This window comes from Hibiscus syriacus, unplaced genomic scaffold (genome assembly GCF_006381635.1).
Source record: "Hibiscus syriacus cultivar Baekdansim isolate YM2019G1 unplaced genomic scaffold, ASM638163v2 tig00110783_pilon, whole genome shotgun sequence".
Taxonomy (NCBI): domain Eukaryota; kingdom Viridiplantae; phylum Streptophyta; class Magnoliopsida; order Malvales; family Malvaceae; genus Hibiscus; species Hibiscus syriacus.
In genome coordinates, this window is record NW_024062861.1 from 632,494 (window position 1) to 776,672 (window position 144,179).

A 144,179-nucleotide genomic window follows, 5' to 3' on the forward strand; every position below is an offset into this window, starting at 1 on the left:
TATTACTTTAATTTTTGTGATCTAATTTATTAAAGGAAAATATAAAATATTAAGAAATATAACTAAATAATTACTAATAATAAAATAATAATAGTATCATACATTGAAATAAATTAATTGTAATAAATAAATTACACAGATTGCGATTCTACACGGTCCCAACGGTAAATCAATGACAAAGATGACGACACCTAAATAGGGAGATGATAAGGACAAAATCGACGACAGTGGTCGCGGCGGGCAAGGATGATGTTGGTGGGTTAAAGTCAACGATTTAAGATTTTAGGGATTTGGGGTTTTTTGTAATTTATGAGAAATTATGATTTTTTAAAATTTAATAATATTTTTATTTTTAAAAAAATAAATAAAATTTTCAAAATTACCAAAATGTAACACATACTACTTAATGAGGTTTTTTAATGGCCGTCACAGTCGGAGCCCCTAAAGTGATAACGTTTGTAACATTAGATAATTGGATTGACAAAAAAAAATATGGGCACTACTTTGGAAAAAGGGGTATAGTTTAGGCAATTACTTTTATATTAAGCCTAAAAACAATAATTTTTCAATATAGCATTAACTCTTTTATTTATATAAAAGACGTTATAATATTTATAAATACAAATTAAACCTTTTTTACATAAATATATAACATGCTAGGATTTTCTTTTATACCAATTCCAATAGTTAATATGCATTACTTTGAAGTGTAGATGAAAAAAGAAAATATGAAATGATAAAACACTTGATCAATGAGCAACAGATGAGTATCTATTTAAGATCTAACTAAACCGATGAAGCAAGGACTTGGATCGCATATTAGTCTTTAAAGTTGTCACCTGTCCTTGATACGAATCGAAATGAATCACTCTCTAAAAACACCACCAATAATAATGATGGGAAAAACAAAACACTTTCACCATTTCTATCCAGATTTCGAATCCTAATCATGTACAGATTCACTCAACCATGCTTCAGCATTTCAAGCTCATTTGAATTAGAAACCATAACGGCTCTACGGTTTTCACCTAAACCCTTTAATACCATTTTACAGATTAACAAAGTGATCGAAGAGAGTACCTAGTACAGCAAATCGATCTTGATAGGAGGGAGTTCTTTTTGGCAACGTAACTTCATCCATGATGCTCGCCCTTCATTGCCTCTTTGCTAATGTTTTCCTTAATCCCCTGATAATCTTTCCAAACCACATTAAGTTCATAATAGATAGGACAAAAGGGACAACCAATATCAACAGTAGCCCATAGCTGTGCAGCTGCTTAACCTGCTTTGAGAAGAAGAAAAAAACAATTGTACGATAATAATTTGACATTTAAAGGGCAACCATGTTGGCATTTTAACATCAAAGCTTACTAAGTTCAGGGTATTCTATCAACATTTAGTAATGTTCTGAAGTGAACTTGGGTTTTCTCTGTATTTAGGACATGGGATAATATTAATAACAAAACAAACCTTTGACCTCAAATTGCAGATATAATGTGTTAACTTAAAGTTGGAGTGTGTAAGCATTTCTTATGTTTCTAAGAGACTTCATTTTTCTTGAAGCAACTATATCCGCTACGCATTAGGACTTGGGTATGGATGGGATTACAACCCTTCAAAACCTTCCAAATACATGGAAAAATTTAGAAAAAAAATTTGAACATACCCGCATCGAAGACATACTCATATCCGAAACTCACATCCGAGTCCGAGTAACATTGAGTATTTCAATAGTCGGAATCCAAGATAGTTTTAAGATATTTAGATTAAAAAAAAATCAAGTTCTGATCAAAGAGTAAAAGAATAAACATCTAAGAGCTGACAAGGTAAAGTTTTGCAAGAACCTTTACCTGATCATAGTGCAAGTAAACGTGATAAAATAGGTACATAAACAGGAGTACTCTAGCAACCTGCCAAAGAAAAAAGTAATAAATTTTTTTATAAGAAAAAGAAATACATTAACTGTGAAAATATGAATGTAAGATAATACTCTTAATACCTAATTTTACTAAGAGAAAAATTTGTCAAATGACATTATCATTTTACGAATGAGACTAAAAGCAATAAAATGATTTCACTTACCAGCCATGTTACAAATATTACAACTCCGTTGATTAAGTAAGCTCTGGATCTCTTCATTCCAGCCGTGTCAAGATACCTATATGAACCCAGAATATTGTTATTGTTGAGTAAAAGTAATATGTTTTTTTATGACTGACAGATAAGAGGGATGTACTAGTATGGAGTTAAATTTTTACCATCTCAAGTTGATCCCAGGAGTCGTAGTCTCAGAAATGAGTACCATGAATGTATATAGCTGACCCTCCCCTGTCAACACAGAATATGCCACAGCAGCTATGGAGAGAAAATGATGAATGACCTGAAATAATAAGATTTTAGCCTGGTTTACATCATCAGCTTACATCAGTCATAACCAACAGGGAAGAGATAAACTTAGGGCAAGATTATAATAAAATAAATAAATACTTACATACTCCATTCTACCTAAAGATGGGTAAAACCAAATGATCATCCCAATGTCCGCAAGAAAGTAACCAACAGATACCTGTGAAAAGGTGGCATCTAAGATTAATTTTATTAGAAGCCAGCTACAGGTGATAAAACATAAACCTAAACCTAAAGAAATGTCAGCACAAATTGAGAAATTTCAGCAAGATTTCTCCCTTTTGTACGTGTAACAGTTCCTCAATTAGTTTCCAACCCTATTGAAAACTGCCTTACAGACAGACTGCATATATTCATCTGTGGTAGGAAATAATCTCAACATATTGCAAATTTATCTAGTAATTCATTTGATAGTTTTTCATTCTTAGTTATAAAAAAGCTACAACAAAATAAGAATACATGTATATTACAAATTTCTCATATAAGCCCTTATCCTTATTTCAATCTCTCAAATAAGGGCTCAATTGAGTACAATACCCATTAAGGGATAATTAGAGAATGTACATGTGTTAGATTTAGTATTTTATTGCTTACTCCAATCAAATACTAAAAAAAAAGCCGTTCTAGGTATTGCACCCTATTACAGATACATGGATGGCAGTACCTAGCATCAAGTACCAGCAAATGTGGTGTGGTTTAAGAAGAAAAAATCGCAGCAATCAAAAGAAATAAGACTGAAAAACGAGTTGGGAAGATGGAATTCGAGAAAACTTAAGGTCATAGAAATCCTCTAGTTTTACTTTGTTACATCAAAGAAAATAATAATAAGTTATGGCTGCAAATATTGTTACAGCTTATTTCTAGGGTTTAAAGAAGGTTTTAATCCTAGCCCTAGATTTAAAAGCTAATGAAAACTTATAATTCTAGCCATTCATAATATCTCTAATACTTAATAAAAATGAAACAATAAAATAAATAAAGCTCCTGCATCAAAATGTCAAAAGAATAAGAAGTATCAGCTAAGTTTACCACTCATTTTAGTTGCTAGCCAAGAGAATCAAGATGCTAGGCCAAAGGCTTAATTAGAAGATATGCTTGCCTAGGTCTGGCTGTTCCAACTAGACATTCTCCCAGCATAATGACCTCGACTAAGTTGCTCCTTAACAGTAATTTCCAGGGGTGGTTCAAGAAACATCATACTGATCAGCATCAATGGAGACAGGTCTGCGTTGAACTAGCAGCAGCAGATGTCCATTGTCTGATGGTGATAATGAATATAAGGTTATGATGATGTGATTTACTTATTCAGTGAGCAAACCATGTACCACATGGTTATAAAGATAAGAGACAGATACAGGTTGTGATTCTACATTGGGGAGATGGAGTTTTCAATTGCAAATTGGCACCCATGGAAAAATATGTTAGTTGCAAACTAGATTGTAACCAAGTAATATTTTCCTACTAAGTATTCTTTGCACCAGAGGCGAACGGCTCAAGCCTAAGAAATGCCTACAAAGATTGAATTTGGATTACTATAAAGTTTCAAGGCCAAAGTTTGACCTTGAGTTTGAGAAGTGCACATCAGTTCAACATCCAAGTTTCAAGGCCAAATTTTGGGAAAAGGACATATTTAGATTTTATGGGGTTTAGGAAATCAAATGGCAGAGAGCCTTAACCATATTAAAACAAAAGAATTGTACTAGGGCATGCACAAACATATTATAAGCCCTTCATTGATATCAGCAGTAAACGGGAGGTCTATTTCACTAGAATAAATCAACAGCAATCTACAGTTACGTGTCCTATCAAAGGCAATACCGCTCAAATCATTCGTATTCATGAAATAAATTCATATAAAAGTATTTTATTCATTGAAGAAAACTACTAAATTGCTTCTTCAAAATGAAATACTTTTCGCATGCTGAAAAAGCCTTTTGTTGGAGGGATTTGTGTACAGAAGTGAATGACTAAAATAATTTTCATTAAGATGTTATAAAAGGCAAGGCTAGATATAAATTATTAAATATCATCTACATTCCTAAGTTTTCATTGAAGACAAAGAAAAAGGTACACTCACCCCCAATGAAAATGTAGACAGTCCAGAACTGCGAAACATAATCAAGCCAGCGTATCGGTGATCAGAAAAGAGATTTGACCAAAACACGAAGTATAAGGACATGATTGTTATGAAAATGGCATGTACAGTTGATATGGATCTGCACAAAACTTCCAGAAATTAATCTGTATTGATAATAAAAATAATAATCATATATTCAAGCAAAGTAGAAATATCAGTCACCGGTTGTTCCACTCATTGTGTTGGACTTTTGATAACATAAGATAGCTCTTAAAGTAAACACTGCTAAACAACTGCGTAAGATCATAGACCTGAAAAAGGGTAATGATCAGAAATAGTTAGAAAAAAAAGAAGGGAAAGCTAGTAGAAGAGATATTTAAGAAGAAAACAAAAAGGCATAAACATAGAGATGATAGAAACAATAGTATAAAACAAGAAGAAACAAACGCTCGACGTAAGGGAATCATCATTAAGAAATTTTTAATAAAAGAATGCTACATGAGGCTGCAAATTGTGATACTAGATGAACTGAGTATTTTCAGAACTGAATAATGAATCAGAAAATTGAGCAGGAAACATACCATCTTGCAAGCACAAATGCCACAAATAACTGATGTGTATGGGATGAAAGAATCTGCCAGTAAATATTCCTTTAGCAGCAGCTCAGCCTGATTCTGGTATGATTGTATCTCCATAGTTGCTTCTTCAGAAACCAGTATCGTATCACATTCCTCCACCAATCAATCTAAGAAGATGAATTTTCCATTGATTCCTCGATTTTGTATTCTTCTCGTACTTCACGATGAATAGACATGAGAAAAAAAAAGATACAAGAAAAATGAAAAGTTCTATGCCCCGACTATAGTTGCTGCAATTTTGAAATATAATGCACCACTTTGGGGAACGAACCACTTTCCTCGTCATACATGAGAAGCAATTAGGAAATCATATTATTAAGGACTTCTCTTGTTTTTTGTACCAATCATCTAAAAGGCGAAGAGATAGGGGTAAGTGTCAATTGCTATGAGACAAAAATGTAGTTAAACCAGAAGTGGCAGTTCTGGGCCTAATTCATGATGGCCGTATCCTCAAAGTTGTACTACTCATAAAACCGGATTAGCATATAAGATTAGGGCTCCATTGCAGTAAAAGCATATATAATGCATTTCAATCTCGAACATATGCCAAAAAGTTAGCAACAATTGAGTCCTCCGAACTCATAAAGCTAGCCTGAAGAGGTGGTATCTGACAGATTTGGGGTTCTAAACCCCGAACCCTCAACTCCTTTCCCTACTCCTAAGTTGTGATTTCCTTTGTACCAAAAGTAAAAAAAATATATGCCAACACGCCAACACATCAAATTAAGAATGGTCCCTCCACATCAAAAGCGTTTTGGTTTGTATTAACCGATAACTGAATTGCCAATAAACAGCTTATCTTATGGTAAATAAGTTTAAGCTAAATAACAAACAAGGCAACATAAAAAATTCAGGATTTCTTACCCTTTGAGAAGAAAAGGCGCGAAGAAACACCTCTGATTCTATTTCATTTCTGGGAAAAATGTGCAATAATATAATACAATGCAGATGAACAAGAAAATGTTAATTACTCCACTAGGCATCTTTAAACCAGTTTTTAATTTATTCTCCTTAACCTAATGCATTCATTTAAGCTATTAAAAGAAACAACGAAATTAACAAATAAAATACCACTGACTTATCTGCAAAAAGAGAAAAGGAAAATGCAGTCTACATAAACATAAATTCAGAAAAATCAAGAACAAAATACTACATCAAACTAACAACTAAACATAATATGGAAACAACAAAAAACAAATTTGAATAATATAATAAACAATTACAAAATAATTACAAAATAAAAGAAAAAGACAGTATAAAAATTATCCGAAAAGAGAAGAAAATGAAAAGGAGAATAGGGTTACCGGAACCGGAGAAAATGAAATTATCGGAAAGAACCAATTAGAGCCTCAAAAGTTAAAAAAAAACGAATTTTTAATAAGAAAAATAATGAGCTTTAAGATTTTGTCAAAGCTAATGTTAATGTAATTAATTGAAAAGAAGACAGTTAATGTAATTAATAAATCTAAAATTAATAATGTTATATTCGAAATATTACTATGTGACATTGATTAAAAAATTCTTATTTATTTAGAATGGATAATTAAATTTGAGTACATAATAATTATATAAATTAACATATTTAATCATTTAATTATGTATAATTAAAACATTTCAATTACCGAAAATCATAAATATTGAAAAATATTTAAGACATAAACATCAATTTTAGATAATTTACTGCAAGCATTAAAAAAGTAGTATTTAAATAATGATCAATAAATATTTTTAATAGTTTTCATTTTCAACACAAAGTTATATAATTACGATGAGAGATGGAAGGTCTCACTGCGCCTGAACCATTAAAACCCGTAAAGAAAGTCAATCATTTTTTAAAGAAATAAAAAGAAAAATGGATTCTGATGAGAGATGGAAGCCTCCGATTTTGATGTTTCCGACGGTATTTTACAGATTCCACTGGTGGAGATGTTACTCATGACTATGTAAGCATCATATTATGCAGGTGACTTGAACCAACATTTGACGACAGCGAGAGAGGAGTTTTTAATTCATGACGGTCGAAAGAATTTTTGTAGATCTATGTCGATCTACGATGAATATAGAAAATAGATAACATATTCAACTTTAACAAATCAAAAAGGTTGAGTCTTGGTAGTTTGGCCCTTGGACGATGATCAAGGGTGATAGTTGATACGTGATCACTCTTTAAAAGAGATATTATTTAGACATTTTTACTTAAGTTTTTGTTTGCATTTAAACACTTTAGGATTATATTTCAAACATTTTTAGTCTAAATTGTATCATATGTATCATGATTGTAACAACCCATAAATTGAAAAAAAAATATTTAATTGAAATTTGAATATTTAATTAAGTAATTTGATGAAATTAAGGACTAAATTGAAAGTTTTTAAAACTTGTAACTTGTTTTAGAGATGAAAGAAATTCAGAGACTAAGCCCTGAATTTACACCTGAAGTGTCGGCATTCAAGCATTATAAGCGTGAATTCATTCTGAATTTCACCAAATTTCTTCCCTCAAAGCCCGAACTTCCAACCACGATCCCGACGTCGTCCGACCTCCGATCGTTGTTTTGAAAACACCATCGTGTTCATCATCGAGCGAGGAACAAATCTCTTAAATTAATTGAAGTGAAACGCTGCCAAACGTCGTGAATTTCAAGTCAAAGTCTCGACCTTTTTTAGCTCAATCGCCGAGAAAATCTTAAATTTATCGTCGATCGTTGCTCCGTTTACGACACCTCCCGCACCATCGTGTTTCTTGTGCCGTTCCGAGTCTGCCGGTGTCATTCTTGGTATACTTCAACTGCGGCGCGTGAGGAGGTGAGACGGTCAAAGTTTCCGATTTGTTGAAATCGAGCTCTCCGTCGTTCAAAAATTTGAACCGAGCTTTGTAAGTATCTCGAAATCGCTCAAAATAATTTTTAGGAATTTTTCCGTGAATTATACGCTGCCGGAAATAGTCCCATGCGCCCCCACGTGTCGCCACTGCGCGTGGGGAAGGTTCGGCTGCTGCTTACAACTAGTTTGACCGGACTGAACCGAGTTGACCGATTCAAACCGGTTCGACCCGACCCGTTGACCCGACCCGACCGTTGACCGTTAACCGGTTGGTATTTTGATAATTATTTTGAAAATGATTACATTCTAGTAATTATTTTGAAAATAGTGCTATTTTTGTAAAAAAAAAATTAAAAAAGGTAATTTTGTAATTTTTAAAAAAATGATATTTTAGTAATTATTTTAAAAATGGTGCTATTTTGGTAATTCTTTTTAAAAATGGTGCTATTTTTGTAATTTTTTTTAAAAAAAGGTGTTAATTTCGTAAAATGATTGATATATGTTGACCAGCCATTAAACGACCTTTAATTTTTTCTGTATATTTAGATCCTGACATTTTTTTACGTCCCGAATCCGTTTTTGGGGTCCGTTTCACCAAATTCGAACCCAAAATCTTCAAATCGTCAGTCAAACCTGTTGACTTTGATTTTGACAGAATTCAATTTCGGAAGGTCATACTTTATGTTTTTCGACGTCCTGAATCTGATTCCGAAGTCCGTTTTGCCAAATTCTGACCCGAAATCCCCGAATCGAGCATGTGAAACCAAAAGGCTTAGTGTTTTTAATATTTTGATTATTTATTTGAGTTTTGGTTAAAGAATTGATTCAATAAAATATTTTATGAAGGTACTTGTGTTTCACCTGAGCGTGGATCAGTTAATTCTGGAGTTGTTCGTTCGTCAGATCAGCCCGAACCCCGTAATACGAGAATTACCCGTAGGTTTCCGTATATTATTTAAATAATATTTATATTATTTATATTAGGATTCCAATATGGATTTTTCCTATTCATAGGATCTAGCGCTGCAGCAAAGAGTGATCGACAGACCCAGTAGTAGGCTTCCCTATCTGATTTCTCATACTGTTACAGGTGTGTTTCCTGACAGTATTACATTACTGTTTTAAAAATGATTCATCTAAATACCAAGTATTTAATATCTGATTTACTGTATATTCCGATTTAATTTCTGGATTAAGGTATTTCATACCGATTTCTGAGATCTAATTATCTGACATCTGAATTACCATATATTACTGATTTGAATTCTGATTTTCGTGTTTCTGCATATGGTTTCCAAGTATGAAACATTTTTATGTTTTAAGTGATTAATCATTGTTTTCACTTGAATACATTCATGTTTAATTTTGTCATTGGGGGTATTGTTGAAGGAAGATTATCTGCAGACTCCTCGACTTTGTGCTCAGGGTCTAAATGGCATGTGTGGTTGGGTGTATGGTTCTGGTAAACCTACACATTTATGATGTGAACGGATGGGGGTAGTGTTCATGTTTAAAAAATAAAAACATGTTGCATAAACCGATTTTATTGAAAGATTTTATCTGTATATTTTTTTTTATATTGTATGGAGCACATTGGGCTTTTTAGCTCATTCTATAGTTTTATCCTTTTTCAGATAACAGTAGACAGTAAGCAGCAGATTTGGCATCAGGGGAGATCAACTACTTTATTTTGTATGAACGTATATCTCTATATATTTTCAGTTATGTTTGGTGACATGTATTTTTCTATCGTTTTGGATATATTTGTATTATCGATATTTTGTTTAGTATTACCTGTAATGTTTTATCAGTTGTTTTAAAAATAATCTCTGAATGTGATATGTGACCACTTAGGTTTGAGTCTAACTTACAGACCGGGTCTGGGGGGTTACATTTGGTGGTATCAGAGCCTTATTCGCCAACATGAGTTTATTTGATGATAACAATCTGTTAGCAGAGTTGCAGGTTAAACCCACTTTGGCTGAGGAGATTAAGGCCAAACAACTTCTGGATAGTTCATTTCTTCCCATTATTGAACAAGTTAAGTAGGGATCGAGTTCAGAATATACTGTGGATCAAGATGGTATTTTGTGTTTTCATGGTCGTTACTGCGTCCCTAAAGATGATGAGTTGAGACGGATTATTCTTCAGGAGGCTAATAGTAATCCTTATGCTATGCATCCTGGCGGGGATAAAATGTACAATAATCTTAAGGAGCGCTACTTTTGGACTGGTATGAAAAAGAATATTTCAGATTTTGTGGCTAGGTGTTTGACTTGTCAGCAGGTTAAAGCGGAACACCAACATCCATCTGGATTGTTACAATCAATTAAGATTCCTGAATGGAAATGAGAGCGCATCACGATGGACTTTGTTACTGGTCTTCCTCTTACTCCTTACAAAAAGGATTCTATTTGGGTGATTGTTGATCGACTCACCAAGACAGCACACTTTATTCCTATCTGGATTAATTATTCTCTGGACAAACTGGTTAAGTTGTACATTTCTGAGATTGTTAGACTTCATGGTGTACCGTTGTCTATCATATCTGACCGAGATCCGAGGTTTACTTCCAGGTTCTGGAAAGCTTTGCACGAGGCTCTGGGTACTCGTTTGAATTTCAGTACAACTTTTCATCCTCAGACTAATTGACAGTCTGAACGAGTTATTCAAGTGTTGGAGGATATGTTACGGGGTTGTGTGATTGATTTCAGTGGTAGTTGGGAAGATTTCTTGTCGTTAGTTGAGTTTGCTTACAATAATAGTTATCAGGCGAGTATTCGCATGGCACCGTACGAGGCTCTGTATGGACGTAGATGTCGTACTCCTATATGTTGGACTGAGTTGCATGACAGGAAAACTTTGGGTCCAGACTTGGTTCGAGAGACTGAAGATATTGTTAGATTGATCCGTGATCGCTTAAAAGAGGCATTTGATAGATAGAAATCATACGCAAATAAGCGACGTAAGGATATCGAGTTTGAGGTTGGAAATCAAGTTTTTCTCAAGGTATCCCAATGGAAGAAGGTATTGAGATTTAAACGTAAGGGTAAACTGAGTCTGCGATTTATTGGTCGTATCGTATTTTGAAGAAAGTTGGACATGTTGCTTATCAGCTTGAGTTGCCTCCCCAGCTCAGTCGTATTCATGATGTTTTTCATGTGTCTATGTTGAGGCGATACTATCCAGATCCAGATCACATCATTCAGGTTGATGAGGTAGAGTTGAGACCTGATTTGTCATATGAGGAAGAGCCTGTTCAGGTTTTAGAGAGGGATGAGCGAGTTCTTCGGAATAGGCGTATTCCAATGGTCAAAGTTCAGTGGAGTAATCGTAGCCTCTCAGAAGCTACTTGGGAGACACTGGAGTCAATGGATGCTCAATTTCCTCATCTATTTTTATAAGGTAAATTTCGAGGACGAAATTTCTTGTAGAGGGGGAGAATTGTAACAACCCATAAATTGGAAAAAAATATATTTAATTGAAATTTGAGGATTTAATTAAGTAATTTGATGAAATTAGGGACTAAATTAAAAGTTTTTAAAACTTGTAGTTTGTTTTAGAGATGAAGGAAATTCAGGGACTAAGTCCTGAAGTTGAAATGATAGTGAGTTGGTAAATATTGACCTACTATAACCACTTTTTGTTGTGTACTCATTCATATACTCCGATGTTATATGTAGTGGGAGTCAGAAATTGTCCTATGTTCGGATCATTGCTACCAACAGTGATGAGTCAGTAGAAAGTTACTGCCATCTTTCTGAAATACTATTACAGAAAACATTGAAAATTAGAAAAACGTCTCATTGGATATGAAATTGACTCTCTTTTAAAGGTTTGAAAGATTATATAAAGGAAGCAATAACAAAAGGGTATGACGTCTAGGGTTTTATTTTACGGTAAACTACTTCAAATACCATTAAACTTTAGGTGTTGACTTATTTATACCATCAACGTTTTAATTTTATCAATTTTAGCATTAACATTTATTTTTAGGTGCAGTTATACCACTCCGCCGTTAATGATTTAAAGGCATGATGACATGGTAACTTCGTGCCGTGATGTTGTTGATGCGAATACTTCACCAAAACCACGTCGTTTTACTTAAAAAATATTTAGTTAAAATTTAAGTTTAGCAAGATTTAAACTTTAAACCTTCGAAAACAAAGGCTAAAGCTTAACCACTCAATTAACTTAAGATTTTGGTTATATACTTACAAATATAGCATACATATCATACAGTTCAGATTCTAAAATTTTGGTTAATATTTTTATACATAATTTATAATAAAAATAATATTTTTTTAGAAAACAACTATAATTTTCAAAATTCTCAAATTCCCTCAAACCCAAAACCCTAAAATTTAAACCCCCTAATTTCACCCATTACCACCGTCGAATCAACGCCCACCGCACACCACTTTCGTCGCCAAACCCTTACCACCAATTACCCCACTCTCCCATCCCTGGAAATCAAACCATGAACGACGAATATAAAATGTTCTGATCAAACCATGAACGACGATCGATCGATAGGAAAATGGTGAATGATGTACATGGCGAGAGGATGAGACTTCAGTGTGGTGGCAATTATGTGCTATCGTCGACTATGGTTGATGAATTTAGGAATTATAATTTAGGGTTTCTAGTTTTTTTTGGATTTTTGGGAATTTAGGATTTTTAGGGAATTTTGGGTTTTTCAAAAATTCATATTACTTATATCAACACAACGACATCTTTTTAGGCTTTTTTAGGCATCCACATAAGCAATGTCACGACATGTGGCTACCATGTCATCGTGCTGTTAAATCTTTATCGGCGGAGTGATATAATTGCACTTAAAAGTAAATGTTAGTACTAAAATTAGCAAAATTAAAATGTTGGTTGTATAAACGAGTTAGCACTTAAAGTTTGATGGCATTTGACGTAGTTTACCCTTTACTTTATTATAGTTCTTCTTCAATTTTTTTTCTTTATTAAGAGGTCATGATAGCCTAAATAAATCTGGGAAGAACAATTGGATGTAGAAGCAACGCTGCGCCTGAGAGGGTGATGGATGATGATCAATAAGATCTTCAAAAAGGTAATGATGAGACGAATCCGAGAGAGGATTTTATTTTGGCATAATGTAAACCCTATTTGCCAATGATCATTTTCCCTATTATATTTTATTGAGCATTTTGACCACAACATTTAATGCAAAAAGGTCTCTAACATTTGACATAATAATCACTTTATCTCTTATTCTTTTTTACTAGGGTATTTTAGCCCTCAACATTTCATTTTAGTTTAAAAAATATTCATATTTTGTAGTGTTAATCGTGTGTTAACTAATGATTTTATCTAAAGATGAAGTTTTTTGTAGTGGCATTGTAGGAGCATCAAAGACTGTGAGAGCAACGTTTTAGTTTAGAGAGATCTAGTTGACTAATTATCTTAGAATACTTAGTTAATTTATATAATCGCATATAGAGATATAACATATACGTGGGTTTCTTGGTGAGAACGAACAAGAGAGGTAGAATCCACTAAATTAATATTATGAGCATCAATCTTATTGTTGTGACATCATTGATTGCATGATTAAGTTTAACATTACCACACCTAAGTCAATTCAATACTTCCATTGTCATTGTTGTGATTCACTTTATTCTTATATCTACTTTAGTTTTATGTTTTTGTTGATCTGTTCATAACCGTCTTCAAACAATTTATGTTATTTAGTTTAGTTAATACTATGATAATTCTACGTGGGATACGATAACTTGATGCATTAATTTGCATCTACTTTATTACTTAATACGATATTGTATACCTACCCTCGTTTTCGTTATATATTGCACGCATCAGTGCGACTAGCGATGGTTGATGACTGGTCGTCGAGACAGTCTGCTCTGGCCTTCAGAGAGTGCGTGCGTCGAAGGCTTTTGCGAGGAAGATGGGAAAATGAATTTCAAAACAAGGAAATGGTTTATGTTCAAGACGCAAAACGCATCGTTTGGGAGGGAGAGATTTGACTCTAAACGATGGCGTTTTGGCTGACCAAACACCTGACCCACGCACAACCTGAATCAACCACCAAAAGATCAGCGTGTTCCTAGTTTTAAAACTTATTTCAATTTAGTCCTAAATGCATTAAGTAGATGTTATTTAAATACAATTTTAGTCCCGATAGTTTCTATTCGATCGGTTTGGTTACAATAATTTATTAACTGAATATTAAAAAATTATTGTATTATTGATAGAAATTCTTTGGGGTCTTGATCCTATTGTGGATCCCCACGTTCATGAGAGAAAGGCTAGAAACTTAGAATTGAAGTCATTAAGTTCGAATTCAAAAAATTAGAGTAAGTACCCCTCGAACTCCAAAGTGTTCCATGATTTTTATAAAATTTGATGCTTTACAAGTTTTGCATGTATGCATGATCTGTTATTTGAGTAGGGAGCACATAAAATACCTATGAAAGCGATGGCGATAACGATAGGTGGGTAATTTTTCAACAATAACAACGACGATGGTAATCGGCGATGATTGATAATTAGGGTTTAGAATTGAAGATTTTAGAGTTTTGAAGGTTTTTTTTGGATGATTTTAGGTAAATTTGAGATTTATTTCATGTATATATATATATATAGTTTTTTAAATAAATTTTTTAAAAATATATATAAACACGATATGTGTTACATAACACTAATTAACTACCGTTATGGCATAGATACTTAAAAGAAAAACGTCGAAAACATTATACACTTAATTTAAGTAAAAAATACTTTAAACACCTAAAATTAACTAAAGATATAATTTATGTGGTTATTTTAAGCCATAAATTAAAACATATATACTACACAGCGCCGTTAAAAACTAGTGAAAAACAAGGGTGTCACTTTCTTCTAGGTTTGTAAGGAGCAGAAGAACCCAGTGTTGCAGCAGATAAAGAAGAAGAAGATGAAGAAGACGAAGGTGAGGAAATAGGCCTGTGATCATGTTTGTTTCGATCGGCTTTGTCTTTGTAAAATGCCTCTAACAGCTCTTGTTTAAGTTCAGTGAATCGCTTCCTTTTCATTCTTTGCTCTTCCAAGGTACCTTGTTCAAACAAACAAGGTATATCATCCACCAAGAACTTGTCCAGCACTTGCGCACAATGTGGGAAGTATTTCCTCCCTGTTTCCACTGCCATTTACACCTTTTAATTAATGCTAAAAACAGCTGAATTACGAAATAGGTGATGATTGATACCTGTTTTAAACAGGGTGAGCAACCTCAAATGAAGCCTTGTGGTGTGCGCTGTTGCTGATTCGTTCAAAACAACTTTGCATGTGTTTGTATCTGCGTCTGCAATTTCCATGGCTACCTTGGCTTCCGCAGGATATAACAACCGTGCAAACGAGACTGACAACAAAAACAAAACTTATTAACATCACCATGGACGGTGCAGGATATAGTTCTACACAATACTTACCTCGATTCTCATAGTAGTCCAATTTCATGTGTAAATCATAAGTGATCTCTTGTGATGGAACTCCGACATTCTCCGATTCAGAACTCCGCATCTTTGTCTCAAGGACATCGATGAATAATCGATCTTTGTTAGATGGCTCCCCTTGCTTTTTGTTCTCGTTATAATCCTTGGCCCGAGTTAGTCTCCTGCAGATATCAATGGCAGTTCGGCCATCAGGCGTAGTTTCCGCCACACAGGCTCCCTTATTCAACAACGCCACCAGCACCAACGGTTCCTTGCGTCTTGCAGCGACATGGAGAGGCGTGAATCCTCGACGGTTCTTGAGATCGACATCAGCCAACCCGAGACTAAGAACCTCGTTAACGATCTTGGGATCACAGTAGGCAGCGGCATAGTGGAGTGCATAAGCTTCATCTAATGTGACATTTGATTCACTCAGAAGGAGTTTCAACAGCTCAACATCATCAGAATCCAGTGCCTTGTGGATTCTCTGGATTTGTTTTTCAAGGACCAAGTCGGACTCCGTTGTGACTAGCTCGAGTTCAAGACGGAGTGACCGAATCTTGCCGTAAACTTCCGGAGGTAGTTCTTTCTCTAGACATACGTTATTGAGATCGGATTTCGCCACTCTTTCGATGCAGGTGGATAAAAGCTGATTCAAATGATAGTGAAACGCAGCTACGAGAATTGGGATCACATCTTCCATAAGTGACTCCTCAACAATGTTCAAAAGATGGCGCTTCATTAATACAAAGGAAGCTGAGTCAAAAACTTGTCCATAAACCGAGTTTTAGATACACAAATGGTATGATTATAGCCAAATCAGACAGAGCAATATATCAAAATGATCATGTGTTTTCCTTTGTTTGGGCTACGAGTTTTTTTTGACCGCTAATCCTTTGTCCTCCCTCAGTTCTTCTTGTGATGATACGATGAGATTATGGTTAAGAAGGATTGATTTTTCATTCATCCACTTTAAATACTCTAGAGGTTTTTCAGATTTGTTTTTGCTCATCATGTCATCACTAATCATTCAAATTTTGTGTATGATTATCCTTGATGTACTAATTGATCTAAATAATAACTTGGCTAATGTACCTGTATATATATATATATAAAGCATAAGCTTGATTGGGTTTGGGAAATTGACCTGAACAAGCAAAACCAGCTCTTTGATTTGGAAAGTTGCAGAAGCAAACAACAATTCCAAAGCATAATTAATAAGAGGGCCACAAGCAACATGACAACAATTCGAGTCCACACATGTCGAAACGTCCCTCGGTGATGCCTTAATCCTCCCCGTATACAAATACTGCAACATCACTTTCACTGCTTCATGTCCCACCAGACCATACCGCACCATCTCAGACATCTCATACCTCGGTTTCCGACCACCTTCGAGCTGTTGCTGGAAAAGTTTATGGAAATAGGGACTTCGAGCGGCTAATATGCACCTATTAACACCCACGACAACATTGCCCTCCACAACAATCTCAGCATCGTTGTAGCTTTCGTATTCCTGGTTAACCAGTAGGTTTTCAAGGCAGGCACTGAGCTTGCTTAGGCTCAAATTTTCAGGGTCTGGACCAATTTCCATTACGTGGTTTTCTGACCCGAAACCATTTGATAGGTGAGAAGATGAAGTAAACGTTGGAGAAGATGAAATCTCGTTTCCATATTCCATGTTTTTGTCAATCTCCAAGATCATGAGAAATAAAGAAGGTAGATTATGTGAAACTATATGACGGGGGAAAAGCTAGAAAGAAAACAGGGTGTGGCTTAAAATAATAAAGAAGGTAGACGATGTGCATTAATGTGTCATATTAATAGTGTCCTTCAATGTGAAACGTTCACTTTAGACGGATCCATTCTTATGGCTGCTTTTGAATTTACGAATCTAACAGTAAAATGTTGTATTATCACATCTTGTTCCTCATTAAGACAGAGAATAAAGAAAGGAGGAGATAAAAAAGGAATTAAAATAATAATAATAATATAAAAATAGGAATAAAATCGGCAGAAGATAAAGTTTTGGAGAAAGAAGAAAAGAATATATGGTGGAATTTATCTAGAAGCACATCAGTTTGTGCATCATATTATTTTTAAAATAAATTACAAGGATAGTTGGATTTATATGATATTATTTTATTAATAATCAAGTACACATAGATCATTACACGTATTATTAAGAACTAGGACCAAATGGATAAAATATTAAAAATTAAATTTAACATCGTATATTTAAAATATAAATTTTAGATTATGTTTAGGTTTTGTAGACATTTGTATAAATTTATTTGAGTCCATTCATATTACTTTTCTTTAAAGGAAAGTAGACCTAGTTAAAAAATTTCTTTACATTTGAATACAAGACAAACGCTCAAATCCAAACATTAGAAGGAAAATGGTGCCCGTAAAATTGTTGATCGTGTTAAATTTCTTCTTTCAGTTTCATTAATTTTTTTTTATTTTTTTTCCTTTTTGATTTATAATAAAGTAATTTCTTATGATTTACAATCAATTATTTGTCCTCATCTTCCGTAATTCGTAATATGATTGCTAACAAATAAAAAATAAATTATATATATATATATATAAAGAGAATAAAATGTAAAATGAAAATTTTCAAATAAATTTGGAAGTGCCCATAAGTGCTCTTCCATATGCCACTGGAAGAGATGCAAATTTCTTTAGTTTCCCTACATAAGCTCTTTTGCTGAAATTGTTATAATCATTTTCTTCAATGGCGTCCAATATCTGTCGATACAGCAACAGCGATGCCCACACTGGCCATCTGCTTGCCGAATTTAGCTCGGAAACACCTTTTTCCGCCTCACTGAAGAACATCCTAGCTCGTTTTATCTGATCTTTCATGAAGTTCCTCCACCTGTCCGTTACTTGTCCACGGAATATGTCGTCGTCTGATAGTCCAAACCGTGCCAGTTCGTCTTGTGGTAGATATACTCTTCCTCTCCTAGCACTAGGGAGATGCACAAACTATGAGAAAACACTGCAAGGGGTTCATCAGAAAATGAAAACTACAAAATTTCAGTACCATTGGACTTACTCTTCACCAACATCTCTGAGTATATTAGTAAGCTGATTTGCAATTCCGAGGGCTAACGCAGCGTTATAGACACTCTCGACCGATGCCTTCAATTCGGGAGCGATTCCCATTACCGGAACACTCATTAGTCCGACCGTCCCGGCAACATAGTAGCAGTAAAGGTAGAGCTCATCGAAGTTCATATATCTGGACTTCCTTAAATCTAATCTCATTCCTTCTATCATGTCCTTGAAGGGCTGAAAAAAAAGTCCACGGTTGATTCTCAAAGGTCATGCAAAATATCAAGGTCTTTAACTGTGTAAAACTGCAGCAAACCTGTATATCTACAGGGTACTTAGAGACAGTATCGGCTAAAGCAGCATCGAGCATATCGTACGGTCGACCTTTGAAAAGATCATCTAATCTTTTCTCCCATCGGTCAAGAGCCCTAGGTGTAATGTGTGAAGCATTAGGTCCATCCACAAGCTCATCAGTTCTCCTACACCAAACTGCATACCAGGAGGTGGGGGGGGGGAATTAAATATCCAATTCTCAAACACCCAGAAATGATGCTAAAACTCGGACTTTATTATCGAATATGAATATGTCTCCAACATGTGTTTTTCATGTACTTTGAGGTTCATATACTTGTGCAAATGTTTGAAGTGCCGGACAAAAATACTTCAAGAAAAACGAAGAGACAAAGCAATATAGGACACAATGAAACTTTCATCAATGATGTTCATTTGCAAATAAGCCTACAGCCAGAGAATAGGAGAAGTTCCGAAGCTAGGACTCAGACCCTAGGCTTGCTTGATGCCACCTCTTGAGGGTGGCTGCATGTATCAACCAGATCAAACCGCAGGTTCGATTGCTATTACTACACTATCATCTTAAATGTTAAGCTTGAAAGAAAGCAATGCAGGTGATTCGAACCAATGAGTTGGCCAACCGATAAAAACACCGAAAATCAGTGAGTTCAATGAACAAACATTTCAAGATTTAGTCAAAGTAACCAACCACCATACATACCGTAAATCGCCCACACGGCTCTCCGACGCTCCGATGTCATAAGTAATGTACCTGGAAAGAGACAACAATCAGTTTATGAGGACGGAACTCGAGGTAAGATAAAAGGTTGCAAATGCTAAGATTCGATGCAATTTCCATGTTCATGGCCTCAAGCTGAGATACCAGAACAGACTACAAATGCGACCACTCGATGCAACTTCCATGTTCATGGCTTCAACATAAGATACAATAACAGACAACAGATGCTACGATTCGATGCAATTTCCATGTTCATGGCCTTGACTTGATGTGAAAGAAAAATTTACAAATGCTGTGATTCGAATACTAAACTTAAACGGAAGTATGGCTGCATGAAACATTGATCTCAGATTCATTTTCATGTTTTTATTATCCTAAAAGTTGCAGTTTAAAAATCCTTTTAAGTAGTTTGATCAAACAAAGAATAACCTTATTTTAAGTAGTAATTATCACATTAAAACTCTGTAACTTTCTTGCTTCATATTAAAATTCTTTTTAAGGTGTTACAGAGGTTGGTAAATATGAAATTTCATTTGAGTTTTCTCACCCTTTTCTCGGTAACCAAACAGCCTAATTCCAAGGGGTAAAACCAAGGTTTATATATGTTTTTTTTTTGGGGGGGGGACGAAAAAAAAACAAAAAAAAGGCAGGGAATCACTAAACAAATAAAACAAGGGTCAAAATCGACCCCATCATGTGTATGAACCTATAAAAAACATATAATAATAACATTGTAATCAACTTGAGAATCAAAAACAAGTAAATCCCAAGTTGAAACTGACAAGAAAAAGGGCAAAGCAGAAGCACCCAAATAGAAGGTCTTGGCATATTCAGCACAAACTTCACCACAACGATCGTAAGCTTCATTCAAGAGATTCCAATCAGCGAACCCATCGGTTTTTCCATTTCTTTTCTCCAAATCCAAAGCCCTTGGTTGTTTAACCAAAGCAGCCTGTTTTAAGACCACATCGTAAACTTTCTCTTCTGAAGATCTGGCTGGGTTGGCCACTGCACTTGAAATAGCTGAAACCCCTTTGAAACACCTCTTCGGCTTCTTCCCACTCGTGGGTATCAAGCTGAACAAAGCAGTGGCATTCCCTTTGGGACAAACCACCCAAAGAAGAACACCAGACATGGTTAGAAATAAGAAGAAGAAGAAGAAGAAACCACGTGTCTCCTTTGATTTTGAACCAGTTAATGGTGTATATGAAACAGTGTATGGGTAAAGATAAGTGAAAGACGATGTGGGTGCAATTGAAACCAGCGAATGACAATGAATTTTGAAGATGGAATGGGCACCACTTTTGTTTTTATTTTTATCTTAATGCTTACGAAGACTCGAAATATCCCCCAAAGGGCTGAAGCTAAGCTTATTTTCTGGAATATGCCATCATCATTTCTCTCACCTCTTTCTGTGGACACCATTCCTTCGTGTACATTTGCCGATCTCAAGCCACTTCTTCGAAATGGCAACTGGCCATTTCCGGTTTTTTTTAATTATTTTTCATCTTCTTTATATAATTTATAACAGGGTATATGAATATATGACACTAATTTATTAAGTTTACACATTATTAAAAAGTTATAAAATAATCTTTTATTTATAAATAATTATTTTATTAAATTTTTCGATTATTAAAAATAAAAAAAATTGTCATCTAATTATTTATTATGTTATAAACTCATTTTTTTGGTTAAAAAATTAAAGGTTGTCTGAACTTGATATTAATATATTGATTAAGATATGATTTTCATTTGAGAATATGATAATATATTTTTATCATATCTTAGTTAGCATGTTAACGTTCAGCTCAAATTCTTGTTAACTTTTTAACAAAAAATGATGAGTTTGAAACATAATGAATAGTCGGGTGACCATTTTATAACTTTTAATAATCGATGTACTCTACAAAACAACTCCCTATAATAAGAAGATCATTTTATATAAAATGACTCAACAAAATAATATTTTATAATCAATGAACTATTTGTATACTTTATCATTTATAATATTTAGGAATCATATCCATCTTCCCAACGATTTTCTTTTAAAAAATATTAAAACATGAAATATCTTTTTTAAATGTTTTAATTTGTTATTCAATATTTATTGATATAAATTTATCAAGTAGTTTTAGTGGTTATTTTTTATTGATGTCTTGAGTTCAGATGGTTATGTCTGTAAAGATTGTGCATGTTGTCAATAATTAATAAAATTTATATATATTCATAGTTAATAAAGTAAGACTTAACTAAAATAAATAAATTGATTAATAAAGATTTTATATATTTCTAGTTAATAAAGACTAAACTAAAAAAGTAAATATTTAAATTATATTCTTTTATTTATTTTAGGTGTTATTTTTTAAGATAATGTTTAATGGTTTTTGTTACTCTGTTAAGTGTTTTATCCATCATCATTATTATTAAAAGAATTCGTCAATTATTTAAAAAGTGATATTTTGAAGAAAAAAATAAAAATAAAAAAATTTAAATTATTTTTTTTCAGAAAAATCCTCAAATTCTTATATAATCTCAAAAAACAAATTAAACCTCTGAAATTTCTAATTTCAAACCCCGATTATCATCATTGATCATCTTCAACTACTATTACCGTCATCAAACATTTGTCCACTCATTAGCCGATCATTATTCTTATTGTCATTCTAATTCCCTAAATCCCTAAAGTTCTTTATACCCAAATTCCTAAGCCACTAAAATTCTTCCGGTTGGCATATTAACATAACTTTGATTGCAGTAATGGATTTTACAGTCATATTAACGATAGCATATGAAGATGGTTGATGACGATAATGGGGATTTGGGATTAAGAAAATTAGGGATTCGAATTTTTTTAGATTTTAGAAAATTTTGGTATTTTTTAAAATAATAATAATTTTAAGTTTTTAAAATAAAATTTTCAAAAATTTACAAAATTGTTCCATGTAATGTTTTGAATGGTTGACAAAATTTCTAAAGGTTGTTAACGGTTAGGTACTTAAAATTGTATGGAAAATTATTAGACACTTATCTTGACAAAAAAAACTTTAGGTAGTTAAATTAAATTAAAATTGTAGTTTTAACACTTATTTTTTTATTAAACCATATAATAAATTAAAAACTAAAAAATATATATTTTAAACACATTTAAACTCGTAATAAATTGAATAAAGATATAAATTTATAGCTCAACAAACGGCGAATTTCCCCAAAAATCACCCTTTCCCTCTTTATTTTCCTGTCATACACCCTTCCATCTTTATTTCTCGATCTAACAACCTTTGCATAAAGGCGCGACACCTTAGGTCACGTGTTGAAAGGCGCGGTGTAACCCCTTCAGACCGATGCGGGTAACCCGATCCGATCTGGAGTGTCACATTAAAGCCACCGGAGCGACCCATTGTAAAAATCTCAGAAAATTTAAAACTTTTATTTTATTCATGTAACTCATAAAATGATTTTATCAGTATGTAGAGATAAAACCGATTTTCAGACTCATATATAAAACAAAATACAATTACATGCTCCCTAATCACATGTACCATACTCTGCAAACAACGCCGGAAGAACTTCTTTACTGATGTCGATAGATGCACTGGTACGATTCTTTTAACCTAAAAAAGGTGAGTAACAGAGTGAGCTTTAGAAAGCTCAGTAATACAGAACTACCAGATGATGCTGAAGAACGTGCAGATACAAATAAACATATATTTCCTTATCGGTTCAAACATCTACAAATCTTTATGTTGAGCAGAGATCCTACTGGTATTTCAGGTAATAACAGATAGTGAGCTTCCAGTTCAGAGAAATATTTCGGATGACTGAGTTTAGGAGATCAGAATAGGTTATCTTGTGTGTTCCCATAAAACCAGTAAAAAGAAACAAATCTTTTTAAAACATATTTTTATCCTCATCCTTTCACAATCTGTTTGTGTAGGTTCCCCAGAACCATACACCCAACCCACACAACCTGTAAGGCCCTGGGCACAAAGCTGAGAAACCTGCAGAAATACTTCCTCCAACATTAAACCCCCCATATAAAACATTTCTCCATCAATAAACGGAGATATCAGAAATCAAAACAGAATTCAGATCAGATATCATAACAGAATCCCGATCAGAAATCAGAACATAATTCTGATAAAAAATCATAACATAATTCAAATAAAAAATCAGATAAAACATTCATGTAATTAGGGAACACACCAGAGTTTACATATATTATTCAGAGGTACTGGATAATCTTAACAGGCAGAGAAACACGGATCTTCAGTATACAGATAGAATGTCAGAAATTAGAATCACAATAGGAAGAGTTCAATAACTGACGGAATCATCAGTTATTCAGAATATGACTTAAGCTGATAAGGAAGAAATGAAGGTTCAGGACATTTATAGTCTATGTCGATTGATTTCATTATCAAACAACTCCCAGAACTTATGTTTGTCGACTGGTTAATTCATTGTCCTTCCAGGGTATTAACTCTTTAATACCAAAAATTCTTATCCATAGATCATCTTCGGAATCATCACTGAATATATCATATTCGGAATCATCACTGAATAAATCTTAAGAAAACTAACATATATTCCAATCCTCTTTATTTCATTTCCACGCTTTCACAATATCATGAAATGCTGACGTGCTTAATTTGTAGTTCAGGACCCATAAGGACATTACATCATGTATGTTCATTAACGTTTCCAGACTCATCCAAATCACTTATTTAATCCTCAGTCATTGAGGTTACTTATTTCATTTACCAGTCAAGTCTATCCTGGTTACTTTAGAGTTTTCCAGAGTAATTCGAATGTTTTCTGAATTTCAGATACATATTGTACTTCTGTTCAGTTTAGTTCGGTATTCGTGATTGATTTGTCGAACAAATATCAAATTCTTAGTACTGAATGCGATCTATAGTTGAGCTGAGTTGAATACTTCCAAAATTATCATTGAGCTAAACTTGAGAAGACGAACACATATTCAAGTAATATCTATGCCGTTCAGGTACTGACATATCATTAAGGTTGATCGGCTCACTTAAGTTGTGTTCCATAACTTTTAAAGGTAGTCCAACACCTATGCTTATTTGGATTCCTTAATTAATCCAAGACATTTACTTAGTATAGGCCATAAGGGTATTTTGGTTATTTTGGTATTCAATTTTATTTCATTCATTACAAAGCTCGAGGATATCCCATCATTCCTGAGCTTGGTGATGTTTTTAGGTCATTTCCATTACAGGGGTATTTTGGTCATTTTACAGATCTGGTGTATTTCAATCCTTTCATTCCATATGATCTTATTATTTAATTCAAATGTATTATCTTTTCCATACCTTTTGAATAATTCTGACAAAAGAGCACCCTCGATAATTTATTCTTAACTCGGAGAATTTCAGTTCAATTGTCTTCTCAGAAGTTATCAACATGTTATCAGGAATTTTCTGTACAAAGACAGAATCTTAGCAATTAAATCTGTAATTTATCGAGTTAAGTATGAATCCTCAAAGTACTTTCTCATTCAGGGTCAATTCGACTATTTTTACCTCTCAAGGGTATTTTCGTAATTTCTTAACCAAATAACTTCGGTATTAACTCTTAACAAAAATAATTATAATTTACAGATTCTATGGTTAATTGCTTTTTTGAACATTCTTTAATCTTGAAATGATTCTCTTAACAGACTTATAACATCTTGCACAAACTCTCATGGGGTTAAAAACCAATTATCCAAATCTTCTAAGCAAAACTAGCATTTATTATGCATCTGTAATTTTACCGGATCAATATGTTTTTCAGAGTTATTAACCAACTTCCAGGGACAATTCTTGTCATTTTACAACATAAGGGTATTTTTCATAATTTTACCCTATCGGAGTATTCTCATAATTTCCCATCCAAGTACCTTTGATGAAATAAATTATAAGTTACAGATCCAAGCTGATTTCTTTATCACTAAACACAGAACTTGTAATTTTAATTCTAATAATCCCTCAATTTCTTATAAAAGTCATCTAAACCGTAATCAGTTACCGAATTTTTATCGTATTCGGATCGAGTGTAAAAATTAATTAACTACACATATGAGACCAATATTATCTTATTCATGCATTTACCAATATCAACATATTCCAATAAGCATAAAGAGGTAGTAAAGTATTAGCTCGATTTTCGTGCAATACTGATCGACCATATAAATCCCATTCGAACGTCCTCGATCTTGAAATCAACTTCCAATAATTCCTTTGATGCATATCAACTGAAATTTCATTAAAAACAGAGCTTAACTACGAAAAACGGATCAAATCGGATGATTAATCGGTAAAAAACAGCTTACCGGGTTCAAATTTGAAAAAACGAACTTCGGAATCGGACTTAGGATGTCAAAAAAACCCAAACAATAACCCTTGAATTTAAGCTCACCAACTCAATTTCTAGCTTCCAATCTTTTTCTCAAGAACCCAAACCTTTAAATATCGAACTCAAATTCCAAAATAAATTTCCTAGCCATAAAAATAACTTATTAAAAATCATTTATGTAATAGAGGGACATAACTAACAAAATTAAGAGCTCAAAGGGCCAATTTAATACTTAGCTACCAAGGCAAGTGACCAAAATAATCTTATTCAAACCATTAGACAACATTCATAACTATATAGAAAATAAAAGACAAGGTTGATTTCTCACCAAACTTGGATGATTCATGTTGTGATTTACCCTTTATCCTTAATCAACTTCTTTTTTTTCTTAAAACCCACGTGCTCTATGTACCCTTCATATTTTCTTATTTTTCCCCTTCTTTCAAGCATCATTTCTGGTAATAAACCTCACCAACGTATTCTGAAGCAAGAAATCTTCACCAGTCAAAATCAAACATCGGTGACCATCGCGTCAATCACCGACCCTAATCAATGTTCAAGATATAATTTATATCGTTCGAAGTGCCTTGATCTCCTCTCCGATGATCGTATATTTACCATTTGGCTTCCATCGACTGCAACCGAGTCACGAACATTACATCTACCAACTATGACACAGGATTCCCCATATTACGGTGAGAAGCATGACGGTTGACCATGCTAGCAACCCCATACAGATCGAGACCTGATCTTGAGCAGATTCTGGGGTTCAGAAAGTCCAGATATGAGAATAAGCATTGCATCGGGAAGAGCTTCGAGCATAGGCAAGAACAATCCTCCGACGATCCCGGGACCGAGGATCTCAAGCAAAACGCACTCCCATTTGACAAGTGGCGGTTAAAAACATAAGGTATCCATAAACAATTATAAAAAACAAGTTCCCAAGGGCCATGGTGGTGTAGGTAAGAACCCATAGGTCTGTTGTTCACATATTTTCTCTGCTAAAACTAGAGGTTTGAATAGGAGGTACGACTGGTTTTTGACGGTGGATATTCGTCAGAAACGAGATCGGTCAGAGATGAACAACCTTCGATGAAACGGGCATTCGATGAAGAAGAAAAAGAGAGGTGGATGAGGAAGATAAAAATGAGCAATAAACGTTGTGGAGCCATTTTTTCTTTTGTCAACAAATTAAGCTGTGAATCAATAAGTAGGAAATAAAATAAAATTTCCTCTAAGCTGGAAAGTAATAGATTCCACGGTGGTAATGTCATTATCATTAAATTAATCCCATCTCACCCAATAATTTGTCCACTTCTACCTACTCTATCATCCTCATTCAAAACTTTCTTTTAAAATTAATTTGCCCCATAATTGGGGCGTGACACGAGCCCATGCACTGCGCATTGTGTACGCATAAAAAATAAGTGTTAATTTCGTAAATATTTTTAAAATGGTGTCAAATATATAATTAATTTTTATTAGGGTAATATTTGTGTAAAAACGTCAACTTTATTTATTTATTTTTTGTGTGTGCATAAAAAAATTTGTTGCATTAAAATCTTTAAATATTCTTTTGCAAATTATTTTATAACTCGACGAATTTTGATTTTTACATGAAATTACACAATACATATAATATAGTGTAGGAAAACTTTGAGTGTAAGTAATTTAAAATATGAATAATTTTATAAAAGTTTTATAACTAGTATTTCTTTTACAAAATGATAATGATAAGAAATATTTTATAATTTAAAAAATTATAAATTTCATATATTTTTGAAAAATTTATTGACTTTTAAAATTAATTGTTTAAAAATATAAAAAATATTAAAATAAACTTTTAATTACAATCGAGTGATCAAATGAATTATTATTCATTAATTATTATTTTTTAACAACAATTAATAATATTTATTCATTTTTAATTACAATTGAGGAAGCAAATATGGTAAATGAGCAGCAACGTATGATATGTGTGCAACCTGTTGAACTTAGCAAAATTTAGTGGAATTTGATTTGAACAACTTATTCTTTAACATTTGCCTTCTTATCTTCATCAGTGCATCTTAATCATTTTGTGTATTTTGATATACTAGTTATAAAATTTTTACAAAATTATTCATATTTTAAATTACTTACACTCAAAGTTTTCATATACTAGATTATACATATTGTGTAATTTCATGCAAAAATCAAATTTTTCGAGTTATAAAATCATTTGCAAAATAATATTTAAAGATTTTAATGTAGAAAGGTTTTTTTCACATACAAAAAATAAATAAATAAAGTTGACGTTTTTACACAAATATCAACCGAGCAGAAATTAATTACATATTTGAACCATTTTAAAAATATTTATGAAATTAGCACTCGATTTTTTACACGTTTCGCAAGGCGCGGTGCATGGGCCGCGCCTTTCAACACGTGACGCCACATCAACGTAAGGCGAGGTGCATGAACCATGCCTTTCTGCAAATGATGTTAGATCAAAAAAATAAAGATGAAAGAATGTTTAACAAGAAAATAAAGAGGAAAAATGTGATTTATTGGAAAAATTGCCTCAACAAACATTTCAATTATCTTTTAAGAATGATGTAATTTTCTTTTGGGAAGTATAAAATAAAAATGGTTAAATTACAAATATCATCACTTAAGTTTACCCTTACTCTTATTTTAATCATTGAAGTTTAAAAATTTTAATTTAACCACTAAACTTTAGACATTAGATTTGTTTGGTCAATCAATTGATATCTCTCCAATTCTATGATGATATGGTATTATTTTATTAACTTTTGAGACATATAGGCGTTGGAATCAAATTTCGGCCAAAGCTCGTCGTGAGCAACCACCGACATTTACAAAGTGACTAAAATAAGAGTAATTTAAAAGATTAATAATTAAATTAAAAAAAATTAAACTTAAGCAATGAAATTTATAAATTACCCAATCAAAATATATGTATCCCAGGTAGAATATTGATAATGTAAAATTATTGGTCGGTGTTGGGTGGAGTTAGACTCTTCTTGTGATAATTCCACTATTACTTCAAATGGTGTAGATTGCAAAATGGCCACTCACTCTTCTATTATTGTCGTTGATATAGTGTTAAATTTAACTTTTAAAATATGTTTTTCTAATTTGAGATTCATCCTTTTAGAAATAGTATTTTTATTTTCAGGTGTTAAGTGTTATTAAAATATTAGTATTATTTTAGTACAACTATCGGTATCTAATTTATTAATCGACTAATCCCATCGAGCACTGCAGAGGTAAGAATGACCTTTAAAATATTAGTATTTTGAATAGTGTTAATGTAATAGTTTATATTGATGTGATGTTTTTATCATCTTGTTAAATAATTCAAAATTTATAAAATATTTTTTCAAAAAATTATTAAAAATAAAAAATGGTTGTAGAGTACATATGTATTATCGTGTACAGGGACAAATTTATAAAACTTTAAGAGTCAAAATTAAATTATAAATACAAAATACAAAAAAAATATCTAAATTATATGATAATTTGAAAATTTTAAGAGTAAATGTGTCTCGAACAAAAGATAAGAAAAATTCATAATCAAGGCGAGATAATCGAGGGAAAATGAAAGAGGGATTAGGGATTTTGAAAAGAGGAATCGATAAACTAGAGATTTCAATTTCGAAGATTGGGACAGAAGAGGGTAACATGAGAATGGTGTCACGTGTGGAACAGATGAAGCATGGAGGGACAAATGACACGGTCCCAAAAGTGGATCCAGATAACAGCCCAAATCAGAAACCGACCTTAGTTGTCATCTGCAAATGTTGTTATAATTAGTTATGACTTTACCCACCTGTCAAAAATATAGTAGACATAGTACATTGTAATCAAATAAAATTATGTACTGGAGGAGGAAAATATGATGAATGAATTTCTTTTCCGTAATCTCTACTCTTCTCTTCTCTTCTCAAATCCTTCATCTTCTTTGATTCAAAAACCTAAAATTTGTTAAGTTCATAACAAAGTGTTCATATCAACCCTCTTCTATCCATCATTAATCATACGAGTTGTTATATTAATATAATTAAAATTTTATGTCGATTTTAGTTAAAAATAATAATTTAATTTTTTTAAAAGCTCGAAAGTCAAATTTGACTATTTTCAAAAGTTAAGAATCAAAGTTAGTAGGCTTTCTATTTTTTATAACATAAATTTTCTCTTAATATTTTTGTGTCATTTTTTCCTTTAACTTTTGTTTAGCCGACGGTGACTTCAATCTTAATGTTGATTGTCGGCTGTCAGTGATTATTAATTCTCTTATTTTTCAAATTATATCATTTCCCCTTTTTTTGTGAGTTTTTTCTCTCCAATTTTGAATAAATTTTTTTATCCTAGTGACATGTTTTTTTATACTCTTGTGGCATGCGCTTTCGATATTATTGTGGCACGATCTTTATGATTTTTGGTACGTTTTTCGCATATTTTTGTAGTCGTTTTGGTGCTCGCTCAAATGACATTTATTTTTTAATTGGTTTGTCGGTGGTTAAGTATAGTTAGATCATCTCTTTAGTAAAAAGTTGTAACTTGACTCATGTTTGTTAAAAAAGACGTTGTTCGACTCGTTGATCGTTAAACTCGCCAAAAGTTTTATTTTATTTTTTAAAAGTATATGTAAAATCTAATAATACTATATAAAACTTAATATAAACATAAATTAACAAATTTATCAAAAAAGAAATATCAAATAGTGTGTGAATAAATTCTAAAATTTAAACTTTAAAGTAGAAACCTACAAATACACCAAACTAACATATTACATGCATCCTTAAAGAAAGAAAAAAAAGTTAACAATAAATAATAAATCCTAAAAAAATAATAATAATTTTTTATTAATATGAAGTAAATACACGATAAAATATATGTTTAAAGATAACTTTTAACTTTTTTGACATTAAATGCTCACATCGCTGACATCTATAATGCTCGAATCTAAGATTTCAGGAATATCAACAATTCATTTATTACGAAAATTACTTAATTTGTGTAAGGTAAATAATATTTAAAAATTATATAAAATTAATAATATACTCACGAACTTATCAAAGTCAAATTAAACCTTACTCAATTTAACTTATTAAAATCTCAAATCAAACATAGACGGAATCAAATTCAAACTTCATTCGCTAACTCAATTATCAAATCCCATTAACCGCCCATAGTTTATTTTGTAATATGGAGCAGTATATTTATTTAGATAAAAGAATGATATGTACAGTACAACCAAACAAGAAAAATAAATATTACATTATATTCATTATTTCTTATTAATAAAAAAATTACAACCCAATGTTTATCCAAACTATGTTTACAAGTGGCTTAAACACAAAGTAAATCTGGAAAAAGAAAGAAGAAAATATTCATACGGTGGGTAAATAAGAGAAGGAAGATCTTTCTCTACAAAATCTAAATCCCATCTCCGTCGTCAACAACTCAATCCCAATTCTCAAAGGTCTGTATTTATCTTTTCCTTAATTTAATTTTCTGGGTTTTTAGAGTTTAATACGCCCTTTAGTTACTTCTAATTACAACTTAATTTCTCCCCATCTTTCTCGTTGTTTGACTCACAATTTATCTGTTTTTTACGAACCCATTGCAACGGTTTCTGGGTTTTTCTCTCTGTCGTTTGAATTTATAATATGTTAATTTCTGGGTTTGTATAGTTTTATAAACCGTCAACTACCATACAGAGCAATGTTTCTTTTACTTGAAGTATCCATGTTCGATACTAGTGCCATATATTCGGATATCAATATGGGGGTATGGTCCTTAAAATCATGTAAAACTTATAATTTTTTTTGAGCATACGTGTATTTGGTACGTATTAGTATTTGACACTCAACCTGAGTCTAATCAGCATAGGGATATACCGCGAATATCTGTACTTGAACCTTAGGTGCAAAAGCTGGTGAAGATGGCTTTTACTGGTGGGACTTTAATTGTTTTTTCTAGTTTACCAGGGCTTATAAAATTGGAAAATATAGATGTGTTTCGTAGATTGTCCGTAATTTAACTGGATGGCTTGAGTTAGAATATGTATTTTAGCATTTATATATTCTTTTTTGGTATTTTAGACGCTTTTTTTTTGAAAGACTCTTTGCCTAGATTTCCCATCCGTTGAAGCGTTTGGTTGGTCACAAACAATGAAGAGGAAGTTATATGTTGAGCCGTGAGCGTTTAACTATTGATAGTGCTGAGCCTAAACTTTGTATGTTATGCTAGTAAGTTTGCTTCAATGTTTCATTTGATGCTTATTGCCATTGGTTACAGGATCCTATGAAATAAAGGAATGAATAGAGGAGATTGTGGGAAAACATGGAGGCTGACTTGTTTAAGGTGAATGATAGAAAACGACCATTGCATGAAAACCACGAGTTTTCAACTGATTCTTTTTCAATAACCAATATTGAAATAAACGATGGTTTTGTAGAAGTAAATGAGCCACAAACTTCATTTGTGGGAACTTTAGAGACGGGCAAGTATGCAGCTCAGATATTTTCAGAAACAAGGTCAGCAATTAAAAAGAAAGTCAAGTTTAGGAAAAGGACGGAGCAGCTTGATTCCTTGGACTGTAGTGATCAAAGTCAGATTGATAAGCATCCTGAGGAAGTTGGCCTTACCAACACTGATCAAACAAATATTGTTTCAGGTCCAATTCCGTTGGATGAAGGAAATCATGAAGAAGAAAAGATTGATTCATTTGATGCAAATGAAACAAGCGATGTATCTCTTGCTACTGTTCTACCTTCTATTAGTCAATCAAGGAAAAAACTTATTGTTCTTGATTTGAATGGTTACTTGCTGATATAGTGTATGCTCCTCCGAATAATTATACTCCAGATTCATACATTGCAGGACGGGCAAGTGAGAACCTCATGTCGAAAACTTCATATGCTTATGTTAATGAATTTTTTGTTCAAACTATTTTTAAAACTAATTGGGAATTTTCTTCTTTTTTATTTTTCCAGTTTTTAGGAGACCCCACTGTGATGATTTTTTAAAGTTTTGTTGTGAGTGGTTTGAAGTTGGTATCTGGTCTTCAAGAAACAGGTTCTTTTCATTTTTTTTCCGGAAACAAACAATGGATTGCCTTCTATTAATGCTAGGTTGTTGCCGTGGAGAATTGATATATGTCATTCATTTCTGGATTTTTTTACTTTTGCAAGAAAAATGTAGACAGATTTATTGATTATCTGATGGGAGATATGAAACTTAAATTGCTGTTTTGTTGGGTAATGTGGCCTGTTTCATTTTACTCTCTGTTGAACTTTGCAATGCCGCAGAAGTCTTCTTTACATTTTTCATCTTTGGTACCATTTGCCTTCTCGTTATCCATAACTAAGAAAATGTTTGAGCTGTTTAACCTTTGCTTTCTATTATCAGAAAAAGAAATGGAAAAAAAGGCAGAAAAAGAAATGGAAAAAAAGGCCTGCTTGATGTCCCTGCCTAAGTAAATGCTCTTGCTGATTGGCATTCGACACCATTAGTAGTAAAGATCGAATCTTTGAGCTGTTTAACCTTTGCTTTGTATTCTCAGAAAAAGAATAGAAAAGGAAAAGACAAAAAAATGAAAGAAAAAAAATGATCTGCTTGGTGTCCCTGCCTACAAAAGGCTCTAGCTGATTGGTGGTCAATCGCTATCAAGAACACAGATTGAACCTTTGAGCCATTTAACCTCTTCTTTGTGTTCCCAAAAGAAAAAAAAAATAAAAAAGGCCTAGCTTTCTAGTCTCAATGAGTAACAACATTGATTTCCTTAGTTTGAGAATTAGTTGCTTTGCTAACGCCATATTACATGAAAGCTAAAAGATAAGAGATAGTATGAGAAGATATTGGTAGTGCTGTTACTCGAACAATTTTTATATGCAATTAAACTGGGAACTCTTCCAACTCTGATCCGTTTGCTTTATGCACAATGATTAATTAGGATTCATCTTACTGCACTGCGACCCAATTCAATACTCCCGGGCATAAACATAAGCCCTTGGTTTTTAAAGATTTGAGGAAGCTTTGGGGAAAACATGATCCTGATCTTCCATGGGAGAAGGGATATTATAATGAATCGAACACATTGTTGATAGATGATTCTCCCTACAAAGCACTGCTTAACCCTGTAAGTTAACAGGCTACTACATTTTTTTTCTTTTGGCTACTAATATTTGTCTGTCTTTCTAACATAGGTCCTAATATTGTTTTCAATTTTCCGCTAATATTTGCAGACACATACTGCAATATCTCCTCCTTCATTCAAGTTCAACATGAATGATAATTCATTAGGTAAAACGACTTCTGAACTTATTTAATTTTGTTAAGTTCCATGATTCAAAGAATAATGAAAAAGAAAGAAAACTGTATTATTTGTTTCTCCAAAGTAGACTTCACATGTATCTTCCTTCTCGTATTTATTTTATGCGAAGGGGGTGATCTTAAAGTTTACTTGGAAAGATTAGCTTCGGCTGATACTGTACAGCAATTTGTCGAGCAAAACCCATTTGGTCAGATAGCTATCACTGAAAGGAGCCAAGATTGGTGTTTATACAGCCAATTTATGGACTCATGTCTTCAGTCCGAACTACAACTACAAAATAACATGGGTCTTCCAGCTTAACATCTGGTTTGAACTCTGTTACTTGAAATTAAAGTTTAGCACAGGCAACTTACATGCAGGAAAAAATTTGACAGAAAGCAGAAAACATAAGGCCTAGGGCAGGTTCATTTTCGAGAATCGCAAACTTTTTGCTTTGTTTATGATCCCGTGCTTTCATAATTTGGTATTGTTTTTGGATCATTTAGAGGTGGTTACTATTATACCTTTTCCCTTCTTTGAAAAAGAAAATCATAAAATGTGCAATATTTATAGCAGCAGTCTAATTGTTTGAATTCAGAAACATGATTTTATTCACTTCAGTGGAGCAATCCAACTCGTAGCCGGGAATTGCTGTTAGGATTGTTGTTATTGTTATCGTTATTGTTTTCCTTTCTGGATAATAAATTTATGTATACACTGAGATCTAAAGGATGGTGTGATCCAACAATAAAGGGTCATCTTCCTACTTATATTTTGACTCAAATTATAATTGGTAATTGAATTAAATTTTATTGTGATTCTAGTAGATGAATGTTACTTGGTGGTTGAGTTTATTTGTGATTTGAAATAATGACTTTTTTTTACCAAGTATTCGACTCTATAAAGAGAGTAAGTCTTAACTTTTAGAATTAGAGAGATGTAATTTTTTTGGGGATCTTTGCAACTTTTGGGATTTACGTTGCATATACGATTTTGTAGGGATGTTAAGAGAGTGATTTGTGATAAGAATTTTTTATAGATACCATATTTTATGATATATTTGATATCATGTATTTGTACCTTTTATAATCTTTACGTTTATAGTAGATTATTGTTATTTTTGCTCATGGAGGTAGACTAGTTCGAATTACTTCCAATGTTGAACTATGTTAAATCATATCACTTTCTGAACTCATTTTGTTATTTTCCGCTCCTAAATTTTTAATATTATTGCTTGAATCATTATGCTTGCATAGAATAGCTTTATTATGGGTGTTCAAGCTTTATATACCTATTGAGAATAAGTAGGTTTATCATAATGTCATTATAATCTTGACTCTATTTTATTCTAGAAAATAAACTGATTTTAAAGCACTTCTGGCTAAGATTGGTTGAAGATAAGTTTCCATCGATGTAGTTTGAGAAACATGTTATATAATATATAGTTAGTATTCACTTAAAATTTTACATGTTTTAATCGTTAAATTAACTGAATTGAAAAATAATTCATTTTCTTTTTCAACTCTAAAAATCTCATTTTTATCGTTAATATCAATATTTTGTTTTCATTCATCTAACAATTTATAAAACATAAAATATATAAGTTGCCTAAAGTAACCATAGCTGACTCTATCGGCATGTTCAACGTGCAGAGAACGACCATAGCAGCCTAAAGTAACCATATAATTTGTATGGGAATTAAATGAAAAAGTACAATCTCCTTCTCATTGTCTTCTCTTTTATGTGTAATTGAGGGAAATGGCAACTTCAACTGCCTCTCCTAAAATATCTCCCAACGTGCTTTACGTGTTTGTCACTCGACTGTTGTATGGATTTTTTTTAATTACATATCCAAAATTAAAAGTAAAATTTGCATTTAATTATTGAATTAGTTAAATTCTCCCAAATTGGTACCTAAAGAATTTTTCTTCCTAAACTGACACATAAAATGGGCACCTCTCAAACTGGTATGTAAATTTTTTTCCCCCATATTAGTAATTCAATTTTAATTTTATCTATTGTTTTGATATTTTTATTAATGGTGTTAATTTTTGATAACGTGATGTCACACTCTGCCCCATAATTTTCCACTAGAAAAAAATATATATATCTAATAGCACTATAGATAAAATAATAAGCACTATAAATATTATAATAGCACTATGAATAAAATAAAATGAAGTAGGGACAAAGGCATACCCACTATGCCATGTTTAGTTTTTTTTTATTGGAAACAAATAATGGTGGGTTTATATTATATTAGGAGTTAACACATAAATTCTGCAAAAATACCCTCCCGTGCAGAACCCAAAACTGAATTTTTCAGTAAACTCACTCTTGAACATTCAACCTGCCTCATTCGATCGGTGGTGTGGTGCACCGTCGTGTCCTTCAGTCTCAGCAGCAACCATCGGTACAACCCCGACTAACCCAGTTCCGAAATCTATCTTAGATAGACTGAATCGAGAAGGGAAATCGACACTTAAAACCCCCATCGTCATTTTAAGTTTTGTCGATTCTGGCCATTTCAACAACTGTCTTGTTTCGTTCATCCGCCGTAGGTAAAGTCAGATCGTTTAATTTGGATAATATTTCAGTGTTTAGATTGAAAACATATTATAGTTGGTGTTGGTTTAGATTGCTGATAAATAGTTTTAAAAGAGTGATAAATACATAATTAATTTCGGTTATGGTGTTATTTTCGTAATTATTTTTAAAAGTGTGTTATTTTCGTATTTATTTTTAAAAAGGGTGTTATTTTCGTAATTAATTTTAAAACGGTGATATTCTGGCAATTATTGTTAAAACAGTGATATTTTGGTAATTATTGTTAAAACTGTGCTATTTTGGTAATTATTGTTAAAACGGTGCTATTTTGGTAATTATTGTTAAAACGGTGATATTTTGGTAATTATTGTTAAAAAAACAGTGATATTTTGGTAATTGTTTAAAAAATGATATTTCTGTAATTTTTTACTGTGGACTATTGAACCCCTTTGACCGGTTTTAAACGGCCATTAAACGACATTTGATTTTGTTCGAGTATACCTATTCTGACATTTTTTGACGTGTCGAATCCGTTTCTGAAGTCCGTTTCGTCAAATTCAAAACCGAAGGTCTCCAAATTGATAGTTAAACCCAAAAAAGTGCATATGTACTTGAGAGTTTTAGCTTTGAATGATTAAGTAAGACTTGAGACTGATAAATGATTATTATTTGAAGGTACAAGAGACTATCCTGATCGCTCGACAACTCGACCCCGCTCCTCTAGATCAGTTAAACCGTGTGTGCCAGTATTTACCCGTATGACCCGTAAATCTTATAATTTCAGAAATTGATTATGTTACCCTCTAGTAATGTAGTATTATTATGAATTAGGTTCGAAAACTGTAGCAGAGCGTGGCGAGGCCAGTACTTAGTAGATCTACAGTTTGATCCTATTATCGAGGTGTGTTCCCTAAGTACTATTTAATTATTTTATCTGTTTTGAAATATGGTACATTGAAAGCTATGATTTATTGTTTATTGATGGTTTATGGACAATGACTGATATATATGACTATTGGTTTTCATTAATATATATGATAACGATATTTACTGATTTATGGAAATTATGCTTACTGCATAAATAGTATTTTTGAAATATTGATTTTGGGTTGGATTGAATTACGGAGGTATAGCTCTGATCAAGCTGGTAAACCTTACGGACTTAATGGACTCTTGGGTAGGCTCACGAGCCCCAAGATGCTCTATTAGGTTGGCCCTCTTTGTTGTGTGCTTAGAGTAAGCCCTACGGGCCTAAGGATACAGGCCCAAAAGCTTATCCTTAGGTAGTCTTCCTTTTTGTTGTGTGCTTAAGGTAGCCTTACGGACGCAGTTCTGGGGAATTGCGGTTGGTGTACAGGAGAAGGGATTTAAACTACGAGTTTCAAAAGTTAAACTTCATTATGATTTTATGATGATTTACTGAACTATTACTCGGTTATTGTACCTACTATGATTTTATTGTACTATTAGGACACACTGAGCCTAGCTCACATTTCGAAAATGTTTTTCCCCTTTCAGATACTGTTGGTTAGATACCCCAGATCGAGCACTTGAAGAATCGACATATATCTTGAAGTACATCTATTTGTAATGCTTTTATATTTCAAGTTGACTTTATTTTGGTAACATGGGTCTTTATTTGAAGTATTTGTTTCATAAATGAATATTATTCCGCTATTGATAATTGGTTTATAGTGATCCAAATTCTACGACATGTTTTAAAAATTAAAGTTTTAACTATTTAGTTTTATATTCATAAGTTAGGTTTTATCGTAATTTATTATATCTTTTTATAAATGTATTTATAATGTGATTTTATATTGATGGAATAAGGGTTTCGGAAAATGTCTTTAAAAATCATGGATGTGATCCGCTAGACTTAGTCGAAACGCATAGGCTGGGTCTAGGGGGTTACATTTAATTGGTATCAGAGCTTTTGGTTTTTAAACCTCGGACTGTGTATGAGTCCAAATTGAAAATACAGTTTTGAAATATTTTTAAAAAACAAGTTACTAAGGCCATGTCACAAAGTTTTTTATGATTTAAATTATGTTAGAGACTCCAAGTGCTTATCTAACCCTAGGTTTCATCTTCTGTAGTAAACACGAGATCCACCAAAATGAGTACTAGACGTGGACGTCGAACTAGCCATGGGCGAGGTCGAGTGGCTAGATTCACAGACCCGATCGATGAGATTCGAGTAGATCCCCCACCTCCGACAGGTGATCCTGCTCCTACGACCCCGACGAATTTGCCTCATACTGCTGCTACTGGCATGACTACACCGATTATATGAGCGACCGATATTGAGTCTGAGTATACCAGAGTTGCTTTGGATGAGAATTTTGGCAGACAATTTCTGCAGTTGATACAGGGAGCGGTAAGAGCTGCTGGTATTATATCTGAGGTTCTTATTTCGCAAACTCTAATTGCCAATGGAGTTAGAACTTTTGGGGGACAGATTGGTGGAGCTCCTACTGAAGCTGAAGATTGGCTCCAAAATACTGAGAGACGCATGGATCAGTTGGGTTTGGACCCAACTAAGAGATATCTGGGTGTAGTTGCGATGTTAGATGGCAATGCCCACACCTGGTGGGAGTCAGTGGTCAGTAGTGTTTCGGCTGATCGTTTGACCTGGGGTTTCTTTAAGGAGCGCTTTCGGAGCCGTTTTCTGGGAGAGCGCTATTTAGCTCAGAGACGATAGCAGTTCCAGGATCTGGTTCAGGGAGACATGACCGTTTCTAAGTATGAGATCGAGTTCTTGAAATTGCTAAAATATAGAGTCAGTATGGTACCTACCGAGAGAGATCGACGTCGTAAATTTGCCCTTTGACTCAGATACGAGCTGCGTATGCAGATTGTGACCTATCAGGATTAGATTTTTGATGTGTTGGTAGGCAGAGCGAAGGATGCTGAGGAGGTAGAGACATTGGCTCCAGCAAGAGACCGTGTGATCGAGAGCGGCCTGGGAGATTTTCTGGCCCAAACGAGTTCTCCGCACATCCTGGAAAGAAGACTCGTACTTTGGGTCCTTTGAGAAGCAATACCAGTTCTAGACCTGCACCATATTTACCCTCAGTTGTCAGTCGATGTGGTTCTTCATTGTGGCCTCATGGACCCCTTTGTGAGTATTATGGTAAACGAAACACAGGAGAGCGTCGTAAGAAAATGGGGGTATGCTATCAGTGTGGATCCAGTGATCATTTTCGGAGGGATTGTCCACAGTTAGCTTCGTCAGAGCGGACCGCTACCCAGACTCCTGTGCGTTCTCAGACTTCAGTACAGACCCCAACTAGAGGTCATAATCAGAGAAAGCCTTATGGATCAGTATCCAAAGCCGATAGTAGAGCTCGAACCCAACAGAGTCGAGAGCCTGCAGTTTCAGATGCTAGACAACCAGCTTTGATTTATGCCACCAGACGTTGGGATGATAGAGATGAGCCTGAGGTTATTGCAGGTACATTTACTATTTATTTTATTCCATACTTTGCATTACTGGACAATGGTTCGACACACTCCTATATATCGAGTTCAGTATCCCGAAACCTTCATATTCCGATTGAGAACACTGATAATACTGTTACGGTTACGAGTCCAGTAGGACAATCAATGTTAGTGAATAAAGTACTTCGGCGTTGTCCACTGGAGATTCAGGGAGAAATTTTTCTTGCTGATCTTATGGATCTTCCTTTAGAGGAGTTTGATTTAATTCTTGGGATGGATTGGTTGAATGAACACAAGGTAAATTTGGATTACGAATACAAGATAGCTACTCTGAAGACTTCGGATGGTCGGACTGTTGTGTTAATTGGTGAACGTCGTGGCTATATCTCCAATATAGTTTCAGCTATGGAAATTGATCGTATGATCAGGAAGGGATATGAGACTTTTATTGCCTGTATTTTGAACACTAAAGGTTCATTGTCCACGATTAAGGAAATTCGTACAGTTAGCGAGTTTCCTGATGTCTTTCCGGAGGAGTTGCCTGGGTTACCTCCTGATAGAGAGGTAGCGTTCGAGATTGAGACTTATCCAGGATCTGCACCTATTTCTATGACACTTTATCGCATGGCTCTAAAGGAACTTAAGGAGTTGAAGGTTCAATTGCAAGAATTATTCGATCGAGGATTTGTTAGGCATAGTACCTCACCGTGGGGAGCTCTAGTTCTGTTCTTGAAAAATAAGGATGGGTCGCTAAGGCTATGTATTGATTATCGGAAGTTGAATAAGATGACGATCAATAATAAGTACCCACTACCGAGGATTGACAACTTATTTGATCAATTGCGAGGAGCTACTATATTCTCTAAGATTGATCTTCGTTCGGGGTATTATCAATTAAAAGTTAAAGGATATGATGTTGCAAAGATGACTATTCGCACTAGATATGGTCATTATGAATTCTTAGTAATGCCTTTTGGTTTGACGAACGCTCCTGCAGCTTTCATGGATTTGATGAATCGTGTGTTCCAACCATATTTGGATCAATTTATGGTTGTCTTCATTGATGATATTCTGATCTATTCTCGTACTGAGGTGGAACATGATGAGCATTTGAAGATCGTTCTGCGAACTTTGAGAGAGCATCATATATATGCCAAACTAAGTAAGTGTGAGTTTTGGCTTCAAGAAGTGTCGTTTTTGGGGCATATTATTTCTGCGCATGGTATTCAGGTCGATCCAAGCAAGATCGAGGCTATTTTGAATTAGAAGCGATCCAAGAACGTCTCTGAGATTCGTAGTTTCTTGGGCTTGGCTGGATATTATAGACGTTTTGTCGAGGGCTTCTCGATTATTGCTGCTCCTTTGACAAAGTTGTTAAGGAAGAACGTGTCATTTGAATGGGGCGAGGCACAACAGGAGAGCTTTGAGAAATTAAAGGAGGTTTTGACTCAAGCACCAGTGTTGATTCAACCAGAGTACGAGAAGGATTTCACAGTGTATAGTGATGCTTCACATTCAGGACTTGGTTGTGTTCTAATGCAGGATGGTAAGGTAGTGGCTTACGCGTCCCGTCAACTATGACCACATGAGTTTAATTATCCGACCCATGATTTGGAGTTAACAGCAGTGATTTTTGCCTTGAAGATTTGGAGACGCTATCTTTATGGAGAGAAGTGTTACATTTTCACGGATCATAAGAGCTTAAAGTATCTCCTGACCCAGAATGAGCTTAATTTGAGACAACGGTGCTGGCTAGAGCTTCTGAAGGATTATGATTCTGTGATTGATTATCACCCTGGTAAAGCTAACATTGTGGCAGATGCTTTGAGTCGAAAAGTGGTATCGGAGTTAAGGTATTTAATGGTCAGGATGAATTTATATGACGATGGCACTCTGTTAGCAGAATTGCAAGTTAAGCCTACTTTGGTTGATGAAATCAAAGTTAAGCAATCCCTTGATAGCTCATTGCTTTTCATCTTTGAGCAAATAGAGCAAGAGACAAGCTTAGATTACGCCCTTGATCAAGATGAAGTTTTATACTTCAAAGGTCGATATTGTGTGCCTGATGATGCTGAGTTGAGGCATATTATTCTTAATGAGGCTCACAATAGTCCATATGCTATGCACCCCAGTGGAGATAAGATGTACCAGAATTTGAGAGAGAGGTATAATTGGGTCGGCATGAAGAAGGACATCTCGGATTTTGTGGCTAGGTGTTTGACTTGTCAGCAAGTTAAGGCAAAACATCAACATTCATCAGGTTTGTTATAGCCTATTAAGATTCCTGAATGGAAATGGGAGCGTATTACTATGGATTTTGTTACTGACTTACCTATGACTCCTTCGAAAAAAGATTCAGTTTGGGTGATTGTTGATAGACTTACAAAGTCAGCTCACTTCATTCCTGTGTGGGTAAACTATACTTTGGACAAACTAGCGAGATTGTATATTTCAGAGATTGTCAGATTACATGGTGTTCTATTTTCTATTATTTCTGATCGAGATCCGAGATTTACTTCGAGTTTTTGGAAGGCGCTACATACGGCTATGAGAACAAGATTGGATTATAGTACATCTTTTCACCCACAAACTGATGGTCAATCTGAGAGAGTGATTCAAATTTTGGAGGATATGTTGAGGGGTTGCGTAATTGATTTTCGTGGTAGCTGAGAGAACTTTTTACCATTGGTTGAATTTGCTTACAATAACAGTTACCAGACCAGCATTCGTATGACACCCTACGAAGCACTCTATGGGTGTAGATGTCGCACTCCGATCTGTTGGACTGAGTTACGTGATCGGAAGACTTTGGGACCTGAGTTAGTGAGCGAGACGGAGGACACAGTCAGATTGATTCGTAACCGTTTGAAAGAGGCCTTTGATAGGCAGAAGTCTTATGCATATCAAAGGAGGAAAGATATACAATTTGAGGTTGGAGATCAGGTCTTTTTAAAGGTATCCCCGTGGAAGAAAGTACTGAGATTTGGGCGTAAGGGTAAGTTAAGTCCAAGATTTATTGGACCATTTTGTATATTGAAGATGGTAGGACCTGTTGCATATCAGCTGGAGTTGCATCCCCAGCTCAGTCGTATTCATGATGTATTTCATGTGTCTATGTTGAGGCGATACCGTCTAGATCCAGGTCACATCATTCAGGTTGAAGAGGTAGAGTTGAGACTTGATTTATCCTATGAGGAAGAGCCCATTCAGATCTTAGAAAGGGATGAGCGAGTTCTTCGGAATAGGCGTATCCCAATGGTCAAAGTTCAATGGAGTAATCGAGGCCCCTCAGAAGCTACTTGGGAGACATTGGAGTCAATGGAGGCTCAGTTTCCTTAGTTATTTTCATAAGGTAAATTTCGAGGACGAAATTTCTTTTAGAGGGGGAGAATTGTCACACTCTGCCCCATAATTTTCCACTAGAAAATAAATATATATATATATCTAATAGCACTATAGATAAAATAATAAGCACTATAAATAAAATAATAAGCACTATAAATAAAATAATAAACACAATAAATATTATAATAGCACTAAGAATAAAATAAAATGAAGTGGAGACAAAGGCATACTCACTATGCCATGTTTATTTTTTTATTGGAAACAAATAATGGTGGGTTTATATTATATTAGGAGTTAACACATAAATTCTACAAAAATACCATCCCGTGCAGAACCCAAAACTGAATTTTTTAGTAAACTCACTCTTGAACATTCGGCATGCCTCCTTCGATCGGTGGTGTGGTGCACTGTCGTGTCCTTCAGTCTCAACAGAAACCATCGGTACAACCCCGACTAACCCAGTTCCAAAATCTGTCATAGATAGACTGAATCGACAAGGGAAATCGACACTTAAAACCTCGATCGTCGTTTTAAGTTTTGTCGATTCTGGCCATTCCAACAACTGTCTTGTTTCGTTCATCAACCGTAGGTAAAGTCAGATCGTTTAATTTGGATAACATTTCAGTGTTTAGATTGAAAACATATTATAGTTGGTGTTGGTTTAGATTGCTGATAAATAGTTTTAAAAGAGTGATAAATACGTAATTAATTTCGGTTATGGTGTTATTTTCGTAATTATTTTTAAAAGTGTGTTATTTTCGTATTTATTTTTAAAAAGGGTGTTATTTTCGTAATTAATTTTAAAACGGTGATATTTTGGCAATTATTATTAAAACGGTGATATTTTGGTAATTATTGTTAAAACAGTGTTATTTTGGTAATTATTGTTAAAACAATGCTATTTTGGTAATTATTGTTAAAACGTTGCTATTTTGGTAATTATTGTTAAAGCGGTGATATTTTGGTAATTATTGTTAAAAACAGTGATATTTTGGTAATTATTTAAAAAAAAATTCTGTAATTTTTATTGTAGACTATTGAACCCTTTGACCATAACTTTGACCGGTTTTAAACGACCATTAAACGACATTTGATTTTGTTCGAGTATACCTATTCTGACATTTTTCGATGTGTCGAATCCGTTTCCGAAGTCCGTTTCGCCAAATTCAAAATCGAAGGTCTCCAAATTGATAGTCAAACCCAAAAAAGTGCATATGTATTTAAGAGTTTTAGCTTTGAATGATTAAGTAAGACTTGAGACTGATAAATTATTATTATTTGAAGGTACAAGAGACTATCCTGATCGCTCAACAGCTCGACCCAACTCCTCTAAATCAGTTAAACCGCGTGTGCCAGTATTTACCCGTATGACCCGTAAATCTTATAATTTCAGAAATTGATTATGTTACCCTTTAGTAATGTAGTATTATTATGAATTAGGTTCGAAAACTGTAGCAGAGCGTGGCGAGGCCAGTACTCAGTAGATCTACAGTTTAATCCTATTATCGAGGTGTGTTCCCTAAGTACTATTTAATTGTTTTATCTGTTTTAAAATATGGTACATTGAAAGCTATGATTTATTGTTTATGGATGGTTTATGGACAATGATTAATATATGACTATTGGTTTTCATTAATATATGATAACGATGTTTACTGATTTATGGAAATTATGCTTACTGCATAAATAGTATTTTTGAAATACTGATTTTGGGTTGGATTGAATTACGGAGGTATAGCTCTGATCAAGCTGGTAAACCTTACAGACTTAATGGACTCTTGGGTAGGCTCACGAGCCCCAAGATGCTCTATTAGGTTGGCCCTCTTTGCTGTGTGCTTAGAGTAAGCCCTACGGACCTAAGGATACAGGCCCAAAAGCTTATCCTTAGGTAGGCTTCCTTTTTGCTATGTGCTTAAGGTAGCCATAAGGACGCAGTTCTGGGGAACTGCGGTTGGTGTACAGGAGAAGGGATTTAAACTACGAGTTTCAAAAGTTAAACTTCATTATGATTTTATGATGATTTACTGAACTATTACTCGGTTATTGTACCTACTATGATTTTATTGTACTATTGGGACACACTGAGCCTAGCTCACATTTCGAAAATGTTTTCCCCTTTCAGATACTGTTGGTTAGATACCCCAAATCGAGCACTTGGAGAATCAACATATATCTTGAAGTACATCTATTTGTAATGCTTTTATATTTCAAGTTGACTTTATTTTGGTAACATTGACCTTTATTTGAAGTATTTGTTTCAGAAATGAATATTATTCTGCTATTGATAATTGGTTTATAGTGATCCAAATTCTACGACATGTTTTAAAAATTAAATTTTTAACTATTTAGTTTTATATTCATGAGTTAGGTTTTATCGTAATTTATTATATCATTTTATAAATGTATTTATAATGTGATTTTACATTGATCGAATAAGGGTTTCGAAAAATGTCTTTAAAAATCATGGATGTGATCCGCTAGACTTAATCAAAACGCATAGGCTGGATCTAGGGGGTTACACGTGACAACACAAAATTGTACTTCATGTTAATAATGATGTCAAAAAGTATGTTTTTTTTTCTAATTTTAAGATTTATAAGAAAATATTAGAAGTATCAAAATCGTCGTATCTTAAATTTGGGGGTTAAATTAAAAGTTGTAATTGAACTTTGATCAATATGTAAATTTTCAAAAGTGTAGAGACTTGTGCTTGATCAACCCAAAATTTTGGGGTATACTTCTGTTTCCTTTTTTTCCCCAATTGGTTCTAAAAAAGAATAGAAACTACCGTTTATAACAGTCCTATTTTCGGGTTTTATGAAAAACCTCATCTTCGACATTCATCGCAATGAATCAAGGTGAGTGATCCACACGCTTTAAAATACAAAACTAGAAAAAATTGTGCAATTCCGACCACAAGAGGTTGCCCCATGCGCCACACGCACCGTCTTTGCGCGTTTGGGAATTGTTTTTCCTGCAAACCAGTCAAATCAGTTAAGAGGGGTGAACCAATTTGATTGAACCGATCTTGAATTAATCTAACCGAACCGATTTTGAACCACTATTGAATCAAATCTGAACTATTGACCGTTGAATTTTTTTTATTCACCCTTACCCTCATGTTTTCGATGTCCTAAATATGTTTTCGCATATCGTTTTGTCAACTCAAAAGTTTTATTTTGCATCTTTTAGTGTGATATGTCATAATTATGTTAAGTAAATTTTAAAAAATTAAACACTTACTCTCTAGTGAAGTGTTCTGAAGGTGATCACATGTCCTTGTATTATTCTCCAGTATATTTGGGTCATCTCCGTTAGGCTCAGCTCCATTCTATACGTTTGACTTTAGATATATTATTTTGACACTCACACGGTACTATGTTATTATTATGTTCTCATTCCGCAGGACTTAATATTACTACTGTAGGAAGCGTATCGCTTAGCTAGTATCATTTAACTGGTATAGATGTATTCCTTGATTTGTATTGCATGTTTTTTTTCGTTCCATGGGTTGTTTTTCTGTTATTTATATATATCACACTAGCATATATGATTTCTGATTAATGTTGTATTATGTATGATCTTTTGGTTGGTATAAATTTTTGTATTGAGACTATCTACGAAGGTCTTGGATCTTTCTTCGGAGGGTAACATTCTCATCCTGATTTATTTTTTTGTTTTAGGTTCCTTTTCGGTGGATAACATCCTCATCTTGTTTATCTGCGGTAAAAGATAAAGTTACAAGAACTTCTGTTAAAATACTCTGATGGTGAACAATTGATTTTGTTTCAAGTTGATACTATAATTAGACACACTCTCTTAAGTACCTAAAAATATTTTCTCCCAGATTGATAATCAAATTTTAACTTTGTCCATTGTTTTGGTACTTTTATTAATTTCATTTATAAACTTTAAAAAGCACATGGCAACATCATCATTGACAAGCAATATAATCTTATATTGTCATGTTATCAAAATTTAATATATTTAATAAAAAATAATAAAATATTATATATAATTAAAGTTTAGGTACCGACAGCATAATAATAATAATAAACATTTAAGTACTAATTTAAGAGAAGATACCAAATTGATCAACTATTAACTTGGAAGTAAAAAAAATTAGATGCTAACTTGAAAATATACCTAATTCAGGTATGAAATGTATCTATTTAAGCCTTGCTAGAATAATAAAAAAAGACTTGTAATTTCTTAAGATATACAATGAAAAAATATCAAGTCAATAATCTATATAACTTATTTCAAGTGAAAGAATTATATAACAAAATATATTTATATATATATATAACTTTAGTTTTACACCTTTTTATGATTGTTGGAGACGATGGAAAAGATCTCTTTGTTTTTTCTTTTTGGTTTGTGATTCTCTTCTTATTTTCTATTATTTTCAACTGCTAATCTTAAATATATATTTTTATCATCCAATAATTATAAACTTGTGTAAAACTACACGATGTGAATGGATATGCATCATATAGGCACACATAACTATATCAAAATTTTCACAATTTCATTATAAATATTTTAAAAAAAAACTCACTATTATAAGTTTTAAGATCACTCCAACATCAAATATATATTTCAGTCACTCCAACATCATAGCATTCAAATCTACGAAAGATATGAAAATCCAAAAACCATGAAATCAAACACAAACCCTAAGAAAACTAGCACAAAACCTACATGGTTTGTTTATTGTTCCATACTACTCTATATATTACTATATGAAAATCCAATTGGCCCTTAATTGTTATTATTACCCATATAGTATTTGATTTTGTTGTCATTTAGAAGGAAAATTCTGTTCCTTGTCTGGTTGGCTATGGAGAAACCTAGGAGAAATCAACTGGAAGGGTGTAATAGATTGGGTTACCGATGAAAATGGAGGAAAGTTGAGAGAATTAAGCAAGAAGCTTTGTTGTTGTGCACCTGAGCTCGCCATCTGAAAATGGTTTACTTGTTGTCTAGGATCCACCGGATGAGGCGGGAGCAAAGGCGGTGTTCTGCCTCCTAGCGGTGGTGGACATAGAGATAATGGCAATGGCGGCGCCACGGCATTGAAATTATGTGCTTCTTCTGAATGGGGCCCATGTAGTATGAATCCATGACTTCCTAAATGTGATGATGATAAAGGAAAACTGGAAGGTTCCAAATGGTGATATGAATGAGACGATGATGCTGCATTGTTCAAAGTTTGCGCAGCATCATCGCCTTCATTTCCTCCACATTTTTCTTGTTTATCATCAATTGCAACCCTTGCGATTTCTTTCGATTTAGCCGTCAAAAACGCATCGGAATTCAGAAAGCAGGCCTGCGGCAGCATCGGCAACGGTGGGAGTTCAACGATATCGTGCTTAGCAGCATCAAGCAACCAATCAATGACCTTGCTAGGTTGATTAAGACCAAGCCTGTCTTGAAGATCATACAATTGAATTGCAGTGGGAACCGACAGCCTTACCCTTCGGTCTCTCAATCCTCGTATGGTGTAAACTTTGCTGTGCCTGTCTTTTCCCCCAAAAGCACGCGAAACACGTACGATCCTCGGATCTTTCAATCTCAACCATGGCGACGGCGACGCTGAAGAACTTGATGGAGCTTTGTTGATCAGCTTGGTTTCATTTCTCCTGTTGTTGTCGTCGTCGTCGTGGTGTTTTGTCGGAGAATCTGCGTTTTCTGAACTCGGAATCATCTTATTTCTCTCATCATTGAAGCATCAGAAGCTGAAAAACCAGATGAATTCAATCCCTTTTTTGTTGCAAAAAGCTTCCAAATTTTATGAAAAAGAAAGAACAACAACGAACACATAAAGTTCATAAATTAATGATAAAAGTAAAGAAATCCCATTTTTCCTGGAAAAACTAGGAAAGTTTCTAAAGAAAAAATTGTTGCACTAACTACATATGCCACAAACTTGAGAACAAGAACAAACCCTAAATTTTATCATATAGAAAGCTATGAAGATGTGAGGCAGATCTCATAGTAATACTCAAAAAGGATCTGGGTTTTTACAGAAAATGGAGAAGAAAGACCAGATTCTTTGAAATAATCAACGTTTCAAGCAAAAAAAAAAAAATCATTGGGTATACTAGAGAAAAATTTGAAAAGAAGTAAACTTACAAAAAATATCGAACACTTGAAAGGAAAGCACCTTTAAACTTTGGTTATGGACTCACCCAGACCAACCTGGACATTAATATATATACATATATATTTATATTGAGAGATTGCAATTTTTTTGTTTTAATTGTGAGAAAGATAGAACTTAATGGTGAAGTTAATCCATTTGTGAAAAGAAAGATGCTGGAATTGTACCAACCATAGTCCATTGAAGAATTGAAGAGGGAAAAAGAAAGGAAAAAAAAGAAAAAGAAAAGCAATGGTAGTAGGGATTCCACGTGGTCCATATCGTCAACAATTTTTTTATGAATAGCATGTCGTCAACAGTTAAATAATGAATAATGAAACAAACGTAAAAATAAAAATAAGGGTAAATTATCTCAACATTATCTTTTATATAATAATACTTTTATTTTTATTAATTATAATAATAAATTTTAGTTATGTAATTCCATCATTTAATCAATAACAGGACGATGTCATAACTAATGGTTGTTGATGTGGCCTACCACACCAAAATAACGTTATTTTGACGACTACTATTGATGTCCAAAACGATATCATTTTAAGCACTAAAATTTAAGGTGTAACAATTTTGTCACTGAACTTTTAAATAATATTTTTTGTACTACACTTCTCGACCGTCGTCAGTAGTTAATCACTGCGTGTCACCAATCATCTTTTGCGACAAGATTAGTACCAAAATGTTCTCATTTCATTTCTCACTCTTCTCCTAAAATTGTTTTTTATTTATTTATGAAATCGCTCAAAATCTACAAAAAATCATTTAAAAGTTTGACGTATTAATACTTTGAACTCTTTAAATGATTGTCTGAAGAGGCTAGTCTTGAGATATGTTGTTCGTATTCTCAAAATAATGTTTCTCACCATCTGGATTTTCAAACAAACACATCAAATTCGGTAAATTTAAGAAAGCATCTAAACATCTTTAAAAAACGGTAGATGTTTATTGTTTAATTTCATCGATTTTGGGTGAGTTTCGTGAAAAAAATATTCTATGAGAAGAAAGAGGGGTGAAATGTGAACCTTTTGGTATTGATTTTACCGAAAGATAATCGTTGATAGGTAGTGATTGGTTATCAACGTCAATCGGAAAGTGTAGTGTAAAAGTAAACTATTTAAAAGTTCAGTGGCAGAATTAATACATACACCCTTAAAGTTCAATATCTAAAACAACTTCATTTTGGCGTGACATGCCACATCAACAACCATTAACTATGTCATCGTCTCTTTACTGACTTAACAAAAAAGTGACATAATTTAAAGTAAAACTAAAATTCAGTGTTATAATTGACAAAATTGACAGTACAATAGTATAAACGAGTCAACGGATAAAGTTTAGTATGACATATTAAACCCAAGTTTGGGTAACGATGTGATCCCTCACTTTTTATTTTTATTAATATGGTGTAAGTATAAGACAATATATTTTCAAATATAATTTTCAACCATTTGACATTGAACGCTCATACCCTGACATTCTTGATGCTCAAACCCAAGACCTCAAAAAATAATAACAATTCCTTTACCACCTTGGTCGGTTGGTTCGTAGATTTCCTCTCTTCTTAACACAAAAACAATGGGGACCATGCATGGCTGCAGCACATTTCAAAAAGTGAAGAGGTATGCTTTATCGACAACTACAAAAGGCATTTGTGAGCTGAATCCCTATCATATGGGGTTGATCAATGCACGCCTAATACTAGCACACGACATGTTCCTAACAACAAGTGGTATGTATAATCACATGGTACATTACATTCTCAAACAGAGAATTCAGATTCAAACCTCAAACAAATATTATTGGAAGGGATAGTCACAAACCCTGAACATAGGAAAGAAGTTTTTGTAACACAATTTTTTTGTTAGATTTTGTTGCTTTGTCCCTGCTATCGAATCTAAACCGATTGCCAACAAAATTATACATGACTTAATATAAAGTTAGGGACAGACGAAATTTTTTATGTTAAGAGACGAACTTCTAAAATTCTAAGAGGGTGAAAACAAATTATCAATAAAAATACTTTGAAATTTTTTTAAAATATATGATATTTTAAAATTTTCAAGGCGACTGCCTCCAACCACTCTCTTAGTCCATACCTGTATAGAGGGGATAACAACAACCGGAGAGGATAAGAGTGCACAATCTACCAAAGATAAGTGTGATTGTGAATTTGATAGTTACTTGAGGCATTAACAACACAACCTTATAGGGTTGGGACCAATCTCTAAATCTGCTTTAGAAACATCAAGTAGTGATTGAAAAGAGGACCACACAAGAAACAGCTTTATGTGAAGAAAGAATATGCATGGATAGAAGACAAGTTGAAGTTTCTTTAAACCTAACAGTTGGGAGAAAATGAAAAAGAAATATATCAAATCTTCCTTCTCTCAATTCATTGAAACAAAAATGCAACTTCGTTTGCTCATCTTGGAAAGAAATAAGAAAAGGAAGTTTTCACTCTTTCAAATGATTAGCTCTTAAAACTCCATTTATCTGGTTTGAGAAAGTCGGAGGTGCTGGTGCTTCTATCTTCAAATACTTTCTATATACATAAAAACCTGGCATTCATGATATTCGAATCCAAACCTTAAAGAATAACAATAATTTATTTATTATTGAGGTCGTATTGTTCGTGCTACGTAAAATATTTTGAATGCATCCTACTGAGAATTCCACAATCACTTCAGAATCATGAGTTTTTATGTATGTATATGCAAAAGTTTCTCCTACTTTTGATCAGGTAAAATATGGGCAATGCAGTCTCTCCCAGAGAAGTAGAAACCCTAGGGCTAGAAAGGAATCAAAGCACTTTACATGAAAACAAAGAAATTTTAGGGTCCCCCCCCCCCAAAAAAAAAAAAACAACCACCACCTCCATGCTGGAAAAATTGACCTTAAAATCTATGGTTTTTATGTATGTGAATAATATGATTTGCCTCTGAGATGAGATTTGCAGCATTCAAACTGTCAGATTGATATCAGTAAATCAATGTGATGGCAGAAAATTGAAAGGTTAACTTGTCGGAACTGTGATAATACAAGTTATGACATACCTTTTTTCCCAAGAAAAAAAAACTATCTGCATAATTACTGGTTTAAACATGAACATGAAGGAGTCGTTTGATGATGAAGTTTTAAAGTGTGTGTGTATATCAGAAGAGCTGATTATATGGCTTTTCTTTAAGTTTTTCCTTGATGAGCTGCTTGTTTGGCAGGGGAGAAAATCAGGAAAGAAACTTTTTTGTTTCTTTTAGGGTTGAGAGTATTTGTTTTTTATTTGAAGTGTTAGAACAAGCAGTGGTGGGCATCTCAAGATGATGAAACAGAACAGTGGAAAGGTTTCTTCACAAACTGCACAGTTTCTGATTCTCCACAAACAAAGCAATGGTACCATTATTGTCACATAAATGGTCCCCAAACTCCACATATTATACAATTTTATTTATTTATTAAACCCTACCTTTCTGATTTAAATCCCAATAAATTTTCTGATAATTTCTTTATCTTTGAGTTTTCAACGAAAAGTTACTGTTAATGATTTACTTATCTGGATGTGCTGTGTTGTATCATTTTCAAGGTTGTTTCATCATGCATACTTATTAGTTAGTACAAAACTTTGGGTTGAGTTAATTAAAATAATAAATATTTCTATTTTTTATATATTCTATATAATCTTTAAATAAAATAATTTTAAAAGTAATTATGATACGGATCTCTTAACTTTCTTTTTTTCGAACTTTTTCTCTATTAATCAATATTAATTTCAATGGCATAACTAGTTAAGGTTAGGTATAGCTTCAAAAAATAAAATTTAGGTAATAAAATAAAAGTAATAGTTTAAATGCTAAACATGTAATTTATCCTAAAATTAATAGTGAATAAAGATGAATTTATTAACGATAGAAATATATGAAGTAAATTAACACATTAATTTATGTGTCAATAAACTATTTGTGGGGGCACCAGAAGGATACCAAAAGGGTCAAAAGTATTCTATTATTAAATTAAGCTGTCATTGGCATCCAAAAGGTTTATCAAATTACCTATATAAATAAATAAATTAAAGTGATATTATCGAGGGTGGATGTATGTATATTTCAGGGTAGATAAGTGTTTATCTTGAAATATATATTTTTTATGTTGAAATTTCAACAAATTATTCGGTGCATTAATGCACCGAATGTGCAAGTGGAATTGTGGAGTCAAAAGTAGCTGCAAATTGTTGAAATAATAAAGGCATAACTACCAAATTGAGTCCCTAAACTTTAGGGTATTTACAAGATTAGTCCTCAAGTTTCAACTATAAATACCCTAGCTCATTTAGCTTCAAAATCATCCCAAAGCATTCTAGCTTTCTTCCAATACTAGAGAGATTTTAGAGAGTTTCTTGAGAGTTGTTTTCTCCTTTTTACCTAGAGAGAATTATCATTGTTTTCTCCTTGGTAGATCGAGAGAGGTTGTAATTCATATTTTCTCATAGTGAAATTCTTCTACCGTTGCCCGTGGTTTTTACCCTAAATATTTTAGGGGTTTTCCACGTAAATTTTGTGTCTCTTTTATCTTCATTTTTATTTTCTCAAATTATCAGTTGCGATTTTGCTCTATCCGATAATCGTCTTTCGCAACAATTGGTATCAGAGCTAGATTAGAGTGTGTAATATATGCTTATTGTCTTTGTGGTTGCCACCAAAAGGTGGATCCTCCAACATAAGAAAATAAGAAGTTATTACCCATTCTTTGAAGGTTCTAGGGAACTATTCACGATAGTGAAATAGTGGGAGCTATCCGTAGAAGAAGCTATGGCAACGAAATTTGATATTGAAAAATTCAATGGGAGAAATTTCTCATTGTGGAAATTGAAGATGAAAGCCATCCTAAGGAAAGACGGGTGTCTAGCGGCTATCAATGAAAGGCCGGTGGATTTCGTAGATGACATCAAATGGAACGAGATGGACGGGAATGCTATGGCAAACTTTCATCTAGCATTAGCAGATGAAGTATTGTCAAGCATCGAGGAGAAAAAGACAGCTAAAGAGATATGGGATCATCTCATCAAATTGTACGAGGCCACATCGCTGCACAATAAAATTTTCCTTAAGAGGAAATTGTACACTCTCCGTATGCCAGAATCTACTTCAGTGACGGAGCACTTAAATACACTGAACACCTTATTTTCTCAGCTTACATCCTTAAGCTGTAAAATAGGAGAACAAGAACGTGCTGAACTTCTACTTCAAAGTCTACCGGATTCGTATGATCAACTCATCATCAACTTGACAAACAGTAATGTCACCAGTCTAGTCTTCGATGACGTTGCAGCTGCTGTTCTACAAGAAGAAAATCGGTGCAAGAACAAAGAAGACAGACAAGTAAATCTGCAACAAGCAGAAGCGTTAACAACGATGACAACGATGAGAGGGAGATCAACATAACGTGGCCAAAGCAGCAGTCACAAATATGGTAGATCGAAGTCGAGGAGCAAGAAGAATTTAAAGTGTTACAACTGTGGAAAGAAGGGTCATTTGAAGAAGGATTGTTGGAGTCTAAATAAAAACTCCAATCCACAAGGCAATACCGCAAACACTTCAGATGATGGAGATGCTCTATGCTGTGAAGCGTCAACCACCGTGGAAGGAAGAAAACGATTTACAGATATATGGCTCATTGATTCGGGAGCAACATATCACATGACCTCAAGAAGAGAATGGTTCCATCATTATGAACCTGTCTCAGGAGAATCTGTTTATAGTTGTAATGATCATGCCTTAGAGATCGTTGGCGTGGGAATCATCAAATTGAAGATGTATGACGGAACAATTAAAGTTGTTCGAGATGTGCGGCACGTGAAAGGCCTGAAGAAAAATTTGTTATCCTACGGATTGTTGGATAATAATGCAAGCAAGATTGAAACACGGAAAGGAATCATGAAAGTGTTCCGTGGAGCGCTTGTGGTGCTGAAAGGCGAAAAAATATCTGCAAACTTGTACATGCTGAAGGGAGAGACTTTGGTAGAAGCAGAAGCCTCTCTTGCCTCATGTAGTTCAGATTCGGCAATGCTATGGCATCAGAAACTTGGACAGATGTCAGAACAAGGAATGAAAGTCCTTGTGGAGCAAAAGCTACTTCCAGGCTTAACAAAGGTATCACTTCCTTTGTGTGAGCATTGCATAACAAGTAAGCAGCACCGCTTGAAATTCAATACATCAAATTCTAGAGGTAAAAGTGTTCTAGAATTGGTTCACTCTGACGTATGGCAAGCACCAGTAATGTCCCTAGGTGGAGCAAAATACTTTGTCTCATTTATTAATGACTACTCCAGGAGATGTTGGGTGCACCCTATTAAGAAGAAGTCAGACGTGTTTTCAACTTTCAAAAACTTCAAAGTGCGGGTGGAACTTGATTTTGGAAATAAGATCAAGTGTTTCAGAATAGATAATGGAGGAGAATACACAAGCGAAGAATTTGATGACTTTTGCAAGAAAGAAGGCATCAAAAGATAGTTCACAGTGGCGAACACTCCTCAACAAAATGGAGTGGCAGAGCGGATGAACAGAACCTTGTTAGAAAGAACAAGAGTAATGTTGAGGGACACAGGCCTAGAAAAATCATTTTGGGCAGAAGTAGTCAATACCGCCTGTTATTTGGTGAATCGAGCTCCATCAACTGCAATAGAGCTGAAGACACCAATGGAGATGTGGACTGGTAAACCAGTTGATTATTCAAACCTCCATGTATTTGGAAGTATTGTGTACGTGATGTACAACTCCCAAGAAATTTCAAAGCTGAATCCAAAATCCAGGAAATGTAAATTCTTGGGGTATGCTGATGGAGTAAAGGGGTATCGCTTGTGGGATCCCACTGCCCGCAAAGTGATCATTAGCAGGGATGTTATCTTTGTAGAAGATAAACTACAAAGAAAAGAAGACGATGATAGCGCTGAAAAGTCAGAGACTAATCAGATACATGTGGAAAAAGAGTTTGAAGAAGGAGATTCTTCTGATGCAGAACCAGCACATGATGAACAAGAACCAGAGAGTTCTGAAGCTCCAATAACTCGTCAATCAGATCGTGTGAGAAGACATCCCAATTGGCACTCAGATTATGTTATAGAATGTAATATTGCATACTGCCTTTTAACAGAGGACGGTGAGCCATCAACATACCAAGAGGCAATAAACAGCTCAGATGCTTCACTATGGATGATGGCGATGCAAGAAGAAATCGAAGCCCTTCATAAAAATAATACATGGGACCTTGTGCCACTACCACAAGGAAGGAAGCCAATTGGTAACAAATGGGTTTTCAAAATCAAGCGAAATGGTGATGATTAAGTGGAGAGGTATCGTGCAAGACTAGTGGTCAAAGGATATGCTCAGAAAGAAGGTATTGATTTCAATGAAATTTTTTCTCCTGTGGTTCGACTAACAACAGTTCGAGTAGTCTTGGCAATGTGTGTTACATTGAATTTACATTTGGAACAGTTAGATGTTAAAACAGCTTTTCTTCATGGAAATCTTGAAGAAGATATTTATATGCTCCAGCCTGAAGGTTTTGAAGAAGACGAAAAGAAGAACTTGGTTTGCAGGTTGAACAAATCTCTGTACGGTCTAAAGCAGGCGTCGAGGTGTTGGTATAAGAGATTTGATTCCTTCATTATGTGCCTTGGATACAACAGACTTAATGCAGACCCTTGTGCTTATTTCAAAAGGTCTAGTGATAACGATTTTGTTATATTGCTGTTGTATGTGGATGACATGTTGGTTGCAGGACCCAACAAAGATCATATTGAAGAATTGAAGGCACAACTGGCTAGGGAATTTGAAATGAAGGACTTGGGATCAGCAAACAAGATTCTAGGGATGCAAATTCACCGAGACAGAAGTAATAGGAAGATTTGGCTTTCACAAAAGAATTACTTGAAGAAGATCTTGTCACGATTCAGCATGCAAGATTGTAAGCAAATTTCTACCCCTCTTCCTATTAACTTCAAATTATCCTCCAGTATGAGTCCCAGCAGTGAAGAAGAGAGGATGGAGATGTCTCGAGTACCGTATGCATCAGCAGTGGGAAGTTTAATGTTCGCTAAGATATGCACAAGACCAGACATTGCACAAGCAGTGGGAGTGGTTAGTCGGTACATGGCGAATCCAGGCAAAGAGCATTGGAATATTGTAAAGAGGATCCTAAGATACATCAAAGGGACCTCAAATGTTGCATTATGTTACGGAGGATCAAACTTACTAATCAATGGGTATGTAGATTCTGACTATGCAGGGGATTTGGATAAAAGCAAATCTATTACAGGATATGTGTTCAAAGTTGCTGATGGAGCTGTAAGCTGGGTTTCAAAATTGCAGTCAGTTGTGGCTACGTCCACAATAGAGGCATAATATGTAGCAGCTATACAAGCCAGTAAAGAAGCAATTTGGTTGAAGATGCTATTGGAGGAGCTTGGGCACAATCAAGAGTATGTCTCTCTGTTTTGTGATAGTCAAAGCGCCTTGCATCTAGCAAGAAATCCAGCATTTCATTCAAGGACAAAGCACATACGAGTTCAATACCATTTCATTCGTGAAAAGGTGGAAGAAGGGACGATAGATATGCAGAAGATCCATACCAAAGACAACATAGCAGATTTCATGACGAAGGCGATCAACACTGATAAATTTACCTGGTGTCGATCCTCTTGTGGCCTGTCAGAGACGTAAGCAACGTAATGGTACAAGGTAGAAATAATGGTGTGAAGATATGATTGTTCCAATCAAATCTTCAAGTGGGAGATTGTTGAAATTTCAACAAATTATTCGGTGCATTAATGCACCGAATGTGCAAGTGGAATTGTGGAGTCAAAAGTAGCTGCAAATTGTTGAAATAATAAAGGCATAACTACCAAATTGAGTCCCTAAACTTTAGGGTATTTATAAGATTAGTCCTCAAGTTTCAACTATAAATACCCTAGCTCATTTAGCTTCAAAATCATCCCAAAGCATTCTAGCTTTCTTCCAATACTAGAGAGATTTTAGAGAGTTTCTTGAGAGTTGTTTTCTCCTTTTTACCTAGAGAGAATTATCATTGTTTTCTCCTTGGTAGATCGAGAGATGTTGTAATTCCTATTTTCTCATAGTGAAATTCTTCTACCGTTGCCCGTGGTTTTTACCCTAAATATTTTAGGGGTTTTCCACGTAAATTTTGTGTCTCTTTTATCTTCATTTTTATTTTCTCAAATTATCAGTTGCGATTTTGCTCTATCCGATAGCCGTCTTTCGCAACATTTTATGTTATTTGTTTATTTTATTAAAAATGTTTACTCTTAAATTTCATTTATGTTTATTTCATATAAAAAGTTTCTAGTATCAATACATATGTATTCATCCGGTAAAATATTTCTTATACGTAATTGGATATTACCTAAAATATTGAAGGAAAAAAAAAGGAAATTTGAGTGATGAAGAGAGACAGAAAAACACTGAAATGAGTTGCTGCAACGTCGTTTTTATTTTATGACAGAGAGTAGTATGCAGTTGCAGTTCACTTTCTCTTGTTTCTCTGCTCTCTTATGCTTCTCCTTCTCTTCCATCTTCTCTGTATTTTTTTTTCATGGGAAATGTACTTAAACAATTATATTGAAATGTATTTCAACACACCCACTGTCAATCAAATTAAAATCTATTCAATTACAAGTGATTTGAATAAATCTCCTATGCGATAGACTAATTTATGGATAAATGGAAACATTAGGGCGCAATCGAAAATGTAATAAAAATCATAACAAAGTGTTATAATTTTAATAACATTTTCGGTTGAACCCTAAAAATATTATGAAGAAGGTAATATTTTTTGTTACTAACCGAAAATGTTAAGAAAAAAGTAACATTTTAAGTTGAGTTCAACCTAATTTGTTGTAATTTTTATCATATTTTCGATTGCGTTTATGGCTATCGTTTTTTAATCTTAAATTAAACTGTCATTCCTTAAATTTTCTCCAGAATTTTATATTTGAGAGAAAATAAAGAAAGAAAAATATTATGAGCATTTTGAATATATAAATGGCAGCAATCCCTATAGCATCAAGAAAACAACTAATCATATAAGATAAAACAAAAGTGGTAAAGAAAGAGAAAAACCCTACAAATAAAAAAAAACCTGTGATGTGGGCAGTTTCCAACCCAATTACCTCACCAGCTCTCTTAACTCTAAACTGCCATCAGAATTAAGAAGGGTTTTCTGCTTTTGGCATCATAAATTTTTGTGATGATGGTAGATTTTCTGATAAATAATTAGGGTAGGTGATGGTGATAGTAAATTGTAAGAGAGATAGGTAAAACTTTTTATTTTTAGGGTAAACTACACGAATGACCACTCAATTATTATCCTCTTTCATTTTGATCACTTATATTTTGATTTCGTCAATCGATACATATGATTTAATTTTAAATTTAAGATGTATTTTTAAGTTAATAAAAGAATAAAATATATTATTTAATGAGTTGACATATGTCACCATCTTATTTGAGGAAAACAAATTTAATGAATTAATTAGATTGTAAATAATTTTAATCATCCAATTAGATATTGACACGTGAATCTAATTAGAGAATTAAATTTATTAAAATTAATTAGAATTGAGATCAAATTGATTGTTTGTGTAAGTATCAAGGATCAAATGTGTAATTATACTATAATATTTAACTGACACATCATATTTTCCATTAAATTTTAAGGTGGGTGTCTTGATTCAACCATTTAAATAGTTAGATGGTTTGATTGACAAAACCAAAACATCAATGATTAAAATAAAGGGGGACAATAATTGAGTGGTCACACATGTAGTTTACTCTTTATTTTAATACAACCAATATGGTCAACCAATAAAAATTGCTTATTTGATTGTAATACTTATTAATCAATATAATTCAATTGCTCAATTATGATATATAATTATATTAGAAATTTACCGGTCTCATTTATTTAACTTATCGAATCTCAAATCTATCAAGTAGTCTTAGTGATTAAAGGAAATATTGTTCTTTCTAGAGGCCATATGTTCGAGCAACTGTATCTGCAGGATGTGTGTCCATTATCAATATTTAACAAAAATTATGAACGTATATTATTTTATAATTATCTTCTACTAATAAAAAAACTTCTTAAATCTCTATTAGTTTATTTTCTCCATGATATCTTTATCCCTTTCTTTTTGTTTTTTTTTTCAAATCACTTCATAGTCGAAGAGATAATTCATCTCCTTTCTTTTGGATTTACTTTTGATTCTTTTAATTTTGTTTTCTCATTTTGTCCACTTTCATCTGCTTGACAAATCTTTGATATTTTTTTTCCGATTTTCCTTGAAGGAACGACTTTTTAGCTAATCCTCGTACTTTCATTAGTTAACATCTCACGGTCCTATATAAATTGTAATTCGTTTGAGAAAAAAATTAAAAACCATTAAAGTATACACATATGTTGCATGCTTCAGTATCTCAACTAGGTATTGGAGAGGTAACTTGTTTTGGTTGTCTTTACAATTAGCTTTCAAATCCTTGAAGCGTCTATCCATCAATAATCTTTCAAAGTGATAAAAGAAATTTAAAAGTCATAATTATAACTAAGTTTAATATAAAAATAAATGCGTAAATTAAATCATTTTTTCTTATTTAGGTGCCTCTTTTTTATCTTATGGTGATATGTACGATGTCTCTCACATTGTCTGCTCTTCGTCGACAATACATTTTGATTGAGAGTCGAAACAGAGTACTCAAAAAAATAAAGGTTGTTCAGTTACATTGACGCCTGACGAGCTTTTCTATGGCAGGAAGATTAAGACCCTTAAACCAACGTTGCCCGCCTATGTTCGAACCAGTGGTGGAGAATTATGATGTCGCCACAGTGCCAACGCAAGAATGAATAGTCAAAGGGGGAGGAGAAGAAGAGTGGTGGTAGGGAGAAGAAGAGTTTGGGGGAGAGGGAGGGAATAGAGAGGGGAGCGTAATACAAATATAATTCATTTTTATTTACTTTTAATTTTTTTTATTTAAATTTTAATGAAGATTGTTTAAAATTATTAACAATGTCACGTGTTAAAATTTAAATGGATAACAATATTTTCAATGATCGTTACAGTCAAGGTACTTAAAATAATAACGTTGGTAACGTTAGACAATTATATTGATAAAAAAAAAGTTAAGCAATTAAAAAAAGAGAGGTATAGTTTAAGCAATTATTTTTTATATAAGCCTTATAACTAACTAATCTACATCTTTACTTGGTTATTCACATTCTGACTTCTTTACATAGTTAAATTGTATTGGTTAGTAACAGTTCAAAGATGCTTATGCATTGGGATCTAAATCATCTATTGTAAGCTTTGAAGACACAAGAAAAAACACTTGTAAAAATATACTCAAAGAATATATTGAAATAGGCTGGAGGAGATGCCAACCCTAACCCTAAAACACAAAGCTGGGGAATAAATATCCTAAAGGGATGGGTGAATACATACTTAGCTCTTGATCTCACCTAAATCCAATGGATGATATTACAAGATGAGCCACGTACGAGGATTATCATATGGATAAGCTCCTAGCTTTTTTAATCCTAGATCTAACCTAAATCCAACGACTGGAATTATAAACAAAAGGATTACTGTGTGCTAATTAAAATAAATCCTAAGAACAAATAATAAATTTTAAAAATACCCTAGATGAAAATTCATGAATGTATGGTTGAATATAAAGTAACCCCACGATTGCAATTAGGTGTGTTCAAAAGTACCCGACTTAAATTATTCAACCCATCGACATGATGACTCGGTATAAAGTTACCGAGTATTTTAGAGGTAAATACCCGATTTTGCGAGTCGAATACTTGATCTGTTATTTTTTTTACAGGTTTTCGGGTCGAGTCTGAGTCATAAATTACTTTTAATCGGGTACCCACCGACCCAATTTCTCTTTTTATTTTATTATTATTTTTATTTTAAATTAGATTTTTCATTTTTAATTTCAAAATTATTTAACCTTGACCTTTTAAATCTTTATTTTTTTTTCAAATTAGTTCACCTTAACATGTAAATTATTTCTTTTTAATCTCAAATTATTTTAAATTTAGTTGTAATTTTTACATTATATAATTTAGTTTTATAAATTTTATGTTTATGTATTAAAAAAAGTTTATTTTTTATGTGGATTTAAAAATAATATAAATTAAAAAATATATTAACCAAATACCCACCATAAAAATGAGGATATTCAGATTTTACGTATACCCGACTTGTGAGTACTCGTCTCTTATGGGTCAGGACACGGACTGAATTTTTATGACCTGAAAATTTCAAGTACCCGACATTTAAGTACTCGAAAATACAAGTAGACCGATTTGAACACCCCTAATTGCACCGCAGAAGAGGTAACATAAAATGCGTGGAGTGAGCTATGGTGTGTTGTTCCTGCAAGCAATCTTAGTGCTGAAACTCATGACAAAGGAGGGCTAAAGATAAAAAAACACTTAAAAGGAAAGGTAACGAGAACAATGGAGAGTGAGAGAGCTTCCTATACCTTTCCCAAAAGTATCCAATGGGGGCCAAGAAAATTGTAGAGATTGACAGCCGGAATGTTATGAGAACTAAATAGTTCATCCCATCATCAAGGACTCTCTTAAGAATATTCACCACCGCAAAAGAAAAACCAATTGCTATCATAATAATAAAAGGGTACCATTCATTACAGCTTTTCAATTCAGCCACTGAATCACCACCGGCAGTCAAAAGAGCCAAGGTAAGGGCGGGGACAGGGCGGCGCAACCTCTCTCTCACTCTGTTTGATAACAAAATTTCTTAGCAGTGCAACTAAGGTATATAGACTAACATCTGTTGAGCTCTAAATCGACCAACTTTAGCAATAGTTTAATAAATTATTCTCATCTTTTTTTCACTTTCTTTTGACTGAACCTAATGGAGATTAGCACGGAATCCCTTTGTCATGATAGAAATACACCAGTGTGGAGAAGGATATGAGCAAAGCTAAACTTGAAGATATTAGCTCAGTTGAAGAATGAACTCAGTATTTAGAGAAGCAAAGAACGAAAGGGTAACAGTTAAGAGTAAAGTAACAGAAATTTATGAAATATAGAAAATGAATAATTCTTGTATTATTGATCAAAATTGAGTAAAAAGTCCAAAGGTGTTATAACAACCATAACCACTTTTAGTTACATATAACGACTATACTTTATCATTTTCCCGGTTTCTCTTGCCCTTCTTTCGCATGTGATCAAACAGAGATGGAGGGATAGGTTTGGTCAAAATGTCTGCAATCTGCTCAGTAGCAAGAGCATAATTAACAATGAGTTGATCAGCCAAACCTTTATCGAACAAAATGGTAATCATATGCTTAATCTTCGTATGATGAGTAGGATTTGCTGTCATGGACACGGTAGAAGTGTTATCACACCACATAATCGCCACCCCAGGTAACTGAACTCCAATTTTCTTTAACAAATGCTCTACCTAGACCAATTCAGACACCGCATTGGCCAAACTTCTGTACTCAGCTTCTGAGGTAGACCGAGAGATAACTGCCTGCTTCTTGGAGCTCCAGGCAACAAGATTGGGACCCAAGAAACTACAGTAACCAGTTGTGGATCGTCTATCGTCAACCGAGGAAGCCCAACATAGCATACTAAGCTAAAAACTCCTGCTTCCTTGAACACTAGCCCATGACTAAGTGTACCACTGAGATACCTCAAGATACGCTTGACAGCTTTCCAAAGACCATCATGAGGGTTATTCATAAACTGACTCACCTTATTGTCCGCACAAGTTACTGTTGAAAAGTCTTCTCAATCACCGAAAGGTGATAATAAAGAAGAAGAAAAAAAATCCACCGAAAGTGGAAATTGCTTTAGGTGGCAGAAAATGTTGAAATTTTAGACAATGGTAGAATCATAATTTAGCCATTGTAATTTAGGGTATTTACAAATTAGTCCTTAAGCTTCAACTATAAATACCCTAGCTCATTTAGCTTCAAAATCATCCCAAAGCATTCTAGCTTTCTTCCAATACTAGAGAGAATTTAGAGAGTTTCTTGAGAGTTGTTTTCTCCTTTTTATCAAGAGAGAATTATCATTTTTTTCTTCTTGGTAGATCGAGAGAACTTGTAATTCCTATTTTCTCATACTGAAATTCTTCTACCGTTGCCCGTGGTTTTTACCCTATATTATTTAGGAGTTTTCCACGTAAATTTTGTGTCTCTTTTATCTTCAATTTTTATTTTCTCAAATTATCAGTTGCATTTTTGCTCTATCCGATAGCCGTCTTCCGCAACAATTGGTTTCCGAGCCAGATTTGAGTGTGTAATATCTGTTTATTGTCTTTGTGGTTGCCACCAAAAGGTGGATCCTCCAACATAAGAAAGTAAGAAGTTATTAGTCATTCTTTGAAGGTTCCAGAGAACTATTCACGATAGTGAAATAAGTGGAGCTATCCGTAAAAGAAGCTATGGCAACAAAATTTGATATTGAAAAATTCAATGGGAGAAATTTCTCATTGTGGAAATTGAAGATGAAGGTCATCCTGAGGAAAGACGGTTGTCTAGAAGTTATTAGTGAAGGGCCGGTGGATTTCACAGATGACAACAAATGGATCGAAATGGACGGGAATGCTATGGCAAACTTTCATCTAGCATTAGCAGATGAAGTATTGTCAAGCATCGAGGAGAAGAAGATAACTAAGGAGATATGGGATCATCTCAAATTGTACGAGGCCACATCGCTGCACAGTAAAATTTCCCTTAAGAGGAAATTGTACACTCTCCGTATGTCAGAATCTACTTCAGTGACGGAGCACTTAAACACACTGAACACGTTATTTTCTCAGCTTACATCCTTAAGATGTACAATAGGAGAACAAGAACGTGTTGAACTTCTACTTTAAAGTCTACCTAAATCGTATGATCAACTCATCATCAACTTGACAAAGAATTTAAAGTGTTACAACTGTGAAAAGAATGGTCACTTGAAGAAGGATTGTTGGAGTCTAAATAAAAACTCCAATCCACAAGACAATACCGCAAACACCTCAGATGATGGAGATGCTCTATGTTGTGAAGTGTCAACCACCGTGGAAGGCAGAAAGAGATATGCAGTTATATGGCTCATTGATTCGGGAGCAACATATCACATGACCTTAAGAAGAGAATGGTTTCATCATTTTGAACTTGTCTCATGAGGATCTGTGTATAGTTACAATGATCATGACTTAGAGATCGTTGGCGTTGGAACCATCAAATTGAAGATGTATGATGGAACAATTAAAGTTGTTCGAGATGTGCGGCACGTGAAAGGCCTGAAGAAAAATTTATTATCCTATTGATTGTTGGATAATAATGCAAGAAAGATTGAAACACAAAATGGAATCATGAAGGTGTTCCGTGGAGTGCTTATGGTGCTGAAAGGCGAAAAAACAGCATCAAACTTGTATATGCTGAAGGGAGAGACTTTGCTAGAAGCAGAAGCCTCTGTTGCCTCATGTAGTTCAGATTCTGCAATGCTATGTCATTAGAAACTTGGACACATGTCAGAACAAGGAATGAAAGTCCTTGTGGAGCAAAACCTACTTCCAAGCTTAACAAAGGTAACACTTCCTTTGTGTGACCATTGCATAACAAGTAAGCAACACCGGTTGAAATTCAACAAATCAAATTCTAGAGGCAAAAGTGTTCTAGAATTGGTTCACTCTGACGTATGGTAAGCACTAGTTACATCCCTAGGTGGAGCAAAATACTTTGTCTCATTTATTGATGACTACTCCAGGAGATGTTGGGTATACCCTATTAAGAAAAAGTCAGATGTGTTTTCAACTTTCAAAAAACTTCAAGGCACGGGTGGAACTTGATTCTGGAAATAAGATCAAGTGTTTCATAACATATAATAGAGGAGAATACACAAGCGAAGAATTTGATGACTTTTGCAGGAAAGAAGGCATCAAAAGACAGTTCACAATGGCGAACACTCCTCAACAAAATAGAGTTGCAGAGCGGATGAACAGAACCTTGTTAGAAAGAACAAGAGCAATGTTAACGGATGCAGGCCTAGAAAAATCATTCTGGGCAGAAGCAGTCAATACCGCCTGTTATTTGGTGAATCGAGCTTCATCAACTGCAATAGAGCTGAAGACACCAATGGAGATGTGGACTGGTAAACCAGCTGATTATTCAAACCTCCATATATTTGAAAGTATTGTGTACGTTATGTACAACTCCCAAGAAATCTCAAAGTTGGATCTAAAATCCAAGAAATGCAAATTCTTGGGGTATGCTGATGGAGTCAAGGGGTATCGCTTGTGGGATTCTACTGCCTAAAAAGTAGTCATCAGCAGGGATGTTATCTTTGTAGAAGATAAGATACAAAGAAAAGAAGATGATGATAGCGCTGAAAAGTTAGAGACTACACAGATACATGTGGAAAAAGAGGTTGAACAAGAAGATTCTTCTGAAGTAGAACCAACACATGATGAACAAGAACCAGAGAGTTCTGAAGCACCAACAACTCGTCAATCAGATCATGTGAGAAGACATCCCAATTGGCACTGAGATTATGTTATAGAAGGTAATATTGCATACTGCCTTTTAACAAAGAACGGTGAGCCATCAACATACCAGGAGGCAATAAACAACTCAGATGCTTCACTGTGGATGATGGTGATGCAAGACGAAATTGAAGCCCTTTATAAAAGTAATACATGGGACCTTGTGCCACTACCACAAGGAAGGAAGCCAATTGGTAACAAATGGATCTTCAAAATCAAGCGAAATGGTGACGAACAAGTAGAGAGGTATCGTGCAAGACTGGTGGTCAAAGGATATGCTAAAAAAGAAGGTATTGATTTCAATGAAATATTTTCTCCTGTGGTTCGACTAACAACAGTTCGAGTAGTTTTGGCAATGTGTGCTACATTGGACTTACATCTAGAGCAGCTAGATGTTAAAACAACTTTTCTTCATGGAAATCTTGAAGAAGAAATTTACATGCTCCAGCCTGAAGGTTTTGAAGAAAAAGAAAAGAAGAACTTGGTTTGCAGGTTGAACAAATCTCTATACGGTATAAAGCAGGCGTCGAGGTGTTGGTATAAGAGATTTGATTCATTCATTATGTGCCTTGGATACAACAGACTTAATTCAGACCCTTGTGCTTATTTCAAGAGGTCTGGTGATAACGATTTTGTTATATTGTTGTTGTATGTGGATGACATGTTGGTTGCAGGACCCAACAAAGATCATATTGAAGAATTGAAGGCACAACTGGCTAGGGAATTTGAAATGAAGGAATTGGGATCAGCAAACAAGATTCTAGGGATGCAAATTCACCGAGACAGAAGTAATAGGAAGATTTGGCTTTCACAAAAGAATTACTTGAAGAAGATCTTATCACGATATAGCATGCAAGATTGTAAGTCAATTTCTACCCCTCTTCTTATTAACTTCAAATTATCCTCCAGTATGAGTCCTAGCAGTGAAGAAGAGAGGAATGAGATGTCTCGAGTACCGTATGCATCAGCAGTGGGAAGTTTAATGTTTGTTATGATATGCACAAGCAGTGGGAGTGGTTAGTCGGTACATGGCGAATCCAGGAAAAGAGTATTGAAATACAGTAAAGAGGATCCTAAGATACATCAAAGGGACCTCAAATGTTGCATTATGTTACGGAGGATCAAACTTACTAATCAATGGGTATGCAGATTATGACTATGCAGGGGATTTGAATAAAAGCAAATCTACTACAGGATATGTGTTCAAAGTTGCTGGTGGAGCTGTAAGTTGGGTTTCAAAATTGCAATCAGTTGTGGCTACATCCACAACAGAGGCATAATAATATGTAGCAGCTACAAAAGCCAGTAAAGAAGCAATTTGGTTGAAGATGCTATTGGAGGAGCTTGGGCACAATCAAGAGTATGTCTCTCTGTTTTGTGACAGTCAAAGCGCTTTGCATCTAGCAAGGAATCCATCATTTCATTCAAGGACAAAGCACATACGAGTTCAGTACCATTTCATACGTGAAAAGGTGGAAGAAGGGACAATAGATATGCAGAAGATCCATACCAAAGACAACATAGCAGATTTCATGACGAAGGCGATCAATACCGATAAATTTACTTGGTGTCGATCCTCTTGTGGCCTGTCAGAGATGTAAACAACATAAAGGTACAAGGTAGAAAGAATGGTGTGAAAATATGATTGTTCCAATCAAATCTTCAAGTGGGAGATTGTTGAAAAGTCTTCTCAATCACCAAAAGGTGATAATAAAGAAGAAGAAAAAAAATCCACCGAAAGTGGAAATTGCTTTAGGTGGCAGAAAATGTTGAAATTTTAGACAATGGTAGAATCATAATTTAGCCATTGTAATTTAGAGTATTTACAAATTAGTCCTTAAGCTTCAACTATAAATACCCTAGCTCATTTAGCTTCAAAATCATCCCAAAGCATTCTAGCTTTCTTCCAATACTAGAGAGAATTTAGAGAGTTTCTTGAGAGTTGTTTTCTCCTTTTTATCAAGAGAGAATTATCATTGTTTTCTTCTTGGTAGATCGAGAGAAGTTGTAATTCCTATTTTCTCATAATGAAATTCTTCTACCGTTGCCCGTGGTTTTTACCCTATATTATTAAGGGGTTTTCCACGTAAATTTTGTGTCTATTTTATCTTCAATTTTTATTTTCTCAAATTATCAGTTGCGTTTTTACTCTATCCGATAGTCGTCTTCCGCAACAGTTATATCTGATATCGTAAGGCATGCATACCTCCAATTATGCTCCAATAAAGATGAGCATCATCAACGACTTGCCCACCATCAGCACTAAGCTTGGGAGTGACAATCATAGGTGTAGGAGTAAGCCTAGCTTGCACCATATCAGCCTTCATATCAGCTCCTCAATATATTTATATTTTGGTTTAGGAGCAGCCCTGACTTGGTATGTTGTACTTCCATGCCAAGAAAGAGGTCAGGCTCCCCTAAATCTTTTAAGGAAAACTCAACACTAATTTGGTGAACTACATCATTCACTTCTGCTGCATTATTTCCAGTGATGACGATGTCATCCACATATACCAATAACAACACAATGCTATCATTATCACTTCAAATAAACAAAGAGGAATCTATCTTAACAGCCAAAAAACCCATCTTTATAAAAAGAAATGTATTAAGCGTATCAAACCACGCTCGAGCCGCCTGCCTAAGGCAATACAGAGCCTTGTTTACAACCATAACCACGTCAATCGGTTTTTCATTTTCATATATTTCTTCAAAGTTCTATTGAATAAGATTGCTCATTTTCTTGATGCCAGTCAAGATTTTGCAATCAGCAATATTACAAAACATATATAATCCATCGGTTTGTTTAGCATGGAGGCTTTAAGCAAAAGATAAAGAGGGACTTGAAAGAAATGAAAACCCTGGGTTAATGAATAATATAGTTAGAAACATAAAGATGAGAGCTACTTGGAACCAAACATCGTATGGCTTGCCCGGAACCGGACAACTTTATCGTTAAGGAAAAGTGTTGAGGTTTGCTTCAGATTCTATCTGTCGTGGGTTGTTCAAAATATTTATTTAATACACACCATGGCTTTTTCGCGTCAGGTAAGTCGATTTAACATTTCCGTATCAGCATTCCATTTTCAATGATTAAATCATTAATTTTAAAACATAAGTGGAGAAAACAAAATTTTACTCAAACTCCACGTCTACTTGTTAACGAGCTCTAACACTGTCAAATCACTTCGTTTTGATCTTTTTAACTTACTGTATGTAATTTTCTAGTGTTCTGGTAATCCAAATGTGCTAAGAAAAATATGCAGCCAACCTGAAACGCTTAATATGTTGTCTGCAAGAATCTTTGTGTTTTTTAAATGGTTAGGGGAGTATTTGTTAATCTTAATAATTTGTGATCCCCTTAATATTAGTCATCAAATTAGCTCAAAAGTTTGGTGATAGACCCGCAGCTGAGCCTGGATAAGAGGGGGCAAAGTCTACGTATAATAAAAATAATAAATTATCTATTTGGTCATCGATCTATTCTTTTATTTTTGTTTTGACCATTTAATTGTTATTTTTTTCAAAACTATACTTAATGTCACTTTTTGTTTCTTTTTTTATTATCCACCATTAAAAAAAATATTAACATTGATACTAATGTGTATTTTTAAATTATTTTTTTCACTTTCTACTTAATTATTCTTTATTATTTTTGACAAGATTGAGAAGATTAAAATTGAACATGAGTCATCTTAAAAGAGGGTCGTGCTTGTTTTGTATGAGTAGTCAGGTGTTTAATAAAATTTCTTGATGTTTTTTATTTAAAATTATGATGTATTTATCAGATAGTTTATTAAACGTAATAAAGAAAATAATTTATAAACAAATTTATTTATTTTTACTTTTTCTTATGGTTCAAATTATGTATATTTGTTATTAGATGCCTGATTTTTATACTCGTCCAAAGTCGATGAAATTTCAGAAACAGGTCCGCTTGGTGAAACCGAGTGTTTTCTGCGGATATACCTCAGGGAGATGGTGAAACATCGGGTAATGGTTTAGATTTGGATGACTCCGAAGATGATAAGATTTTGGGATGGAAATGAAGTGGGTGCTTACCAGTATGTATGCCCTTTAAATGAGATGTAGACTCATTTTATAGGCATTTAATCTTTTACATTACAAGCTCTGCCCATAACTCGCACGAACTCCAACTCGAGCATAAAGTAAATGCTCGTTCCCCGACAAAAGAGGCTGCGAATGCACATGGTGAGTGTCAGAAAGAATAACTCCGGTGATCGGAGTAATCATGAAAGCCATTTAACTGAAGAGAAAGAAGGTTAAGTCTTATGAATTTAAATATATTAAAATGATTAACAGAGAGAAATATTAACAGAAAAGTAATTCTTTATTAAAAATGCTTAACCCAATATCACAACACAAGTCAGTATATATAGCCCAAAGTACAATCCAACTAACTCAACAGACTAAAAACCGCTCAACAAACTTTACAACAGTTAGTTTATACATATGTTCACTTGAATACCAAGCAATGAAATCACACCAACACGTTGCCTCATAGGAAGAAACTGAGCTATAGGTATGGCCTTAGTAAGAATATTTGCAACCTGCTCCGGAGAAGGTACAAACGATACCAATAAATGACCAGCCAGCCCGAACAAAATATAAATCTATCTCAACATGCTTGACACGGGCATGATGAGTAGCATTGGTAGCCATTGAAATGGTAGAAGAGTTATCATACCAGGCGATAGGCTTCCCTTCTACATATAACTCAAGCTCGGTCAATAATTGCTCAATCCAAACCAACTCAGAAACAGAATCGGTCAAACTTCTGTACTCTGCCTCTGAAGTGGACCGAGAGACCACACTTTGCTTCTTGGAGCACAAGGACACAGAGTTCCCACGAAGATAAATGCAATACCCTGTAGTGGAGCGTCGATCCTCAACGGACGCTGCCCAATCAACATTTAAATAGCACACTAGAACTATCTAGAAGGTTAATAATACAATCCATACTCAATGTCCTACATAGATATCGAAGAATGCGCTAGACTGCTCACCAATGTGTATCATATGGACTGTTTATGTATTGATTAACTTTGTTGACGACAAAAACAATATCGGATCTCGTCAAAGTCACATACTGTCCATGGGAGTAGGAGTTGGATTTGATTTATCCATTCAAGCTTTAGCCAAAAGCTCAGCAATGTACCTCTTCTGACTAAGCAACAACCCATGAGAGTGTTGAAGAATCTCTATGCCAAGGAAAAACTCAGCTTGACCCATATCCTTGGGCAAAATTCAGCATTAATTTGCTGAACAACCTCATCAACTTCCTTAACATCACTGTCAGTGATAATGATGTCATCCACATACACCATTAATAGCAACTTGGAACACTCATTATTTCTAATAAACAAAAATGTATCGCCTTTGAATTAGAAAAACCTAGTTTGGTTGTAAGAGTTGCCTTCAAGGTATTGTACCGAACTCTCGGAGTTTGTCTAAGGCCATAAATTGCCTTCTTGAGACAGCAAACCAACTTCTCCCCACTTGGTTCATATTGCTCGAAACAAGGGGATTGGCTTATATATATCTCTTGGGATAGATCATCATTTAAAAAGACATTATTGATGTCGATCTATCCTATTGTACATTCCTAAAGAACAGAAGTAACCAAGATTGGTTGTATAGTTACAGCACGAACAATCGAACTAAAAGTCACTCGAAAATCATAACCAGTCACTTATGAGTACCCCTTGGCAACTAATCGGGCATTTGTAACCAACCTACTTGCGTGTAAGAGTTAGTGGTTGAAGTTCCCAAGTACCATTCTTAACCAAAGCAGAGTTTCTTCCTAAATAGCCTCTCTCCATGCAAGCTACTGCAAGGCTTCAAATACATTTGATAGTTAATTTCACTATATCAATTGGTTGTTATTAAAATTAATATATGATTTTGATGTTAAATTTGCACGAATCAAGCGATATAATAGAGATTATTATTATCCTTAGAGGTCTCGGATTCAAGCACGTCACATATAAGTTTAAATATTTATTATCAAATGATTAAAATCTTCCGGACACATACATATTATAATCACTTCAAATTAATAAAAAAAATTGATGTGAAGAATTAATAATCAATTAAATTACTATAAATATATCATTTTGATCACGTCAGTGATCTAATATGATAACAAGTCTTTCGAAGCTAAACCTTGAAAGGAGAGTGAGAAAGGACTGGAATGAAATAGAAAAGCAGTTAAGGGGAATGAATAAAAATGCCGAAAGCACATTAAGTGCAATTTTCCCCTAAACTATGATAGAAGCCAAGGACAGATATTTATATATATTTTCTTTTTCTTTATCGAAAGACACGTGGAAGCCAATAATGCGGCCCACATCAACATTTTGACACGTGTAATAAGCAGAACACAACAGAGACTCATGTTTAAAGAAAAGAAACCAACGACGTGCAACACCTCGTTTCAACTCATCTCGGAATCTGAGGGATTTTTGCGAAAACTCGACATTTAATACTTAAATTATTACTTTTATTCCATTTTATTACCTAAACTTATTTTTTTAAACCATATTTAACGTTTAACATAGATTTCATTTTAATATCATGTCATTAAAATCATAACAGTAATATTGATGTGTAACCATAAGATAATTTCATATCATTATTGTAAAAAATTAAAAATATCACATCATCAATTTTGTTAAATTTTTAAAGACTGATACCAAAATAAAATATAAATTAAATGTTAGGTAAGTTTTTTAAAAAACGAAGTTTAAGAATCAAAGCGGAATAAAAGCAGTAATTTTAGGTGCTAAAAGTATAGTTCACCCCGTTTTTAATATTTTGTTCAGTGCTCTTCATGTCCGCCACGTGTCTTATGTGAGTGGCTCCGTTTGCAAGGGTATTATTGTCATTTCATCCATTTCTTTTTCCCTTCTCTTTCATCCGTTTTACTTTTGGATTTTTTTTCTGTTCTTGGTTTGCTTGAATGGAAAAAAAAATGGGAACTTTGAGTTTCATGCTTTATAAAGTTTGATTTCATTTCAACAATCAATATTAAACAAAACAATTTTGGTTTTTTTTCTATCAATGGAAACAGATGAGGAAATTGGAAGGAAAGAAACCCAACGAAACATATCCATGCAAGTGGTGAATCTTCCAAGCGATTTACTTGAGAGATTCATCTCATCAAGCAACCATTTTTCTCTCAAAAGCCATGAAAAAAAGCAAGAAGGGGAAGGAAATGGTGAAGAGATTGAGTTAAGCTTAGGACTTTCATTGAACGGTCATTTTGGGTTGACCCGAGAGCCAATAAACTAACTAGATTATCTTCCATACCCGATTTCATCAACTCAACGAGGAAGGAAGAGTGGAGGAAGAGTGGAGGAAAAGGAAGGAGTTGCAGAGTTTGAGGAGACTGGAAGCCAATAGGAAGAGGTGTGCGAAACAGAATAATTTGAAGGCCTTGAAAGATAGGAATAGAGAGGGTTTTGGTGAAGAAGATAAGAGGGAGGAGGCTTGTAACAATGGTGGTTCACAGGGTTCAATTGGTTCCCAAGGAAGTGGTTCCTCGGGCATATCTGAACTCGAAAGCCAACCGCCTCAAGGTTATCAATTCTTTTTAATCTCATTTTTGTTGGTTTTTTTATTCTTTCTTTTACATCTTGATTGCTGTTACTTTCACTGGTGTTTTGATATCCTAATTCCTATTATTTGCCGTTTGTTCTTCACACTGTTCAGATTGGCTTTTGTTTTTCTTTTCTTTTCTTTTTCACTTTAAGGCTTGATTTAAGTGACATGTTTGAATTCTATTTAGATTCAAGTCATTTGCCTTAACTGTTTGTGTGTGTGTGTATATACATATCGAGTTGCTGTTAAAATACAGTTGTGCTTTAGTTGAACTAAGGATATCCTAATTTTTAGGTTCGATCCAACGTTAAAGAATGGAGAACGATACCTGGACATTAGTTTGAGTTGCTTTGTGTTCCTGAGATACAGAAGAAATCCCAGAGAAAAATAATGCAGTAAGTGGGAGTGACCTATTTTGTATCCTTTTTGCTGATGCATAGTTTAGCTAACAAGGTGATGGATAGTTTTAGGCTTGTGTCTGAAATTTGTAGACTTCCCGGTGTTGGACATCCCTCCTTCTAGGTGAAATATTGACTTTGTCTCGAGGTTTGGACAAAATTGAAGTTGTAGTTTCTGATAAATACTGACATATCTCTTGTTTATTGTCTTTGAACATCCAAGCTCTGTATCAAACAGAAGGTGTTCCTTAACGCAGCCATGATATCTCAATTTCATCTGCTAATTCCCCTTCAATATCATTAAAACATTTTCTAGTTGCGAGGATGAAATACCGTTGTCTCATCTGAAAAACGGACCTTGGCAATTTTTGGTTATAATGGAGCTCTTAAGAAAACCGAAAAGCAGGCAGGAAACAGGTTGTTTATGCTTTGCATTAACCTCTTAGTAACTTCTTGATGATCTACATCTATCTTTTTAAGCTTAGCTAGGAAATTATCTTGATTAAAGTACATTGTCGGTACGACCATAGTCGTTTTTTTTACCTTTTATCTTTTGCATTTAGCTTTTGAACTCAAAAATACATGGCATCACATTACAGGAACTTATAAATGCCCCAGATCAAGAAGCCCTGCCTGTGTGCAATCTGCAACACAGACCGACCAGAAACCGAATATCATCCCTGGAAAGATCTTGACGCAGAACTCCGGAAACTTAGCCGGAATTATACCAAGGAATCAACATAATCAACCAGAAATAGATGAGAAGAGTGTTAAGGCAACTGTGAGAAACATTATGGAAGATATGCCGTGCGTGTCAACAACGGGAGATGGCCCCAATGGGAAAAGAATAGAAGGGTTTCTTTACAGATATAGAAAGGGTGAGGAAGTGAGAATTGTATGTGTTTGCCATGGCAGCTTCCTTTCCCCGGCTGAGTTCGTAAAGCATGCCGGCAGTGATGTGGAACATCCGTTAAAGCATATAGTTGTCAGCCCGTCTTTCATTTTCTAAAAACTAATGCCATGAAAAGGAAGGTTCCATGGATGAACTTTTTGGGTTATTATCATTTAAGAATCTCTTTTTTATTTTCTTCTGGAAATGTGGACTAGGTTTATTGACAGTCTTATTAAATGAAAGCTTCTCTTTGAGAAATTCTGATGGATGTCATGATTTTTCTTCAATGGGAACTGAAGAAACAAAAGAGAAATGCAGGTTTCAAATAAAGGAGCGACTCAGAATTTTTTTCAGCCCTACATATACATATGATTCTTACAACATCAACCCTGAACCACGTTTTCTCAAAATATCTCAGGGTTTGGGTTTCAACTATGTGTGAATGACCGTGTATGTATGAACTGATTCTATTCTTTTATTAGACATCAAATGAAAATTACAAGTTTAGAACTTGGATTAAGAAAAAATATATATATGCATTCTTCTACAGCCATCAGTGAACCCCTTTATAACAAAAAAAAAAGAGCATCGAAAAATGGGGGTAAAGCTGTATTACAATTTACAAGTGGGCAATAACTACAGTTTAGAACTCTGCCTATGGGCCGGCCGTGTCGATGGTTGAGCCCTGGGGGTTAACTCCTACAAGAACTATGTTAATCAACAGAAGCTTTTATCAGGAACCTAACAAGATGGTGGCTGAAGTTGCTTCAGCCGCCGTACTACTTGCTTCATCGTAGGTCTAGTCGATAGAGAATCAACGGTACACACGACTGCCAAGTGCAGAACTTCTACCAAGTTATTTTGGGGACCTCCATCCCATAAACCTGCAGTGAAGAACTCCTTGGCCTGTCCTTGTCGCAAGAGCATGCACGACCATTGAACGATGTTGAAACCATTTCCGTAAGGAGAAAAACGAGGGATCTAAAGCTTTCTTGTCGGAGAGCAACTCAAGAAGCACCACCCCATAACTGTAAACATCGGCCTTATCAGAAACACGGCAAGTCATTGCATATTCAGGGGCAACATACCCAAAAGTTCCAGCAACACCTGTGGTAGCATGGGTTTCTGAAGTTCCCAGAAGTCTGGCCAAACCAAAGTCCGATAAATAGGCATTGTAATCATCGTCCAACAAGATATTGCTCGGCTTGACATCGCGGTGGAGAATTCGTGGAACACATTCATCGTGTAGGTAGGCAAGGGCACGGGCTATGTCCAAAGCAATCTTGTGAAGTACTCTCCAATCTGCAGCTCTAGTGGACCTCTCCTGAATAAACTTTTCCAAGTTACCGCCTGGCAAATAATTGTATACAAGGAACGTCTCCGTTTCACTGGCATGGTAACCAATTAAAGTGACAAGATTCGGATGGCGCAACCTCCCAAGGATTTTAATTTCAGCATCAAACTGTTGAAAGCCTTGCAACCGCCCGATAGCAAGCCGCTTTATTGCCACTAAAACTCCAGGCGAGATCTCAGCTTTATAAGTTGACCCAAAGCCTCCATTCCCAATGCAGTTGCTAGCATTGAAATTCCCGGTAGCCTGCACGACAATGTCAAATGTCAAAGGGACCTCAATCTCTTTGAAAATAGTCACTTCTTTTTTGGTGGTGCTGATTTTGGATCTCGAATTCCATTTTCTCGTAAACAGGAACAAAATAACAAGAGCCAGAAGAACAGAAACAATGGCTGAAGCTGATGTTATTGACGCTATCTCGATAGTACGGAAACCATTATGTCTTTTCTCTTGAATCGCAGGCTCCGGTGGAGATGCATCGTAATTTTGTGAATCACCCGCTCTTGCTTGGTCTGAAGATGGAATTAAGGAGTATGAACGGCAAGGCTGTAGAAGAGGGTTTCCGAGAACACTGCTGCATTTCATCAAATTATTGCTTGATGGCAGTGGCCCAGACAAGTTATTGAAGGACACGTTGAAAGAAGACAGCATAGTCACATTCGCCAAACCGGAAGGAATTTGCCCGGAGAGATTGTTGTTGTTGAGCAAAAGAACAGTAAGGTTTCTCAAGTTAACCAGACCTTCAGGAATTTCACCAGAAAGAAAATTGGACGACAGCTCCAGTTTTTCTAAAGATTTTGACAGCCCGAATGTGGAAGGAATAGATCCAGTCAGATTGTTACCGGCCAAAGAAAGAAACCTTAGATCCTTCATCTGCCCTAAACTGCTTGGAATTTGGCCTTGTAACAGGTTCCAGCTCAAATTAAGAGAAACAAGTGAAACCAAGTCTCCAATGCTAGAGGAAATATGCCCAGAGATTTGATTCATAGACACATCCAGAAATTTGAGAGATTTGCAAAGTTTATTGATTTCCTCCGGAATCGACCAGACACTCTGTTGTAGCTGACATTAACAAACACTGCATCTAGTCCATTACAGTTCTCAAACAAATTTCCAGGAAATGGTCCACCGAGCAAGTTTTCTCCAGCATGAAATGCATAAGAAATGTGTTTGCCCAATCTCTGTGGCGCGATAGGCATTGACAATACACTTCCAGAGAAATTGTTAGCTCCAAAGTTGTGAAACACAATAGGACCACCATCTCTTCCGAAAGATCCGATAGATGTTCCGGCCTGAACTTTACTTGCCAGATATGACAAATATGCAGATGTTGGGTTGAAGGGTTCAAAGGAATACGAATCTGATGTAAGAACATCAGGGCATCCCTGGTTGAAGAATATTGGTATATAACCCGACAAGGAATTTTCACTGACGTCAAAGAAACTCATACAAGGAACTGCAAGATCCTCAATAAGCTCTCCAGTAAGGCGCTTATTTGAGCTTAAGTCAAGATACCGCATTTTCTGGCAGAGAGTAAGACCAACTGGAATTTTCCCAGAAAAAAAATTCTGCGCCAAATTCACCATCTCTAAGTTATCACAAGAACCCCAATCACTCGGCAAGTTGCCCTCCAGCGTTGCTCTCGGAGCCCATAATACTCTCAGCTTTGAAAGCTTTGTAATTACATCTGGAATCCCACCTTGATAAAAGTTAAAATCATCGTTTACATAGTTTGCATCCCCTTTAGCTACAACAAGGTTGTCATAGGGATTCAACATATTTGAAAGCACAAGCACAGTCAAAGAAGAACAACTCCCGAGCTCAACAGGTATCGGACCACTCAAACTATTCCTTGAAACATCCAACACCTCAAGATTCTGAAGCTGACCAATTTCAGGCGGAATGCCTTCCTCAAACATATTGATATATAACAACAATGACCTCAACTGTCTACATTTGCCCAAACTGGCAGGAATCGGCCCAACAAAGTAGTTCCCAGATAAATCCAAATGCTCAAGCCTACAATCTTCACCAATATCAGTTGGCAATGACCCCCCTAACCATGCGAATGACAAATAAACACCTCTAAACCTTCCGATAAATGCAGGAACAGTTCCATTCACAAGAGTACCGGCCAAGTTTAACATTTCCATTTGCTTCAAACTCGAAAACCAATCTGGTATCTCGCCACTAATATCATTAAACCCCAAATTAACAACTCTCAAATTCTTTAACCCAGAAACGGTAACAGGTAATGTCCCAGATAACAAACTGTTCTCTAAATCAAGTACTTCCAGTTTTTCCAAACCCCAAATTCCAGAAGGAATTTCACCGTGGAATCTATGGAAAGGAAGTGATAAAATCCTAAGTTCACTCAATTTTCCAATAGAAGGCGACAGGCTTCCAAACAAACTCCCATTACTTTCCCCACAATTCCTTCTAATACCAAAACCATAAAATGGGAACAAACTGTAATCAGAACAAGAAAACGAAACAGAATCACCTCTATTGTTGAAATTATTACCTTTTTGCTCTTTCCCAGAACCAGTTATGTTAAGAGACAAAACCTTTGAGTTTTTGTCACATGTAACACCAGACCATGAACAGTGATGGGAATTCTCGGACCAACTGGATAAAAGCCCCGAAGGATCTGAGACAGACTCCTTAAACTCAAGAAGAACAGCTTTGTCTGAAGAATCATCACTGAGAACGACACAGCTTAATACACAGAAGAGCAGGGAAAACGGCTGCCACTTGATAACTGAAGCTGATAACGTACCCATCTTTCTAGACTAACTTTTCAAAGGATACTCTTAAGAAAAAAAAGCTTATTTGTTTTGGCTTTTTCCAACAAGAATCTGAAGATGTAAATCTGGGATTTTGCTCTTTCTTTGTACTTCTGGTTTGGGTTTTTTTAAACCCTAACCCTAACTTTTGGGGTTGTTTGGGGAGAGAGAAAATTCATCGATGAATGACTCCTTTCCTTCCCCTTTCCTCCTCCTTTCGTCTTTCTCTGTTTTTTACAACTTTCTTCTTCTTTTAGTCATGGGAAAATTATAGAAAGGATATAAAACATTTGCTATTTATGTAAAGATCCCAAACCTTTAATTAAATTTTCATTGAGTCCTAATTTATTGCATTATTCTACGGAGGTCCTATTTTCCATACACACGACTAGTTTGAACAAAAATTTGTAAGAGTTGTAATGTTTGTTTGATTTGGGCCAATTTGGCAAATCAAAATAAAGAAAAGAAGGGTAAACCCCTAATCGTGCGACAAAAGGTAGAAAGAAAAAGGATAAACCCCATACATTAAAATAAGAAGTAGACTATAATATATAAATGGAGTTAAATGAAAGATACATTTTATTTCTTATTACAAATAATTTATTCTTAAATTAAATTTACTTATTCAATAAAAATTAATCAAAACATAAATGAAATATACATTTCATTTTTTTATAAAAAAATTAAATAATTGATTAAGTTAAAAAGATTCAATTTAATAATTTATATATATGACATTATAAAGAATAAATATTAAAATTATTTTTAAAAATCTTACATTTAATTATATTTTTTTATTAAAAATATAAATATCAAATTATAATAAAGTTTTACAACCACAACCGTAAACTAAACATATAATAAAAATATTTTCCTAAACACAAAAAAATTAGCCACTTAAGATCACATAAGGATCATACAAAGAAAATGTTAAAAAAAGCAAATCAAATAAACCCGAGCAAAAGGTAGATCGAACAGATCTGATCATCGGTAAACAAACCACAAAAGGGGATGGAACTATTGAAAGGTTGTTGACAAACCACAAATCAGAATCGAACGATGTGAAAATATTATCCATAAATACAAATTAAATATTCAAATTCAATCCGATGATTTAAAACAGGGAATATAAACATGAATGCAAATCACGACAAATAGCTTAATTAACTTAATTGATAATAATTAAATAATTAAATAATCTTATTGATAAAATTAAAAGATCGATAATCAAAATAAAAGAACAATAATTAAATAGTCATTGGTAAAATTTACTCTAAAAACTTAATCAAATTAAAAGATGAGAAAAGTGGGGTATTAAGGAAATATACCAGAAACCGAAGGTTATAGATGTAAATTAGCAAAATTCCATTCTACTTATCTTCAAAAACTGTTAAACAAAGCATATGTTATCTCTTTCCTCAACACTTCACCGAAAAGAAAAATGGTAAGCTTTGCAGGCAATGGTTTCTCAACGGAGAAAAAGCTGTTCAACAATGGGTTTCAGCTCTATAACTGTAAGCTTTTCCCATTTAAGCCTTTTAAGAAAACTATCATTTAAGCTGTGAATGTACTTTTCAAAATCTTTATGAATTCCTGAAGCTAGAATAAGCCCCAAAACCCGTGAAAAGCAAGAACTTGAGTTTAGGCTTACTTTTACATCCACGGTTTATCAAGAACGCTCCGACTATTAGACTCTTTAGTCTTTATAACCATCTTATGGTCATGTACTCAAAATTCAATGAAACAAAAACTTTCCAAAAGGCCTTTGATGAACTTCGTGTAAAAAACAGCCATTCTTGGAACATTCTTATATCTTGGTATTTTATTCTCAAAAAAATTATATATTTGGTTTTTGTAATTTTACAATTTGTTTGATCAAATGCTAAAGGAGAAATCTTGTTAGTTATAATTCACTGATTTCTGGTTTTCCCAGCATGGGGTTTACAAGGAATCAGTACTTGTATTAAAAAAAGAAGCTAAAGGAATGTATGGTTGTTGATAGTTGCACGGTTTTTGAAATTGTTGGTGCTTGTTCTAGCTTAGGTGCTCTAAGATTTTTGTTTCTAGTCCATAGCTTTGTCATTGTTTTTGGTTTGGACATGCATTTGATTGCTTACGACGCTTTGCTCGATGCTTATGGGAAATGTGGGGAAGGGGACATTGTGTATAGGATTTTTAATCAAATGAGTGAAAGGGATGTGATTTCGTGGACTTCTATTGTGGTTGTTTATGCTAAAGCATCTAGATTGGAGGCTGCTTTTTATGTTTTTGGGGAAATGCTGATTATGAGTACGGTATCTTGGACTGGGTTAATCGCTTTTTTTGCTCAAAATAGTTGTGGAAATGAAGCATTGGATCTTTTTCGGCTGATGTTGGAGGAAGGAGTGTGGCTAGCTCACACATTTGTCTCTGTTTATAGTGTTTGTGCGGTTTTGGCACTTATCGAGAAAGGTAAACAGATCCATGTGCACATGGTTATAATCGGCAGTAGAGGTGCTTTGGTGAATCTGTTTGTATTTAACGCACTAATTGAAGTGTACTGCAAGTTCTGAGACATGAACTCAACTAAATTATTGTTTGAGAGGACACGTGAAAAGGATGTTGTTTCATGGAACTCATTAATAACTGGGTTTGCTCAAAATGGGCAGGAAGAGGACTCACTTAATGCATTCAAAATAATGATAGAAGAAGATTTTAGACTTAATCACATAACATTTCTTGGGGCAATAACTGCTTGTAGTCAAGCAGGTCTAGTCTCTGAAGAAATGAAGATTTTAGACAATGGAAAAGTATTTCGATGTGAACCCTAGGTCTGATCATTATGCAATCCTGATTGATTTTCTTGGAAGGAAAAACAAGCTTGAGGAGGCCATGGATATGATTAAGAGAACTTCTAATGGATCATAATGTGTTGACATGTGGGATTTGCTTTTTGGTGATTTTCGTGTTCATGGTAACTCAGGTCTTGCCAGGCAGGCAGAGGAGGCCATGTTTGAACTGGAACCAAAGAATGCTGCCAAATATGTAATGTTATCGAATGTTTATGTGGCAGCAAGAAGATATGATGGTTCTGAAGCAATGAGAAGGCTCATGAGGAGAGAGGTCTGAGAAAAGAAGCTGCACATAGGTTGATTGAGGTGAGGAATGTACAGCTTGAGTTTGCGGTGAAAGACAAGGGCCATTATCAGATTGAAAAGATATGTGAAGTAATTGTAGTACCAGTAGACCATATGAAGGATTTTGGGTACGTTCCCCTCAGAGATGGTATTTCGTTTCCTGATGAAGATGAAAGTATTTAGTTTGGGGGATGTCTGACAGAGAGAATCCGTAGCTAAGGATCATCTTGAAGATCAATTTGTCATTTTACATTCTTCTGCTATCAGAAACCATCTGCTCTTAGAATCAGATTCTCACGTATTGAAGTTCTTGATATGACATCTATTGAACAGCTGTGACATGTCATTCATGGGTATTTTTGTGTCGTGATGTAACCCATAAATTGGGGTTTGAACTCATTATTAACAACTAATTAGTTACAATTTGAGTAGATTGTTGTTCAGTTGCTGCAGCATCAACCTTAATCAATGTAGTGGGGACTGGTAAGTTTACCGTATGAGGAACTAACATTGGCTTTACTGATTTGTTGACTATGACTTCTTTTTTTTTTGTCTAGAAATTGTTTTTCATTAATTGGAATTTAATTCTCGAGTTGAGGAGAAGAAATTTGACCTTAAAATTGTCTGAATGACTTTAAAAGCTTATACAGAAGAGCGCCCTGTTCAATTTGATAACCAGAAGACAAAGAACACTTCTTCTATTATAAGCCAGATAGGTCTATATATCATGTTGCTAATGATATCATCACTAACCTTTGTTTGCAGGTAATTTCTTATCAAGGTACGTTCTTGCACCATTTGTTCAAGCAAGTCAAGTATGTGGATCCGATAAATTTAGTTCTGTTCATGTGAATCTTTTTAAAATGGGGAGCCAGCATCGCAATGCCGTGATGGTACACATTACTTCCCAAATGCTCATTTTCATTTTAGGGCTATCACTATAAACCTTCTTAGTTATGTAATAAATGCTTAAGCAGTTCCGATACATTATGTAGTGGAAAGTGGAGTAATGAAGAGGAACCATTCGAAAATCTTAAAATCTTCACCTTATTGCTGCTTTCTTTTTGGTCTTCTGGTATCTTTACTTGGTTTATTCTTTGTCAGGTTTGTGCAACCAGGAGGAGAAGGGCAGCATATTCAAGGACAGAGACCTATGTTCTACTGGAACCCGGACAGGATGAGAAGTTTGTCTCCAAAGAAGAGTTGGAAGCCAAGTTAAAGGGGTGGCTTGAAAATTGGCCTGGTGGGACCCTTCCACCGGACCTTGCAAGATTCATGACCACCGATGATGCCGTTTCTTACTTAGTAAGGTCAGTCTGTGAACTGGAAATAGATGGAGATGTTGGTTCAATTCAATGGTATGAAGTTCGATTAGAGTGAGATTAGGCATCACAAGTCTTGACAGTAGCAATTATGTAAATTTCTACTTTCGTTCTTAATGATGGAAAAAATCTTTACATATTTCCAGTGCTAAATACAGAGCTAGCCATCTTAAAGCATTTGCTTAAGCTTTTTTCATGAATTTGCCATGGTAGAATGGAAGCTTAGTAACGACATTGATTGTTTAGGGTAATAAACGTGTAGTTTACAGTGGAGTACTAAAATGAAACAAAAACAAAACTAAAAGTTAGGTATGCTTTTTAAAAGCAGGGTACTAAAATGAAATAAAAACTAAATTTTAGGTATGGTTTTGAAAAAATTGAAAGTTTAGGTATTAAAACAGGTCAGAATTGATGGTTTAGGTACTAAATGTATAGTTTACCCAAAAATCTAATAAAGAGACATTATTTGAATATATGTGACATACCTGTTTTCCAAGAGGAAAAACGGGTAGAGTGAGAGGGGACAAATAGAAATCGAAGATGATAGAGGATGAACGATATTCATATATTATTCTAAAAAATCTAAATGCTTAAAGTATTATAGAAATAAATGGAAATGCGTATTTTTTTTATCTTAGAAATAAATTTAATAATTATTTTAATTTAAATAATTTATTCATTGAAATTCAAATCAATTTTAGTCTAATTCAATTCAAAATCGAATCATTACAAGTTAAAATAACAATTATTTTGGAATAAAATACAGCGAATGCAAATGAATGATTTCTGCAGTTAAATCAAATTTAATGAGAATAGTGTGAATGTTTCAAATTCAAGTCGCAAGTCAAAAACTAACACATCTAGTTTATTAAATTTGAACGGGGTTTAATAAATTTGAACTCATATTCCAATAAAAGAAATTATTTATTTGTTTATAGTTATAAATATATATAAAAAGTTTGTGTAAGACAAAACAATAACCAATAAAATAAAAAGTGAAAAATAATTGAATCAAATTAAAAAATAAGATGAGATAAAAAAGTTATTTACTCGCCGATAGTTATGGAATTGAATGAACATAGTCGTTGAAACATGTTTACACAGTTTCCTTAACACGTATTCGACCGCTCCTATGATGTTAGACAAATGTTGGTCGATTGTCTCACATGATACAACAATAGTATGAACAAAACAGTAACATGACTGCAATGTTCAACGAACTATAACGTCGTCTTCTTTTATCATCGAATCGAAAGTGTTTGAAAGTTAAAAAAAATGTTGTTTGAATGTAGTATAACTTTGCAATAAAACAAGTGACCTAATTGGCAAGCCTGAATAGAACCATGGCTTTAGCCACAGACTAGAAGAAGTATTTTACTCATAAGAATATTGTAGTAGGAGAAGAAGTATTTTACTCATAAGAATATTGTAGTAGGAGAAGAAGTATTTTACTAAAAGAGTCTAACGCGGTCGGTCAAAGGGTATCTCACATGGTCAAACATGTTAAGTCATCCGGTTTAACGTACCGCATCAGTATTTCGTTACTATAGTAATGACCGTTAACAGCGAGAGACCGATTTGTTATAAATCGATAATGTTTATGATTAATTTGTTACTTTTGAAACTTCAATGGAAAAAATAAAAAATTATTCAAATATTAGTGATTATTTGTGCAGTTTACCCTAGTTTATATTTACTTTTTGTTAAACAAATTAAACATAACAGGGGAGATTTTGAACCGACAAAGTTGCAAGTAAAGCTGCAATTCCCTTAAATAAAAACTACGCAAACCTCCCATTTTAAGGTTGGTTTCACTTCTTCCTTTGTGCTTTCCGTACACGCAATTCACTTCATTCTCTCTTGACCTGTGTTGTCCTGTGCTTTCTTTCTTTTGATAGTTTTACCATTTCTCTGAGTTTGAATCTTGTGTTTTGAGTCTCTAAAAAAAACTGGGTTTCTTGGATTTTCAATTGGATGGTAGTTTGTAATTGGGGTTTACAACAACAGTTCTAAGCAGTTTTGGGGGTTCATTTCACTGTTTCCGAAAGGGGGCAAGTTTAGAGTTTCTTTGTTTTTGAATACTCATGGGGGATTGTGAATCTATGGCTCCACAATTAGAAGGCGAAGAAAATTTGATTGCTGCTGCTAAACATATAGTGAGGGCATTGGGTTCAAATAAGAATCTCACCAAGGATGTGAAAATGACATTAGCAGATCTCGGTAGTTAATTATCGAATATGGCTACGATCGAGGATGAAGATGTTGAGGGTGTGAAATCTGGGATTGAAGAACAGTTGAGTATTGTTGAGAAAAAGAATATGAGTTGGGAGACTGATGAGTCCATGATTTTTTATTCGGGTCCCGATAAAGCTTCCGAGTATCTGAATGCCATCGAAGAAGCTCGGAAGTCGGAGAATTGGAGAATCGCTGCTTGAATGGTGAAGACGAGAAAGAGTTGTTGCGTAGGGCTCATGATGTTCTTCAGCTGGCGATGCAAAGGCTTGAGGAGGAGTTTAAGTACTTACTTGTTCAGCATAGGCAACCGTTTGAGCTCGAGCACGTTTCGTTCCTATCCAGTGAGGATGATAGTGCCGATGTGGGATCGATGGTTTCTTTCGGGGATGACTCTTTTGAGGAGTCGGCAGCCGGATGTAGCGTCAGCCGAACATCGGAAGACTGTATTGTTGATTTGGTTCATCCTGATGTGATTCATGATCTCAAATGCATTGCCAATTCAATGTTCCTGTCAAATTACGATAAAGAGTGTTGCCAGGCGTATGTCATTGTTCGAAAGGACGCATTGGATGAGTGCCTTTTCGATCTTGAAATCGAGAATCTGAGCATTGAAGACGTGTTGAAGATGGAGTGGGGTACCTTGAATTCGAAAATCAAGAGATGGATTCGAGCTATGAAGGTATTTGTCCTTCCCTATCTCGCCAGCGAGAAGTGGCTCTGCGACCAGATTTTTTTGGAGCTTGGATCGGCTAGTTCGGTATGTTTTGTTGAAGCGGCAAAGGCTCCAATGCTGCAGCTTCTGAACTTTGCTGAGGCCATCTCGATCGGCTCTCATCAACCGGAAAAGCTAGTTCGGTTTTTAGACATGTATGATGTGCTTGCAGATCTTCTTCCCGACATTGATGCATTGTTTTTGGATGAAGCTGGTTCTTCTGTTAGAATCGAGTACCATGAGGTTTTGAAGAGATTGGCTGATTCCGTAAGGGCTAGGTTTCTCGAATTCAAGAATGCCGTTGCATCGAACACATCAACAATCCCTTTTGCGGGAGGGGGAAATCACCCCCTGAGCAGATATGTTATGAATTACATAAAGCTTCTTGTAGACTATAAAGATACCCTAAATTTACTCCTCAAGAATGACGACAGAGAAGCAGCAACGTCACTCTCCCTGGACTTGAGTCCTGCTACGGAGGACGGAAGTACGAGTAATGATTATTGTGGCAGTGTTTCTGCAATGGCACTGCATTTGCAATCACTCACCTCAATCCTAGAAGCCAATCTCCTCGAGAAATCCAAATTATATAGGGATGCTTCATTGCAACATGGCTCAAAAGGTTAAAAATTCGGAACTCCAGGGCATATTCGGAGACAAGTGGGTACGAAAGCACAACTGGAAATTCCAGCAGCACGCAATGGACTATGAGAGAGCAACCTGGAGTTGTATTCTCTCGTTATTGAAAGACGAGAGCAATTCCAGCAACAGCTCAATCTCGAGGACGCTTCTGAAGGAGAGATTGCGGAGCTTTTACATTGCTTTTGAAGATGTCTATAAGACGCAGACGGCATGGGTTATCCCGGACCCTCAGCTCCGAGAAGATTTACGGATTTCAACATCCCTGAAAGTGATCCAGGCATATCAAACATTTGTGGGAAGACAAATGTACCACATTGGTGAGAAACATATCAGGTACAATGCTGAGGATCTGCAGGATTACTTGTTTGGATTTGTTTGAGGGATCTCAAAAATCATTGCATAATCCTCATACGAGGTGAAAACCTGTTACTCGGACTCGGGTCAAATACGGGTATGATGAGATTTTATATTGTTTTTCCATACATACGGAGGATCATATTTCCACATACTTGAAAGAAAATAGAAGAATGGGAGGAGAAATGCATGATAGCAAAGTAGTACACGTCTGTAGTGTTTTATGTAGGAAGGGGATTTGTGTTGTATTTTATGAATAAACTGCAATGCCTAAATCTTCTTTAGAATGCCTTCCAAGGTAACTTGGGGAATAAGTCTTTGAATATCTTATTTGTTGACCTGAAAGAGTCGATTGTGTTTTTTATTTGGTATAATGTTAAAATTAGTCTTCAATGTTTATCAAAATGGTTATTTTGACTTTTTTTTACAGCATTTAGATTTCATTTTTGGGTAAAAAGGCACCTAACATTCGATTGAATAATCACCTTGACAATTTTTTTTTTTTCTAGAACATTTTAATTCCTAACATTTCATTTTTATGTAAAAGGACCCCTATTTTGAAGCGTTAATCATTTGTTAACCAACGGTTTCTATCTACGGAGGGATCTTTTTGTCTCAAAATGAAATATTAGGAGTCAAAATGCTTTAATAGAAAAATAGGGATTAAAATCACCATTTTAATAAATATCGGAGGGCTAATTTTGGCATTATGACTTTTTATTTTAGCTGAGAGAAATGAGAGATGAGTTTGGACTACACGTGTTTTTGTGACTGAAATTCAAAAATCTTACCTATTTGAATAATTGAACCAGCACCCATTTTGTTTTGAATTGTCAAGACACTGTAACTTAACAAAGAATCTGAAAATCAATTCGGCGGCTATTTTAAAAGATCAATGGATTAAAAAAATTAATTTATAAAGGATAACTACAAAGTAGTATGTGTTTAAAGATAAATCTCAACCATGTAATATTGAATGTTCACATTCCTGACATTCATGGTGCTCAAACTTCCTTTATCACCGAAATCACTTGGTTTGTACAATAAATTCAAATCTTGGTTGGTATAATGCGATTTAAGAATAAAAAAGAATGTTCCATCAAAAGCTCGAGTCACACTTTGGCAGCTTCTCATAAGGGTACTATCTACTGACAATTTTTTCAGAGTTACCAAGGGCATTACATTTAACGCTAAACCATTGTTTATCAGTACTCTGGATAAAACATGCCCTTTGCACCTAACTGTAATGTGCAGAGCCTTATGACTGCCAATCATCCCCGAAGGGTTCTCATCCTCAGAAAAAGATAAAAAGTTATTGCCTTGTATGTTAGTAACTAGTCGGCCCAATTTTTCTATGGGCAACTCATTCGGAACAAATATCTGGTTCAGAACTTTTAGCAGGGTGTTTCGATGGACCTCTGAACTCGGAAAAAGTGATAAAACAGAAATTCGTGCAAGCACTTGTGCAGTTGTTCAACAATACTGAACTCACTATGTTTCAAGAATTTTAAAAATTTCACTGCTTCATTATCCGTTACCGGTTCATTGATAACGAGCTCATCTTCTTTTATTTGCACATCAATACTCTTTCCTTTTTCAACAGTAATATTTTTCTTAGGCTCTTTGAAATAACACCTATCACTCCTGGTCAAGTGTCCTACTTCATCTATTTCTTCTTGCGCTTTGTTATCTCTCTCATTTGACAATCATACCTCCAGAACACTTGTTTATCATCTTTGTATGGAAACGAGATGGAGGTGTAATAATCACCTTTGGAGTTACCCTTTCAATCACTCGATTCTTGGGAGTAATGATGAGGGGACAACTAGCACTGTAGACATCTTCGGACGATCCTTCAGAAGCGCAAATTTCTACTTCTTCTTTCTCAGCCACTTCTTTAAAGATCTCGATTTCTTTACTATCCATCATCTTTTGCATCAGCTCTAAGAAATTAGGACACTGTTGTATAATGTGTCCTGCACAAATATGATAATGGCATACCTCTTCACTGTTACATTGTTCACAAGGCAACTGGGCTTCAACAATCTCACTCTAACCATTTGACAGCATACCTAGGACATGGGTGATACCACCTCACTAACCTTCCTTATAATCTTCATTCATTTCTCTTTTGTGACTGCGTTAATCCCTGCTCTGTATGGTTTAGAAATGATTTTGGGCTATATTTGGTTGTTCACTGTCACCAAAATTGATGGCATTCCTTGTTCTCAAAGCTTGGACGACCTTTTCGAACGCAGTGCAATTTTCAATAAAATGTATGGGATTCTCCGCATGATATTCACACTTAACACTAGCATCGTACCATTTAGGATAAAGGGTTTGTATAGGTGCCACATAATAAGTGAGATTACATGTCGATCGTATAATACGCGAAATAACTCCTTATAAGTCATAGGAATTGGATCGAATTGAGGCCTTTCTCTTCGGGTCCCTTGTCATTTTGGGGTGGTGCTTCCGTTCCCTAAGGTCGGGACACTGTGATGTTATTGGAATCATACTATCTCACGTTGCTGACTTCATTTTCCTCATTGTTAGACTCTCCTCCCTCGAGCTTTCCGCTTTTAATTGCCATTTCGATCATTTCTCCCGCCGTAACTATATCAGCAAAACTTAGAGAGTGATTACCAATAAGGTGCGAGAAAAAAGAGGCCTTTAAGGTATTAACAAAAAGCATATTTGTTTCCTTCTCTTCCAATGGTGGATGGACTTGCACTGCTACCTCCCTCCACCTTTGAGTGTATTATCTAAAATTCTCATTGACATATTTTCTATGCCTTTCAACACCATTATGTTAGGCCTAAAATCTTTCACATGTTTATACTGGTCAAGAAAGGATTTAGCCAGATCTTTCCATGACCTAATATTAGCTCTGCTCAGTTGATTATACCATCGTAGTGCTGAACATGTTAAGCTTTCTTGGAAGTAGTGGATCAATAGTTGACCATCTCCTATGTAACCAATCATTTTCTACAGAACATCGTAATATGAGCGGAGGGACATCTGGTACCATCAAATTTCACAAAGTCAGAGTCTTGAACTTTGCAAGCATGACCAAATCAGGAACTAAATTTAATTCCTTAGCGTCCAGTCCGTATGCTAGTATCTTCTTTCATAGCCCGAAATTCGCTTGTTAATTGTTTATATTGTTCCTGCTTGTTTTGGTCTTTTTAATCTTCTTAATCAAGGTCTGGAACCTGGTGACATGGATGTGAACAAGATCTAGGATGTAGATTCACAGCAATGCCGACAAATTGATGTGTACTTGAGTGGGAACATACGCCTCTTGGATATTATGAGATTGTGCTGGGGTGAACCCTGGAGGATAAAGTGGTTCCTCAGTTATTGGCACTAAGCTCTTTCCATGTTCCGGATTCCTTCTTTCCAACATACTTGCCAACTTAGAAACATTTCCTTTTGAGCCTTCAGCATGTCTTCTTGCATTTTCTTTACATTCTCTTGCAACTCGAGCTGAGTTTTCTCAATTTGAGCAATCTTTTCATCCATGACTTTCTTTCTAATACTATAGGGATGCTTAGAAGTTTCCTGTATTTCTCTGTCAGATAGTTCTTTTGTTAATATTTACATTTTATTAATGAATATGAAATGTATGATTATGAATGAATAAAGTGTGGTGCGAAAAAGTCAAATGTATTGCAAAAAATAATAAAATGATGTATATGAAAAATACAGAGGTGTTGATCCTGGAGCGATTCCTTAGAACAACTCTTTATATGAATGATGTTCAATTACAAGGTTGAAACATATCACATATAAATCTGTATTATTTCTCCTATTTGTTGTACATGTGCTAGCCATTCCACAATCTTCTGGTTTTCCTCAGCCTCGAGATTCAATTCTTCACTTATAAAAGCAGCTTCCTACGATAGGTCGACCAAATATTGTGTGATTCCCGAGCATGTCCTAGGTAAAATCAATGAGGTCCTCTCTTCGCTTAACTCTCGCCTAAGCTTGCTCCCATCGAAAAAGCCACTGAACATCCCCTCATAAGGAACTATCGATAACTCGCTTGCCTCTGAAAATCCTGAACTATGGCTTTGAGCTCACTTACTCGTTTCTTCAGACCTTCAACTTCTCCACGACTTGAACTACCTTCCCGGCTCCAATACCGTTGCAACGCAGCCTCTAAACTTGAAATCTTCCCCTTCAGCTTCTCACTCTGGCATTTATCTTCTTATAACCTTTTCTCTAAATAATTCTTTTCCCTTGACAAAACCTTAACCTGATGTCCGCTCTACTTGAGCTCTTCTTAACTCTCCCCGGCTTCTTTCTTTAGGCTCACCACTTCTTGTCTCCACTCAACATATGATTTACTTGAACTGGAAGTTGTCTGAGCTTTCACCATTCGTTGGTAAGATAATTGAAGATCGTCAAAATCTAGCTGAAGTTGTTTCTCCACTTTTTCAATTCGAACCGCTCTACCCTTTTGAATATCAATCTTCAACCATCTCTGGTACAATTCATCTTCTAGCTTTTGCAAAGTTGTTCTCCACTATCTATTTTCCGCCTCAAAATCACGATTAGCTAGCTCTAATAAAGATGACACCATCCTTAAATGTTCTTCCATAGGTTGAATGTTTTCAGGATTCACCATCGGGACGTTGTTATTTACTCGACTGCTTCTCTATTGCTCATACTCTTTTGATAACTCGTGATCATAGGTGAATAGATTTACACGGTGAGTTTGCTTCCAGACCTCAGCAACCCCCTTGACTTTACTCTTGTACTGATCTCTTTTGAATGCAAAATATGACCCTGACAAATCCCATGTGGCTGGAATGAACTGCCTTGACCCATGCTGTCTAGAAACTAACAGAAGTGCATACCTAACAGAACACAGATGCCTGGTAAAGGGACCCAATCTCGCTCTCCACACTTGTAAAGTATATCCGAATAGACATTCCATGAAGTTCGCCACAAAATATCACCATTCTTGATATCTTTAAAGATTACCATCCATTTCTCTTCGGTGAAACCCCCAGGACATTCTTTAGAAAGGAAATTCTTCAAAGGTGGAAAACCGTCCAGAAACACTCGTCCTGGTGCCCTTTCAACGTGCTTAAAATGACTAAAAATTCTTATTAGCAGTAAGGTGCACACCCTGTAAAGTGTCATTCTCCTTCTCTCCTACAAGAACTTAAAGAACGAAACGTTTCGGCTCGAATGGCTGGAACATGATCCACATATTTGTCTAATCTTTTGAAAAGGTTAACGACTGATATATCTACATATCCTATCACCTTCAGGAAAATAATGAGCCCATAAATCCCTAGAGCAAACAGGTCAAGCTTCTTCCTCTGATCAGGGTGATGATTAATTACTTCTTTCAGAGCAATCCAAAAATGCACTTATTGTCTCCTTTCTTCTTAACATTTTTAACAACCCAATCTTCACTCATTTCAGTCATCAATAGTAATTTATTCTTGAATGAAGGAGTGATTGGCGGCTTGGTATAGATTCTATCCATTTGGAACCTGAAACACTGGATTAAAGCTCGATACTTCTCTATTGTTGGTGTCAGATCCACTCTACCAAATGTAAAACAACTATAAGCGGGATTCTAGAACTGCGACAGGGCTCTAAACAGATTCAGATCGATTGGAACATCCAGAAGATAAGGTATATCGCCATATAACTGATAGAACATCTCTTTATCGATTGCTTCTTATCTTCCCCATATCTCTTTTAGCTCATTCAAATCATTTTGACGTATATTGATGTGAGTCTAGCCAAACAACTCTGACACGTATCCAGACATCAAACTGTTTAGGGCCCTGACGCAGTTCTGGAATCTCGCTTATAGTTGTTTTACATTTGGTAGAGTGGATCTGACACCAACAATAGAGGAGTATCGAGCTTTAATCCAGTGTTCTAGGTCCCAAATGGATATAATCTATACCAAGCCGCCAACCACTCTTTCATTCAAGAAGAAATTGTTATTGATGACGGAATGAGTGAAGATTGGGTTGTTAAAAACATTAAGAAGAAAGGAGACAGTGAGTGCATTTCTTGGACTGCTCTGAAAGAAGTAATTAATCATCACCCTGATCAGAGGAAGAAGCTTGACCTGTTTGCTCTAGGGATTTATGGGCTCGTTATTTTCCCGAAGGTGATAGGATATGTAGATATATCAGTCGTTGACCTTTTTGAAAGATTAGACAAGTATATGGACCTTGTTCCAACATTCTAGCTGAAACGTTTCGTTATTTGAGTTCTTGTAGGCGAGAAGGAGAATGACGCTTTATAGGGTGTGCACCCCTACTGCTAGTGTGGATTCTTAGTCATTTCAAGCACGTTGAAAGGGCACCAGGACGAGTCACCTTTGAAGGATTTCCTTTCTAAAGAATGGCCTGGGGGTTTCACCGAAGAGAAATGAATGGTAATCTTTGAAGATATCAATGATGTTGATATTTTATGGCGAGCTTCATGGAATGTCTCTTTGGATATACTTTACAGGTGTGGAGAGCAAGATTGGGTCCCTTTACTAAGCATTTCGGGTTCTGTTGGGTATGCACCTCTATTAGTTTCTGGACACTATGGGTCAAGGCAGTTCATTCCAGTCACATGAGACTTGTCAGTTCATTTCAGCCACATAGGACTTGTCATGTTAGATTTTGCATTCAAAGAAGATCAGTACAAGAGTAAAATCAAGGGGGTTGCTGAGGCCTGGAAGAAAACTCGTCGTGTAAATCTATTCACCTATGATCTCGAGTTATCACAAGAGTACGAGCAATGGAGAAGCAGCCGAGTAAATGACAACATCCTGATGTTGAATCCTGAAAACATTCATCCTATGGAAGAACATTTAAGGATGGTGTCATCTCCATTAGAGCTAGCTAATCGTGATTTTGATGCGGAAAGGAGACAGTGGAGAACGGCTTTGCAAAAGCTAGTAAATAAAGTATACTAGAGAGGGTTGGTGATTGAAATTCAAAAGGGTAGAGCGGATCGAATTGAAAAAGTGGAGAACAACTTCGGCTAGATTTTGACAATCTTCAATTATCTTACCAGCGAATGGTGAAAGCTCAGACAGCTTCCAGTTCAAGTAAATTATATGTTGAGTAGAGACAGGAAGTGGCGAGACTAAAGAGAAAAGCCGGGGAGTCAGGAAGAGCTCAAACAGAGCAGACATCAAGTTTTGTCAAGAGAAAAGAATTATTTAGAGCAGCGGTTACAAGAAGATCAAGCCCAGAGTGAGAAGTTGAAGGGGAAGATTTCGAGTTTAAAGGTTGCGTTATAATGGTACCGGAGACGGGAAGGTAGTTCAAGTCGTGGAGAAGTTGAAAATCTGAAGAAACGAGTGTGTGAGCTCGAAGTCATGGTTCAGGATTTTTAGAGGCAAGAAAGTGAGTTATCGATGGTTCCTTATGAGGGGGATGTTCAGTGGCGTTTTCGATGGGAGCAAGCTCAGGTGAGAGTTAAGCGAAGAGAGGACCTTAGTGCTTGTTACATAGGACATGCTCGGGGAATCGCACAATATTTGGTAAACCTATCTCAAGAAGTTGTTGCTATAAGTGAAGAACTGAATCCCGAGGCTGAAGAAAACCAGAAGATTGTGGAATTGCTAGCACATGTACAACAAATAGGATAAATAGTACAGATTTATCTGTGATATGTTTCGACCTTGTAATTGAACGTTGTTCCTAATATAAAGAGTTGTTATAAGGAATCGCTCCAGGATCAACACCCTGCATTTTGTATATGCATCATTTTATTATTTTGTGCAATACATTTGAATTTTTTGCACCGCACTTTATTCATTCATAATCATATATTTCATATTCATTAATAAAATGTAAACATTAACAAAAAAACTGTGTGACAGAGAAATGCTGGAAACTTCCAAGCATCCCTATAGTACCAGAAAGAAAGTCATGGATGAAAAGATTGTTCAAATTGAGAAAACTCAGCTCGAGTTGCAAGAGAATATAAAGAAAATGCAAGAAGACATGCTGAAGGCTCAAAAGGAAATGATTTCTAAGTTGGCAAGTATGTTGGAAGGAATGAATCTGGAACATGGAAAGAGCCCAGTGCCAATAACTGAGGAACCACTTTATCCTCTAGGTTCACCCCAACACAATCTCAGAATATCCAAGAGGCGTTTGTTCCCACTCAAGTACACATCAATCCTGTCGGCGTTGCTGTGAATCTGCATCCTGGATCTTGTTCACATCCTGAAGAACATCCATGTCACCAGGTTCTAGACCTTGATTAAGAAGATAAAAAAAGACCAAAACAAGCAGTTGCAAGAACAATATAAACAGTTAGCAAGTGAAGTCCGGGCTATGAAAGAAGATACTAGCATGTATGGAATGGAAGCTAAGGAATTAAGTTTAGTTCCTAATTTGGTCATGCCTCCAAAGTTCAAGACTCCTGACTTTGAGAAATTTGATGGTATCAGATATCCCTCCGTTTATATTACGATGCTATGTAGGAAAATGACTGTTACATAGGGGATGATCACTATTGATCCACTGCTTCCAAGAAAGCTTAACAGGTTCAGCACTACGATGGTATAATCAACTGAGAAGAGTTGATATTAGATCATGGAAAGATCTGGATAAATCCTTTATTGACTAGTATAAACATGTGAAAGATGTTAGGCGTAACATAATGATGTTGCAAGGCATGGAAAAGTAGTCAATGAGAATTTTAAACAATACGCTCAAAGGTTGAGGGAGGTAGCAGTGCAAGTCCATCCAACATTGGAAGATGAGGAAAAGAATATGATTTTTGTTAATATCTTAAAGGCCTATTTTTTCTCGCACCTTAGTGGTAATCCCTCTCGAAGTTTTGCTAATATAGTAATGGCGGGAGAAATTATCGAAATGACAATTAAAAGCGAAAAGCTCGAGGAAGGAGAGTCCAACAAGAGACCAACAATGAGGAAAAAGGAAAATGAAGTCAGCAACGTGAGACAGTATGATTCAAATGACATCACAACGTCCCTATCTCAGGGAACGAAAGCACCACCCAAAATGACAATAGACAAGGGGCAAAGGACCCGAAGAGAGAGAGGCCTCAATTCGATCCAATTCCTATGACTTATAAGGAGTTATTTCACGTATTATACGATTGACATGTAGTTTTGCCTTATCATATGGCACCTATACAACCCCTTATCCCAAATGGTACGATGCTAGTATTAAGTGTGAATATCATGCGGGGAATCCCATACATTCTATTGAAAATTGCATTGCGTTCAAAAATGTCGTCCAAGCCTTGAGAACAAGGAATGCCATCAATTTTGGTGACAGTGAACAATCAAATATAGCCCAAAATTCATTGCCAAACCACACAAGAATAAGGATTAACGCAGTCACAAAGAGAAATGAAGGAAGGTTAGTGAGGTGATATCACCCATGTCCTGGGTATGGTAGCAAATGATTAAAGTGGGATTGTTGAAGCCAGTCTACCATGTGAACAATGTAACAGTGAAAGGTATGTCATTACCATAGTTGTGCAGGACACAGTATACAACGGTGTCCTGATTTCTTAGAGCTGATGCAAAAGATTATAGATAAAGAAATCGAGTTCTTTAAAGAAGTGGCTAAGAAAGAAGAAGCATAAATTTGCGCTTTTGAAGGATCGTCTAAAGGGTCTACAGTGCTAGTTGTCCCCTCATCATTACTCCCAAGAATCGAGTGACTGAAAGGGTAAGTCCAAAGGTGATTATTTCACCTCCATCTCCGTTCCCGTACAAAGATGATAAACAAGTTCTCTAGAGGTATGATTGCCAAATGGGAGAGATAACAAAGTCGCAATAAGAAATAGATGAAGTATGACACTTGACCAGGAGTGATAGATGCTATTTCAAAGAGCCTGAGAAAAATATTACTGTTGAAAAAGGAAAGAGTATCGATGTGCAGATAAAAGAAGATGAGCTCGTTATCAATAAACCGATAACGGAGAATGAAGAAGTGGAATTTTTAAAATTCTTGAAACATAGTGAGTTCAATAACCATAAATATATAGAGGGAGAGATATACATACTATATCATACAGATCTTTGCCCGTCTCAACATCCCATTTTCTAACAGAGTGATCCCATGATGCAGAGTAAATGGTTTCATGATGAGGCCAACTCACACAAGAGATGCACTGTGTATGGCCCACGAGTGCAAACACTGCCTCTCCCTGTACAAAAATTCAGAACATCAAAACTAATGAAACTGCTATGTCATAAAAAATTCAGAGAGAAACATCAAAACTAATGATAATGATAAAAAGGCCTCCAAAATTCTACCATTTCAAGAATAAGCAAGGAAAAATTCAGAGGTTAATCGATGATAAGGTGTTGCACTTATCATTGATGCTCTCAAAAAAGTGCATGTTCTTCTAGTTTTACTTTCAAAGAGTTTTGACAAGGCAGGGATGTTACTTAATGAAATTCTTATGCATGATGGTAAATAAGTCGGCTACTTGAAAATTGAAATACAGAGGGGGAAAATGAAAATGATGGCATACCTCTGATTGAAGTTCTTCAACTTTATTATTCACTTTCCTTTTTTTGATTGCCACCGTATCCCCATCTATATCAGAGTCATTTGTACGCCATAAATTGATGGTGCAATCCCAAGAACCCGAGTAAATCTATATCGAGTAAAGAGACAAAGGCGACAACCCTGATGTTAAAAATTAACATTATCACATTACAATGAAGACAAAAAACTATGGTTCAAAAAATAGCTTATACCATGTCTCCCGAAGTCTTTGCAGCAATGCTTTGTACAGATGCATTATGCCCACGCAATATCTTGAATGCTCTTATCTTTGCTGGATGGTCACTAGAGTCCTCGGTATGAAACTTTTATAGGAAAAAGTGTATCAATTAGTGGTTAATTTTCTACTTAGAAACAAATTCATTTTCCGTAATTACCTTCCACAGCCTCAGAGTTCGATCTTTGAAGCAGTGACTACTGTAGCACTTCCTGCCCCTGCATGTAGATATTGATTTAGGATTGGCCATAAAGAGACCACAAAAAACCAAATATCATTTTCACCAAGACAGAAAGGATGATACATAAAATAGGCATACAATTGACCATTAATATCAGAAAAAAGCAGTAGCATTCATGATACATTCAATGCATAAAAATGTTAAAAATGACCGCTACTAGCCCTAACCTTCTGAGTTGATGTACACCATGCCGCTCCTTTCCAAATGTTAAAAGAAACATATACACAATTTCTGTCACTGAAGTCCATAAAGCAACAAAAAGAAAAGAACAGATAACTTTAAAAGTTAGAAAGAATCGACCAGAAAAAGTCTATTTACCTTCCCAAGCCATCATAGCAACCAGTCAAAATGAAGCTGCAAAACAATGTTTGTCAAGCAGTGTTATGAAATAAGTGTAAAGCCGACCAAATGATCTAATCTTGCTTTAAAAATAAGATTAACACCCGCATCAACATCAATGCCACAACAAATGCAAAATGAAGCACCTGTGTAATGGCTGCATCTTGGGAGGCTTACCTAGGACTAGAACCATCCACTGCACTGACCCAATCATCATGTGGAGAAGCCTCTGCCTCTTTTCGAGGGGCAACAGTTCTTATGTATTCAATTTCTTTAGGCACCTAAAGTTGACTTATGGTATAGTTTGGACACTTATTTTTGCATTAAGCCAAAATATAAATATGACATATGTTACATAACGGTTTTTTACTAGTCATTATTGTGTATGCACCTAAAAATATAACAGAGAAAACATTAGGTACCTAAAAGTGTAAAAAAAACATTGAGTATATATTTTAAAGAAAAAAATTTATTCATCTAAAGTTAACTTATGATATAATTTAAGCACTTATGTTTGCGTTTAGCTTAAAAATATCGATAACAAGTCATGTTTGATAAGGACTAAAATATAGTAATTGCACATTTCTCTTAAGTTGTTCTCGCAAATACTTTTCTACCTATTTAAAACTCACACAAAGAAAATTGCAGACATAAAAAAAGATTAAAGATATAAAAGTACCGCAGAAATGCCCTTGGCAAGAAGAAACTCCTCAAGAGGCATCCGCACAAGCTCTCCGTCGATCAGGAAATCAAAGGGCTCGGTTTTCCACTCAGAATTCACTGCTCACAGCCACAAAATTCCCAACTATATAACAGAAATAAATAATGATTTAACCAGGAAACCGTTAAATGAATTCTGTAAACAGCTCAAGAGCCATTGACTAGAAATAAGTAATAGCCATAGTTAATTAAAGAAACTATAAAAAGAAAACTGAAGGAGACTATAAATTAAAAATTGCCAAGAAAAAGCCAAAAAAAAGCCCACCAGTGATCTCAATGGATTATATACATAAAAAAGAAGATTACCAGCTTGAAGAAACTTGTTAACAATGGAGGAAAGGCCTAAGCGATGGAAGTGCGAAGGGATTGCAATGGCTGTATTGGGAACTTTATATGGAGCTTTTAGCTTCGTTACAAATCTGACTTGGATCCTCTTTGAGTTGCCTTCATTGGTTTCACTTTTAATCTCCATTTTTCTTCGAAGCTTTGCTTCTGTTTTGGTGGGATTTGTTTAATTTAGAGATAAGTAGACGATGAAACTCGGGGTTTCAAATAGGGTTTTACAAATCAACAAACTTAACGGCGGGGATGTGTGAGGAGACCGTACTATATACTGTTCGAGGTTTATATAAACTTTTGGATAAAGTTATCAAATAGTCACTAAACTATGTTAAATTCTTCTTTTTAACCATTGAACTTTTAAAATTTATAAAATGATATTATTCAATTTTTGTTATAAAATAAACACCATCATAATGTATCACATTAAATTAATAATTAATATCTCATTGGATCTTTTTTTTATAGGAATAGGAGGCCTCATTAAAAACCTCCCTCTTAGTTGGCTCTTGTGAAAGAGGCAACTAGCGGAAGGAGGAAAAAAGTGTCTCATTTTATTAATAACACATAATTACATAAGATACAGCTTACATAATAAACATCCCTAGATAAAATTCATAACACTACGACAACATAACACAACACCTCAACCAATCCCCTCTTTTGCTTCCCAATTACAACTCCTTGGAATCCAATTAATAGTAAAACCCCTAGCAGAAACATAGGCCCCAATTTCCTCAACCAAAGAACTAAAAAACGTTGGGGCATAAATAGGTATCAAGATCCAATTCACTGCTTTCCTGCAATCACTCTCAAGGATAATTATTCTCTTCATTGCCCACTCCGATGAAAGAAATACATCAATTCCCTGCTTAATAGCTTTTAACTCAGCAAACATAGGAGGACCAGGTCCCACAGCCATAGAGAAAGAGTTAAAATAGAGCATTTGGAATCTTTCAAAACTCCTCCAATTCCTCCCTGCAGCCTATCCCCTCTCATCGCCCATCAACATTGAATTTAAAGAAATCATGAGGGGGCGGAGACCAACAAATAACCTTCTTCTTCTTAGATAGCTTAGTATAGATTATGTTCGCAAGCGATGGATCCCCTATTAATAAATCAACCTGAATATTAACAAGAGGGAATTTAGCTAAAAACCATTTAACCATCCTAAATCTGGTTATAAAGAACAGAGATGAGCTATCAAAATTCTAGTTTTCAAATACCACCGAATTCCTCGCTTTCCATAGTGACCAGAAAACTACTCCAGGGATAAACTTCCAGATGGTAGAGTACTCCCTAATATAAGACCAAGAACAAAGTAGTGAAGCAGGATCTTGGGGCAAAACTGTAGAAATATCCCAAACTTTATGAATCTATTCCATAGCTCCATTACAACCGAACAAGATACAAAAAGATGTTGAATTGATTCCTCAAAATTATGACATAATGGACACTGGACATTTTCCAGATTAACTCATCTCTTCTTAAGTTCCACTCTAACTGCCACTTTCCTATGAGAAATATGCCATAGGAAAGTTTCCACTCTAGGAGGTACCAAACCAGACCAAACCCACTTCTTCCACTGAAAAGCATCTCCATTTCTGCTTGAAAGAGTCATTCTGCATGACTTAACCGAGAACAAAACATCACCATTCCCTGACCACCCAAGGAAATCATCTACTGATTCAGACATGCGAATATTATCAATCAAAAGCATTAATGACATCCACTGATCAATTCCCAGTCACATAAGTTCCTCCTTAACTGAATATTCCAAACCCAACCATTATTTTCAAAGCACCCAAAATCTGTCACTTTTCCTTTTTTATTGTTCGATAGAGCAAATATCCTAGGGAACTGACTCTTTAAGGAAGAGCCATTGACCCAAACATTATTCCAAAATTCAATTGATTTGTCATTCCCCACTTGAATCTTCGAATTAGACCTCAAACACTCCCCTATCTGATCCTCTTTCTCATAATTATTCAAAATACCTCTCCATATCCAAGAGTCTATAGGAGAAACGACATTACATATTGATAAGGATAAATTACTAACATTAAGCTTACAATACAGTAATTTTTTCCACTGAGCTTCTTTCTCGTTTGCATACTTCCAGACCCATTTCCCTAGCAATACTCTGTTAACCAATCTCACGTCTAAGATTCCCAAGCCACCCTTGTCATAAGGTTGACACACCATATTCCAATTTATCCAATGGATCCGTTTCTTGGCTTGTTCTTCACCCCAAAGAAATCTAGCCATTATAGAGTTTAGTTTCTGATTTACCTTCAATGGTAATTTAAAAATAGAAAGGTATAAAATAGGTAAAGAAGACAGCACCAATTTCACCAACACCACCCTCTCAGCCATCGATAAAGAGGAAACTTTCCAACCTGCTAGCCTGCTGTACACTTTCTGCAGAACTGACTCCCACAATACTTCTGAATTTTTTATTGCACCTATTGGTAAACCAAGATAAGTCATAGGAAAATAACTCACCCCACAACCTGCTTCGGATGCCCAATTTTTCACAATGTCCTCTTCCAAATTAACTCCAAACAGTTTACTCTTAGACAAATTAAGGTGAAGCCCTGAAATTAGACTAAACACCCTCAAAACTCTCCTTATATTGAGAATTTGAGTTGAAGAATCTCTGTAGAATAAAATAAAACCGTCTGCAAACTGTAAATGAGTCAAATTAAATGGATTGTCCTCCTTACCGATACTAAACCCTTCAAAAAAACCTAGATTTACAGCCTTACACAGCATTAAATTCAAGAGTTCCCCAACTATGTTAAACAACAAAGGGGACAAACTACAACCTTGCCTCAACCCCTTGCCCATATGAAATTCTGTTGTTAGAGAACCATTAACGAGAACTAAAATTGAAGCAGAAGAAATACAATACCGAATCCAAGAAATCCATTTCTCCCCAAACCCCATGATCTTCAATAATCTCAAAATAATTGGCCATTCGACTGAGTCATAAGCTTTACGAAAATCAATATTGAAGACAACTCCTTTCCTTTCTTTTTTCCTCCAAAAGTCTATGGATTCATTGGCCATAAAAGCACAATCAAGCAGCTGCCTACCAGGATAAATGCAAATTGCGAGGGGCTAATAAGATCTTTAATAATTGAAACCAGCCTTTTCGATAAGATTCTGGAAATAATTTTGTATAAGGCACCAACTAGGCTAATTGGTCTATAATCTTCAATACCTACTGGATTAAGTCTCTTGGGAATCAATGTAATAAAAGCATGATTGACCCCATGCTCACAACTCCTCCCTCTATAAAAATCATTCACAAACTTCATAAGATGATCCTTCAAGAAAGGCCAGAATTTCTTAAAAAAGCCCATCGTGAAACCATATGGACCCTGAGCGTTGAGGAACTATTCTCAATATCCTCTGATTCATCTTCTTTTTGGTAAGGAGTATCCTCTGATTCTAAGACTTTTAGATCGAGAACTACACTTCACATTATTGATAATTGGAACTGGGTGATCCTCCTTTGCTAAAATTTGACCCACCCTCATCAGTTTTGAAGTATTTCCCTCGTGATTCTCATAATTCATGATCCTTACACTTGGAATTGATACAATTCCCTCGTTTTGACTGCATTGCTTATCCTCCATAACCTTCTTCATCTTCTTTAGTCCATCCACTTGATCATATGACCTTATATCCATTTATGCATACTTATGAGTCTGAAAGCTACATACATGATCTCCATCCAGACTCCTCTGGCCAGCAGACTGAACTATCTCCAATTCGATACCCTGTTCACTTGGAACCACTTCCATCTCCCCTGTATATTCTCCTTAATCACCCTAGACTCTCCCTCGTCAACAATATTCAAGGAATTTTTAAAACAGGGATTGGACTGTAGAATAAACCTTTTCCCAACCCATTTTATATTGTAAGCATGCCCATTAGGAATCAGTTTCTTAATTGGAGAACCAACTACCTCATTATCTTCTGACTGAACAAAGTCAACGTGATCATTTAAACCCCTCAATCCCAGGCCCACATGACTTCCATCTGGTTAGTCATATTTTCCAAGAAACCTGACAGCCCACAATTTGAATTTTCTGTTGTTAACTTACCCGATGGGACTTGTCCCCCATAAACTCAATTCACACCACTGTTCTGCCCATTATTCAACCAAGATATGACTTTGAATGTACCATCGTCTGAGAACTCATCACCATCTGCTTCCAAAGAATGACATCTCTCAACCCCTTCCCTAGACAAAACATAACCACTGTTACATTTTTTTAAATTTTCTCCACCATCTTCCTCCCCTTCTTCTGGTTTTTTTCAAAACAGAACCCATCGAAATCTTAACTGTGAAGGATCTGCCATAAGAACCAATCGTAACCGTCTCAGGTACATCATAAGGACTTTCCACCCTTAGCAAAACTTTCGCCAACGACTGGTCCGATCTGGTCACTGATTCCTCCTTAAAATAAATAAAATCACCCACTTCTCAGAAAGTTTCTTCACGAATGACTTATTCCAACATAACAAAGGCAATCCATACAACTCTATTTGACAAAGAGTCATCGGAACTCTATCCTTGTTCAATACTGGTGCCAACCTGTCTAAGCACAAGAGCAACTCTTTCTTCTTATTCATCCATACGTGAGAGAACTCCTCAACTGAATTGAATGTAATGATGCACACATTCCATACGTACCCCATATCGTAATCTGAACTTCCACCCCTCCATCTCTAAAGCTTTCTTTAACGAAACGAGATCAAAAGAAGGTTTCATTATCCCTGTTAATGATCTCTTCACCCATTCTGAGTTGTCTGATGGAATATGCATCTCCCAAATGTTCTTCTCAACATGAGCATTCTTCTTAACACCCTCCAAGTTACATTCAGAATTTACTACATCCTTATATGATCTGCCGTCTCTTATACCTCTACCCATCTCAAACTTCCTTCCAGTATTTGAAATATCCCTTCCCCCTGGCTTGATCTCCACCATTCTCTTCCCCTTATCCTCTTCCCTCCTCTTATCCTTTGATATATAGCAACCCCAACAAAATTCTCTTCCCATCAAACCACTTCCCATTCACAAACTGGATTGCTTTCTTCCTACTTTCCTCCTCAGCAAATTGGACAAAAGCAAACGTCGAGGACTTATAATTAGATTTATCTAAAATTCTTGGAATGAAAATTCTCAGAATCTGACCACAAGGACTAAAAAAATCCCTTAACACACGTCTAGAGACCCTTTATTCATCATTTGTTTTTAAAATAGTAAATATTTTTTAAAATTTATAATTTTGAAAAAAATGTAAATCATAAAATTTTAATCAAACACTTCTTATTTTTCATTAACTACCCTTTCACTTTTTCAATAATTTATAATAAAATTTAATGATGAAAATTTACGTATTTTTTTTACTTTGAAGAAAAATGTACAATTTTGAAAATGTTATGGTGTGTATTATGTTTCAAAATTCATAGTTGTATCGTTCATTTTATTAAATTTATTACATAATATGTACCTAAATTATGATGACTATTTTTTTCATTTTTTTAATCGTTGGTATAATTTTAATATTGTCAAAAGAATTTTCAAGAGTGCTTGCATAGGACTAGTAAACTGATTTATAGTTTGAGATGATGTTGATGTCAATCAAGCTTATTAATTGTAATAATTTTATTTCACACTTTTATATTTAATAAAGGAGGAGTGTGTTTCTAATGATTATTCGTATAAAACATATATTTTTATTCGGATCGCTTTCAAATTTAATATAACATTATCCTTTTTGTGAGAGGAATCTATGATAAAGTTTTCTAACTTAAGGGAAATACGTTTCCATGAATTGTTCGCATAAAAGGATACCATTTTTCAATAATACTTCCTTTAATTTTAATACATGTAAATATTATTTTAATATAGCATACATCGTTTATTTCATTAATTGCATTCATTTTCTTAGCTACTGCATCCATCACATTTACTATTTGTCGTCATATTTTTTGTTTTAATAAATTTTAAGGAAATTTTGTTTTAATTTTAGAGAATAGACAAGATAGTATCCTAACTACGGGTTTGAGAAAGTTTTCTTTGTTATTTATTGAGAAACTAAAGAAAAGAGAAATGGTTAAGGTTTAAGAGAGATTATACAAAAGAAAAAGGGACTAAGTTGATATAATTGTTAAATATGGAGAGTTAAATTAGTTGTATTATTTAGGATTAGAAAGACATTAATAGAATATAAAATTTTAGATATTAAAACGGTTATTATATCATACCACATCACCATCTTCTTTAACAATGTAACGTCCAATAACTTGATTGACATCAAAATCAAACTTTAATGACATAATTAAAAAAACTTTTTGTTTAATGATAAGAATAGAATCAATACTACGATTTAATGAATACGGTGGAGGAAGTATGACAAAAATCGATAAGATATATTGTTATAAATGTTTTTGACATCAACTATATAAATATAAATACATCAAACACGCATTAAAAGCGAAGATCTTAGTCGGCCTTTCTCTCATTTGTACAAAAAAAATGAATATCTTTTTTTTCGTAATCATTGAAGGGAAATAGAAACTCTAATCATTAATTGAAACAATGAAACTTTATAGGTGCCAGATGAAAATATACAAGAAATAATAAGGGCTTGAAATGAAAATATCCCTTCTCGCCTTCGTGCTCGAATAAGATTTATCCCACGTTCTTCTTCCCCATAAATCTCTCTCCTCGGGAAAATCTCCGACATAAAAATACCCCCTCAATTATAACTTTATTACGATCATGCCATTCCCCGCCTCCCTTCTACGACGTACTCTTTTTTCTATCTTCCAGAAATAGCCCTCAGTCGCATCGTAATTTACCTTCTCTCGTTCTCAAGTTGGGTCGGATTGGATCCGGAATCAGACGGTAGCTCGGAAGGCTTTGTTCCTTATATTTTTCTAGAATATTTTGCCCACCATTATATAAGTTTTATTTATTGATTATTATTTTTCTGCGAAACCTGGATGGTTAATTTTGTTTTGATTTTTCCCTAATTATTCGAATTTCTTCTAAGTAATTGGATTTACATGGAAAATATTTAATTTGAGCTCAATTTGTTTGCATATTTTTAATAATACTCGGATTAGGGTTTGTTTCTCTATTTGTTCGCTTGATTTACGACTGAATTTGCGTGTAAGATTTTTGTCATTCTCAGCATTAATGTAGTTTAAGTGAGAATTGTTGTTGTTGGGCTTGTTTTCTGCTGGTTATTAAAGAGAATTCATGCACAGGGAACAAAGAAATTAATTGTCCCGAATTTTGGTGTAATTTCGAGAACTTTGAAGCAATTTTGAGTGAAAAAGAAGTTCCATAGAGGTATTCAATTATTTTCCGCAACTTCTGGTTCTGTTATGAGTTTTAAGAATCATAAATAAGCACATCAATGTTCAATGATATTTTTTAATGGCATTTGGTTTAGTTGGTGTGTTCGTCGGTATTTATGTCAGGATGAATTTTAGGCGTTTGACAGAAGGTTTGATCTCCAAAGTGTTGCAATGTTCTTGATGGAGAGTAAAGTGTATTGTTAACTAATTTTCCAGAATTAAACTATAGAGGCAAAGATGTGGATCTTTTTCTGTAATTTTGATAGATGGATTTGAATTAGAGACTTCGAATGTCAAATTTGGGCCTGTGGAAACCACTCACCATAAAGCTACAAAAGTTTAGTTTATTTTCTTTAAACTTAATATTCTTTAATTGACTATATGTGTCAAAAAGCAGGTTATAGAAATATCATTCTTAGGCATTTGACAATGTAATCAACTTGTTTATAGAGGCTATCTCGTTTGCCTTGCTTCCCTAAATTGATTTATGGTTTGGGGGACTATGGGTTATATGATTCATTTGAACATATGGTTATTTTAATAAGCGCATTAGAAATTGTGTTAAAAATAGATTACTCTTCTTAAGGAATACATGATAGCAAGCAAATCAGTCCACTGATAAGTTTATGGAGTTACTTGTGTATGGATTTAATATCTCTGCCTTATTGATTACATAAATAATTTTTACAGTTCTATTTGTCTTGACTGTTAACATGTTTCTTTTCACTCAGGCATTCCAGTGATGTAAATGTCCTTAATGTCTGCAATTTAATTTTGCTTTTTGCATAGATTGCTTTCTTCCATGCTGTTTTATGTTGTTAATACCTACCTCAACTCTTGCCTTTATTCTGTCGTTTTCCTTCAAATTTCTTCTCTAGGCACTTGACTGCCGCATTTGGTTAGAGTTTAGAGCTTTTGTATGCTGTAAAATGACACAGATTTATTATTTATTTCAAAAGGATCTGATGGAGCTGAAAGTCTCATCACCTAAGCTTGGTGTTATTTCTTCTCCTGATTGCATGAGTGATCCAGGGGAGAAAGAAGTTAGTGATGAAGAAGATGATGATCGCAACCATAAGCATCGTAGGCTGGATACATGCTCTCAACCATTAGAAAGAGATTCTACAGACCCTTTGTCTGTAAGGCCATATAGAAAGCACAATAAACCTTTTGAAAATGGGCATGATGAATCTCAAGCAGGTGAAACCTGGAAAAATTCCAACAGTTTGCCTCTGGAGAAAAACTTGACATCTAAGTTTGATAGAAGATGCCCTGGGTTAGCTTCACTTCCTCGGGGACATTTGAACACGAACCAGAGAATTAGGTCAAACCAAACATTCAGTGGAGATTCTGGTCCTGGTCGGGGGAGAGGAAGGGACAACTCTTCTCGGAATCAACTTGATTTTTGGTTCAACCCAGTTGATATTGCTTATCAAATGGTTCAGCCAGGATCAGTTGCTCCGAGTCTCTTCGCAGGAGGGGGATTGCCAAATCTTTCAAATGCACGAGCCTCATCATGGAGCGCCTTTGGGCTTATGCCAGGAATACCAAATGGCGGTCTTGATACGCTCCATTCTATTGGTTTACAAGGGGTGCTCAGGCCGCCGATGAGTTCTTCATTGAATATGGGCATTCCTCACCAACGTTGCAGAGACTTTGATAAGGTGGATTTTGTCTAAGAGGAGATATGTGCCCAATGGAGCATGGTGTCAACCGTATTGTTGTTGAAGATGTTCAGGTAAGCATTTTGCTAATGTCTATCTTGATTGACTTGTGGAGGTTTATTTTATGCAGTTTTCCATGAGCCTCTACGAAATTGATCTATCTACCTATATATATATATATATATATTATGTCATGTGGCAATGTAATTTCACTTGGCACCAGCTAGGGAGGTTGTTCATCCAGTTTACCTTCTCTGGTGACCACATAAAATATAATAATGAACAATGTGTTGAAGATCTTTCCTTCTTTCTTTTTAAATGTTGAAATTTCCATTTTAACACCTTTTAAATGTTTGCTGGCAATATACTTGCATTATATGATACACTATGACAAGAAGCAGGGCTTTAAAGTGAGCCTCGCTGTTAGGTTTAGTCTAAATATTCTAATTCTCCAAAATATTCTCATATTTACTGTTTGCAATCCAAATTACCTTGGTAGGGAAGTTGCTTGTTTGGCTTTGATGTTCTTATAACCTTGAAGCATTTAGCAATCCCCGAGTATCTGAGTCGACAGTAACTTTCTTTTCTGATTTGCAGAGTCTGTCACAGTTTAACATTTCTGTCACGGTTCCAAGTGCACAAATATTGGCAAAACCTGCTGGACCTGGTCCACTACCTTCAGTCCTTCCTCCTTCAGCCACTTTGATGAACAGCAAGGCTATGCATAGCAAAAATAACAAGTCTGGAATGACTGAGGATGCTATAGGTTTGAATGGTGCATATATTGGTTCTACTGGTGCAAATGGCGATTTGTACGATCCTGATCAACCCTTATGGAATAACAATGGCCCAGAAGCATCAACTTCTCTGACCGGAGTACAGTCAACCAAGATTAATGAAACAGAACCATTGCTAAATGATGACATCTCTGATCGTCCTCATGGCAGGCTATGTGATACTGCTGATAATGAATTGCCAATTAGAAGCTCCGGGTCACAGGGCACAGATTTGTCTGTTTGGGGTAGAATTGGTAGCTCCAGAAGTGGAATAGACACAAAAGATAAAATTGATCCTATACCCTCGGACCATCTCGAGAATGAAACCAAGGAAGAACAAGGAGCATTTCCTAGCTCTGAAGATACTTCCTGTCAGGTCAAACGAATCAGCAGTGAGGATGGTGGCTCCAAAGTTATGGATTCTTCGTTGAAGTCACAGATTGATTTTCGTAGTAGCAGAAAACCAACTCAAAAGGCACTTCATACACTGTTTGTGAACGGGATTCCCCAGAAATGCAACAAAAGAGAAGCTCTTCTTTCCCATTTTCGTAAGTTTGGAGAGGTTATTGACATTTACATTCCATTAAATAGTGAACGGGCCTTTGTCCAGTTTTCAAGGAGGGAAGAGGCAGAAGCTGCTTTGAAGGCACCTGATGCCATAATGGGTAACCGTTTTATTAAGCTTTGGTGGGCTAATCGGGATAACATACCTGTTGATGGAATAAAAAGTGGCAGTGGCATATCTGTAACTCCACGTGGTCTAACAACTTCTGCTATTCGATCTCAACCTATTGCTAACAGAGGAAAGGATAATCTTCAACCTGTTGCTCAGAAGAGTAATGTTGTCCATGGTGCCGATGTGCCTTCTCTGAACTCCCCTAAACCTGGTAGTATGAATGGTCCCCAGGTTCCACCTCCAATGCAGAAAAAGTTAGAGACTCTGGAGCAAATGAAAGAGGAACTAAGCAAGAAACAGCAAATGCTGGAACAGAAGCGGAACAACTTCCGGCGCCAGTTGGACAAAATTGAGAAACAAGTACCAAGAACTTTCTTTAATTTATATACAATTTTCCTAAATATGCACTCTTGAGTATATTTTACATATCGCGAGAATTGTTGTTTTGAAATCAGGTTTGTAAGTTGAATATTTCCATGGTATTGTTGAATGATATAGAATCCTGTAGCCAAGTGATGTGAAAAACTTCACTGTTGGCTATTTGCCTAACCAACGATTGTCACACATGCATGTCATTTTCTTTTCCAATGGTCTGATTACATGCACATGCTGAAATGAGCTGAGTGATAATGATGGAACAGAAAATGAGTGTTTTAAAACGTAAATGTGGGTTGTTATCCCCATGTTTTTAGAAGGTTTAACGTTTGATTCTATTTCAACCTTTTGCAGTCTGGGGTTGTCAAGGGAGATCTACTGACTGAGCCAGCTGCTAAGAGGCAAAAGGTGGGAGTTGCAGCAGATCCTGCAAAAGCTTTGATTCATAGTTCCTCTGAAATAGGGATGATAGATAAGATCAAATCAGAGGAGAATGTTGTGTCTCGAAGTCCAAAACCAAGTAACTCCATGGCATTGCGGGAATCTCCGAGCTCAAAGAAGCAGTCCTGTATCCCTCATCTGTCTGCACCTATTAGGTATCCAATCCCGATGAACAAATACAAATTGGACAACCGACCTCGTGCTTTTAGAGTTATTCCGCCATTGCCTTCTGGTTTTGCAGATGTGAGTTGCTCTCTCTTCTTTTCCTCATCTGAGAAAATTGTATTTACTCCAATCTTTTATGTGGATGGATTATTCCAAAGGTGAAACTAGGCCATTTGATAGATTTAGAGAACTCTATGGCCTATGCACTTGCACATGAAATTGTGATATTTTGGTCCCTTTGGCATATTGTAACTATGTTGCTCTGATTCTTAATTTTTTTCGAAATATCCGTGCCAACATATATTCGAACATGGATATAGGGATATGACCCTTCAAGGACCTTCCAAATACATGGAAAAACATAGGAACAATTTGAACATCCCCTTGCCAGCCACATACCTATATTTGATGCTATCACGTGGCATGGTGTTGTAGGAATTCATTGTTAGGTAACTTGTGTTCTTAGCCCTTGATCCTACCTAAAATTCTAGGCATACGTCTATCTACCCTAACTAAAAATGATGTTTTAATGACATAAACTTGAGTCTGCTACGATGTTCTTTGTTTCCAATGAGAGGTAACTCATATCTGATTGTCAACTAGGTTGCTGTTTTGAAGGAGCACTTCTTACAATACGGAGATCTTTTCTCTGTGGAGCTACAAGCTGTCGGAAAAGAAGATAAAGATGATATAAGTTCAGAGCCATTAAAGAATTGCTCGGCTCTTATAACTTACAGCACACGACAGTCGGCAGAAAGGGCTTATATAAACGGTAAATGCTGGCAAGGCAACAATTTACAGTTTAAATGGTTGACATCTAACACTAACCCTTGTAGCAAAGAAATTCCATCTTCCACGCCCAAGGAACCTTTAGAAACCGATGGCCTGACAGAAGAAAAATCAGCATGCTGCGTTGCCCAAGAAGTCGTGGCTTCACGGCATATGGAATTGGGTGAAGTTTCAGAGCAGAGTTCACCCCCAACATCTAAGCATAACAGAGTCACCTAAAGACGATACAAGTTAAGGACAGGCACTTGTTGTTCGGATTTGTACAGTGAGGTAAATAAATTTTTTAATCTGTTGAAACTCTAATTTTCTTCGGATTATATGTAAAAGAATGGATTTTTCTATATCTTTTGTTTGCCACCAAAAGGCTTAACAGTTGAGTGTCAAATTGTATCCTCATCTGTGAGGAGATTTTGTAGGGCTAAAGTCCTCTGATATTATTTCTTACATTTTACATGAAACTTGTTTGGGAACCCATTCCCATTTCAGTCTTACAATGTTCTATTCTACTTGAAGAGTAACTTCACCTTTTCTTTTTCCTTTTCCTAATTTTTTGAAATGCAGGTGGTCCATATCGTACTAGCAATGGCTGTACACCTCTTATTACACGATATAAAACTCTTGGTTTTACATAGATTTAGAACTCATCAATTACGTAGGTTTAGAATTGTTTGATGAGTGAAAATAGATAGTTAAATTTAACAAAAAAAGAAGCTAATCTCAGTCATTTATTTTCGTTTATCTAACATTTCTAAATCTGTATAAAACTAAAAGATTTTATATTGTATAAGTGGATCATAATAGTCTTAAACATGTATAAAATTAAAAGAATTTTACAGTGTAATAAAATCTTATCCTTTATAGGATATGATTCACTTATATAGTAAAAAACTCGTTTAGTTTTTCATAAATTTAAAATTATTAGAGGAGTAAAAATAGATGATTGAGATTAATTCGTTTTTTTTCTTCTAGTGAATATATTTTCATTTCTTACAGTTATCTATTTTCTCTCATTTAATGATTTTAAATAAATCTGGGTAAAACTAGAAGAATCTTAGATTGTGAAATAGGATAATATCTCATGTTTTATTAATAATATATATTTAAGAAGATGATAAACTCAGTGTTACTAATACCATGCTGATATATCACTAGTCGTGGAATTTTCATACTCTTCACAAATAAATTGTCCGATAGAATGCGTGCACTAATCTTATAAAATTATTCTCTCCATTTTGTTTACCTCACTCGTTTGAGACTATCTTTATATAATAAAACTAATGTTAATTAATAAAATCTAATGATCATTTTCTTCAAACTTAATTTGATAAAGATTTCCAAAAAAGAAAGAGAAAATTGGAGCAAGCAAGACCCACTCTTGGATAGAAAATGTGAAGAACCAATTTGGTGAGGCAGAAGATTTTAAACATACATCCAGTGCATTAAATAATAATCATATAATTGAATAAAAAATATATACAAAATGATTTAACCCTAAAATATCATGGGTTTTCGTTTTGTAATTTCTATTCTTGGTTATCAAGCGAATTGGTGTGAAAAAGGATTCTTGATTATGGTGATGGGGTGTGGCTTATGTTTTCTTTGGAACTCCTTTTTTATAAATCTTATTAGGCAGAACCATAAAAGTAAAATCACAGCCTACAATTGAACCAGGGATTTCTAGAGTGCAAATTTAAGGTATGAACCATCAGCACTACTGAGGCAGTTGTTAATAAGACGTATACTTCCTTTTCTTTTTCTCAGTTGTTAATAAGATGTATACTCTTTTTCCTTTTTCAGTTGTTAATAAGATGTATACTTTCTTTTCTTTTTGTTTTTATAAATCTTATTACGCAGAACCATAAAAATATTTTCTTGGATGATATCTAAACCAACATTTTTTTTGAAACCATCGATATTTAATTTTATGATGGATTTATTTGAAGGTTACATAGCAAGAAACACCAGAATACAGAACATACTATTAATACCCATTATCACACACACCTAGTAGTTGAAGATGAAGAAAAAAGAGCCATTGGGAATGAAAAACAAGACTCATCAAGTCCTAACACTCTGTTCATGACTCTTGTTCTCCATATTCTGCCCAGCTTCCTTCGTCTTCTGCCCAGCTTCCTTTGTCTTCTGCCCCGCATACCCCACCATATCTTGCATGCCCCTCTTGGCCCACTCCGTGTCGTGCTCATCGGAGGAGCTATACACCCGTCTCAAGCGGTTGAACACATATGAGAGCGACGACAGCCCTGTGACTCCGAAGGCACCCGACGACAAGAAACCCAACACCACCATTGTAACGGCAATGGCGGCTGGGACCAGCACTGGGCTGAAGATGACGAACACCGGTGTCGCCACGGTTAGGCCGATCACTGTGCCTGTTAGGGTTAAACCGGCTAATGCGAGGAGGCTTCCGCCGATAGGAAGGAGGGCCAGGACTGCTAGAACTTGGGTTGTTGACGGTCCGCCGGATTGATAGTTTTTCCCAGTCCAGGTCCCGGCTTCGGTCTTCCCGGTTCCGCTACGAACAACCTGGTCGTACCGGTGCTGTGGGTGAACTTGGGCGTGGAGAGGGTGGTCACGGTCTGCCATTGATGAAAACAGTTGCAATTAGAAGAAGAAACAGAGAGTATCTGAGTGAAGGATGGGATCGGTGTGGGATTTTATAAAGAGACGAAGGATGCAATGTGGAGACACGTATGGGGGTGACTTGTAGACCTCAGGCTCTGCATGAGAAACAAGTTTCACTCTCGTTCCTGCACAAAAATACAACAGGGATAAATAAATTTTACCCATTAAACATCATCTTTTTCCTAAATTCAATCCTTCAACGTTTTTATCTACATTCGCAGTGACGGATGTAACTTGTTCTCGTGTACCTATTCTGAAATTCGTATTTTTTATAATTTTTTATTTATTTTATTAATCGTGATTACATTGAAATTCAATTTTCACATATATAAAAAATATTATATCTTTTTTTAATGGAGAAGAGGCTAATGCCTTTAAGCCGTAAGTTTATGTCTCCTAACGTGAGACGGGCCATTGACATCTCTGGAGAGGATATCAGTAAGTTGAAGAGGAGCCTCATTGAAGGTGGTCAAGGAGCCATCAGCGTTAGCTTGGAGCTTGGCAATGGAGTCAGCCACCTGGTTGGCTTCACGCTTGATTAAGATAAAGTCAAGGAACCAAGCCTTCGAGGAGATAAGGGCAATGGCTCGCACGAGGGCCATAGGGTTGTTGAGAGCATCAGGGGAGGTAATGAGATTGTAAGCTTTAGTGCTATTAGTTTGAAAGTGGACCTTCTTGAATCCTAGAGACCAGGCAAGGGTGAGACTATCATAGATTCTCCAAAGCTCGATTTCAAGGATGGAGGAATAGCCAATGAACTTGTTAAAACCGACAATGAAATCACCTATGATTACGGAAGACCTCAACAGAAGATCCCATGTTAGTTGTATGGTCGAAAGCTTCATCCGAGTTAAGAGTAACCCAACCAGTTCAGCTGCTTTCCATTAGATAAGGCCATCCGACAGAGCTATGCGAGAGCATCCGAGGCCATCCGACCGAGACCATTCGAACGAGCTATGCGAAGGCATCCGATGGCAGCCGAGCGAGCTATCCGAGGGCAGCCGAGCGAGCTATGCGAGGGAATTCGAGGGCAGCCGAGCGAGGGTAGGTCGCCCGGAGTGCATGGCGACCTACAAGGTCGCCCGGAGGGCATGACGACCTATGTGTTGGGACGTGCATGTGCCATGCAACACGTTCATTCTCTCTGTTTGAGCAAGGGTAGGTCGTTCGGAGTGCATGGCGACCTACAAGGTCGCCCGGAAGGCATGGCGACCTATGACCAATACTGTGGATTTCACTCTATTTGAGCAATTAATCTTGGGAGTGCATTAGCTCGTGAATTAATTTCTTTCAGAACATTATCTCGAAAGTTTTTCCCAGAAAGTCATTCTCCCCTCGAAAAGCTCAGTCAGGAAGACTAGAAACGATCGAAAATTTACTAAAAAATATTTATCTCAATTTGAATTTATAAATTTTACGAGTTTAAATTATTATTTTCTCCATAATTAAATTGGATTTAAATTTTTTGAATTCTGATTAAATGATCCAAAATTTTGTATAAATTTAATATGTTATTATTATTAAAAAAATATTATTTTATAATCCTTAACATAATAAACAAAATTAAATTTGACAGCCTACGCGAATACAGCCATCATCATTTAGGAAAGGCGGGTTAATATACGGCTAATATACGGTGTTACCGGATACATTAAAAGATATTTAACAAATTCGGTTTAGCGCTACCGGAAATGTTGACTAATAAAAATGTAGTAGGTCTAAGTCATGAAGAAATATTAAAAATTTGTGCAACCGACAAACTTAACTTGTCGGTTCGTGTCGATCCAAATTAAAAATGTGTCGATCCAAAACGATATAACAGGTAAAACTATGACAAAACCGGTATTGAAATGATAAAACCGGTAAAGCGCTACCGGATACATTTAAAGTGTCAGTACTTTAATATAAGGATCGACACTTCGTGAATTTAAAAGAGAAGCAGTTTTAAATCCTATAAAGTGTGAAGTGTCGATACTTTTAAAAAATGTATCGATCCAAAACGATATACCAGGTAAAAATATGATAAAACCGGTAACAAAATGATAAAACCGGTAAAACGTTACCGGATATATTGAAAGTGTCGATACTTTATATAAGGATCGACACTTTGTGAATTTAAAAGAGAAGCAGTTTTAGCGCCTATAATGTATCGATACTTTAAAAAAAATATCGATCCACAACGATATAACAGGTAAAAATATGATAAAACCGGTATCAAAATGATAAAACCGATAAAATGATACCGGATATATTGAAAGTGTCGATACTTTCGTAAGTACGTGTAATAAATTATCGACACTTTCAAAGAAATAGGTAATTATCCTTTCGAAAGTATCGACACCTGACATAAAAGTATCGACACTTTTGTATTTGTATCGATTAAATATAAATAACATATCCGATGAAAATATAAAGGCCATATCTAAATATCCTCTGAAAATCGATAGAACGGACGAGTTTTTGAAATCGAAGCGTAATTGTTGTTGCATTTTAGAAGGCGTTTCTAAAGCGAAGTTTGTTTGTTGTTGATACAGTCGAATCGAAAAGTATGTTGTCGAAACCCTAGTTTTTTATTATTACAGTAATCGCGAATAGGGTTTTTATGTGTTGTTTGGGGTTTTGGAGTAAAGAAGCATTTGGGACCGATTGCAGGTAGAAAGTGATATTGAAGGTAAAATATAAATGTCGATACTTTTATTATATATTATAGGTAGAAAATGATATTATAGGTTGTATAAATGTGCCGACACATTTTGGTGTGGCCATTCAAATTCTTTTAAAGAAAATCGTTTTACTACAAGAGTAGTTATCTATATTTGTATATTGAATAAAGTGTATGTAACAAAATAATTTGATTTGCGTAAACTGATATATGAAGGAAAAATGGAGTCAATGGGTTGGAAAATTGTTGGTGGCGCAGATGACTTTGAAATTGAGGCCGAGACTCGAAAGCAAGCAAAGGATGGATATATGTACTTCTAGTAAGTATCAATGTCTTTTAGTTATTATTGTTGAAATGGTAATTGGATTAAAGTATCGATAAACTTTAAATTGATTACAAATTTTAAATGTTGACAGTATGACCGAATGCAAAAGGATGAAGGAAGATGGCACACAGAGCGGTTTGGTATGTAAAATGAAATTGACATTGAGTAGTATTTAGTGTTAATGTATTGATTAAGAAATGTTTATGTTTAATATTAGGTGACAAAAGATGTGAGGTCCAAATGGAATTCAATGAGTGATGCTGAAAAGGAACCTTACATCACACAGTCAATGAATGATAGTAAAGAATACAAAGAACGGAGGAAAACACATGAAAATAAGGTATTCATTAAACTTGTAAATACGTTGATACAAAATATATAAGAACTATAACATTATATATTGTTAAAAAATGTAGGAAGTGTCGACAATATGCAACATTAAAAGGGTGAATTCATTAATTAAACACCTTAAGGAGAAGGGTCAGTTGAATGTGCTGGGAGAAATAGGTTTTGGATCGTTGGTAGGAGTAAGGGATCGACCTATTCAGAGGGAATTGTGTCGATCCTTGATGGCGCAATTTGATGTCAGACAATGTATTGCTAAGTATGGTGATTTTTCATTTCCTCTCGGGATCCCATGTGCTGCAGCCGTATTGGGGGTAGAAAATGAAGGCAAAAGTGTTATAGAAGTCTGTAAGAGTAAGGACTGGAAAGCACTTGCCTCCAAATATGGTTTGAAGCAGAAGGTGACATATGCTGAAATTGAAGAGAAAATAAAAAGTGGATCTTACGTTGGGGATGAGCTGAAGGCCAGAGTTCTATTATACCTTGTCGGTATCTTTCTTTGTCCAACGGGTCATACGTCAACGAACAAGGAGCATATGAAGCTCATTTGCGATGAAGGCTTGAAGGGTGAATTCAATTGGGCTGAATATATCCATTCGAGATTGATTGAATCAATAATCACCTTTAAAAAGGGCAGCCAGAGATACCTCAAAGGGTGCATAGCAATCTTAGAGGTAAATGAGTTGAAGAACTTTTTTGTGTTTTTATATAAAAATATAAATTTTATTATAAATGCAAGTTGCACTGTTCAATTTTTGGTCGGGCTGTGAGGCAGTGCCGGCTTATGAAAGAACCGGAGTGGCACGCATCCGTGCATGGGGGAAGGAAGAGGTGGTTAGAGTGATGGTGAAGTTGAAGTTGGATAGAGCGAAGAAGCAAGAAAGGGTAATAAATGTAATTAAATAATATTAAGAATATAACCAATGTCTTAATATTGCAATTTAATTTTGAAAGTTATTGGCAAGGATGTAGAAGAGGCAATGGAGGCAGAGGAAAAGAAAGGAGAGATGGTTGTATTGGGGGATGACGGTGAGGGAAAACATAGTAACTTCGACATTTTGATGTCTGAATTGGCTGATATCAAAAAAATCCAATTTGATAACATGCAAAGATAATCAAGAGTCGAAGAGAAACTTGATAGAGTCGAAGAGAAATTTGAGAGAGTCGAAGATACACTTGAGAGGCACAAGGGGGTAGTGGAAGGAAAAATAGATGGAGTGGTGAAAGAAGTAGAGGTGTTGAGGGGTGAAGTGGTGAAAGAAGTTGGGGTGTTAAGGGGTGATATTAAGATGGTGACGGGTGAAAAATTTGAGGGAGTGGTGAAGGAGGTTGTGGAATTGAGGAGTGAACTTATGGGGGTGAAGGGGGTGGTTGATAAATACTTGGATGAAGGAGATCAATTGAAGGGTGAAATAAAAGAGATGAAGAGCTATGTAGAAAAAAAATACGATGAACTGAAAATATATGAAGAAGAAAAGAGGGAGGAGGAAGAAGAAGAGATGGAAGAAATGAGGAGAAAGGAAGTCGATGTCATTTATACACCGGAGAGTGTTATAGCAACAGATTTGGATTCGGAATGTCCTGTACCCCAGAAGAAGAAGCAGAAGGTAAGTTGAATAAAAGAAAACTTAATTTGATTTTTATTATGTTGTTGTGACAAAAATTTGTATGCAAAATTATAGGTTGAAAAGCGGATATTCCAAGCGGAATTGATGACATCAAAGCTGCAATTTGTGATTATTTATGGAATAGTGAGTTAGAATCAGAGTAAGTGAAATATATTGCTTTGTGAGTTATATTTAAATATTTCATGACAACATATTAATCCTAATGATTCATACAGATATTCTATAATCTCAATGGGAAATCAATTCGCTAGTGTATACGACGTTGCAACGTTGAAGCCTACGGAATGGGTTGGCGGTGTGGTAAGTAGAAAGTAGAAAATGTTAAAAATTATTGAATATGTTCTGATTGTGTAATTAATTTTGTTAGGTTATTGATTTGCTCGCCTGGACAGTATGCTACGATTCTCAGAAGTCACTCCGGAGGATTGGCTACCTTCCATACCACTTAGCAGTGAGTTAAATTAATAAATGGAGATAAGTAGTGTTATAGACGGTAAATTAATAATGTTTGTTGCGTAATTGCAGCAGCAGGCGTTGGATGCCAACAGCAAAGAAAGTGTTGAGAGTATTGCTACCTTCTGGGGTCCCATACTGAATAACTATGTGAAATTCACCGACTGTGAGAAGGTAAAACACCATACCAATTGCAAATGATGTTTTCGGATATAGAATGTTGAATTTTGTCTAATTGGGTGTGAAATTTGTTGCAGATCATGATCACAATAAACTACCATAATTCACATCGGTATCTGTTGGTGTTGGATATAGTAGATCGTGTTGCAACAATATATGATAGTATGTTTACAACTGAAGCAGCTAAACAGAGAGTGAAGGATGCTAAGAGATTGGTATGTATGTATGTATGAAAGGACATTATGTAAATTATAATGCATAATTTTTTTTGGATCATAACTTCTTCTATTTTAATGCAAATTAAAATATTAGATTTTTATAATAAGAAACGCATTTGGGTTGAATCCTGTGGATCTCTAGGAAAGTATCCCTTGAAAAATTTCAAATTTGTGGAGCATAAGAAGAATAAGAAATTGAATGGGTATGAGATGTTATCACAAATAGAAAGCTTAATTTATGCAGTATTCATCATAATTGACATGTGTGGTTTTCAAATTTTGTAACAGACATGATTGCGGCATGTATGTGATGATGTGGATGGAATCGATCGGTTCTACAGGGACAACTGGTGATTTTGTAAGTGGAAAGAAAAATTCGTTTGTGGTAAAATTGTTAAAATTCGTAGATTGAATGCTGTAGTTTACAATACTTAACGTTCTGACAATTTGAATATAGGTTGTTGGAGAGTGGGATCGATCATGAATATTAAACGATCTCGTAAGCCACAATCAAAATCAACGAAGACAGGAGATAACAAAAGCTGCCATGATACATAAGAATAACAAAAGGATGCAATGATGTAAATGTAGGGTTAATTTTGTATAAGATTTATAATTTTGTATACGATTTATAATTTTGTATGTGAATATAATTATGAATGAGATGAGAAAAGTTAGCAGTATGTTGTTGTACATGTTTCTTATATACATTAAGGGTCATGTTGATACTTTAAAGTAAAAGACAAATTTACAATATGGCAAACAGGGTGCAACCATAAAGTGTCGATCCATATATAAAAAGTGTCGATCTCATAAACATCGAAACCCAAAAGTATAATGTAATAGGTAATTTTTCAATCTAATCGGTACAAGTATACCGGTTTTATGAGAGAATAGGTCTAAATAATGTATCGACACTTTTGTAGTTTGTGTCGATATTTTTGGTCCAGAATGAATGGCAAACAGGGTGCAACCATAAAGTGTCGATCCATATATAAAAAGTGTCGATCTGTAACACCCCAACCCGTACCCGACCTGGATACAAGTCCGAGATGTCACATTGACATTTTCAAAACCTTTATTATTGTAAAATAACTGAACATTTGAATTTATATTAAGAAAATACAATCATGTATTATTCAATTATGTTTGGTAGAAAATTTTGAGATAAAAAAACGTGTTTATGAACGGTGAAATACGATATGAACAGTAATATAGTAACCGGCTACAGTGGTTTTTCGTAAATTGTACATAACACTCGTAAAAATTTAAACAGTTCATTTCTTTGCATTTGTACTTATATATATATATATATGTTTAAAAGATTACAAAACTCGATCAGAGCATAATCCTAATTTACCTACTTTAATTACATGCCAACCTATTTATCATAATAATTCATACTGTGTAATTTACTTCTGATCTGGTCTTTGGGCAAAGATATGTTGTTACTTTGAACTTTGCTTTACTCCTTCTGCTTCTCAGTACCTACGTGTAAATCACTTACACGCTAAGTCATAGACTTAGTGAAGCAAAAACATAATAACAATAATGCATTTTTCATAAATATAAACATTCAATCTATGAATTCAATCGAGTCCCATATAGTTCAGTATACATGATAACCTGAGATAATATAAGTACTTTTAGTACCTTTTTATCATATAAATACATATATCGAACATTTCTCTACATACCATGGAACACATATACTACTTCACAACAAAACATACATAGTAGCAAATCAATTTATTTATTTACTCTCTGTAAAGACCATGTATTAGCCCATGTATACTTTTGAGAACTCAAGGTATGTGAGTACATTGAGGTTGTGCACCACTATGCTGTCACAACAGCTCGATCAATGTCCCGAAGGACCAGTCCATAGATTCCGAAGAACCTAGGTAAACAGTCCATATGTCCCGAAGAGCATAGGTAAACAGTCCATATGTCCCGAAGAACATAGGTAAACAGTCCATATGTCCCGAAGAACATAGGTAAACAGTCCATATGTCCCGAAGAACATAGGTAAACAGTCCATATGTCCCGAAGAACATAGGTAACCCTCGACCCTTGGCATGCCAACTATACCCCTAGCTCTCATATCACATAACATGGGCATTATCATTTATGACCGTTCACATTACTTATTCATATTCTTACTCTTATAAACACATATCGTTTCTTTTCAGTCACGTATTACATATACGTGTAATCCTTGATCTCATAATCACATGTTCCTTCTCTTCTATCACATACCAAATGTATGTGTAAACACATATCTAATATCATATGCTGCATTTTCATGTAAGCATGTAAATCATGTAACATATAAACATACATCCATTTCTATGTACTAATGCATACAGAGTAATCACATAACATTATATAAGTTACTTCTTACCATAGTAACTCTATCATTGACTCATCGCAAGCCAATGTTTGATCAATCACATAAGTACAATTTAAATTGCACTCACCTTAGCCTTGCTTTGATTCGATTATTCCGGAACTTGTTTAGGCTCAATATCTACATAAATATATCATTTCAAAACAACTATCAGAAGCCTAAACTTTAAACTTGATGTTAATAACTTAAACCGATTTAATAAATCGAATTCTATATTTTCATTTAGGGGGGAATCGATACCCCCCCAGGGGAATCGATACCCCCTGAACCTACTGGAATTTTTCGTTCAAGAGGGGGAATCGATTCCCATTCATAGGGTATCGGTTCCCTCTACCCAGAAATTGCATTCTAAGCTCGAAAATCATCAATTTTTCAACTCAAACCTTCCTATTTTACTTCCTTTAATACTCCTAACTTTAATACACATACTTAAACTTATTTCTATTCCATAATCACTTCTTTAACTTCAAATCTAGTCATTCCTATGTAATTACAAAAATTCTACTAGTTTTGCAACATGTTCAAATTCCTATTCTAACACTTCCTATCCCTTAATTAACTTGATGACAAGTCAAATTCAACTTTCAATTCTCAATATACACTTTATTTCAATATTTCATTCAAAAACTCCTAATCTTTAAATCCTCATAAACTCTTCATTTTGTTGTTTTAAAGCAAATTAACCCTTCCTTAATCTTACTTAGCATCTAATAATCAAAACTAAACTTAAATTTCAGCACATAATCAACTCAAGAGACAACTTACCTTTGCTTGGCTTCACACGTGGAGAAGAGAAAATGAAGAAGGAAAAGAGAGAAGAGATTTTTCTGGAAAAATCTCCATCCTTATCCATATATATATATATATATCATTTAATTATAATTTCAAGTCTAATGACCATTTTGCCCTTTAATTCTTTAGATAATTACAATAAACTTTTAGGAAATATTTCTGAACAAATCATTAAACTATTAAACTATTACACTTTCATCACCATATTCTAAAATTTTACAATTTTGGTCACTAACCCGTATTTTGGGATGTTACAAATCTTCCCCCCTTAAGAAAATTCGTCCTCGAATTTTCATTGCACCAGGAGATAAGATATTGTCTACACATCTCCAATGCATTTTACTTTAACCTTTCTTAAATCCATATAATGTAACTCATTACATAGACAGTAACCTCTATTTTCATCTCTCCATACCAATAATCCATCTATATATATATTTTTTTTATGGTTCAGATTCAACCATTCCATTTTCCTTTGTCTTATAACCTGATCACTGATGTACATATTCTTAAACTTTTCTATAACAATATTCTGCATCATTTGATCTTTTAATATTCTCCTTATAAGAATCATCCCCTATGCCTTATTTCATCAATGCAGCAAAGAAACTATTCTATTTCAGAACGATATAAATCCTCTAACATTATACTACTGGTTTATTTCCAATCTTACTTCAAATTCATTGAATAACAATTCATCAATTTAGTAAGAAATTAAATTCTCCGAATTATAATGGGACACTTTCAATATATCTTACTTATCCACACACTGTACCCTAATATATTTGTCACTGTCATATTACTATAAATAACTTCTAATTGAATTCTCAATTCTTTCACCAATTTACTACTAATATATAAACATGCAAGCCTAAATCAATCATTATCATAATGTATTTATTTCACACTAGAAAGATACATGCTATTATCTCCGGATCATCAAAATCTTCATTGGTATTGATATTATACATTCGAGCAGTGGAGCGTATTTCTTGTTGAGTAGAAGATTCAGATTGGCTCCTACCTCTTCCTCTCCTTCTCCCTCTCCCAGGTATCATAACAGATCGTTCCGACTGTACTGGTTCTCCTTTCCCCAATGGGCAATCTCTCACAAAATGTCCCATTTCACCACATCGGAAACAAGCTCCGGATTCTACCCTACATATTCCACCATGATATTTTCCACAAGTCTGACAATGTCTCTGTTGGGTTCTGTCCTCACCAAACCCTACTGATTGGGTCGGTCTAACTTTCCTCTGATTTGATTCTCTAACGGAGGATTCTACCCCTCCAGACCTTGCCTGAGACTGAGTACCAGAATCTCTACCCCTCTTGGGTGGTGCAGAACTCGATAAAGCCCCGGTTCTTTTAGATGATTAGGTTCTTTGATCCCCAAACCTTTCATTCTGAGCTCTCTCTAGAGCTTTAGCACGATTTACTATTTCTTGAAATGAGGACAAGTTCAATACTATTAACATTTCTTTCAACCTTGGGTGCAAGCCCTCTACAAACCACTCACACACATCCTTCTCTGTTGGAATCAACTCAGCCGCAAAACGACTTAACTTATTAAACTCGCACTCGTACTCATACACTGTGCGATTCATCTGTTTCAGATTAAAAAATTCTTGCTTCATTTGACGGATAAATTGGTCTCCTATATACTTATGCTTAAACTCTTCTAAGAACAAAGACCATGTCACTTGATCATTGATCATTCTCAAAGTGACATTTGTCCACCAAATTCTCGCTTGCCCACGAAGCAAGGAGACCACTCCATCTAACTTCTCTACATTATAACAGTGGAGTCCATCTAACATAATTTTTACATCATTAAGCCAAAGGTCTGCAGCAACAGGACCTTCTTCGGCTTCACCTTTAAACTCTGTAGCTCCTAAACCCTTCAACTCCTTTGCAACATTCATTCTTGGAGTTGAAGTAACAGTAGGTTGATAACGCGTCAATACTGCATCTAATGTTCTAAAGAACACATCTTGATCAGTTACAGGCACTCCAGAAGGTGTCTGTTCTTCATCTTGCCTGGCCAGGGCAGGTGAATTACTGCTCTCAGCGGGCCGATCATCTCCCGCTTGACTTCTATAACTATCATGTCTGGACATCTATTAAGAATAAACATATCGTTCTATTAGCAAAACAACATACTCATTACTATACCAGATCAGAAGTTTTCACTATTTTGTTGGCATGTATACATTATAAGACACCCTAGACTCTTGTTTATGCTGAGAATCGGCTAAACCGTAGCTTTGATACCATTAAATGTAACACCCCAACCCGTACCCGACCTGGATACAAGTCCGAGATGTCACATTGACATTTTCAAAACCTTTATTATTGTAAAATAACTGAACATTTGAATTTATATTAAGAAAATACAATCATGTATTATTCAATTATGTTTGGTAGAAAATTTTGAGATAAAAAAACGTGTTTATGAACGGTGAAATACGATATGAACAGTAATATAGTAACCGGCTACAGTGGTTTTTCGTAAATTGTACATAACACTCGTAAAAATTTAAACAGTTCATTTCTTTGTATTTGTACTTATATATATATATATGTTTAAAAGATTACAAAACTCGATCAGAGCATAATCCTAATTTACCTACTTTAATTACATGCCAACCTATTTATCATAATAATTCATACTGTGTAATTTACTTCTGATCTGGTCTTTGGGCAAAGATATGTTGTTACTTTGAACTTTGCTTTACTCCTTCTGCTTCTCAGTACCTACGTGTAAATCACTTACACGCTAAGTCATAGACTTAGTGAAGCAAAAACATAATAACAATAATGCATTTTTCATAAATATAAACATTCAATCTATGAATTCAATCGAGTCCCATATAGTTCAGTATACATGATAACCTAAGATAATATAAGTACTTTTAGTACCTTTTTATCATATAAATACATATATCGAACATTTCTCTACATACCATGGAACACATATACTACTTCACAACAAAACATACATAGTAGCAAATCAATTTATTTATTTACTCTCTGTAAAGACCATGTATTAGCCCATGTATACTTTTGAGAACTCAAGGTATGTGAGTACATTGAGGTTGTGCACCACTATGCTGTCACAACAGCTCGATCAATGTCCCGAAGGACCAGTCCATAGATTCCGAAGAACCTAGGTAAACAGTCCATATGTCCCGAAGAACATAGGTAAACAGTCCATATGTCCCGAAGAACATAGGTAAACAGTCCATATGTCCCAAGAACATAGGTAAACAGTCCATATGTCCCGAAGAACATAGGTAAACAGTCCATATGTCCCGAAGAACATAGGTAACCCTCGACCCTTGGCATGCCAACTATACCCCTAGCTCTCATATCACATAACATGGGCATTATCATTTATGACCGTTCACATTACTTATTCATATTCTTACTCTTATAAACACATATCGTTTCTTTTCAGTCACGTATTACATATACGTGTAATCCTTGATCTCATAATCACATGTTCCTTCTCTTCTATCACATACCAAATGTATGTGTAAACACATATCTAATATCATATGTTGCATTTTCATGTAAGCATGTAAATCATGTAACATATAAACATACATCCATTTCTATGTACTAATGCATACAGAGTAATCGCATAACATTATATAAGTTACTTCTTACCATAGTAACTCTATCATTGACTCATCGCAAGCCAATGTTTGATCAATCACATAAGTACAATTTAAATTGCACTCACCTTAGCCTTGCTTTGATTCGATTATTCCGGAACTTGTTTAGGCTCAATATCTACATAAATATATCATTTCAAAACAACTATCAGAAGCCTAAACTTTAAACTTGATGTTAATAACTTAAACCGATTTAATAAATCGAATTCTATATTTTCATTTAGGGGGGAATCGATACCCCCCCAGGGGAATCGATACCCCCTGAACCTACTGGAATTTTTCGTTCAAGAGGGGGAATCGATTCCCATTCATAGGGTATCGGTTCCCTCTACCTAGAAATTGCATTCTAAGCTCGAAAATCATCAATTTTTCAACTCAAACCTTCCTATTTTACTTCCTTTAATACTCCTAACTTTAATACACATACTTAAACTTATTTCTAACACCCCAACCCGTACCCGACCTGGATACAAGTCCGAGATGTCACATTGACATTTTCAAAACCTTTATTATTGTAAAATAACTGAACATTTGAATTTATATTAAGAAAATACAATCATGTATTATTCAATTATGTTTGGTAGAAAATTTTGAGATAAAAAAACGTGTTTATGAACGGTGAAATACGATATGAACAGTAATATAGTAACCGGCTACAGTGGTTTTTCGTAAATTGTACATAACACTCGTAAAAATTTAAACAGTTCATTTCTTTGCATTTGTACTTATATATATATATGTTTAAAAGATTACAAAACTCGATCAGAGCATAATCCTAATTTACCTACTTTAATTACATGCCAACCTATTTATCATAATAATTCATACTGTGTAATTTACTTCTGATCTGGTCTTTGGGCAAAGATATGTTGTTACTTTGAACTTTGCTTTACTCCTTCTGCTTCTCAGTACCTACGTGTAAATCACTTACACGCTAAGTCATAGACTTAGTGAAGCAAAAACATAATAACAATAATGCATTTTTCATAAATATAAACATTCAATCTATGAATTCAATCGAGTCCCATATAGTTCAGTATACATGATAACCTGAGATAATATAAGTACTTTTAGTACATTTTTATCATATAAATACATATATCGAACATTTCTCTACATACCATGGAACACATATACTACTTCACAACAAAACATACATAGTAGCAAATCAATTTATTTATTTACTCTCTGTAAAGACCATGTATTAGCCCATGTATACTTTTGAGAACTCAAGGTATGTGAGTACATTGAGGTTGTGCACCACTATGCTGTCACAACAGCTCGATCAATGTCCCGAAGGACCAGTCCATAGATTCCGAAGAACCTAGGTAAACAGTCCATATGTCCCGAAGAACATAGGTAAACAGTCCATATGTCCCGAAGAACATAGGTAAACAGTCCATATGTCCCAAAGAACATAGGTAAACAGTCCATATGTCCCGAAGAACATAGGTAAACAGTCCATATGTCCCGAAGAACATAGGTAACCCTCGACCCTTGGCATGCCAACTATACCCCTAGCTCTCATATCACATAACATGGGCATTATCATTTATGACCGTTCACATTACTTATTCATATTCTTACTCTTATAAACACATATCGTTTCTTTTCAGTCACGTATTACATATACGTGTAATCCTTGATCTCATAATCACATGTTCCTTCTCTTCTATCACATACCAAATGTATGTGTAAACACATATCTAATATCATATGTTGCATTTTCATGTAAGCATGTAAATCATGTAACATATAAACATACATCCATTTCTATGTACTAATGCATACAGAGTAATCACATAACATTATATAAGTTACTTCTTACCATAGTAACTCTATCATTGACTCATCGCAAGCCAATGTTTGATCAATCACATAAGTACAATTTAAATTGCACTCACCTTAGCCTTGCTTTGATTCGATTATTCCGGAACTTGTTTAGGCTCAATATCTACATAAATATATCATTTCAAAACAACTATCAGAAGCCTAAACTTTAAACTTGATGTTAATAACTTAAACCGATTTAATAAATCGAATTCTATATTTTCATTTAGGGGGGAATCGATACCCCCCCAGGGGAATCAATACCCCCTGAACCTACTGGAATTTTTCGTTCAAGAGGGGGAATCGATTCCCATTCATAGGGTATCGGTTCCCTCTACCCAGAAATTGCATTCTAAGCTCGAAAATCATCAATTTTTCAACTCAAACCTTCCTATTTTACTTCCTTTAATACTCCTAACTTTAATACACATACTTAAACTTATTTCTAACACCCCAACCCGTACCCGACCTGGATACAAGTCCGAGATGTCACATTGACATTTTCAAAACCTTTATTATTGTAAAATAACTGAACATTTGAATTTATATTAAGAAAATACAATCATGTATTATTCAATTATGTTTGGTAGAAAATTTTGAGATAAAAAAACGTGTTTATGAACGGTGAAATACGATATGAACAGTAATATAGTAACCGGCTACAGTGGTTTTTCGTAAATTGTACATAACACTCGTAAAAATTTAAACAGTTCATTTCTTTGCATTTGTACTTATATATATATATATATGTTTAAAAGATTACAAAACTCGATCAGAGCATAATCCTAATTTACCTACTTTAATTACATGCCAACCTATTTATCATAATAATTCATACTGTGTAATTTACTTCTGATCTGGTCTTTGGGCAAAGATATGTTGTTACTTTGAACTTTGCTTTACTCCTTCTGCTTCTCAGTACCTACGTGTAAATCACTTACATGCTAAGTCATAGACTTAGTGAAGCAAAAACATAATAACAATAATGCATTTTTCATAAATATAAACATTCAATCTATGAATTCAATCGAGTCCCATATAGTTCAGTATACATGATAACCTGAGATAATATAAGTACTTTTAGTACCTTTTTATCATATAAATACATATATCGAACATTTCTACATACCATGGAACACATATACTACTTCACAACAAAACATACATAGTAGCAAATCAATTTATTTATTTACTCTCTGTAAAGACCATGTATTAGCCCATGTATACTTTTGAGAACTCAAGGTATGTGAGTACATTGAGGTTGTGCACCACTATGCTGTCACAACAGCTCGATCAATGTCCCGAAGGACCAGTCCATAGATTCCGAAGAACCTAGGTAAACAGTCCATATGTCCCGAAGAACATAGGTAAACAGTCCATATGTCCCGAAGAACATAGGTAAACAGTCCATATGTCCCGAAGAACATAGGTAAACAGTCCATATGTCCCGAAGAACATAGGTAAACAGTCCATATGTCCCGAAGAACATAGGTAACCCTCGACCCTTAGCATGCCAACTATACCCCTAGCTCTCATATCACATAACATGGGCATTATCATTTATGACCGTTCACATTACTTATTCATATTCTTACTCTTATAAACACATATCGTTTCTTTTCAGTCACGTATTACATATACGTGTAATCCTTGATCTCATAATCACATGTTCCTTCTCTTCTATCACATACCAAATGTATGTGTAAACACATATCTAATATCATATGTTGCATTTTCATGTAAGCATGTAAATCATGTAACATATAAACATACATCCATTTCTATGTACTAATGCATACAGAGTAATCACATAACATTATATAAGTTACTTCTTACCATAGTAACTCTATCATTGACTCATCGCAAGCCAATGTTTGATCAATCACATAAGTACAATTTAAATTGCACTCACCTTAGCCTTGCTTTGATTCGATTATTCCGGAACTTGTTTAGGCTCAATATCTACATAAATATATCATTTCAAAACAACTATCAGAAGCCTAAACTTTAAACTTGATGTTAATAACTTAAACCGATTTAATAAATCGAATTCTATATTTTCATTTAGGGGGGAATCGATACCCCCCCAGGGGAATCGATACCCCCTGAACCTACTGGAATTTTTCGTTCAAGAGGGGGAATCGATTCCCATTCATAGGGTATCGGTTCCCTCTACCCAGAAATTGCTTTCTAAGCTCGAAAATCATCAATTTTTCAACTCAAACCTTCCTATTTTACTTCCTTTAATACTCCTAACTTTAATACACATACTTAAACTTATTTCTAACACCCCAACCCGTACCCGACCTGGATACAAGTCCGAGATGTCACATTGACATTTTCAAAACCTTTATTATTGTAAAATAACTGAACATTTGAATTTATATTAAGAAAATACAATCATGTATTATTCAATTATGTTTGGTAGAAAATTTTGAGATAAAAAAACGTGTTTATGAACGGTGAAATACGATATGAACAGTAATATAGTAACCGGCTATAGTGGTTTTTCGTAAATTGTACATAACACTCGTAAAAATTTAAACAGTTCATTTCTTTGCATTTGTACTTATATATATATATATGTTTAAAAGATTACAAAACTCGATCAGAGCATAATCCTAATTTACCTACTTTAATTACATGCCAACCTATTTATCATAATAATTCATACTGTGTAATTTACTTCTGATCTGGTCTTTGGGCAAAGATATGTTGTTACTTTGAACTTTGCTTTACTCCTTCTGCTTCTCAGTACCTACGTGTAAATCACTTACACGCTAAGTCATAGACTTAGTGAAGCAAAAACATAATAACAATAATGCATTTTTCATAAATATAAACATTCAATCTATGAATTCAATCGAGTCCCATATAGTTCAGTATACATGATAACCTGAGATAATATAAGTACTTTTAGTACATTTTTATCATATAAATACATATATCGAACATTTCTCTACATACCATGGAACACATATACTACTTCACAACAAAACATACATAGTAGCAAATCAATTTATTTATTTACTCTCTGTAAAGACCATGTATTAGCCCATGTATACTTTTGAGAACTCAAGGTATGTGAGTACATTGAGGTTGTGCACCACTATGCTGTCACAACAGCTCGATCAATGTCCCGAAGGACCAGTCCATAGATTCCGAAGAACCTAGGTAAACAGTCCATATGTCCCGAAGAACATAGGTAAACAGTCCATATGTCCCGAAGAACATAGGTAAACAGTCCATATGTCCCGAAGAACATAGGTAAACAGTCCATATGTCCCGAAGAACATAGGTAACCCTCGACCCTTGGCATGCCAACTATACCCCTAGCTCTCATATCACATAACATGGGCATTATCATTTATGACCGTTCACATTACTTATTCATATTCTTACTCTTATAAACACATATCGTTTCTTTTCAGTCACGTATTACATATACGTGTAATCCTTGATCTCATAATCACATGTTCCTTCTCTTCTATCACATACCAAATGTATGTGTAAACACATATCTAATATCATATGTTGCATTTTCATGTAAGCATGTAAATCATGTAACATATAAACATACATCCATTTCTATGTACTAATGCATACAGAGTAATCACATAACATTATATAAGTTACTTCTTACCATAGTAACTCTATCATTGACTCATCGCAAGCCAATGTTTGATCAATCACATAAGTACAATTTAAATTGCACTCACCTTAGCCTTGCTTTGATTCGATTATTCCGGAACTTGTTTAGGCTCAATATCTACATAAATATATCATTTCAAAACAACTATCAGAAGCCTAAACTTTAAACTTGATGTTAATAACTTAAACCGATTTAATAAATCGAATTCTATATTTTCATTTAGGGGGGAATCGATACCCCCCCAGGGGAATCGATACCCCCTGAACCTACTGGATTTTTTCGTTCAAGAGGGGGAATCGATTCCCATTCATAGGGTATCGGTTCCCTCTACCTAGAAATTGCATTCTAAGCTCGAAAATCATCAATTTTTCAACTCAAACCTTCCTATTTTACTTCCTTTAATACTCCTAACTTTAATACACATACTTAAACTTATTTCTAACACCCCAACCCGTACCCGACCTGGATACAAGTCCGAGATGTCACATTGACATTTTCAAAACCTTTATTATTGTAAAATAACTGAACATTTGAATTTATATTAAGAAAATACAATCATGTATTATTCAATTATGTTTGGTAGAAAATTTTGAGATAAAAAAACGTGTTTATGAACGGTGAAATACGATATGAACAGTAATATAGTAACCGGCTACAGTGGTTTTTCGTAAATTGTACATAACACTCGTAAAAATTTAAACAGTTCATTTCTTTGCATTTGTACTTATATATATATATGTTTAAAAGATTACAAAACTCGATCAGAGCATAATCCTAATTTACCTACTTTAATTACATGCCAACCTATTTATCATAATAATTCATACTGTGTAATTTACTTCTGATCTGGTCTTTGGGCAAAGATATGTTGTTACTTTGAACTTTGCTTTACTCCTTCTGCTTCTCAGTACCTACGTGTAAATCACTTACACGCTAAGTCATAGACTTAGTGAAGCAAAAACATAATAACAATAATGCATTTTTCATAAATATAAACATTCAATCTATGAATTCAATCGAGTCCCATATAGTTCAGTATACATGATAACCTGAGATAATATAAGTACTTTTAGTACCTTTTTATCATATAAATACATATATCGAACATTTCTCTACATACCATGGAACACATATACTACTTCACAACAAAACATACATAGTAGCAAATCAATTTATTTATTTACTCTCTGTAAAGACCATGTATTAGCCCATGTATACTTTTGAGAACTCAAGGTATGTGAGTACATTGAGGTTGTGCACCACTATGCTGTCACAACAGCTCGATCAATGTCCCGAAGGACCAGTCCATAGATTCCGAAGAACCTAGGTAAACAGTCCATATGTCCCGAAGAACATAGGTAAACAGTCCATATGTCCCGAAGAACATAGGTAAACAGTCCATATGTCCCAAAGAACATAGGTAAACAGTCCATATGTCCCGAAGAACATAGGTAAACAGTCCATATGTCCCGAAGAACATAGGTAACCCTCGACCCTTGGCATGCCAACTATACCCCTAGCTCTCATATCACATAACATGGGCATTATCATTTATGACCGTTCACATTACTTATTCATATTCTTACTCTTATAAACACATATCGTTTCTTTTCAGTCACGTATTACATATACGTGTAATCCTTGATCTCATAATCACATGTTCCTTCTCTTCTATCACATACCAAATGTATGTGTAAACACATATCTAATATCATATGTTGCATTTTCATGTAAGCATGTAAATCATGTAACATATAAACATACATCCATTTCTATGTACTAATGCATACAGAGTAATCACATAACATTATATAAGTTACTTCTTACCATAGTAACTCTATCATTGACTCATCGCAAGCCAATGTTTGATCAATCACATAAGTACAATTTAAATTGCACTCACCTTAGCCTTGCTTTGATTCGATTATTCCGGAACTTGTTTAGGCTCAATATCTACATAAATATCATTTCAAAACAACTATCAGAAGCCTAAACTTTAAACTTGATGTTAATAACTTAAACCGATTTAATAAATCGAATTCTATATTTTCATTTAGGGGGGGAATCGATACCCCCCCAGGGGAATCGATACCCCCTGAACCTACTGGATTTTTTCGTTCAAGAGGGGGAATCGATTCCCATTCATAGGGTATCGGTTCCCTCTACCCAGAAATTGCATTCTAAGCTCGAAAATCATCAATTTTTCAACTCAAACCTTCCTATTTTACTTCCTTTAATACTCCTAACTTTAATACACATACTTAAACTTATTTCTATTCCATAATCACTTCTTTAACTTCAAATCTAGTCATTCCTATGTAATTACAAAAATTCTACTAGTTTTGCAACATGTTCAAATTCCTATTCTAACACTTCCTATCCCTTAATTAACTTGATGACAAGTCAAATTCAACTTTCAATTCTCAATATACACTTTATTTCAATATTTCATTCAAAAACTCCTAATCTTTAAATCCTCATAAACTCTTCATTTTGTTGTTTTAAAGCAAATTAACCCTTCCTTAATCTTACTTAGCATCTAATAATCAAAACTAAACTTAAATTTCAGCACATAATCAACTCAAGAGACAACTTACCTTTGCTTGGCTTCACACGTGGAGAAGAGAAAATGAAGAAGGAAATGAGAGAAGAGATTTTTCTGGAAAAATCTCCATCCTTATCCATATATATATATCATTTAATTATAATTTCAAGTCTAATGACCATTTTGCCCTTTAATTCTTTAGATAATTACAATAAACTTTTAGGAAATATTTCTGAACAAATCATTAAACTATTAAACTATTACACTTTCATCACCATATTCTAAAATTTTACAATTTTGGTCACTAACCCGTATTTTGGGATGTTACACGATCCATATATAAAAAGTGTCGATCCCATAAACATTGAAACCCAAAAGTATAATGTAATATGTAATTTTTCAATCTAACCGGTACAAGTATACCGGTTTTATGAGAGAATAGATCTAAATAATGTGTCGACACTTTTGTAGTTTGTGTCGATATTTTTGGTACAGAATGAATGGCAAACAGGGTGCAACAATAAAGTGTCGATCCATATATAAAAAGTGTCGATCCCATAAACATCGAAACCCATAAGTATAATGTAATAGGTAATTTTTCAATCTAACCGGTACAAGTATACCGGTTTTATGAGAGAATAGGTCTAAATAATGTGTCGACACTTTTTTTAGTTTGTGTCGATATTTTTGGTCCAGAATGAATGGCAAACAGGGTGCAACAATAAAGTGTCGATCCATATATAAAAAGTGTCGATCCCATAAACATCGAAACCCATAAGTATAATGTAATAGGTAATTTTTCAATCTAACCGGTACAAGTATACCGGTTTTATGAGAGAATTGGTATATAATATGTATCGACATTGTTTAATGTTTTGCCGATACTAATTTAAATATCAAGTGTTTTTCCACCGTTCATTATATATAGTACTCTAAATCAAAAAACCCTAAACATAAAGGCAAGCAGGCAGAAGATAACTCTTCCTCTCAGAAGAATACTAGCGTTATCATAACAGTGACGATCAGATATTCAGGTAAATTTATCGATATTTTATGGGTTTGATTGATTTCTATATTGGAGTTTTTTTCCTGAATGTGTTTGTGTTCCATTGTAATAGCATCCAACCAAAATGGCTCCAAAACGTCAGCGTCAGAAGCGCGGTCTTTCTCAAAGCTCTTCTCAACCCAGTTCTTCTCAACCACAACCTCCTTCTGAAACAAACGATTCTTCTGAGGAAATCAGGTCATTCGAAACTCTGAACTTTAGATCCGATATGGAGAAACAAAGATGGGTTTCTTGTTTGATGATAAATATGCATTTAGTTTTAAATCCACATTTACATCTTGGGGTTGGCTTGAATTCCTTGGTGTAGAACCAAGATATTATCCCAACCTAGTTAGAGTCTTCTACAACAATGCTTCCTTACAGCACGAGCTTAATAAGACTAATATAATAGGAATTAATACACATATCATGGGGAATGATATATATATATATATCTCCAGAAACTATTGCGGAGGGTTTAGGTGTAGCGAATAAAGGGGATTCAGATGAAAATGGTGTAGATTGGTCTATAATTAAACGGGTTGCTAGAAATAGCCCAATTCACCTCGATGTAGAGTCGAGAGTGAGAGTGTTTCACAAAATGCTCACATGGTATATTCGGCCTAGTGGGGGAAAACATTCAACGCTTCGAGACAACGATTATTGGTGGATAGCAAAGTATAAATCCAAATCCAAAACGACTCCAAACATTGCAAAACTCATATTTAATACAATTGTATATATGGTCACAAAGGGAGCAACAATTTCAACTACACTACCATATGGATGTGTCATCACCCATCTGTTGAAGAAGAAGGAAGTTGATTTTTCGCATGACGCCCCTGTTCGATTAACCCGCAAGATTGACATGGTATTTATTTAAAAAGTGGGATATGATTTTGTTGAAAAACTCGGTTGGAAGCGTGTCAAGGAGGTCGGATTAGATCAAGAGAGGGAGGAAATAGACCCCGTTGGCCATGAAGAAGAGCAACCAAGTGAAGACGCAATGATGGAAGAAGCTCCAGTTGCAGAGGATGTCACAATTAAGACCGTGATGGAATACATGGTCAATTTTCGGGAGCATATTGATTCCCTTGTGAGTGGAATGCGATTCGATATTTCATCATTGCAACATGAAGTCTCCATGTTGCGTGACGAATTACGTCAACGACATCAAACGAGTTAGGTAATTCATTATTTATGTTTCTAAACATTTACACGTTCTGAACTGTATTTTATTTTCTTTTAACAGATGTGGACAACCAAGCGGTCAATGAAGATGAAGCTGACGATGAAGATGACGATGAAGATGACGATGATGATGATGATGATGATGATGATCCAAACAAGTATATCGTGTCTGCAACGCCGCCTTCAAGAAAACTTTTAATTTTTTATCTCAATGGTGTCCTTGCCTACATCCCAAGACTGCCTGCAGGTTTTAATTCTATTCTTTTGTATCCATTATTTTAACATATAAGCGTAGAACTTTAATATCATTTTCTTCATGTTGTAGATGTTGTCCTCAGAACAGGATTATTTGAATTTATGCAATTTTGTGTCGACAATTTTATTGTTGCCCTTTGGTCTTCAAAGATGAGGTTAGAACATGTTTGGAGCAATTGAATTACTGTAGTCAAAATCGTTAATATACATTTGAATGTTAACATTCAAACTTGATTACAATCTCAGGCATAACGTCGACCGTGTACTTGAGAAACTACCTTTATTTTCTGAGCATTTTCTATTCGTGTGGGTAAGATGAATGTCATTACAGTTTGCTGACTTTTCGTTGTCTATGATTCCTACATATTTATGTTCGACTGTTTGTGAACAGAATCAAGAAAAATGAAAAACATACGATATTGTTACCTACTGTAAAGATCTCAATGATGTTTGGAACGCGTGTCCAGATTTTAACGAGCTAAATACACTTTTGGTCGATGATTCAGCGAAAAAAATGATTTATAATCCGGTAAGTTGCATTTATGCAATATGTTTTTCCAGTTGAACAGGTGTTCAGACATTGATTATTTTTAACAACTTATGTGTTTATATAGAAATACAATTACATATGTCCACATACCTTTGACGCTGCTTCCCATTCGAACGACAATGCTCTAGGTATGACACAAATTTATTCATGCTTATGCGAATTTAGTTTATTGTTAGTAAAATTGCACCTCATTAGTTTGATAATTGAAATTATTTATGTATGTCCTCAGAAAAAGTCGAAAACATACGAGAGTATTTGGAAAATTTGTTGAAGGCCTCAATGTTTCGGACTTCGTTAGAAATAACCCTTTTTCATCGGATTAATTTCGTTTGTCGGTACATTATTTGAACATTCTTGTGTATGTATATTTTGGTGTGATTATATTGTGTGTATATTTTCATTAATTATTCCATATTTGCTTCTCTGTATACATATACATTTGAGGATTGTTGAAATATCAATACTAGTTATTAATGTATTTTACATCTGCTTGCAAATGTATCGAAACACATTACTATATCATTGTTTTCCATGATATCCACAACAAAGTTTTCACACTTTTTAATATTGTGTCGGTACTTTATGTCCAGAATGGAAGAAAAATGTGTCGATACCTTTTCAAAAAGTGTCGACATTTACACATCGGAACCCAGAATTATAATGTAATAGATAATTTTGTAATATAACCGGTATAAATATATCGGTTTTATGAGCGAATAGGTCTACAACCTATATCGACACTTTTTAATATTGTGTCGGTACTTTATGTCCAGATTGGAAGAAAAATGTGCCGATACCTTGTCAAAAAGTGTCGACATTTACACATCGGAACCCAGAATTATAATGTAATAGATAATTTTGTAATATAACCGGTATAAATATACCGAATTTATGAGCGAATAGGTCTACAACCTATATCGACACTTTTTAATATTGTGTCGGTACTTTATGTCCAGATTGGAAGAAAAATGTGTCGATACCTTGTCAAAAAGTGTCGACATTTACACATCGGAACCCAGAATTATAATGTAATAGATAATTTTGTAATATAACTGGTATAAATATACCGGTTTTATGAGCGAATAGGTCTACAACCTATATCGACACTTTTTAATATTGTGTCGGTACTTTATGTCCAGATTGGAAGAAAAATGTGTTGATACCTTGTCAAAAAGTGTCGATATTTACACATTAGAACCCAGAATTATAATGTAATAGATAATTTTTTAATATAATCGGTATAAATATACCGGTTTTATGAGCGAATAGGTCTACAACCTATATCGACACTTTTTAATATTGTGTCGGTACTTTCTGTCCAGATTGGAAGAAAAATGTGTCGATACCTTGTCAAAAAGTGTCGACATTTACACATCGAAACCCAGAATTATAATGTAATAGATAATTTTGTAATATAACCGGTATAAATATACCGTTTTTATGAGCGAATAGGTCTACAACCTATATCAACACTTTTTAATATTGTGTCGGTACTTTATGTCCAGATTGGAAGAAAAATGTGTCGATACCTTGTTAAAAAGTGTCGACATTTACACATCGGAACCCATAATTAAATAAATGTAACCCCCTAGACCCGACCTATGCGTTTCGACTAAGTCTATTGGATCACAAAGACATTTTCCAAAACCGTTATCCAATCAATGTAAAATCACATTATTCATGACATAAAATTATAATAAATTATACTATTAAAACTCATCTCTTAAATATAAAACTAATCAGTAATAAATTAATTTAAAACATATCTTAAAAATCAAAACCATGATAAACTGAATAGTAATAGCAAAAGTATCATCATTATAAAATCCAATACTTTAAAATAGGTCAATGTCACCAGAATAAAGTCAACTTGCAAGATTAAAATATTAAAATCAGTTATACTTCAAGAGATATGTTAATTCTCCAAGTGCTCGTACCGAGGTATCTAACCAACAGTATCTGAAAGGGGAAAAACATTTTCGAAAGGTGAGCTAGGCTCAGTATGTCCCAACATCTCCATAAAATCACAATAGGTACATTAAACAAATCATAGTCCAGTAAATCTCACAAATTCGTAAAAGAGTTTAACTTTTGAAAATCATAGTTTAAACCCTTTTCTGGTACACCATCAGTAGTTCCCAAAATTATTTTCCATATAGCTTACTTTATGCACATAGCAAAAAGAAAGCCGACTTAAGGATAGGCTATGAAGCTTGTATCCTTAAGCCCAAGTCAATAAGTCCATATAGCTTACCCTAAGCACACAGTAAAGGAAAGCCGACCTAATGAAACATCTTGGGGCCCTCAAGAGTCACATTAGGCCCATTTAGCTTGATCAGAGCTATTCCATCGAAATTCAATTCCAAAATTCAATTGCACCGTGACATAAATTCCATCAATACAAAAACATGGTAATCATATACCATTTCAAAACAAAAATTAGATAGCATCCATATTCCATAAATTGTCACATTAAATTGGTGCATCCATAAAACAATAACTAATGAATTCGGTGTACCACATATTAAAACCAATAAAACAGTTCAGTAATAAGTAGGGAACACACCTCGACAATAGGTTCAAATAGAAAATCTACTGATTGCTGGTTTCACCACGCTCTGCTACAGTTTTCGAACCTATTTTACAATAACACTATATTACTTATGAGTAATATAAATAGATCTCTAAAATCATAAAATTTACGGGTCTTACGGGTAAATACTGGCACACGTGGTTTAACTGATCTAGAAGAGCTGGGTCGAGTTGTTGAACGATCCGGAGAGTCTCTTGTACCTTCAAACAATAATAATTTATCAGTCCCAAATCCTATTTAATTGTTCAAAGCTAAACTTCTTAAGTATATAAGCATTTTTCGGTTTTGACTATCAATTTGGGGTATTTCAAGTCTGAATTTGGCCAAACGGATTGCGGAATCAGAATTAGGACGTCGAAAAACATAAAGTATGACTTTCCGAAAATTCAAATTCTTGGTCAAGGTCAAAGTCAACCACTTTGACCGTCGATTTGGAAGCCTTCGGGTTCGAATTTGACGAAACGGACCACGGAAACGGATTCGGCACTTTGAAAACTATCAGGATAAGTATACTCGGAAAAGATTAACGATCGTTTAATAGCCAGTCAAAGACGGTCAAAGTTCTGGTCAAATGAGATCAACAAACTGTTGAACATTTTACACAAATAGCACCATTTTTAAAATAATTACCAAAATGGCACCCATTTCGAATTAATTACCAGAATAGCACCAAAACCGAATTATTTACCAGAATAGCACCGGGCAACGGTCAACGATCGGGTCGGGTCAACGGGTTGGGTCAATAGGTCGGGTCGTGACCGGTCAAACCGGTCAAACCCTTAAGAAAACCGGTTGAACCGGTCACTCACTCGCCCTACGGCGGCACGTGTGGCGCGTGAGGTGTCCTCTGGGGCTCTAAAAATTACGAAAAAAGTTCTAAAAATTATTTTGAGCATTTTCGAGATACTTACAAAGCTCGGTTCAAATTTTTTAACGGCGGAGAGCTCGAATTCATCAAATCGGGAAGTTTGACCGGTTCACCTCCCCACGCGCCGCCGCCTCCGGAGAAAAAGGAGAACACCGGTGGACTCGGAACGGCACAAGGAACACGATGGTGCGGGAGGTGTCGTAAACGAAGCAACGATCAGCGGTGAATTTAAGATTTTCTCGGTGATAGAGCTAACAAAAACGTCACTACTTTGACTGTAAATTCCCGACGTTTGGCCGATTTTCGCTTCAATTAATTTGAAGAGTTTGTTCCTCGCTCGGTGATGAACACAACGGTGGTTTCAAAACAACGATTGGAATTCGAACGGCATCGGAATCGAGTTTGAAAGTTGTGTGCTTGAGAAAGAATTTGTGAAATTGATTTCTGTTTTTCAAAACAGAAATCACGCATAAATAACAAATGTCTGCCGACACTCCAAGGATAAATTCAAGGCTTGGTCCCTGAATTTTCTTTAACTCTAAAACAAGCTCATAGTTTTAAAATCTTTCAATTTAGTCCCAATTTTCGCCAATTTTCACAATTAAACCCTCCAATTTCAATTAAATATTATTTTGAAAATCGGGTTGTTACAATTCTCCCCCTCTACAAGAAATTTCGTCCTCAAAATTTACCTTATGAAAATAGATGAGGAAATCGAGCCTCCATTGACTCCAATGTCTCCTAAGTAGCTTCTAAGGGGCCTCGATTACTCCACTGAACCTTGACCATTGGAATACGCCTATTCCGAAGAACTCGTTCATCTCTCTCTAAGATCTGAATGGGCTCCTCCTCATATGACAAATCAGTTCTCAGCTCTACATCCTCAACCTGAATGATGTGATCTGGATCTGGACGGTATCTCTTCAACATTGATACATGAAAG

The 144,179-nt window shown here is 34.9% G+C and overlaps 10 protein-coding genes, 1 long non-coding RNA gene and 5 pseudogenes across 14 annotated transcripts; 6 read left to right on the forward strand and 10 right to left on the reverse strand.

Annotated features, from left to right (window-relative positions):
• Positions 1-902: 902 nt before the first annotated feature.
• LOC120140228 (TLC domain-containing protein 4-like) lies at positions 903-5,318 on the reverse strand. Its single transcript, XM_039155239.1, has 8 exons — positions 5,065-5,318; positions 4,706-4,794; positions 4,484-4,622; positions 2,492-2,566; positions 2,259-2,380; positions 2,083-2,158; positions 1,851-1,910; positions 903-1,282 (listed from the first exon to the last, which is right to left on the reverse strand). Exons 1-8 carry the CDS (start codon positions 5,176-5,178, stop codon positions 1,154-1,156), a joined length of 804 nt encoding a protein of 267 aa, XP_039011170.1. The 5' UTR covers positions 5,179-5,318; the 3' UTR covers positions 903-1,153.
• A 9,491-nt stretch (positions 5,319-14,809) lies between these two features.
• Positions 14,810-17,153, reverse strand: LOC120140352 (BTB/POZ domain and ankyrin repeat-containing protein NPR1-like). 2 transcript variants are annotated; one of them, XM_039155339.1, is made up of 4 exons: positions 16,554-17,153; positions 15,404-16,142; positions 15,181-15,333; positions 14,810-15,114 (listed from the first exon to the last, which is right to left on the reverse strand). In XM_039155339.1, exons 1-4 carry the CDS (start codon positions 17,109-17,111, stop codon positions 14,825-14,827), a joined length of 1,740 nt encoding a protein of 579 aa, XP_039011270.1. In that variant the 5' UTR covers positions 17,112-17,153; the 3' UTR covers positions 14,810-14,824. The 2 variants fall into 2 exon arrangements, with proteins under 2 accessions (XP_039011270.1, XP_039011271.1); XM_039155340.1 differs by having other exon boundaries at positions 14,929-15,127; positions 16,554-17,152.
• Positions 17,154-17,976: 823 nt separating this feature from the next.
• Positions 17,977-20,759, reverse strand: LOC120140353 (phytoene synthase 2, chloroplastic-like). Of its 2 annotated transcripts, XM_039155341.1 has the most exons (5): positions 20,307-20,634; positions 19,482-19,532; positions 18,786-18,958; positions 18,471-18,706; positions 17,977-18,383 (listed from the first exon to the last, which is right to left on the reverse strand). In XM_039155341.1, exons 1-5 carry the CDS (start codon positions 20,632-20,634, stop codon positions 18,029-18,031), a joined length of 1,143 nt encoding a protein of 380 aa, XP_039011272.1. In that variant the 3' UTR covers positions 17,977-18,028. The 2 variants fall into 2 exon arrangements, with proteins under 2 accessions (XP_039011272.1, XP_039011273.1); XM_039155342.1 differs by lacking the exon at positions 19,482-19,532 and having other exon boundaries at positions 20,307-20,759.
• An 11,056-nt stretch (positions 20,760-31,815) lies between these two features.
• On the forward strand, positions 31,816-34,575 carry LOC120140299 (annotated as a pseudogene).
• A 13,726-nt stretch (positions 34,576-48,301) lies between these two features.
• Positions 48,302-49,939, reverse strand: LOC120140209 (transcription factor TCP13-like). 2 transcript variants are annotated; one of them, XM_039155223.1, is made up of 2 exons: positions 49,812-49,939; positions 48,302-49,265 (listed from the first exon to the last, which is right to left on the reverse strand). In XM_039155223.1, exon 2 carries the CDS (start codon positions 49,232-49,234, stop codon positions 48,329-48,331), a length of 906 nt encoding a protein of 301 aa, XP_039011154.1. In that variant the 5' UTR covers positions 49,235-49,265; positions 49,812-49,939; the 3' UTR covers positions 48,302-48,328. The 2 variants fall into 2 exon arrangements, with proteins under 2 accessions (XP_039011154.1, XP_039011153.1); XM_039155222.1 differs by lacking the exon at positions 49,812-49,939 and adding an exon at positions 49,663-49,764.
• A 24,367-nt stretch (positions 49,940-74,306) lies between these two features.
• LOC120140251 lies at positions 74,307-76,434 on the forward strand (annotated as a pseudogene).
• Positions 76,381-94,661, reverse strand: LOC120140254. The gene is made up of 4 exons (XR_005517707.1): positions 94,650-94,661; positions 93,808-93,815; positions 92,228-92,230; positions 76,381-76,462 (listed from the first exon to the last, which is right to left on the reverse strand). It is a non-coding gene; the product is annotated as an uncharacterized LOC120140254 (long non-coding RNA).
• Positions 76,743-80,676, reverse strand: LOC120140249 (annotated as a pseudogene).
• On the forward strand, positions 81,737-84,942 carry LOC120140253 (protein CHLORORESPIRATORY REDUCTION 7, chloroplastic-like). The gene is made up of 3 exons (XM_039155254.1): positions 81,737-81,832; positions 84,200-84,327; positions 84,539-84,942. Exons 1-3 carry the CDS (start codon positions 81,760-81,762, stop codon positions 84,812-84,814), a joined length of 477 nt encoding a protein of 158 aa, XP_039011185.1. The 5' UTR covers positions 81,737-81,759; the 3' UTR covers positions 84,815-84,942.
• On the forward strand, positions 82,270-83,144 carry LOC120140252 (pentatricopeptide repeat-containing protein At2g13600-like). The gene has a single exon (XM_039155253.1). It carries the CDS (start codon positions 82,307-82,309, stop codon positions 82,868-82,870), a length of 564 nt encoding a protein of 187 aa, XP_039011184.1. The 5' UTR covers positions 82,270-82,306; the 3' UTR covers positions 82,871-83,144.
• LOC120140250 lies at positions 86,688-88,779 on the forward strand (annotated as a pseudogene).
• Positions 94,662-98,677: 4,016 nt separating the features above from the next.
• Positions 98,678-101,316, reverse strand: LOC120140300 (ribosome biogenesis protein WDR12 homolog). Its single transcript, XM_039155295.1, has 9 exons — positions 101,064-101,316; positions 100,717-100,817; positions 100,215-100,318; positions 100,039-100,052; positions 99,866-99,974; positions 99,618-99,675; positions 99,435-99,545; positions 99,206-99,331; positions 98,678-98,875 (listed from the first exon to the last, which is right to left on the reverse strand). The coding sequence occupies exons 1-9, from the start codon at positions 101,227-101,229 to the stop codon at positions 98,693-98,695; spliced, it is 972 nt and encodes a 323-aa protein (XP_039011226.1). The 5' UTR covers positions 101,230-101,316; the 3' UTR covers positions 98,678-98,692.
• Positions 101,317-102,091: 775 nt separating this feature from the next.
• Positions 102,092-106,188, reverse strand: LOC120140301. The gene is made up of 8 exons (XM_039155296.1): positions 105,805-106,188; positions 105,477-105,567; positions 105,293-105,415; positions 105,002-105,146; positions 102,879-104,190; positions 102,601-102,828; positions 102,323-102,472; positions 102,092-102,220 (listed from the first exon to the last, which is right to left on the reverse strand). Exons 1-8 carry the CDS (start codon positions 106,186-106,188, stop codon positions 102,092-102,094), a joined length of 2,562 nt encoding a protein of 853 aa, XP_039011227.1.
• Positions 106,189-107,821: 1,633 nt separating this feature from the next.
• On the forward strand, positions 107,822-113,829 carry LOC120140355 (annotated as a pseudogene).
• Positions 113,830-115,417: 1,588 nt separating this feature from the next.
• On the reverse strand, positions 115,418-115,979 carry LOC120140237 (oleosin 16.4 kDa-like). Its single transcript, XM_039155246.1, has one exon. It carries the CDS (start codon positions 115,973-115,975, stop codon positions 115,430-115,432), a length of 546 nt encoding a protein of 181 aa, XP_039011177.1. The 5' UTR covers positions 115,976-115,979; the 3' UTR covers positions 115,418-115,429.
• Positions 115,980-116,388: 409 nt separating this feature from the next.
• On the reverse strand, positions 116,389-116,859 carry LOC120140302. Its single transcript, XM_039155297.1, has one exon. It carries the CDS (start codon positions 116,857-116,859, stop codon positions 116,389-116,391), a length of 471 nt encoding a protein of 156 aa, XP_039011228.1.
• Between the last annotated feature and the right edge of the window lie 27,320 nt (positions 116,860-144,179).

Bases quoted from the DNA above. Each gene is read 5' to 3' on its own strand.
- LOC120140353 (XM_039155341.1), bottom strand. From the start codon at position 20,634: ATGTCTGGTGTTCTTCTTTGGGTGGTTTGTCCCAAAGGGAATGCCACT. The intron at 19,533-20,306 runs GTGCTTCTGCTT...GTCTCTTTCCAG, and splicing joins TGCCAAGACCTTCTATTTGG to GTACATTACTTATGACATCG. The intron at 18,384-18,470 runs GTAAGTCCAATG...GCATCTCCCTAG, and splicing joins CTCAGAGATGTTGGTGAAGA to TGCTAGGAGAGGAAGAGTAT.
- LOC120140228 (XM_039155239.1), bottom strand. From the start codon at position 5,178: ATGGAGATACAATCATACCAGAATCAGGCTGAGCTGCTGCTAAAGGAA. The intron at 4,623-4,705 runs GTGACTGATATT...AGTTTTGTGCAG, and splicing joins CACAATGAGTGGAACAACCG to ATCCATATCAACTGTACATG. The intron at 2,159-2,258 runs GTAAAAATTTAA...GGGTTCATATAG, and splicing joins CCTGGGATCAACTTGAGATG to GTATCTTGACACGGCTGGAA.
- LOC120140352 (XM_039155339.1), bottom strand. From the start codon at position 17,111: ATGATCTTGGAGATTGACAAAAACATGGAATATGGAAACGAGATTTCA. The intron at 16,143-16,553 runs GTCAATTTCCCA...GTATTAATGAAG, and splicing joins AGCTGGTTTTGCTTGTTCAG to CGCCATCTTTTGAACATTGT. The intron at 15,115-15,180 runs GTATCAATCATC...TGTAAATGGCAG, and splicing joins GCTCACCCTGTTTAAAACAG to TGGAAACAGGGAGGAAATAC.
- LOC120140209 (XM_039155223.1), bottom strand. From the start codon at position 49,234: ATGATTCCGAGTTCAGAAAACGCAGATTCTCCGACAAAACACCACGAC.
- LOC120140302 (XM_039155297.1), bottom strand. From the start codon at position 116,859: ATGAAGCTTTCGACCATACAACTAACATGGGATCTTCTGTTGAGGTCT.
- LOC120140300 (XM_039155295.1), bottom strand. From the start codon at position 101,229: ATGGAGATTAAAAGTGAAACCAATGAAGGCAACTCAAAGAGGATCCAA. The intron at 100,319-100,716 runs GTACTTTTATAT...AGTCAACTTTAG, and splicing joins TTGCCAAGGGCATTTCTGCG to GTGCCTAAAGAAATTGAATA. The intron at 99,546-99,617 runs GTAATTACGGAA...TTCCTATAAAAG, and splicing joins GAACTCTGAGGCTGTGGAAG to TTTCATACCGAGGACTCTAG.
- LOC120140252 (XM_039155253.1), top strand. From the start codon at position 82,307: ATGGTTGTTGATAGTTGCACGGTTTTTGAAATTGTTGGTGCTTGTTCT.
- LOC120140237 (XM_039155246.1), bottom strand. From the start codon at position 115,975: ATGGCAGACCGTGACCACCCTCTCCACGCCCAAGTTCACCCACAGCAC.
- LOC120140301 (XM_039155296.1), bottom strand. From the start codon at position 106,188: ATGGGAAGTGGTTTGATGGGAAGAGAATTTTGTTGGGGTTGCTATATA. The intron at 102,473-102,600 runs GTTAGAGTGGAA...GCTATGGAATAG, and splicing joins TTTCTCATAGGAAAGTGGCA to ATTCATAAAGTTTGGGATAT. The intron at 102,221-102,322 runs GTATTTGAAAAC...GTTAATATTCAG, and splicing joins GGAAAGCGAGGAATTCGGTG to GTTGATTTATTAATAGGGGA.
- LOC120140253 (XM_039155254.1), top strand. From the start codon at position 81,760: ATGGTAAGCTTTGCAGGCAATGGTTTCTCAACGGAGAAAAAGCTGTTC. The intron at 81,833-84,199 runs GTAAGCTTTTCC...CTTTGTTTGCAG, and splicing joins TGGGTTTCAGCTCTATAACT to GTAATTTCTTATCAAGGTAC. The intron at 84,328-84,538 runs GTACACATTACT...ATTCTTTGTCAG, and splicing joins AGCATCGCAATGCCGTGATG to GTTTGTGCAACCAGGAGGAG.